We start from the raw sequence: 144,179 nt of genomic DNA, 5'->3' as shown, positions 1-144,179 counted from the left end.
GGGAGCAGTCCCATCAGGCACAGCCTTGCAAACAGTTCAAAGTAGTGTTTTATTATACTCGCTTGTTTAGGCTCCTTTCAGCCACCTACCACCAGTGGTTTTTCATAGCCCTCTGCCATGATCCCTGGGTCATATTCACCCTCTTAACCAGCGTTTTCCCTCCCCTATCTTCTCGACATTCTCTCAGTAGCCAAGAATTTCTCTCCTCCTATCGAGCAAATTCCCAAACAAAGCAGTTTTGACTCCACTCTAAAGCTTTTGTCACCAGCTGATGACCAAGACCGCAGGATCTCACTTACTGAGGCATTCTTCCAAAACAAAGACAGTTTGAAATTCTCCCTAAGAAGAATTCTCTTGCCAGCATTTAAGACAATAATCACTTTTTCTTAAGTTTTTGCAATATCATTTTTTGCCAGCATTCAGGAAAAGGAAGGATATTTATTTTGGTTGCATCCAGTGGGGCCCACTTTTACCAATTACATCATCGTTTTCTTGGGAAAGTTCAACTGCTTTTCACTCTTGTAATTTAGTACATCAAAAGTTCAGGAAAAACCTAATGGACAGCACTTTGGATTCCATAACGGATTCCAGAAAAAAGCTTTTTTTTCCCCCTCTGTTCTGCCTTTAAATCTGATTCAAAATTAAAGCTGATTGCTTTTTCCAAGGTAAAGAGAGAAGGTTTTGGTACACATACCACAATTTGCTATAGTTGGAAGCATTGCCTGGTTTAAAAAAAAAAAACAGAATGAAATGTACTATCAGGTAAACTCTCAGGAAAGAGTGAGGGGAAAAGAGGAGGCAGAAAGATATGAAAAATGTGGGTTCTGTGGAACCATAGCCTTGGTTCAGGCCCTATTCCATTATCTTTTCAAAGGTTTATCTTCTAAATTTAACTTTACTTCCCTATTTTCCAGTTGGTTCCTAGATACTGCAAAAACCACATAAAGATACACAGATATAGTAATCCTGCTAACCAATTGAAATAATGATAAAAATACAAAGGTTGATGAATACATATTCCTATGAGGTCATCTATAGCAAAATGAAACAGGGAATTTGGTCAATCATGCTGATACATTTAAAAATAGCTTTGCCACAATTATCTTCATATTTAGTCATCTATTGACTAGTGTCTGTTTTTTTGTTTGAAGTATCCAAATAAAAGTATTCATGTTTTACTACTTTTCTATAAGTATTAATTTGGCCTGAATGTTAGTGTATTAACAACTGACATAGAATATATTAATTATTAATTATGTAAAGGACAAGCAGATTAGTAATATAGTAGCCACACTGGTAATATGATAACAGAGAAGCAGAGGCTCAAATTCAAGCAGCAAAACAATATGTAATTGATTTGTCATTTTTTCAGGATGTTTACCACAACAGAAAGTACTTATCTTCTACATATAATAAGAGTACTAACATAGCAAATATTTTTACAAATCTACTGAAAAAAAATAAAATCTTATTTCAGTAAATTACTCTTTTAACACAGAAAAAGTCCATAATAACCAAACAATATTCTAAATTGTCCTTCAAAGAGACATCTTACCTTTAGGGAATTATGATGTTTCACTCAATGAAGCAATGTAAATCTTATATGTGTGGGTATTTTCCCTTCAAGAAAATCCTCAACTTTCTATGGGCCAGCACTTTAGCAGGTCACATTTTCCATAAGACAAGTTTTACAAACCATATGTAGATATCTGATGGCTGTTGTGAAATCTCACTCCACACAATTTAGTGTTTTGTTTCGTTTTGTTTTTTCGGTACGCGGGCCTCTCACTGTTATGGCCTCTCCCGTTGCGGAGCACAGGCTCCGACGCGCAGGCTCAGTGGCCATGGCTCATGGGCCCAGCCGCTCCTCGGCATGCGGGATCCTCCTGGACTGGGGCACGAACCCGTGTCCCCTGCATCGGCAGGCGGACTCTCAACCACTGCGCCACCAGGGAAGCCCCAATTTAGTATTTTGAATCTATTTATAGAAGTCCTGTTATGTGAACATTTTTAGTCTGTACGATGTCAGCGTGGTAATTTTCATGCAAGTAAGAAAACAGTTTGTTCTGGACTCCAAATGGTACTGACATCAAAAGTGTCCTTCACACTGGAGAAATTGTGACTGAAGAATTTTCAGCAAAAGCAGTAAAAATGGTGGCAATAGCAAGTCTGAAGTGGCAGTGCTAATGGGAGAGCTCTTCCCCCCGTCGGCATAATGGAGTCAGCAGTCATTGTTGAGTGAAGGCCAGAGAGAAAGCACCTGGCCTTCAAGTTCATTCCTTTCCTGACATGGAGATTCTGCCAGCGTCAGAGAATCCAGGCTGTTGTTTCTAATGGCAATCCCATTAGAGACCCCAATGTATTTGTCTAGCACCATCTCCCACTATTCTCTAATCTTTGATCAAATTGGTTTATATGCGATTCCCCAGAATCCTTCCTTGCCCTTGCGTACATCACAGAGAAAGGTCTCAGAAAAGCAGGGTCCAAGAAGGTTAACAGAGAAATCAAGAAAGAAGTATTTAATCATGAAGGCATTGAGAACAACTGAGCTAGAGAAGTCTGGCTGCAGCCCCTGTGAACTGCCCTAAGAAACCTGCAAATGAATCTGAATAGGGTGAAAATGAGACAGCCAACAGAGTGATTAGGACCTCTCAGCTTATTCAATAACCATGAACAGACAAGTCAAGTGGGCCACAAACTATTGTCAGTGTTTGGAGACGGCACTGAAGTGTCCTTAAAGAATCTGGAGATGAGGGGAGTCTAAAGGTCCTCTTGAAATTCATTGGAAAACCAACACATCATGAATCAGAGAGGAGAAATCCAAAGTCACCGTAAAGAGAATGGCTCCCAACCCTACCAGACTTGTCTGAAAAGGATAAAATATGCCATCATACCTAAAAAAGACAAGAGTCCATCAGAATGGGGATGGTTATCCATAAAGGCAGAGAAATAGGAGAGTCACAGAAAACTAAGGCCACCTTCATCCAAGCCCTTATGGAGGGTGGACGCCATGACTGAAGGAATCAATTTGTCAATCCCAGTGGCAGGAACACTATTATTATGGGTGCTCTACGTGGTTTTTTTTTTTTTGTCCGTGCCGTGTGGCATGCAGAACTTCCTCAACCAGGGACAGCCCCCTCCCCACAATCATTAGAAGTGCGGAGTATTAACCACTGGAACACCAGGGAAGCCTCTACATGTCTTAACCTACTGACATCTTAAAAATACAACATAGTGCTTTACTGGTCAAGGCCCTTTTGTTGCAAATGGCAGAAACAACCCTAACTAGCTTAAGCAAGAAGAGGAGCTTTATGACAGAACACAGGGATGTCTCCATAAAAAGTAAAGCCACTGAACCTCTGAAGGACTGGGAACAGGGAGCCGGCAGTCACTGCCCCAGGCTCTTTCTCTGCTGTCTATGGCCCCAGTTTCTTCTTTTCTTGGCAAGTCTGCTTTATTCCCTTCTCCCTTTCTCTGCAGGCCAGCCTCAACTAGCTCTGGCAGCACATGGATAGGTAGCCTCTGGTCCCAAGTTTACATTACCTCATTCAAGAAAATAGACCAGACTGGATAGAATCTCTGGGTCTAAACTGCAAGTTCCTGAGAGAAAGAATTGGATTAGCTACAACTAAATGAGGAGTCCCCCTCATTCATTTCCCTATGGACAGTGGTACAAGATCATACTGTAAAACATAGACATGAGAGGCCCACATTTATGGAAGGAGGGAGGGAGGGAAGGTGGTTATTCTTAGAGGAAGTGAGCCAGTGTGACCTGTGAAGACATCACAAAAGACATCTTCTGCAGGTATGAACCATTATTATCCCCATTTTTAAAATGAGGAAATTAAGGCATTCAGAGCTTAAGTAACTTGCGCAAGGTCACAGAGATTGTCACTGGAAGACTCAGGATCTGAAGTCAAGTCTGTCTGAGTCTTAATCATTATGTTGTAATGTGTCTCCAATCCCTGTTCAGCAAGTAACCTTCTTATTGACATAGCTTCTTATGAGGGTCTACCTGCAGGGATGTATGATTATACAGACTTCATATGTTCCAATTCTTCTTTTTCTCTTTTTCTTAAAATAAATTTATTTTATTTTTGGCTGCATTGGGTCTTCGTTGCTTCATGTGGGCTTTCTCTAGTTGCGGCAAGCAACTACTCTTCCTTGCGGTGTGCGGGCTTCTCGTCGTGGTGGCTTCTCTTGTCGTGGAGCATGGGCTCTAGGCACGCAGACTTCAGTAGTCGTGGCATGTGGGCTCAGTAGTTGTGGCTCGTGGGCTCTAGAGCACAGGCTCAGTAGCTGTAGCACACGGGCTTAGTTGCTCCGTGGCATCTGGGATCTTCCTGGACCAGGGCTCGAACCAGTGTCCACTGCATTGGCAGGAGGATTCTTAACCACTGTGCCACCAGGGAAGTCCCATATATTCCAATTCTTATGATGATTATAGTTCTCATTGTAAACTAATAAATTGCTTTTATGGTTCTTACATCATTACTATGAGTTTAGGTAATGTAAGCCCAGTCCTAAGAAATGGGTGGATTCTTTGAATGTTAACAAAATTAGTTTTTAGAGCCTGTAAGGCTAAGGCTGAGCCCCCAACTATCATGGCCGTGATGGTTGTAAATCCCACCATTTAGGTAATTCAGGCTCCTAGGAAATTTCTTAAGGAACCAATGCTGGTCTTTCTGTCATGACAATCCTTTTTTTATTTTAATTAATTTTTATTGGAGTATAGCTGCTTTACAATGTTGTGTTAGTTTCTACTGTACAGCAAAGTAAATCAGCTATATGTATACATATAGTCCCTCTTTTTTGAATTTTCCTTCCTATTTAGGTCACCACAGAGCACTGAGTTCCCCAAGCTATACAGTAGGTTCTCATTAGACAATCCTTTTCTTACCACATGAAACATTTTTCTTTAACATCTTTATTGGAGTATAATTTCTTTACAATGGTGTGTTAGTTTCTGCTGTATAACAAAATGAATCAGCTATACATATACATATATCCCCATATCCTGTCGCTCTTGTGTCTCCCTCCCACACTCTCTATCCCACCCCTCTAGGTGGACACAAAGCACCTAGCTGATCTCCCTTTGCTATGTGGCTGCTTCCCACTAGCTATCTATTTTACATTTGGTAGTGTGTATGTGTCCATGTCACTCTCTCACTTCATCCCAGCTTCCCCTTTCCCTTCCCTGTGTCCATTCTCTATGTCTGTGTATTATATTCCTGTCCTGCCCTTAGGTTCTTCAGAACCTTTTTTTTTTTTAATTCCATATGTATATGTTACCATACGGTATTTATTTTTCTCTTTCTGACTTACTTCACTCTGTATGACAGTCTCTAGGTCCATCCACCTCACTACAAATAACTCAATTTCATTTCTTTTTATGGCTAAGTAATATTCCATTGTATATATGTGCCACATCTTCTTTATCCATTCATCTGTTGATGGACACTCAAGTCGCTTCCATATCCTGGCTATTGTAAATAGAGCTGCAATGAATATTATGGTACATGACTCTTTTTGAATTATGGTTTTCCCAGGGTATATACCCAGTAGTGGGATTGCTGGGTCATATGGTAGTTCTATTTTTAGTTTTTTGAGGAACTTCCATACTGTTCTCCATAGTGGCTGTATCAATTTACATTCCCACCAACAGAGCAAGAGGGTTCTCTTTCCTCCACACCCTCTCCAGCATTTATTGTTTGTAGATTTTTTGATGATGGCCATTCTGACCGGTGTGAGGTGATACCTCATTGTGGTTTTGATTTGCATTTCTCTAATGATTAGTGATGTTAAGCATCCTTTCATGTGTTTGTTGGCAATCTGTATATCTTCTTTGGAGAAATGTCTATTTAGGTCTTCTGCCCATTTTTCGATTGGGCTGTTTTTGTTTTTGATATTGAGTTGCATGAACTGCTTGTGTATTTTGGAGATTGATCCTTTGTCACTTGCTTCGCTAGCAAATATTTTCTCCCATTCTGAGGGTTGTCTTTTCATCTTGTGCATGGTTCCTTTGCTGTGCAAAAGCTTTTAAGTTTCATTAGGTCCCAATTGTTTATTTTTGTTTTAATTTCCATTTCTCTAGGAGGTGGGTCGAAAAGGATCTTGCTGTGATTTATGTCATGGAGTGTTCTGCCTATGTTTTCCTCTAAGTTTTATAATGTCTGGCCTTATATTTAGGTCTTTAATCCATTATGAGTATATTTTTGTGTATGGTGTTAGGGAGTATTCTAATTTCATTCTTTTACATGTAGCTGTCCAGTTTTCCCAGTACCACTTACTGAAGAGGCTGTCTTTTTTCCATTGTATATTCTTGCCTCCTATATCAAAGATAAGGTGACCATATGTGCGTGGGTTTACCTCTGGGCTTTCTATTCTGTTCCATTGATCTATATTTCTGTTTTTGTGCCAGTACCATACTGTCTTGATTACTGTAGCTTTGTAGTATAGTCTGAAGTCAGGGAGCCTGATTCTTCCAGCTCAGTTTTTCTTTCTCAAGTTTCCTTTGGCTATTAAGGGTCTTTTGTGTTTCCATACAAGTTGTGAAATTTTTTGTTCTAGTTCTGTGAAAAATGCCATTGGTAGTTTGATAGGGATTGCAATGAATCTGTAGATTACTTTGGGTAGTATAGTCATTTTCACAATGTTGATTCTTCCAATACAAGAACATGGTATATCTCTTCATCTGTTCGTATCATATTTGATTTCTTTCATCAGTGTCTTATAGTTTTCTGCATACAGGTTTTTTATCTCTGTAGGTAGGTTTATTACTAGGTATTTTATTCTTTTTGTTGCAGTGGTTAATGGGAGTGTTTCCTCAACTTCTCTTTCAGATTTTTCATCATTAGTGTATAGGAATGCAAGAGATTTCTGTGCATTAATTTTGTATCCTGCAACTTTACCAAATTCATTGATTAGCTCTAGTAGTTTTCTGGTAGCATCTTTAGGATTCTCTATGTATAGTATCATGTCATCTGCAAACAGTGACAGCTTTAATTCTTCTTTTCCTATTTGGATTCCTTTTATTTCTTCTTCTCTGATTGCTGTGGCTAAAACTTCCAAAACTACGTTGAATAATAGTGGTGAGAGTGGGCAACCTTGTCTTGTTCCTGATCTTAGTGGAAATGGTTTCAGTTTTTCATCATTGAGAATGATGTTGGCTGTGGGTCTGTCATATATGGCCTTTATTATGTTGAGGTAAGTTCCCTCTATGCCTACTTTCTGCAGGGTTTTTATCATAAATGGGTGTTGAATTTTGTCAAAAGCTTTTTCTGCATCTACTGAGATGATCATATGGTTTTTCTCCTTCAATTTGTTAATATGGTGTATCACGTTGATTGATTTGCGTATATTGAAGAATCGCCGCATTCCTGGGATAAACCCCACTTGATCATGGTGTATGATCCTTTTAATGTGCTGTTGGATTCTGTTTGCTAGTATTTCTTTGAGGATTTTTGCATCTATGTTCATCAGTGACAATGGCCTGTAGTTTTCTTTTTTTGTGGCATTGTTGCCTGGTTTTGGTAACAGGGTGATGGTGGCCTCGTACAATGAGTTTGGGAGCGGTCCTCTCTCTGTTATATTTTGGAAAAGTTTGAGAAGGATAGGTGTTAGCTCTTCTCTAAATGTTCAGTAGAATTCACCTGTGAAGCCATCTGGTCCTGGGCTTTTTTTGTTGGAATATTTTTAATCGCAGTTTCAATTTTAGTGTTTGTGATTGGTCTGTTTATATTTTCTATTTCTTCCTGGTTCAGTCTCGGAACGTTGTGCTTTTCTAAGACTGTGTCCATTTCTTCCAGGTTGTCCATTTTATTGGCATATAGTTGCTTGTAGTAATCTCTCATGATCCTTTGTATTTCTGCAGTGTCAGTTGTTACTTCTCCTTTTTCATTTCTAATTCTGTTGATTTAAGTCTTCTCCCTTTTTTTCTTGATGAGTCTGGCTAATGGTTTATCAGTTTTGTTTATCTTCTCAAAGAAGCAGCTTGTAGTTTTATTGATCTTTGCTCTTGTTTCCTTCATTTCTTTTTCATTTATTTCTGATCAGATATTTATGATTTCTTTCCTCTGCTAACTTTGGAGTTTTCTTCTTTTTCTTTCTCTAATTGCTTTAGGTGTAAGGTTAGGCTGTTTATTTGAGATGTTTCTTGTTCCTTGAGGTAGGATTGTATTGCTATAAACTTCCCTCTTAGACTGCTCTTGCTGCATCCCATAGGTTTTGGGTTGTTGTGTTTTCATTGTCATTTGTTTCTAGGTAATTTTTGATTTCCTGTTTGATTTCTTCAGTGATCTCTTGGTTATTTAGTAGTGTATTGTTTAGCTTCCATGTGTTTGTATTTTTTACAGATTTTTTTTCCTGTAATTGATACCTAGTCTCATAGCATTGTGGTCAGAAAAGGTACTTCATATGATTTCAATTTTCTTAAATATACCAAGGCTTGATTTGTAACCCAAGATATGATCTATCCTGGAGAATGTTGCATGAGCACTTGAGAAGAAAGTGTATTCTGTTGTTTTTGGATGGAATGTCCTATAAATATCAATTAAGTCCAACTTGTTTAATGTATCATTTAATGCTTGTGTTTCCTTATTTATTTTTATTTTGCTTGGTCTGTCCATTGGTGAAAGTGGGGTGTTGAAGTCCCCATGATTGTGTTACTGTTGATATCCCCTTTTATGGCTGTTAGCATTTGCCTTATATATTGAGGTGCTCCTATGTTGGGTGCATAAATATTTACAATTGTTATATCTTCTTCTTGGATTGATCCTTGATCATTATTAGTGTCCTTCTTTGTCTCTTGTAATAGTCTTTATTTTAAAGTCTATTTTGTCTGATATAAGAATTGCTACTCCAGCTTTCTTTTGATTTCCATTTGCATGGAATATCTTTTTCCATTCCCTCACTTTCAATCTGTATATTTCCCTAGGTCTGAAGTGGGTCTCTTGTATACAGCATATATATGGGTCTTGTTTTTGTATCCATTCAGCCAGTCTGTGTCTTTTGGTTGGAGCATTTAATCCATTTTCATTTAAGGTAATTATCAATATGTATGTTCCTATTAGCATTTTCTTAATTGCTTCGGGTTTGTTATTGTAAGTCTTTTCCTTCTCTTGTGTTTCCTGCCTAGAGAAGTTCCTTTAGCATTTGTTGTAGAGCTGGTTTGGTGGTGCTGAATTCTCTTAGCTTTTGCTTGTCTGTAAAGGTTTTAATTTCTCCATTGAATCTGAATGAGATCTTTGCTGGGTAGAGTAATCTTGGTTGTAGGTTTTTCCCTTTCATCACTTTAAATATGTCCTGCCACTCCCTTCTGGCTTGTAGAGTTTCTGCTGAAAGACCAGCTGTTAACTTTATGGGGATTCCCTTGTGTGTTAATTGTTGCTTTTCCCTTGCTGCTTTTAATATTTTTTCTTTGTATTTAATTTTTGATAGTTTAATATGTGTCTTGGCATGTTTCTCCTTGGATTTATCCTGTATGGGACTCTCTGCACTTCCTGGACTTGATTGACTATTTCCTTACCCATATAAGGGAAGTTTTCAAAAATAATCTCTTCAAATATTTTTTCAGACCCTTTTTTTCCCTCTTCTTCTTCTGAGGCCCCTATAATTCAAATGTTGGTGCATTTAATGTTGTCCCAGAGGTCTCTGAGACTGTCCTCAATTCTTTTCATTCTTTTTTCTTTATTCTGCTCTGTGGTAATTATTTCCACTATTTCATCTTCCAGGTCACTTATCCATTCTTCTGCCTCAGTTATTCTGCTATTGATTCCTTCTAGAGAATTTTTAATTTATTTATTGTGCTGTTCATCATTGTTTGTTTGCTCTTTAGTTCTTCTAGGTCCTTGTTAAATGTTTCTTGTATTTTCTCCATTCTATTTCCAGGATTTTGGATCATCTTTACTATCATTACACTGAATTCTTTTTCAGGTAGAATGCCTATTTCCTCTTCATTTGTTTGTTCTGGTGGGTTTTTACCTTGCTCCTTCATCTGCTGTGTATTTCTCTGTCTTGCTTAACTTACTGTGTTTGGGGTCTCTGTTTCGCAGGCTGCATGTTCGTAGTTCCCGTTGCTTTTGGTGTCTGTTCCCAGTGGGTACAGCTGGTTCAGTGCATTGTGTAGGCTTCCTGGTGGAGGGGACTGGTGCCTGTGTTCTGGTGGATGAGGCTGGATCTTGTCTTTCTTGTGGGCAGGACCGCGTCTGGTGGTGTGTTTTGGGGTGTCTGTGAACTTATTATGATTTTAAGCAGCCTCTCTGCTAATGGGTGGGGTTGTGTTCCTGTCTTGCTAATTGTTTAGCATAGGGTGTCCAGCACTGTAGCTTGCTGGTCGTTGAGTGGAGCTGGGTCTTAGCATTGAGATGGAGATCTCTGGGAGAGCTTTTGCCATTTGATATTACGTGGGGCCAGGAGGTGTCTGGTAGTCCAATGTCCTTAACTCGGTTCTCCCACCTCAGAGGCTCATGCCTGACACCTGGCCGGAGCACCAAGACCCTGTCAGCCACACGGCTTTTGAGAAGTCTGAGGTCTTCTGCCAGCGTTCAGTAGGTGTTCTACAGGAGTTGTTCCACATGTAGATGTATTTCTGATGTATTTGTGGGGAAGAAGGTCATGTCCATGTCTTACTCTTCTGCCATCTTGAAGCCACTCGAAATATGAGGGAATTTAGAAAGGAGCCCAGGATGACCCTCAGATCAATGGCATGATGGGTGAGTGCCAGATACTTACTCAGAAGGGGAACACAGGGAAAGGTTCAGGTTTGGGGAAAGAAATAAGAGTTGGAGTTGGAGATACCAAGTAGCCGTCCAAGTCATACAAGGGGAGTTATCAAGTAGAAGCTGGGATATGAGTCTGGGCTCAGGGTTAGGACTGGAGAGATAAATTGGGAGGCTTCAGTGTATAGATGGTATTTAAAGCCATGGGACTAAAGCATCTAGAAAATGAGCATCAATAAGCATAAATAAATAAAGGCCAATGACTGAGCCCCGATGTGCTCCAACATTTAACAGTCTTGGAAGCAGTGGTCAATGAAGCAGGAGAGGCAGGAAAGAGATCTGATATGGAAGCCAAGTGAAGACATGTTTAAGGATGGAATGATCACCAATTCAAATGCCACTAAGAGACCAAGCAAGATGGCAACTGAGACATGACTCCTGGATTTGGCAAGATGGAGGTTATTATTTGATCTTGACAAGTGTAAATGCCAGAAATGGAGTGAGTTGAGTTGACAATATGAGGTGACAATGTGGAGACATTAATAATAATCCGTTCATAATGGACTATTTCAATAAAAGGGAGTAGGAAAATATGATATTAGTTGAGAGGGACAAAGACACTAGGGAGAATTTATATCCTGCTTGTATGTTGATGGGAATGATCAAGAAGAGAAGGAAAAATTGTGGATGCAAGAGAGGGAGGGGTTATTGCTGGATTGAAATTGTTGATGGGTCAGAAGCACAGGATTAGGTGTAGGTGTATATGTGGAAATGCTGGCTTCAAATGGGAGCACTGATGGTTATGCAGGATAACAGAAGGGAAGGCAAAGTACTTAGGTATAGATGCTCGCAGGCTGACAGATTTAGTGAAGAAAAAACTGAGGTGGTTTTCTTCCTATTTCTTCTATTTTCTCAGTCAAATCAGAAGAGTGGTCATTATCTAAGACTGAGAGGTGGGGTGGGGTGATGTTTGATGTTTGAAGGTAGAGGGAAAGCTGTGAAATAATTACCTAGGAGAGTGGAAATGACCAGGGAAATGTAGCAAGACTGTTGAGCAGGGTAAGGCTGACTTGAAATTTAAACTTTAAAAATTTTTTTGAAGTAAGAGCAGTCAACATGGTTGCACACTCTTCTCGAGCCATGTTTAACTGCTCAGTGCTGATGTGAAGTAGATAAAGAATTCTGTTTAATATAGGGTTGGGTTTTTCTAGTGAGTAAGATGGAAGGTGAGAGGGGCGTGGCAGTTGTGGTGTACGCAATGGAGTGATTCGTTACAGTAAGCCACAAAAAAGGAAAAGACAGTTATACAAGAGGAAAAATAGACAGTGAAGAAGTGGTAGGTCAGTAGCTGGCTGCTCCAAAAGGGTTGATTGAGGATAGTTGTGATGGTAGAGATAGAAAGTTAAGAGATGACTGATCAGAAGAGTATGGAACGCTGGAAATCAAGATTTTGAGAAGTAATACAGTGATGCGGTAAGAAGTTCTCCAAGGCATGTGACCATGATAGTGTTTTGCTGAAATGTAGTGAAGGAAAATAATATTGGAAGTGAGAAGATTAAGAAACTCAGAGGCTAGAGTGTTTACATGGATAATTTTTGTGAATGCCAAAGTTACCCAGCAGAGGAGTGTAGAGTAGTGGTGGAGAGAAGTCTGAAGACCAGAATCTAAAATCTTTACTGAATAAGGAAAAGTTAGCAAGAGGCTGGTAGACAGCTCAATAAAGAGAGATAGTGGTCTGATAGCTTGTACTTCAAAGAAACTGAGTTTGTTGTTGTTTAAGGAGAAAGAACAATAAAAATACCTAAAAGTAGCATTGAGAATCAAGGACATCACCTCTAGCTCCTCTGTAAGTGGGGTGTAGGAGAAAACTCAGCTACCACTTGAGAGAGCTGAAGTGGATATAATGTCTTCAAAGCCAAGTTTCAGTTAAAGAAAGAGGTATTATAAATTCCAGGCACACAGTGGAAGGGTAGGTCTGGTTGGGGAGGAGAGAGTGACTGATTCAGATCAGGGGATGTATTAAACTCTATGAATGATAAGGAATGACCCAGGAGCTTAAAATTCTGTTTGGCCTGCTGAAATATATAAGGCATTTGAGCTTAATTCTGATGGTAACTTAAGAGAAGGTGGGTATCAATCTTCACTGTAGCCTGTGCTTTGGGCCTGATTTCTTGGCAGTTTGTAGGAGAGAGACTGGTGGTATCATGATCATTGCGAAGTGGCAGCCTTGGAGGATGTGTGGCCTTCCCTTCAATCCTGCTGAAGGTAGTATGACAGTAGGGAGAGGACTGATTTTGCCAAGGTCAAATGAATTCTCATGGCCTTGCTTGAATCCTCTGAGTCTTTCAAAAGATATATTCTATAAAGCCACCAAGAACACATTCCCTTAGAAAATTCCTTCCTTCAGTGCCCAAAGGCATATGGTTTGGCTCCCAGGCACATCAATCAATGGCTTAATCAGCTCTACTGTAGCCTGCTTATCTATGAATCCTCCAGTAATGAGATGAAAAAGCAACCATCTAGGAATGGCATTGGCCTTTCCTAGATTACACCAATGAAAATTGATGAGACGGAATGGCTCTGTCCCAAAGGACTTAAATCAAGTCACTAAGAAAAAAAGTGTCGGGACTTCCCTGGTGGTGCAGTGGTTAAGAATCTGCCTGCCAATGCAGGAGACACGGGTTCAAGCCCTGGTCCGGAAAGATCCCACATGCCACAGAGCAACTAAGCCCGTGTGCCACAACTAAACTACTGAGCCTGCGCTCTAGAGCCCGCAAGCCACAACTACCTAGCCCGCGTGTGCTGCAACTACTGAAGCCTGTGCACCTACAGCCTGTGCTCTGCAACAAGAGAAGCCACTGCAATGAGAATTCCACACACCACAAGGAAGAGTAGCCCCCGCTCGCCGCAACTAGAGAAAGCCTACTCGCAGCAATGAAGACCAACGCAGCCAAAAATAAATAAATAAATAAAATTTTGAGAAAGGTTCATAACTGACGTTCATTAAACTCCTTAAATTCCATGATTAAAAAATTAGCATATATGAAATGAATAACTGTTTAAAGTATGTAATTTTCTTTTTGACAGTTATAATCTTACTTCCCAGTATACTTCAAACATATTAACATTCACCTTTTGTCTGGATATAGTTTAAAAATACAAAGCAGCTTAGTGCTACAGAAATTAGCAACACTTTTGGAAAAATAAAATAAAAGAGAAAACAAAACCTACAGGTGTTTATACAACAATGAACTATTCTGGATGAACAGTAGGAGGACTTGAGTTCAAAGAATTGAAACTCACATCTCAACAAGCTAAACACTATTAAAAGAGCCTGAGTAATAACCTAAACACCCATACCCCTACACCTCTTAACATAAATTCATGACACAGAATGATGTTTGAAACAATAGGTGTTTTGTTTTAAAATTTCAAGTCCAAGGTGTTAATGCTTACTACTGGAGTCTGGAATGCCCAGATGGTTGGGCTTGACAACTGATTCAACATGCCTGAATCTTGTTGGGACGCAACACAAGGTGCAGATGGTCAGAGCAGAAAGTCAAATTTAAAATACACTGTTGTTACAATGATTTCGGGTAGGTCTTAATGAAAGCTAAATTTAAAAGTATAGGGGGGAGAGAGATGAAAAACAAGATTTGATTAAAAGGACCTGAACTGGAAAGTTTCCATAAAAGTTTAAAACAGATAACTCTTGTATGCCTAAACATTTCCATTTTTACGACTTCACCTGTATATATTGTACAGTCACTACTTCCCTTGAGAAATGCTTCTTCTCCAGATTTTTTTCCCCCTCAAGTCCTTTCCCAAAGCTGCTGCCAAAATCAACTTCCTCTGTTGCCATTCTGACAATGTTACTCCCTTCCTAAAATTCCCTTTAATGGCCTTTGCTGGTCTTTGTATGAGTGGCAGGCTTCTTGCCCTGCCCTTAGGACAAACACCCTATTTCTGCCCAGATTAATTTAAAGTTCCTACCTATTTTTACAAATACATGTGTCATTTTCTTCTCCATATAGAAACACCATATAGATTACCTTTCAGTGTCTCAACTTATGTACATTAATGTTTAGATTGTAAATATTTTATTCAGTTTTGCTCAATAAGAGTTCCTCATTTTACCTCAACCTTCCCCTTCACCTCCACTCCAACACAAATACATACACACTAAAAATCTCTAGAGCTATTTGCCTTATTCAAATTTCTCCGGAAATTCAATTATTTTTGTAAGAACTACACAAGAAATCATCCACACTGAAAAGTTTTGTCCAATAAAAACTAAACAACAGCAAAAACAAAATACTCTTGACAGATGAAAATAATTTTGTGGAATTTCCCTAAGAGGCAAAAAGATGTTTCAGAATGAATCACAGGAAAAAATATCTAATATTTTTATCATGGGCAACTTCTAGGAAAAGATTCTCCAGATTCTGAAACAGCACCAATGCTATGTCCTTTTTTCTTCGTCGTCCTTATTTTTTTTTTTAACCTAAAAGAGCTGAATTCAAGTCCCAGCTCTGTTATTTGCAAATTTTGTTATTTTTGTCATTTAATCTCTTTGAGCCTCAATTTCTTGTTTGTAAAGTGGAAATAACAATACCTATATGAGCTTTTCTGAGGATTCAATACTATTTGTAAAAGTTCTTTATAAAGTAAAAAGTACTACACAAATACAAGGTATTATTATTACTTCCTTCAAATGTTCCCTTTTGACGGAGAACTTTCCCAGGATTTCCCCTTTCCCATACATTTTTATCTGGAGACAAATCTGGTAGTGTAGTTATAAACTTACCTCCTAAATGGGAAACCATGCTAAATCTTTCAAAGATGTTGAATATTGTCATCAATAATTTCTTCTATCATTATTGGATTTTACAGGAAACGAGAGACACTAATGTCATTTTTTATTATTATAATTTTTAAAATATAGAAAGTATATAAAAGAGGGACTTCCTTAGTGGCACAGTGGTTAAAAATCCGCCTGCCAGTACAGGGGACACGGGTTCTATCCCTGGTCCAGGAAGATCTCACATGCTGTGGAGCAGCTAAGCCCTTGCGCCAAAACTACTGAGCCTGCACTCTAGAGCCCACGAGCCACAACTACTGAGCCCGAGTGCCACAACTACTGAAACCCACGTGCCCTAGAGCCCATGCTCCTCAACAAGAGAAGCCACCGCCCTGAGAAGCTCACACACCGCAAAGAGTGGCCCCCACTCGCAGCAACTAGAGGAAGTCTGTGTGCAGCAACAAAGAGCCAAAGCAGCCAAAAATAAATTAATTAATTTTAAAAAAAGTATATAAAAGAATATAAAATTTATCAGTAACCTCACCACTCAAAAACAACTATTAAAATTTTGATTTTTTTTTATCTTTTCCTAATGCATATGTATAATCTTATGGAGTGTGTGTGTATGCCAGAGGCTTTATATGAATTGTCTAATTTATTCTTCACAACAACTTTGTGAGGCAGGTACTATGAGCCTCTTCTACCTTTCACAGAGGAAAAATCAGTTCAGAGAGATTAACTTGCTGAAAGTTACATAAATAGGTGGCTGCCTGATGCTGAAGTCTCTACTGTGAAGCACTCCATTATTTTTTACAACTCTGCAATCCTACGGTGCGTGCCACTTTCTTCACTTGTAAAATAGTGGCCATTTTACTGTACTATTATAGACTAATTAGAAACATGATTTTTAATAATCTTTGTTGTTTGAATGAGCCATGATTTATTTAATTAGTCCCCTATCGTGGGATACTTATTTCCAATTTCTCACAAAGCATTCTCTTTTTTTAAATGATATTCACATGTAAGCTTAATATCTAAAACTTTTTTAAAATAAGGAAATATATCATAAAGAAAATCAGGACTTCCCTGTTGTCCAGTGGCTAAGACTCCACGCTCCCAATGCAGGGGGCCTGGGTTCGATCCCTGGTCAGGGAACAAGATCCCACATGCTGCAACTAACAGTTCGCATGCCGCAACTAAAACATTCCACTTGCTGCAACTAAGACCTGATGCAGCCAAATAAATAAATAAATAAAATATTTTTAAAAAAGAAAGTAAAAGTCCTCTGTGCACTCTTCTCCAAAGAGAAATTCTACCTCTACCACTCTTTTTTTTCTTTTTGAGATAATTGCTCCTAACAGTTTTGTATATATTTTTGCAGGATTGTTTTTCTTATTTTAATTTTATTTAACTTTTTGACCAAAAAACAAAAAAAAAATTGGAATCATCCTATATGTGTTTTGCCCCTTGCTTTTTTTTTTTTTTTTTTTTTGCCGTACGCGGGCCTCTCACCGCTGCGGCCCCTCCCGTTGCGGAGCACAGGCTCCGGACGCGCAGGCCCAGAAGCCATGGCTCACGGGCCCAGCCGCTCCACGGCATGTGGAATCCTCCCTAACCAGGGCACGAACCCGCGTCCCCTGCATCAGCAGGCGGACTCTCAACCACTGCGCCACCAGGGAAGCCCTGCCCCTCGCTTTTTTGTCTTTGAAGAATTTCATGGACATCTTTCCATGTCGGTCCATGTATTTATCAGGACTCTTTCTGCAGCAAGAATTAGACACCAATTCAAACCAAACTAGATTAAAAAGGGATTTCTTTTTTGCATATGTATTTGCAAAGTCCAGAGGTAGATCTATACCTCATGTGCAGTTGGGTCTAAGTCCTCTAAAGACAGCGACAAGAAACCTCTCTCTTCCACTCTGGTCTCTGCCTTCCTCTGCAATGGTTCCTTCCCAGGCAGGCACCAGCAGCTTAGCAAGACTGGTTGAAGGAGTGTGTCTCTTTCCCAATACTTTCCCAGAATGGACAATCATCAGCACAGTTTGTGTCATGGGTCCATAGCTAGAATTGAGGGGTAGAATCAACCTCAGCTTCACCACACTAACTGAAAATGAGCAACACTTGGTTTCACAGAGAAAATCAGGGGCCTGCTACCAAAAGGAGGAACAGAGGAGGCTGGGCAGGTGCTTGCTATAGTATATATAGATTTGTCTCACAGTGGGTGATGGTTTATTTTTCAACTTGGCAATTGCATCACAATTTGTTCCATAACTAATCTATTGATGAGCAGTTCAGCTATTCTCATCAAATATTTTACACTTACATTGTCTGATTTTTTAAAAAAGTTTTAAGTGTCTTTAGCACTCAACTGATTTCATATTTGTTACACAATACATCACAGCCTTCTTATTAATTTGGCAATACTTCACATGGAAATAAACACACCACGTGTTATGGATTGATTTCTGCACCCTCCAAAATATGTGGAAGTTCTAAGCCCCAGTACCTCAGAATGTGACCTTATTTGGAAATAGTGTCTTTACAGAGGTAATCAAGTTAACATGAGGTCATTAGGGTTGACCTCAACCCAGTAAAGGGGAAATTGGGGGGTAAAAGACAGTAGTTTGAGGAGTAGAATGGGAAGCAAGACACTGGAAATGTGGAAGGTAGACAGCTTTTTCCAGGAATACACATAATCATCCACTTGCAAGACAACCCTGATATCAAACTATAATTTTACACAACAGGGACTTGGTGGATTTAAAATTTGTTCATAAAACCTTGGATACTCCCCCCTTAAAAAGGTAGAGTTCAGTTTCCCCTCGCCTTGGGTGACTAGACTTAGTGCTTCTTTACTAGACTTATTTGCTTCTAACAAATACATATGGAGGAAGTAGTGGTGATGACTTCGTACACTAGATCATGAAAGGCATTGCAGCTTCCTCCTCTTTCTTGGAATACTTGCTCTGCAGGATGAACTGCCTGATCATCAGGACACTCAAGTAGCCCTATGGAGAGGAACTGAGGTCCTTGCCAGCAACCCTGAGAGTGAGCTGTCTTGGAAATGGAGACCCAGCCCCAAGTGAAGCCTTCAGATGACTGTAAACCCAGACTACATCTTGACCAACCTTATGAGAGGCCCTGGGCCAGAACCACACAGCAAACCCGCCCCCAAATTCCTGAACCACAAAAGTTGAGACAATAAATGTATATTGTTTTACTGCTAAACTTAAGAATAATTTGTTACACAATAATGGTTAGCTAATACATGTACTATACAGACAGGAACAATTTGAATCCTTTTATGGCCAATACTCTGACTTATTTCAGATAGATCTGAAAAAAGACATATTAGAGTTATCAGAAATCTCCCTTTCTCTCTTATTCAAATTTGTCTGTATACCCATGCATGTTTAGTTTGCAGTTATTTAGAAGAAATTATATCATTTAAATTTAAGTGGTGAGCAATTTTTTTATTACATGAGTATGTGGATATATGCATTTTATGCTGGTTTTATAAATTAATGATCTCTAGAAAAGACAATGTCCCTGTCCTCTAAAATTAGAACCATGCACATTTTATTCATTCACAGTTTCATGTTTGGCTTTAGCATTTGTCATTTTAAATTTGGGAAAACATTTGAAAGAAAGTAATCAATTTTTATTGCTTTCATTTAGAACATTTTCTTTGTCAACTTGGGGAATGGACTTTTTTACTTTGTTGGATTTCAACCTTTCCCTAAACTGCCTTTATAATTTTCTTTATCTTTACTTAGAAAGACTCTACTTTTTCATTAGATTTAGAGTATGTTTTAAAAAATCATTTCAAATTATGGCTTTTTTTTTATTATACCACAGATACACAGAATTAGATCGATTTGACTAATTTCACTCTTTGGTAGATGGCCCAGTATCATCATCACTCCCTCCACTCCACCCCACCCCACCCCCATTTTTAAAATTAATTTCAGTCACTTTTAATGTTCCATCCCCACCCCCAGTTTCTTCCATGTCCAGATCCCACACCCAAAGATTTAAATCTTTGCATGTGGGACCTGGGCCTCATTACTTTTACAAATCTGACTAGATGATTCTAATATGCAACCAAGTTGAGAACCAGTGGTGTGGTGGACCCTTATATTCAAAGGCGATCTTAAGATCAGCAGCATTGGCTTCACCTGAGAGTTTGTTACACATGCAGAATCTCAGTTCCCACCTCAGACTCAATTCAGTCAGAATCTGCTTTTTAAATAAATCTCCAGGTGATTTGTAAGCACTTAAAAAAATTTTTTTAATTGGAGTATAGTTGATTTACAATGTTGTGTTAGTTTCTGCTGTACAGCAAAGTCAGGTATGCATACAAATATATCCACTTTTTTAAAGATTCTATTCCCATATAGGTCATTACAGAGTATCGAATAGAGTTCCCTGTGCTATTCAGTAGGTTCTTATTAATTATCTATTATATATATAGTAGTGTGTATATGTCAATCCCAATATCCCAATTTATCCCACCCCACCCCTCCCATAACCACCAGTTTGTTTTCTACATCTGTGACTAAACTTCTGTTTTGTAAATAGGTTCATTTGTACCATCTCTTTAAATTCCACATATATGTGATATCATATATTTGTCTTTCTCCGTCTGACTTACTTCACTCAGTATGACAATCTCTAGGTCCATCCCTGTTGCTACAAATGACATTATTTCATTCTTTTTTATGGCTGAGTAATATTCCATTGTGTGTGTGTGTGTGTGTGTGTGTGTGTGTGTGTGTGTATGTGTGTATACCATGTCTTATTTATCCATTCCTCAGTCAATGGACCTTTAGGTTGCTTCCACATCCTGCCTACTGTAAATAGTGCTGCAATGAACATTGGGGTGCATGTACCCTTTTGAATTATGGTTTTCTCTGGATATATGCCCAGCAGTGGGATTGCTGGATCATATGGTAGATCTATTTTTAGTTTTTTAAGGACTCTCCTCACTGTTCTCCATAGCGGCTGTACCAATTTACATTCCCACCGACAGTGTAGGAGGGTTCCCTTTTCTCCACACCCTCTCCAGCATTTATTGTTTGTAGATTTGTTAATGATGGCTATTTTAACCAGTGTGAGATGATAACTCATTGTAGTTTTGATTTGCATTTCTCTAATAATTAGTAATGTTGAGCATCTTTTCATGTGCCTCTTGGCCATCTGTATGTCTTCTTTGGAGAAATGTCTATTTAGATCTTCTGCGCATTTTTTTGACTGAGTTGTTTGTTTTTTTGATATTGAGGTGCATGAGCTGTTTGTATATTTTATAGATTAATCCCTTGTAGGTCGCTTCATTTGCAAATATTTTCTACCATTCTGTGGGTTCGTAAGCACTTTAAAATTTGACAGGCACTGATTTACAGCATTGGCTAGATTCAAATCCTGCCTCTATCATTTACTAGTTATGTGATCTTGAATAACTTATTCAACTTCCCTGTGCCTCAAATCCCTCACTGTAAAGCAAGGATAATAATAGTACCTACAACCTACAGGGTTGTTTTGAGGATTTCATATGATATTGCACTAGCGTGTTTAGAACAGTGCCTGACTCATAGTAAGTGCACAAAAAATGTTAGCTATTATTAGTAGTAATTACCTATTCTTGCCTATTCTTTCAAGTAATATTACTACTTCTTGGACTCTTTTATCCATCATTTAAATCACTGGCTCCTAGTTGCTTCTTTGGCATGCTGCAGGCTAGCCCCAGCAGAATCAACTGGGAGCTTTAAAAAATCTATAGATCCCCCTGTCTCATCTCTGAAGATTCTGATTTGGTAGTTTTGGGGAGGGGCTCCAGAAAATCTGTATTTTTAAATCCTCCCGAGGTGATCTGATGTTCAAAGTCCTGAGACTGGGAATCATTACTTTACATGCTGGTGTTGCCCCGCATTCATCTCACTCATCCACTGCTATAACATCAACCCCACTGATGACCTGATGACTCTAGCCCAGATTTTTTTCTGAGCTCCAGACCGATATATCTAAGTGCCCACTACAACCTTCCACTTGGGTATCCTGTAGACATTGTAAAATCAGTATTTCCAAAACTCATCCCTCCATCAAAATTTCTCCCTCCAGTACTATTCTCTATGTCAGTCAGTGGCTCCAGCATCCAACACTGTGCCCAAAGCCAGAAACCTGGGAGTCACTCTTGTCCTCTTCCTCTTTAACTGTCCTACTTCCTTCGTAACAATGTCCTTTTGATCATACATTCTTATTATTCCTGAATTCTGTTCTCCTGTTTTGTTAGCACTTCAACCTTATTAGTTCAGGCTTTCATCTTTTCTTTTTTCGATTAAAACAGCTTTAATTGGGCTTCCCTGGTGGCGCAGTGGTTGAGAATCTGCCTGCTAATGCTGGGGACATGGGTTCGAGCCCTGGTCTGGGAAGATCCCACATGCCGCGGAGCAACTAGGCCCATGAGCCACAACTACTGAGCCTGCGCGTCTGGAGCCTGTGCTCTGCAACAAGAGAGGCCGTGATAGTGAGAGGCCCGCGCACCGCAATGAAGAGTGGCCCCCGCTTGCCACAACTAGAGAAAGCCCTCGCACAGAAATGAAGACCCAACACAGCAAAAATAAATAAATAAATAAACTCCTACCCCCAACATAAAAAAAACAAACGAACAGCTTTAATTAATGTAGCTGCTCTCCTTGCCTTTAATTTAATGTTACCTACACAGCTGACAGTGATTTTTCTGAAATTCAAATCTGATGTTATTTTCATTCCCATGTATCAAATCCATCTATGCCTTCCCTATTGCCTTCAAGAAAAAATGGAAAATCCTTTCTATGACATATGAGGCCCTGCATGGTATGGTCTCTATTACTCTTCTTAGCACTTTCTCTCTACTACTTCTTCTCTAGCTATAACTAATATCATTATTTTTTGGATGCCCAAAGCACCCCACTCTCTCACCTGTTGGTGTATATGCTGCACTCTCCTCCTTGAGCACCCATTCCCTTTTCCTTCCTTCAGCTAACTCATTTGTCTCTCAAAATTACCTCTTCCAAAAACCTTGCCCTACTATGTTTCCCTATGATGCCCTAGGATCCCCTTAATTACAGTAGTAATTTTATTGCATTATAAACTGCACACTTAAGTAGTTAAGCATATGGATTCCAGAGTCAGAGTGTAAAGATCTGAATCCTGGTGTCACTGGTTACAGCTCTATGACACTGACCTACTTAATTTCTGTGCTTCAGTCCCCTCATTTGTAAAACTATTATTTTAATAGTAGTCATCTCTTACTTTGTTTTGAGATTTAAATGATGTGACATGGAAAATTCTTAGAACAGTGCCTGGCACAAAGTAAGTGCTTGACAAATATCAACCATTATTATTATCGCCACTGATGAACTTAGCTTTTTAGCAGCAGAGGATATGTTTGTGTTTGATCTTGTTTTTTTTAACGTTTGTGCTCTTTATCCAGTCCCTGGCATATCGTATATACTCATTAATGACTATAAATCTTTTATTCATTCTGTCTTTTAACAAATATTAGTTGAGCACCTAAATAAGTAACAGGCCCTTTTCTAGGCATGAGGGATACATCAGTGAAAAAATTAAAATCTTGCCCACATAGTGCTTACCTAGAAACAGAAAAGGCATAAGTAAAACATAGGTCAGGTGGCAGTAAGTGCCATGAGAGGGGAAAAAAAGTCAGGGAGTAGGACAGGGAATGGGAAATGCTAGTGACGGGCAAGGGTTGAGGATGGGAGAGAAGAAAAAGTGCTGCAATTTTTAAACAGGATGATCAAGAAAGGCTCATTGAGAAGATGACAGCTCAGCAAAGATCTGAAGTAGATGAGAGGTTGATATCCTAGGGCAGTCAGATACCCCACCCAGAGAAGGGAACAAGATGGGTGCCTGCTTGGCCTGTTTGAGAAAATGCAAGAGCAGTGTTGCTGTATTGTAGTTAGAAGGGGAAGAGCAGTAGAACATGAGGTCAGTGGGAGTTCCCTGATTGCCTAGTGGTTAGGATTCTGGGCTGTCACTGCCATGGCCCGGGTTCAGTCCCTGTTCAGGGAATTGAGATCCCACAAGCCACATGGTGTGGCCAAAAAAAAAAGAAAATGAGGTCAGAAAGGAGGCAGAGAAAGATTGCAGGGTCTTGTGAGCCATCATAAGGATTTTGTCATTTCCTGGAGAAAGCCAGGAAGCAATTGGAGGGTTCTAAGAAGAGGAGTGAATATCTGACCTGGATTTTAACAAGATCAGTGTGATTTATATGTTAAGAGTAAACTGAGGCAAGGTAGAGAGAGCAGTTAGTGGACTTGAGCAATTATTTGGGCAAGAGATGATGATGATGTGGACCAGGGTAGTGGTCGTGGGTCTAGTGAGAAGGATTCAGATTATGGAGATGTGACTTGAAGATAGAGCCAATAGGATTTACCAAGTGAGTGTATGTAGGGTGTGAGACAAAAAGGGAGTCAAGGACAGGATGCCTCCGAGGATTTTAGCCCAATAAATTAGAAAGAGGAATTGCCTTTAAGTGAGATGGAGAAAATTAAATAAGAGGTTAATTTTTTTCTGTTGTGGAGCTGGAAATCAGAAATTTGGTCTGGGATATGCAAAGTTTGAGATGTCTATTAAACATATATGTATAGACAGATATATGAGTCTGGAGTTCCAGAGAGAGGGGTCTGTACTGGAAAACTTAAATTTGGGAGTTATCAGAGAACAGATGTTATTTAAATCTCAAAATGTATGAGATTACCAAGAAAGTGACCACAGAGATGTCCAAAGTCTGAATCTAAGTGTACCCAAAATTTAGAAGTCAGAGAGATGAGGAGGAACTAGCAAAAGATACTGAGAAAGAATGACCAGTAAGATTTAAAAAAAGAATGGAAAAGTGGGACATTTGGAATCAAGTGAAGAAAATGTTTAAATAAGGAGTGATCAACTGTGTCAAATGCTTCTCTCAGAATAGGTCAAGTAATACAAGAATTGAGAATTGAAAAATCAGTTTAGTAACATGGAGGTCATGGGGACTTTTACAAGGGCATTTACAGTGGAAGAGTAAGGGAAAAAACATGCTTGAAGTAGGTCCAAGAGGACTGGGAGAAGAGGAAATGGAGAGGGGAAGTATAGAAAATTCTTTCAAGGAGTTTTGCCATAAAAGAGCAAAAGAAAAGAATAGGAAGTGAGCTCAAGAGAAATTTGGGGGGGGGATGTTGTTAAAGGTGTGAGAATTATAGATTGTGTATTAGCTGATGGGAATTTTCCAACAGTGAAAGGAAATCAGTGATGTGGGAGAGAGTGGATAGAACTGCTGAAGGGATGACCTTGAGTAGATTGGAGAGGATGGGATCTACCTTACAAGTGTAGGGCGGGTCTTGGATAGGAACACAGGCAGAAGACCCACAGTAACAGGAGGAAAGACAAACTATATGGGCACAGATGCAGGTAGGCTGGCAGATGTTGTGATGGGAGCCTCTGGCTTCTCATTGCATCTCTTAAAGTTCCTTTCAAGAAATACCAGAACACATATTCTATTACATACATAAATGACTTTTCATTTAACAATTTTAAAAAGAGCCTAAAAAATAAATAAATAATAAAAAAAGAGCCTAGTATGAATGATACTGCTGATACAAACATGGAGGGGTAAAGTCCCTTTTCTTGCAAGAATTAGTCTTTTGAGTCAAACAGGTAAACAAATAATTGTGGTGGTGTAAGTGTTATCAAAAAGGAATTTGAAAATGCTACAGGAACTAAGACTGAGAAAATCATTGAACAAAATTTTCAGAGTATATAAGCATGCAGCCATGACTAATTTCCTATGGTTTAATATTCTGGGCCAGTAAACTTGCAAAATTCTGTGTTTTAACATCATAAGAATGTGAAAGTTCTCATTTCCTGCATAGATGAATAAGTAAATACTTACATTTTTGGTCTATTTAAAGTTGAAATAGGGAAACTGTCCTGAAGCTGGTAATACTTTAGATTTCTAGACCTCAAACTTGCTTCCATATCAGAAACACCTTGACTCTTGAGTCAAAGTTTTAAAAGCATTTTTTTTTCAAGTAATACTTTTTCTTAAAAGAAACTCATGAACCATTATTTAAATATTTACAGTTGGCTTGAATATTAAACATTTTGTGGGAGTTGTTAAAATATATATTTTTTCAACTTTAAAAGAAGTTTAAGGTTCACTCTCTTAGGAGTTATTATTATAAAATGAATTATTCACTTTGTGGTTCTAATTTCATAAAAAAATAACTTCAAAACTGAGATTGCCATATAGAAGCCAGCTGCAAAAATTCAAAGTCAGCTACATGCAGCTGCACTCTGGTTCCCCTAATTCATCTAACAGCTTTGAGTGGGTTCTATAAGTGACATTAGAAAAGTCACAGCAGATGTGCAAGATGGCTTCTGAAGTCTAAAGTAGGACAGATGATTCTCTAGTTGATTGATAGCATGAGGAGCACTACAGCAAGGGTCACCCCCTGTGGAGGACTGCCCCTCCCAACCCCCTCCCCTGCTTCTGCCTACAAATGAAAGGGTCATAACAAAAAGAAAAGCAGGGATGACTATTCAGAAAGTCTTTGTTTATAAATATTCATTGTAATGAAAAGATTCTCAGTAAAAGAAAGAATCACCTAGATGTGGAAAAAATTCTTCTTCTCTAACCTTTCACAAAGAGTTGACTCTGCATAGTTACAACAAAGTAGATTCAGGACTTCCCTGGTGGCGCAGTGGTTAAGAATCTGCCTGCCAGTGCAGGGGACATGGGTTCAAGCCCTGGTCCAGGAAGATCCCACATGCCGTGGAGCAACTAAGCCCGTGCGCCACAACTACTGAGCCTGCGCTCTAGAGCCCGTGAGCCACAACTACTGAGCCTGTGTGCCACAACTACTGAAGCCCGTGTGCCTAGAGCCCGTGCTCTGCAACGAGAAGCCACCGCAATGAGAAGCCCACACACCACGACGAAGAGTAGCCCCCACCCGCCGCAACTAGAGAAGGCCCATGCACAGCAACGAAGACCCAACGCAACCAAAAAAAAACACAAAAGGTAGATTCATATTTGAACACAACACTCATGATACTGGAGGTAAAGATGAAAGAATAAAGAAATGATATAATAGGAATTTATAAGCTACCAAACAGCATTGGTTAGCACTAGACTACTTCACCATTGGAAGCCCCATATTGCCCTTAAAAATAAACTTCTTGGGCTTCCCTGGTGGCGCAGTGGTTAAGAATTCCCCCTGCCAATTCAGGGGACACAGGTTTGAGCCTTGGTCCGGGAAGATCCCACATGCTGCAGGGCAACCAAGCCCGTGCGCCACAACTACTGAGCCTGCGCTCTAGAGCCCATGAGACACAACTACTGAGCCCACGTGCTGCAACTACTGAAGCCCACGCACCTAGAGCCTGTGCTCCACAACAAGAGAAGCCATCGCAATGAGAAGCCTGAGCACCGCAACGAAGAGTAGCCCCCACTCGCCACAACTAGAGAAAGCCTGCACACAACAATGAAGACCCAACGCAGCAAAAAATAAATAAATTAAAAAATAATAAACTTATTTTAATTAGAAATTTGGACAATTATTTGTGACTGTTAGTCAGAAATTAATACATCACGTATATACTTAGCCCTCTCTGTCTCTTTTTTTTTTTTAAGTTCCTTTCCAGTACTTCAACTCTTCAAGGAAAGCAAAAAGAAATTCATATTCATTGCATGTAAACTAAATGTTGGGCCCTGTACTAGGGGCTTTCTTACAATTTTATATGATTTAGGATCTCAGCAATATTAACTGACTCTTCTTAGGTTCATGTTAATACAGAAACATTGGCCCCTGATTTTATTGATGCTTCTCTTCATCTCTTCTGCTGTTAGAGGGCAACCAAACACAAAATATGCCCCAGGAAAATATGGCCAAGCCTAAGTTCATATGCATGGTAGGATTCCAAGATTTCTGCCTTCCACCCAGCCCCTGAAGAAATGTATACAGTAGCAGATGCAAGAGTTCTCCATAGAAGAGACTGAGGAATGGTGATGTGTTTGCAAAGAAGAACTGGGGATAAGTCTTGAAACTTCATTTGCCTAAAACTATGCTTATTTGGAGCAAGCTGCCAAATCTGCCAGTGAATTCACATCCCCCTGGAAGGCTGCTTTTTGGAGAGTCTTCAAGAAGTGCTTGATTAGAGTCTGAAAACTATAGTGGACCCTATATGTGGATAAATTTAGACTTTACTCCTGAGGCTCAGGAAGTAAACTGGGTTTTGACCATAGAGACAACAACCTCCCAAGTACCTGTTTCCATTCTCAAACAATTCTAGAAACAATGAATAGCTGACTAAGTGACACAGAAATATGAATAAGTGATCTGGAAGACAGAATAATGGAAACCACCGAATCAGTACAGCATACAAAAAGACAAATTAAAAAAAAAAGAAAGCAACATGTGAGATCTATGGTATAACATAAAGTGTGCCGACCTATACATAATAGGGGTTCCAGAAAAAGAAGAGAGAGAAAAGGGGAGCAAAAATGTATTTGAAGAAATTACGGATGAAAATTTCCCAAACCTAAAGAAGGAAACAGATATCCAGTTACAGGATGCATAGAGGGTCCCAAATAAGATGAACCCAAACAGACCCACACCAAGACATACCATAATTAAATGACAAAAGTTAAAGAGAGGACTCTTAAAAAAAAAAAAGAGGACTCTAGAGTCAGCAAGAGAAAAACAAAGAGTTAGTTACAAGGCAACCCCCATAAGGATATTGGCTGATTCCTCTGCAGAAACTTCACAGGCCAGAGGGAGTGGCATGATACATTCAAAGTCCTAAAAGGGGAAAACCTGCAACCTAAGATGTTTTACCCAGAAAGATTATCACTGAGAATAAAAGGAGAGATAAAGGATTTCTCAGACAAGCAAAAACTAAAATAATTCAGCAGTACTAACCCTACTCTAAAAGAAGTATTGAAGGGTCTTCTCTAAATGGAAAATAAGTAAGAATCCATTAGAAAGGGAAAACCACAATAGGAAAGGCAAATATAAAAAAGGATTGAAGATCACTTAAATTAGCCAGTACCTAGACTAAAAACCAAAAAAAATATTTGTAAAGGCGATTATAACTAAAATTAACAGCAAAAGGATAAGCATGAAGATGTAAAATAGGTAAGCAAAATCACAAGATGGGGGAGGGGAGTATAAAAATTTAGATCTTTTAGAATGTGTTTGAACTTGTATGACTATCAGTTTAAAGCAAGTAGATATAGTAATGCATCAGTATACTTGAACTCCATGGTAATCACAAATCAAAAACATACAACAGATTCACAAAAAACAAAGAATCTCAAGCATACTACAAAAGAAAATCATCAAACCACAAAAGGAAATACAAAAAGAAGAGATGAACAAATAACTACAAAAACAACTGGAAAGCAAGGTTTAAATGGCAATGAGTACATACCTATCAATAATTACTTTAAGTGTCAATGAAATATATGCTCTGATAAAAAAAAAAGAGTGGCAGATTGGATAAAAGAAAAAAACAATCTACAATATACTGCCTATAAGAGATCACTTCAGGGTGAAAGACACAAACATACTGAAAGTGAGAGGATGGAAAAAGATATTTCATGCAAATGGAAATGAAAAGAAAGCGAGGGTAGCAGTACTCATATCAGACAAAATAGACTTTAAAACAAAGGCCATAAAGAAAGACAAAGAAGGATATTATATAATGATAAAGGGATCAATACAAGATGAGGGTATTATACTCATTAACATATAAGAACCCAATATAGGAACACTTAAATATATAAATCAAATACTAACAGATATAAAGAGAGAAGTTGACAAGAATACAATAATAGTAGGAGACTTTAACACCCCACTGACATCAATGGACAGATCATGCAGACAGAAAACCAATAAGGCAACAGAGGTCCTAAATGACACAATAGATCAGTTGAAATTGATATCTATAGGACACTACATCCAAATACACATTCTTTTCAAGAGCACATGGAACATTCTCTAGGATAGAAAACATACTAGGTCACAAAACAAGCCTCAAAAAATTTAAGAGGATCCTCCCTTATCTTTAGTGGGGCAGACTGGATGAGGTTCACTGGCATTTCTTTGCTGAAAAAGCCCAGCCAGCAGCTCATCTCAGAGATGAGGAGAGGGGAGCCCCACACTTTTGAACAGGCATAGGGTTTTCCCATGTCACCTAAGTTCCTACAAAGGAAGCAAAAAGTTTCCTTTGTTGGGCTATACCCTTTCTGCTGAAGATATCAGACAAAACTGTGTGGCTGACAGGGTCTTAGAGCTCTGGCCTGGTGTCAGGCCTGAGTCTCTGAGATGGGAGACCCACGTTCAGGACATTAGACTACCAGAGACCTCCCGGCCCCATGTAATATCTATCAATCAGCAAGAGCTCTCCCAGAGATCTCTGTCTCAATGCTAAGACCCAGCTCCACTCAACGACCAGCAAGCTACAGTGCTGGACACTCCATGCCAAACAACTAGCAAGACAGGAACACAACCTCACCCATTAGCAGAGAGGCTGCCTAAAATCATACTAAGTTCACAGACACCCCAAAACGCAACACCGAATACGGCCCTGCCCACCAGAAAGACAAGATTCAGCCCCACCCACCAGAATACGGGCACCAGTCCCCTCTACCAGGAAGCCCACACAAGCCCCTGAACCAACCTTACCCACTGGGTGCAGACACCAAAAACAATGGGAACTACGAACCTGCAGCCTGCGAAACAGAGACAACAAACACAGTAAGTTAAGCAAAATGAGAAGACAGAGAAGTACGCAGCAGATGAAGGAGCAAGGTAAAAACCCACCAGACCAAACAAATGAAAAGGAAATAGGCATTCCACCTGAAAAAGAATTCAGAGTAATGATAGTAAAGATGATCCAAAATCCTGGAAATAGAATGGAGAAAATACAAGAAATGTTTAACAAGGAACTAGAAGAACTAAAGAGCAAACAAACATGATGAACAGCACAATAAATGAAATTAAAAATTCTCTAGAAGATATCAATAGCAGAATAACTGAGGCAGAAGAACTGATAAGTGACCTGGAAGATGAAATAGTGGAAATAACTACCACAGAACAGAATAAAGAAAAAAGAATTGAGGACAGTCTCAGAGACCTCTGGGACAACATTAAATGAAACAACATTCGAATTATAGGGGTTCCAGAAGAAGAAGAGAAAAAGAAAGGGACTGAGAAAATATTTGAAGAGATTATAGTTGAAAACTTCCCTAATATGGGAAAGGAAGTAGTCAATCAAGTCCCAGAAGCACAGAGAGCCCCATACAGGATAAATCCAAGGAGAAACATGCCAAGACACAGATTAATCGAACTATCAAAAATTAAATAGAAGAAAAAATATTAAAAGCAGCAAGGGAAAAACAACAAATAACACACAAGGGAATCCCCATAAGGTTAACAGATGATCTTTCAGCAGAAACTCTACAAGCCAGAAGGGAGTGGCAGGACATATTTAAAGTGATGATGGAGAGAAACCTACAACCAAGATTACTCTATCCAGCAAGGATCTCATTCAGATTTGATGGAGAAATTAAAACCTTTACAGACAAGCAAAAGCTGAGAGAGTTCAGCACCACCAAACCAGCATTACAACAAATGCTAAAGGAACTTCTCTAGGCAGGAAACACAAGAGAAGGAAAAGACTTACAATAACAAACCCGAAGCAATTAAGAAAATGCTAATAGGAACATACATATCGATAATTACCTTAAATGAAAATGGATTAAATGCTCCAACCAAAAGACACAGACTGGCTGAATGGATACAAAAACAAGACCCATATATATGCTGTATACAAGAGACCCACTTCAGACCTAGGGACACATACAGACTGAAAGTGAGGGAATGGAAAAAGATATTCCATGCAAACGGAAATCAAAAGAAAGCTGGAGCAGCAATTCTTATATCAGACAAAATAGACTTTAAAATAAAGACTATTACAAGAGACAAAGAAGGACACTACATAATGATCAAGGGATCAATCCAAGAAGAAGATATAACAATTGTTAATATTTATGCACCCAACATAGGAGCACCTCAATACATAAGGCAAATGCTAACAGCCATAAAAGGGGAAATTAACAGTAACACAATAATAGTAGGGGACTTCAACATCCCACTTTCACCAATGGACAGATCAACCAAAATAAAAATAAATAAGGAAACACAAGCTTTAAATGACACATTAAACAAGATGGACTTAATTGATATTTATAGGACATTCCATCCAAAAACAGAATACACTTTCTTCTCAAGTGCTACCTCACACCAGTCAGAATGGCCATCATCAAAAAATCTACAAACAATAAATGCTAGAGAGGGTGTGGAAAAAAGGAGGGAACCTCTTGCACTGTTGGTGGGAATGTAAATTGATACAGCCACTATGGAGAACAGTATGGAGATTCCTTAAAAAACTAAAAATAGAACTACCATATGACCCAGCAATCCCACTACTGGGCATATACCCTGAGAAAACCATAATTCAAAAAGAGTCATGGGCTTCCCTGGTGGCGCAGTGGTTGAGAGTCCGCCTGCCGATGCAGGGGACACGGGTTTGTGCCCCGGTCCGGGAAGATCCCATATGCCACGGAGCGGCTAGGCCTGTGAGCCATGGCCGCTAAGCCTGTGCGTCCAGAGCCTGTGCTCCGCAGCGGGAGAGGCCACAGCAGGGAGAGGCCCATGTACTACAAAAAAAAAAAAAAAAAAAAAAAAAAAGAGTCATGTACCACAATGTTTACTGCAGCACTATTTACAATAGCCAGGACATGGAAGCAACCTAAGTGTCCATCGGCAGATGAATGGATAAAGAAGATATGACACATATATACAATGGAATACTACTCAGCCATAAAAAGAAACGAAAATGAGTTATTTGTAGTGAGGTGGATGGACCTAGAGTCTGTCATACAGAGTGAAGTAAGTCAGAAAGAGAAAAACAAATACCATATGCTAACACATATATATGGAATCTAAAAAAAAATTAAAATGGTTCTGATGAACATAGGGGCAGGACAGGAATAAAGACACAGATGTAGAGAATGGACTTGAGGACACGGGGAGGGTGAAGTGTAAGATGGGACGAAGTGAGGGAGTTGCATGGACATATATACACTACCAAACATAAAATAGACAGCTGGTGGGAAGCAGCCACATAGCACAGGGAGATCAGCTCGGTGTGTTGTGACCACCTAGAGGGGTGGGATAGGAAGGGTGGGAGGGAGATGCAAGAGGGAGGGATATGGGAATATATGTATACGTATAGCTGATTCACTTTGTTATACAGGAGAAGCCAACACAACATTGTAAAGCAAGTATACTCCAATTAAGATGTTAAAAAAAATTTAAGAGGATAGAAATTATTTCAAGCATCTTTTCTGACCATAACTGTATGAAACTAGAAATGAACCATAGAAAGAAAAATGGGAAAATAACAAACACGTGGAGACTAAACAACATGCTACTAAAAAACCAAGAGCTCAATGATGAAATCAAAGAAAAAAGTCAGAGAATACCTTGAGACAAACAAAAATGAAAACATAACCTTACAAAATCTATGGGATGCAGCAAATGCAAGTCTAAGAGGAAAGTTCATAGCGATACAGGCCTTCCTTGGAAACAAGAAAAATCTCAAATAAAAAACCTAACCCACAACCCAAAAGAATTAGAAAAAGAACAAACAAAGCTGAAAGTCAGCAGAAGGAAGGGAATAATAAAGATCAGAGGGGAAAAAAATAATGGAAGATCAAAAATAATAATAATAGGAAAGCTCAATAAAACCAAGAGCTGGTTCCTTGAAAAGATAAACAAAATCAACAAACCTCTAGCCAGGCTCACCAGGAAGGAAAGAGAGAGGACCCAAATAAACAAAATAAGAGATGAAAGAGCAGAAATAACAACTGATAACACAGAAATACCTAAATAAACAAATAAATAAGAAAAAAGAAAAAAGAAAAAAAATACTGTGAACAGTTATATGTCAGCAAATTGGAGAACTTAGAAGAAATGGATATGTTTCTGAAAACATACAGTCTGCCAAAACTGAGTAAATAGGAAACAAATAATTTGAACAGACCAATCACTAGAAGTGAAATAGAATCTGTAAAAAACAAAAACAAAAAGAAAGAGAAACAAACAAACAAAAAACTCCCTGCAAACAAAAGTCCAGGACTGGATGGCTTCATTGGGTAATTCTACCAAACATACAAAGAACAACTTATACCTATCCTTCTCAAACTATTCCAAAAAACTGAAAAGGAGGGAACACTCCCAAATTCATTCTATGAAGCCACCATCACCCAGATACAAAAACCAGACAAAGACACTACAAAAAAAAGTAAATTATAGCCAATATCTCTGATGAATAGATGTAAAACTCCTCAACAAAATATCAGCAAACTGAATCCAACAATACATAAAAAGGACCGTACACCAAGATCCAGTCTGATTCATCCCAGGATCACAAGGATGATTCAACATACGTAAATCAATCAATGTGATATACCACATTAACAAAAGGAAAGACAAAAACCACATGATCATCTCAGTACATACAGAAAAGGCATTTGACAGCATTTAACATCCACTCATGATACAAACTCTCACCAAACTGGGTATAAAGGGACAACATTATAAAAGCCATTTACAACAATCCCACAGGCAACATAATACTCACTGGTGAAAAGCTAAAAGCCTTCCTGCTAAATTCAGAAACAAGACAAGGATGCCCACTCTCACCACTTCTATTCAACATAGTATTGGAAATCCTAGCCACAGCAGTCAGACAAGAAAAAGAAATAAAAGGTATCCAAATTGGAAGAGAAGAGGTAAAACTGGCATTATTTGCAGATAACATGATACTCTATATGAAGAACCCTAAGGTTCCACAGAAAAACTACTAGAACTAATAAATAAATTCAGCAAGGTAGCAGGATACAAGATTAACATACATAAATCTGTTGCATTTCTTTATACTAACAATGAAATATCAGAAAGTTTTTAAAAATCCCATTTAAATTGTATTTAAAAAATAATAAAATACCTAGGAATAAACTTAACCAAGGAGGTGAAAGACCTATACACTGAAAGATATAAAACACTGATAAAGAAACTTAAAGATGATTCAAAACAAAATTGAAAGATATCCCATGCACTTGTATTGGAAGAATTAATATTGTCAAAATGGCCATATTACCCAAACTAATCTACAGATTTCATGCAATCCCTATCAAAATATCCATGACATTTTTCACAGAACTAGAACAAATAATCTTAAAATTCATATGGAACCACAAAAGATTCAGAATTGCCAAAACAATCCTAAGGAAAAAGAACAAAGCTGGAGGTATAACCTGTCCAGACTTCAGACTATACTACAAAGTTAGAGTAATCAAGACAGCATGGTATTGGCACAAAAACAGACATATAGATCAATGGAAAAGGATAGAGAACTCAGAAATAAACCCACACACCAATTAATCTACAACAAAGGAGGAAAGACTATACAATAGAGAAAAGACAGTCTCTTCAACAAGTGGTGCTGGGAAAGCTGGACAACTACATGAAAATCAATCAAATTAAGAACACTTTCTCATACCATACACAAAAATAAACCTGAGGGTTTCCCTCATGGTGCAGTGGTTAAGAATCCGCCTGCCAACGCAGGGGACACGGGTTCAAGCCCTGGTCTGGAAAGATCCCACGTGCTGCAGAGCAACTAAGCCTATGTGCCACAACTACTGAGCCTATGCTGTACAGCCCGTGAGCCACAACTACTGAAGCCCGCGTGCCTAGAGCCCGTGCTCTACAACAAGAGAAGCCACCTCAACGAGAAGCCCATGCACCGCAGTGAAGAGTAGCCCCCGCTCGCCACAACTAGAGAAAGCCCTTGCACAGCAACAAAGATCCGATGCAGCCAAAATAAAAAAATAAATAAGTGAATAAATAAATAAATAAACAAACAAACAAAATAAACTCAAAATGGTTTAAAGACCTAAATATAAGACATGAAACCATGTAAGTCCTAGAAGAGAACATAGGCAAAACGTTCTCGGACATAAATTATAGCAATATTTTCTTAGTCTCCTAAGGCAAAAGAAATAAAAGCAAAAATAAACAAATGGGACCTAATCAAACTTATAAGCTTTTGCACAGTAAAGAAAATCATCAACAAAATGAAAAGACAAACTACGGACTGGGAGAAAATATTTGCAAACAATGCGACTGACAAGGGATTAACATCCAAATACAAACAGCCCATACAACTCAATATCAAAAAAACAAATAATCCAATCAAAAAATGGGCAGAAGGCCTAAATAGACATCTCTCCAAAGACACACAGATGGCCAACAGGCACATAAAAAGATGCTCAACATTGCTAATTATTAGAGAAATGCAAATCAAAACCACAATGAGGTATCATACCAGTCAGAATGGGTATCATCAAAAAGTCTACAAATAGCAAATGCTGGAGAGGGTATGGAGAAAAGGGAACCCTCCTACACTATTGGTGGGAATTTAAATTGGTGCAGCTACTATGGAGAACAGTGTGGAGATTCCTTAAAAAACTAAAAATAGATCTACTATATGATCCAGCAATCCTGCCATTGGGTACATATCCAGAAAAGATGAAAACTCTAATTCAAAAAGCTACATGCACCCTGACGTTCATGGCAACACTATTTACAATAACCAAGACATGGAAACAACCCAAGTGCCCATTAACAGACGACTGGCTTAAGAAAATGTGGTATATATACGTACAATGGAATATTACCCAGACATAAAAAATAAAATAGTGTCATTTGCAGCAACATGTATGGACCTAGAGAATATTAGACTTAGTGAAGTAAGTCAGAGAGAGAAAGACAAATATTATATAGTATCACTTATATGTGGAATCTAAAAAATACTACAAATAAATCTGTATACTAAACAAACTCACAGACATAGAAAACAAGCTTATGGTTACCAAAGGCTAAACAGAAGGGGGAGGGATAAATTAGGAGTATGGGATTAACAGATACAAACTACTATACATAAAATAGATAAACAAGGATTCATTGTATAGCACAGGGCACTATATTCAGTATCTTGTAATAACCTATTGTGGATAAAAAATGTTGCCTGGCATATCAACAAACAAAGGATGCTGCGGCCATCAAGCCATCAGCCACTACCACAGCCCACCACCATGAGCCTGAAGGAACTCAGGATGGAGACAAAAGGGCTGCCCAATGCCAGCCGCCCCCAACAGTGAACACTGACAGGACACAGGATGGGAAAGAATAGGATACTGACCCTAGATAACTAAGGTGCATATCAAAGGAATGATTTCAATGACTCTTGCATCTTCCCATACATAGAAAAGCACTAAATTCATTAACCTGAGATGTCTGGTGTTCTTTAATTAACAGTAACTTTTGGTGTTCCAACTACCTGGTTTTTGTTGCAAAAACTCCTATATATGCTGGCTCCTCCCTTACCCCTTTGGAGCAGTCCCTCAGAGTTACCTGAGAGGCTGCCTCCTGGGCTTGATGTCCTCAGGAACTCTGCTGAATAAAATATAATTCTCAACTCTGAGGTTGTGCATGTTTTTCAGTCAACGCCATAATGGAAAATAATCTGAAAATACATATATCATCTATATGAATATGTGAATCACTTTGCTGTACACCTGAAACTGATGCAATATTATAAATCAACTATACTTCAATTTAAAAAAAAAGTCAAAGGTGAACCAACTTCCAGTAAGGCTTTGGATCTTACCCAATTTATGTTTGAATTCTTTGATTGCCGCATTGCCCAAATTACCAATGGACTCAATAATCTCTAACTGCCAGAAAATTCCAGTTTACCTTGAAATGTTTAGAATCTTATTTTTTCCCCACAGAACCATACACTTTCTTCAAATGAAATCCAATTTTTCAGTTAACTTGATTGCTGAGAAATATGTGGGCAACAGAAAATATACTCATCAATTTCTACCATGTGCCAAGTGTTAGGCCTGGCTTAGTAAGTATAAAGAATATGACAAAATTGGATTCTGTACCCTTACAATCTAGTCAGAAAGCAAAGAGGATATTTTGCTTCAGCATAAAGCTCACTATGTCTTCTAATTTTCCTATTTTTGTTTCTTCTTTTATAAAAAATGTACTCAAATTCATTTAAGAAACATTTATTGATTTCATACTGTGTGCCAATCATTTTGATGCCAGACAGGCTCCTACTGTTATGGATCTTTCATTTTAGTGAGTGGGGAGAAAGAGAAAAAGAGAGAGAGAGAGAGAGAGAGATTAGACAAATAATTGTTTTAGAGCATAAATTCTATGAAAATAATAAATGGAGTAACATGGAGAGTGACTGGGGAGCTATTTTAATTGGGTGATCAGGGAAGGCCTCGGATGTGGTGACACCTGGTGCAACGACAGACAAGAAATCATGTGACCATTTGGAGGAACAGTGTTACAGAAGCAGGAACAGCCATTGCGAAGGCCCTGAGCCCAGAACCAGCTTATCATGTCCCAGGAGCAAAATGAATATTAATTATTAATATTGATGATCTTATTTGGGATTATAACGATTTATAAGCCAAGGTCTCCGTCTGAAAGGAGCTCTGTGATAGAGACAGAAGTAAGCACAAAGATCGCAATACAGTGGCAGAACAACATTGCCTTGATAGAAGTATGTACAAAGTAAAGAGGTAGTAAGAAGAAGGAGTAATTAATTCTTAGGGTGTGTTTCAGGGAAGGCTTCACAAAGGAGGTAATGGAAAAACAGGATTCGAAATACCAATAGCATTGACAAGGCAGGAAGGATGGTTATGCCAGGAGCAACAGCACACAGGGAACTGTGAGTACAAAGGGCTGCAGGCTGCGTTTCTACAGTGAACACTAAAATAGAAGAAAGTGAGGCTCAAGAGGACAGAGGCCAAGCCATGAAAGGGCCTGATATTCTGTGCATGATGGGAGCTATCAAAAGGCGCTAAGGAAGCAACCACAGGATTGGATTTGTGTTTCAGATCCATCACCATAGGCTGTCTCTCTGAAATATGTCTGTGGGAGAATAAATTTGAGGCAGTGAAAAAGATGCAATGAGGCTGGTGACAGTGGGGCTCAGTAAGAGGTAAAGATATCGGAGAGGTTTTTCGGAGTTAATCAAACAAATGGATAGGGCCGACTGTTCACTGTTGAATGACCAATAACTTTCAGTATCTGGCTCACAGCAGGCACTCAACAAATATTTGTAGAATGAATGAATGGTGGCTGAGTGCGACAGCACGGTCTGACCAACAGAAGCCCGCAGCCCCGCACTCAAATACAAACACTTCCATTAATAGAGAACATTGAGCGCTAAAGCCTAGTTTAGGTGTGTTGCTTTAATCCTAACAAACCTATGAGGTAGGTCGTATTTCCATTTTCCAGATGAGAAAAACCTGAGGCTCAGAGAGAGCGATAACGTACCATGCCGGAGGTTTCTAGAACTAGGAAGAAGCTAGGCTCAAAAGTCAGCCAGCCAGCCAAGTGCGCATGTTTAATAATTACTCGCTACTACTTAGCCTAGAGACTCAAATAAATTAACTACGTAAAGTCTAAAAGCAGAGAAAGCTAAGAAAAGTCGCTCTCAACAAGCGGTTAAAGGGGGCTGCCAGCCGGTCACTGGAAGATCAAGGCAGCCCGTCCCAACTGCCTAAAGCCAAGCCTCCCCGGTGCAGGAAGGGCATGGGGGGCGGGGACGGTGGCGGGGGGGGGTTCGGGTCCGCAGTGGGCGAACGCGTAGCCGCAGTGCAGCTCGTGAGCGCCGCCGGGAGGGGGGAGGGTGGAGGAACAAACCGAAGAGGACGGCGAAGATTAACGCAGCTCTACGCAGATATTCCGAAGCTGTTCGCCTTTAGACTCCGCAAGGAGGTCTTGACGTCATTTCCTTCCGTAGGTCGCCAGTGCTTCCGGGTCGCGGTCATTTTGAGCCCGTATCTGGGTGAGTTCTAGGCGGTCGCGTTGTTGACCGCTCCCCACCCCCAACTCCGCTGCGGTCCTGCGCGTTTCCTGCACCCCCTTCCCTCCCCCTACCGACCCCTCTCGGGTCCCCTCTGGGCCTTCGGCCCCTGGTCGTCCGGGCTCGCCGCGCTGTGGCCCGCCGCTGTCGTCGGGAGGTGGGTGAGGTGACGCAGAAAGCCCCGTTCCGCCCCCCACCTACCCACTCACCACCTCTGCGCGGGCAGCCGCTCCCCTGCACCTTCCGCCATTTTCCCTCCTGCTAGGGTGGGCCGATCGCGATCCTTTGGGTCTCGGGCTCCTGGGTGCCTGTGACCAGGGTTGGTGAGGGAGCGTGTCTAGGGGGTGTGGATGGGAGAAATTCATGGTGACGGATGTGCGTAGGTGTTGCAGGTGGGAGACGCGGTGGGCGGGGGATGGGGTGCAGGAATCGACGGTCTCTTAATGCGGTTTTTTTCTTTGGGATTAGGAGATTAAAATGATGTTGTGTGAAGGGGTCTTGTCAACCCTAGCAGTCTCTCTGTTGGGAGAAGTAAGAGGTTTCCATTGTTTTCTTTTACGTTTGTTCTAGGGTATAAGTAGTTTATTAAGCAGTCTCCATCCATCCATGAATTCATTTGCCCTTTCTGATCTTGTTTCTTAGCGAAGGGATTGGCATGTAGGCCCTCAGTGATGAGTTATTGAGTAAGTGAATTGTGGAGGGGCCGCAGTTGCTATTCTCATCGCGTATTACGTTTCCTGTTTTCATTTACATTGTTTTTAAGATGGGAGTAAACACGATCCTGTGTGAACATTCTGTAAAATGCGTAGCTATCTAATCTATTGGTCTCTTAAGGTCGGACGCATGGGTTAAAAATAATGATAAATAAAGTGTATGTTCTTGAAATGCTATGCATTTTTAATATCTTGTATATTTTTATAGGTGTCTGTTTGGGGAGGGAGGAAAGTTTAGAGGCTACAGAATGTGCTGTTAGCTTCCCACCGCAGGGAGAACGATATGACGTCTTTGTTATTTCATTTTTTTGTAGTACTGCTTTGTAGAGGGGGTTTCCTGATGATAATTGCATTTCTAAAAATGGAAGCCCAGAAAAGACTTGGGATTTTTCTTCCTCTTTTTGGAGAATTATCCTAATCATTGGGCATATATTTCTGAGAGAATCCAAATATAGGATAATGTGAAATAAACCAGCCTCCAGAAGAAATATATGTCTTTTTAAAAAATTGGTAACCTTTTATCTTAACTTGATATAATCAGTTGATAAATACTTACAAGACATCTTTTCTTTTTCAGTTACAGGACCTAGTGACTAGTTCTAAAATAGTTAATAGGTTTGTGACTTTTTTATTTAGGCAGCTTTTTAGGTACTTCAGATGTAGAAGTACTTAGTAAATATTTGTTGATTGGTTGTCACGTAGACTAGTAATTTTACGATGCTATACCTTGATTTACTTTGGCCAATCTCAGTCGTTTCTAATACTTAACAAGAAATGTTTTCCATGCAGGAAAGATGAATGGAAGGGCTGATTTTGGAGAGCCGAATGCAGAAGTTCCAAGACCAATTCCCCGTAACTATCAATTAAGTATTTACAATTAGAAGCACTTTTCGTGTAGAGAAATTTTCACTGCCTTGAATAACAGTAGCCACGGGGCTGACTTCAAGGGTGTGTGACCTGTGCAGTTATACAGGGACCCATTAATGATCTACTGTGGCATCTTTAAATTCTTAATAATTTGAACAGAGGGTCCCAAATTTTGATTTTGCACTGGACCCAGCTCATTTTGTAGGCAGTCCGGACTACATAGCCAGTAGAACAGTAGCACTAATTTTATGTTTGAAGTCAAAATTTGTTAAAAGTTTACAAGCCACTTATTCCATTTCTTCATTAAAAAAAATGGTATATTTTGTTAGTGTTTAGACTATGGTATTTTTAGACTTAGTTTTTCCATGGGTGTTTTAATGTTTGCCAATTTTCCTTGGTGAAAAGACATAGGGGCTGATTACATTCCAACAGAGGAAGAAAGAAGAGTCTTTGCAGAATGCAGTGATGAAAGCTTCTGGTTCAGATGTAAGTTAAATTTTCTAATCAACAAAATTTGACCTTTAGTACCTGAAATTATAATGATTTCACATAGAAAAAATGGGCAGACTTTTGGCATTAGTGTGATTATTGGTAAAAGGGTTTGATTAAGGAAATAGAGTTGAACACGTTTTATTTCTTTGTTTAAAATTTTTAAATTGAATTGTAGTTGATACATGATAATATGTTAGTTTCAAGTGTACTATGTAGTGGTTTGACATTTGCATATATCATGAAATGATCAGAATTGTGTGCATCTTAAAGTAATAATTTCTAGAACTGTTTCCAAGACCCTGAAGTATTTTTGTTGGTAATAGTAATAGCATTTACTGAGTGTACATGGGTTATATAAAAATAACCCAATAAGGTTTATTACTATTACCCTTACTTTACAGATGAAGAAATTGAGGTTTAGAGATGTTAAAGGAGTTATCTAGTGTTCCACAGCTGGTAAGCAGTGGTGTCTGGACTTGAAGCCAGGTCTGTCTGAAACAGGCTTATTATTTTAACTCTTAAACTTTTAACCATTATATGATAAAAACTGGTTAGTTTCTGTTTTATCGTCGTGAAATGGTATTACACTACCAGCTCTTGATTTCTAACTAGAGACCATATACATGAGGATTTTATTTTTTAAATACAAAGAATGTTGAAAGCAACACAAAACATAATTTTCCTTTTGAATAGAACCCTGTTGTTGCTTCATGAGGTCACTGCAGTCCTTTCAGGTAAGAAGGTAATTCTAACAAAAAAGCAGGATGGAGGGGGTGACAAGGATCAGTCACCTGGTATTTATGCATATAGTGTGTAAGGTACTAGTATTTATGCATATAGTGTGTAAGGTACTGGTATTTATGCATACAGTGTGTCAGCCTGGTATTTATGCATACAGTGTGTAAGGTACTGTGCTTGGAAGTCTTCGTCCTAAAGTAGTTTTATGATGTAGTTGAGACAAAGCTAACTCATGAAACACTGAGAAAGATTAAGTGCATACAGCAATAGGAATTTTAAAAAGAGATCAATTAATTGGAATCGATTTAGCTAAAAAAAAGCCTTTGTTAAACAAATGAGACTTAACAACTAATAGGACTTCAGGCAAATGAAGAATGGTGGAGGAGCATTTAGATGAAAGGGATAGTTAGCAAAGGCAGAGTCTACAATAACTTGATCTCTACTAGAGCCTTGAGGCTGAACGGATTGGAGCAGAGCTCTTTTGTCGGGTGTAGAAAATAAACATAATAGCAAGGAGTTAAAAGTTTGATTCATTATATATTGTAGGTTCTTAGGCCAAGGGGATGATATGTAAATTTTTAAAGGAACATTAGTTAGCAGTGTGCAGAATGGGTTAGAAGGATGAAAAGGAGTACAACTAGTTGTATCTGCCCAAACATAAAGATAATGAAAGAATCTACATAAAAGGCTTTGTTTAATGTGTATTGTATGTAACAGTAGTTCTCCACCTCTGGAATTGCTGAGAAGGTGTATGAATTCATATTTGTTTCATGTATCTTTCATTTTGTGAATATTTCATACATGTGTGCTACTGGTTTCCGAATGAGACAGTGTAGTGACTTATAAGGGCATAGACTCTGAGGCCTGACTCTCTGGATTCAAATTATAGCTCCATCACATATTAGCTGTGAGATTTTGGAGAAGTTCTTGATGTCTGTATGCCTCAGTTTCCTTATCTGTTAAATGGGGATAATATTAACCTATCTCATGGGATTAATTAATTCAATTTAACTTATTATAAGTGTTAAGCTATTAAATGGATGTTAGTGCTTTTGTGATCAATGGAGTAAAAGTTTCAATTGAAAACAATTATGAGTTTAGAGAAGCATTTTGCTAGTGTAAGAGAAGAGTTAAAGGAATTTAGGGGTCCTTGTGTTGGATATGAGTGGAGCCATGGTCATAATATAAAGTAGCATTTGGTCAGCAGTGTTATTGATTTGCCTAAAGAAACATTATTTAATAGACTCTGGAATGGGAGTCATTGTACAGTGGAAAAGGCCACTGACTTGGGAGTTAGAAGACTTGGATTTTGATCTAAGCTCTACCACAAACTAACCATCTGTGTTGCTTTGAGCAAGTGACTTGTTTTTTCTGGATATCAGTTTACTCTGATTAGGATGAAGACTAGATAATCTCTGAAGTCTCTTTGAATTTTGCCATTCTCTTTTTCTGTGACAGAATATATGAGTTGGAAAGAGACCTTAGTTCTAATCCATTACCCTTTATAACATGAAGTTAAGAGATTTATGCAAAGACATAGTGGTGAATGGCAGAACTAGTACTTGAATCTCCTTAACCAGACTATTACTCTTTGCATTGTGCCATCTTGACCTAAGAAGCGAAACGGGGAAAATATTGTCCATTGTAGAGATGGCCAACGAACTCATTGCCTTTTACCTTTATATGATTCTTCAGTTCTTCATGTTGCAGTCCTTGAACCAGGCTGAAGGAGAAAAATGATTGCAAATTGTACTGATGCTATAATTTTAAAAGATTATCCTTTGAAAAACCTTAATTAATGGTATATGAAGGCATTTTAACCAACTTACATTAGATCATTCTTCTAGCAAAGGTAAAATCTGTTAGTATGTAATAGAGCAGGGATTTAAACCTTAGGGTTTCTGCGAATTGTGTCTGATGGCAAAGCTAATACCCTGTTCTCGAGTTATGGATTTTAATCGTGAATATTAATAATTCAAATGCTTAATGATTTTGGTTCTTAAATTGCCCATGTACAGTCTAGACCAGGGATGAGCAAACTATGGCCCAAGGGCCAAATCTGTTTGTGTATGGCTATGAGCTAAGAATGGTTTTTACATTTTTAAATATTGAAAAAAATCAAAAGAAGATTTCATTACATGTGAAATTCCTATTTTTGCATCCATAAGTAAAGTTCTATTGGAACACAGCTGTGTTCATTTGTTTATGGATTGTCTCAGTGCTTTTGCTTTAAAATGAGTAGTTGGGACAAAGACTGTGTGGCCGACAAAACCTAAAATATTTACCACGTGGCTCTTTACAGAGCATTTCCCAACCCCTAGTCTGAAACTGCACTCTCCAGTGTGGCAGCCACATGTAGCTATTTCAGTTTAATACAATGTACAACAGAAGGGATACAAAGGAAAATCAGCAAAGGGAAAGGAGTGTGGGTGAAATCCAGAGGAGACCAGGCACAACCTTCTAAGAGTCCTCTCCCAGTGGTGTCATACAGAAAGAACGTGCTAAATTTCTCCAGTTGCATGTTGTAGTAACACATGTGAAGTGTTACCTACCAAGGATTCTCATTAGAGACTTGGCACCCACGGTTTTTATCGGGGTCTCGCCACATGGGCACCCTCGGCCTAGCAGGTAACAAAATTCCAGACTTCCAGAAGGAAAGGAAGTGTTCAGTATGAACTGTACTTGTACAAGCAGTTTGGACAGAGTGAGCCACTTATCATTCAGGTAAAGATTTATATCAGTTTACCAGTTAAGCTCCCAAATATAAGCTAAGGACCAACCTTGAAAGCAGGCCTTTGTAAGGAAAGCAGTTTTAGAGCTGTTACGTTAAATCTTTCCTGCACACTACCTGACTGGAAAACACAGATATAGACTGCACTCATCGTCAAAGAAAATTCTGTTGGGCACTGTGGGTGTAGAAGACTGATTTCTTAAATTATGAGCCCCTTTGAGATTATGATGAGAGCTTTGGATTTTTCACTCTGGGTTAATATGCATATATATGTCATATTTTCATTTAGTTTCACAGATTTCACTGGTTTAGGAGAAAGAGCATTAGTATTTAAAATATATGCTTTCTAATTCTTGCCCCAATCACCATATGATTTTGGGCAAATAATATGTCTTGTGTATCGGTTCACTCAGTGTAATAAAACTTGAGATCTAGTATCAGACATAATTCTTTGGAATCTGGAATCTGTCATTGAAGTGGCTGTGTGGCCTTGAGCAAATTACTTAATATCTCTAAGCTTCAGTTTCCTTATCTGTAATAATAGTAATAATAATAATAATAATACCCATTTTATAGAGATGTGGTAAAAATTAATGATAATGTACCAAAAGCACCTAGCATGGTACATGGAATTGAGCAGTTTGTAATATGCCTCTTGCTTCCCTCATCATTAATTCTTTCCCCTGTTAACTCCGGAAGTAACTTTTGGTCACTATTTCTATGTTGTTTTAATTGATGGTATTAGTGAATGGCTTTTTTAGATCCTAAATTTGGGTGGCTCTTAAATTATACTGTTTAATAATTTGTCATATTTTCTTAAATTTAAAATATGTTTTATATTTCCCTGAGTATATACAGTACAGCTTTGAAAAGTGGAGAAATCTCTTAAAGATCTTAATTTTGCAACATAACTTCGTAACTGGTTTTACTGATATACATTTATCTATCCTAATGAACTCAGACAAAATCTTTTCCTTTTGTTGGTGTTGACAAACTTTTTTTCCCCTTATAGCTGTACCTTTGGCTGCAACAAGTATGTTGATTACTCAAGGATTGATTAGTAAAGGTAAATATTTTAAACTTTGATTTTGTTTAGCACTTTGGATACCATCGTGTTTTTATGTGTTGTTTTCCTGATCTTTAGATAAAGGACATATGGTAATGTATCATATTAAAAATTATCACTAAAAAATTACTACAACATCAGAAGAGTTGTCTCCATGAACCCAGACTCACATATCAAATTTGAGGATTTGATGTCCATTAACTGTAGCACTGTAGCAACATTAACACTATAAGCAAGAAAGTAACTAAAAGCCAGTGGTAGTTTACAGGAAGGCAGAGAGACAAACCTGGTCTAGGTAGACCATCCATACAACTTATCACCTAGGAGCTTATAAGAAATGCAGATTCATGGGCCCCATCTCCGACCTATTGAATCAGAGTCTTTGAGTTAGAGCTCCAGCTGATTCTTGTGTACCAGTTTAAAGACTAGGAGTTCCGTAGCTCCCTCAACCAGCTTTGTCTTATAATAATGGGGGGAGTGAGGGTCCGTCCTTGTCCAAAATTCTATTGGTTTAAATAGTGAAGTTGAGTTTGGGTATTAAATGTATCAGTCTCTACATCTTTAAATTTAGTAGTGTAAGCAGTAGAAATATTCATTACATTTATTTTGTAATAAATAAGTTACAAATTTATGGGAATTAGAAGGTATTCCAGAAAAGGATGGTTACCTTAGGATGGCCTTTATATATTCTAGAAAACTGTTCTTTAAATTAACTAGCTCCTCCTAAAATGTTAGTAAGATAGGAAGTTTTAGCCTTTTCATATTAGCAGTATGAAGTACTTAGAGAGTAGTATTGACACAACTAGTTGAGAAAAAGTAGTTTTGGAGGGAAATAGAAGGATTTTTTGAGGTAAAATTTTGTTTTTGTTTGGAGAATTCCCAAAGAACCTCATTACAATGTGCTACCATGACAGGAATTTTAAAAAGGCAAACAAATCAAGATATATACTCTTATTTGTAATATACTCTTACTTGTCTTTTAGGACTAGCTTGTTTTATAGACTAGAATTGTTTCTATAGTGTGAAACAGACATTTTATTACTTTTGTTTAAAAAAAGTTCTTTTCTTTTAAAAAAAGATTACTTTTTTTTTTTTAATTTTTTTGACTGCGTCGGGTCTTCATTGCTGCATGCGGCTTTCTCTAGCTGCGGCGAGCGGGGACTACTCTTCGTTGTGGTGCACGGGCCTCTCGTTGCTGTGGCTTCTTTTGTTGCAGAACATGGGCTCTAGACGTGCGGGCTCAGTAGTTGTGGCACGTGGGCTTCAGTAGTGTGGCTCACGGGCTCTAGAGCGCGGGTTCAGTAGTTGTGGCACACGGGCTTAGTTGCTCCACAGCATGTGGGATCTTCCCGGACCAGGGCTCGAACCTGTGTCCCCTGCATTGGCAGGCGGATTCTTAACCACTGTGCCACCAGGGGAGTCCCTAGTCACATTACTTTTAAGGAAAAACTTAGGACTGGAGAAATTATAGTGTCTGTTATTGTACTACCCATTTTATTTATCTTAGTCTTGTCAGTCATTAATGATTGGAGCTAGACCTGGGGGCGGGGGTGGATTATACAAAAGAAATTAAGAGCTGCTAGTGATTCATGTGAGGAAACAATGTGAATGCAATGTTGAAGCAAATGGAGAATATAATTTAAATATTTAATAAGCTTCTAAGTTTTGCGGTAGAGACTCCAAGAGCTGTAGGTTTTCAAAGAAGATCTCTGCAGAGGTACTGTAATGAAGGAAAATTTCTTGAAAGAAGTGGGTTTTGAAGATGGGCAGGATTTAGATTAAAAGAGATGGAAAAATATCTCAGGAAGGAGGGACCTGGTTATCAGAAGAATAAGCATGACTATTTGGGTGGGCAGTCAGGAGACTGACATGGTTAGAGTGGCAGAGTCACGCAGGGAGGAATGAAAACGTATAGCTAAGGTAGAACCAGGAGAAATGGTAATTTTGAAAAGGTTACAAAGAAGAGAAAATTTTGGAACTTTGGGGATTACATAGAGTAGGAGACTTTGGACAGCTTGAAGGTAAGGCAGAAGCAGTAAAAATTGGAAGGGTCAGATTGTACCTACTCACTTAGATCTTATATCTTCAACAATAAAATCATACCATTGCTGGGTTTTTTCCCTAGTTTGGGAATGCCTTGCTCCTACATGTAGCTAGTTATACACATAACCAATCCAGAGAAATTCCCTTTTTCTGGTTACACACACATCTTTTTTTTTTTTTTTTTTGAGTACATCTTTATTGGAGTATAACTGCTTCACATGAATCCTCCTGAAAATATCAGGACCTAGTACTGAGGTGACAGATTATTCTGTCAACAGCCAAAATCCTCTTGGACTCCTAGTCACCATCTGGTGATTATTTGACTTGACATCAATGGTGATCTCTGCCTCTGATTTCATTTGCAAAAGTCATGCCATGAACAACAACAGTGATAAACATCTTTCTCTGTAATTGTTCATAGTGGCTGAGCCTGGAGCCTTTCAGTGGAATTTATAATCCATTTTTTGGGAGGGATAAACTGTTGAAAATGACTTAACCTGATGTGTGGAATAACATTTTCTATACAGCGTGTCACATGTTACCTTTATATTTTTATTAGGGTTGTTTTGTTGTTGGGGTGTTGATACTTTGAGTAAAAACACAGAAAAGAATATTGAGTCATATGTCACTCATGTAACTATCTCCCAGAATTAAGGGCTTTCAGTATTGTTGAAACTGTACTGGGTTCTTGTGTTTTGGGGGGTGAGGTGTTTTAATTAAGAAGTCAATCTCAAAAAAAAAATAAAATTGAGAGAGACTTTAGAAAAGGAGTTCAGAATCCACCAAAACAATTTGCATTTAATCAAAACGCCTAACATTTTGTGTATGATTTTATCCACAGGGTCATACTCTACATAGTCTTAGCTATTCCCACTCTACTCATTCCTTTTCTGTCAAAACATTTAAACATGCTCAGGTCATTTCTAACTTGACAACATAAAAAAGAAAAATTTTCTTTTATATCCCTTTACAGTTGCTCCTGCATTTGAAGCCAGACTTCATGAATGAGCACTTCACTTTTTAAAAAAATTTTATTTATTTTATTTATTTATTTTTGGCTGTGTTGGGTTTTCGTTGCTGCGTGCGGGCTTTCTCTAGTTGCGGCGAGCGGGGGCTACTCTTCATTGCGGTGCACGGGCTTCTCATTGCAGTGGCTTCTCGTTGCGGAGCACGGGCTCTAGGGCTTGCGGGCTCTAGAGCGCAGGCTCAGTGTGACACATGGCCTTAGTTGCTCCGAGGCATGTGGGATCTTCCCGGACTAGGGATTGAACCCACGTCCCCTGCATTGGCAGGCAGATTCTTAACCACTGTGCCACCAGGGAAGTCCTGAGCACTTCACTTTTTATTTCTTTCAGCCCACTGCAGTCTGTGTCATAGATTGTGCATATAGTCTGACATGTACTAAAACTCTTACCAGTACAACTTCTTTGTTGCTTAAATTCAATGGATAGTTTTTGTTCTTGACCATTATACAATTTTAACCAATCCTTAAAATGTTCTCTTCCCATGGCTTCCATTACAGCACATTCTTCTGGTTTTTCTCCTGTCTCAGGCAACTTCTCCATTTTTTTCATATGTTTTTTGAGTGTCTGATAAGCACTATACACTGTTTTTGGTATATAGCACTAAAAGACAAAAACCCACGACCTCTTGGTACTTACATTGTAGTCTGGGTTTTCTTCCTTCACTTGTGTTGTTCTTCAGAGTTTTACTTTGCCTTTGAGTTTTTAGTCTATTTAGTATCCAGCAATAATATGGGCTTCGGTGACCATTTATTGCTCTAAATCCCCATCATTATCTCTAACCTAGATAATCTGCTCCAGAATCATATTCTGCATATCTCCACATGGATGGCCCTCCTACAGGCTCCTCAGATTGAACTCAAGTTCAATCCCAAACTGAATTCACTTCTCCATAAATTAATTCCTCCATTTTCCCTATGTCTGAATGGCAATACTCTCCATCCAGGAAACTGAGACATTATTTTTCATTTCTATCCTTTACCTGCTTTGTCCAACGAATGTCCATTCTCTAGTATAGCTCTTAAATATTTCTGTAAACTGTCTCCATCTGCACTCCCGTTGTAGTTAATGCAACCATTTGTTGCCAAGAGTATTACATTAGTTTCAATAAATGTATTTGCCTCCATCCTTGCTACTTCCCTTTAGAATATGGGCTGTCTCTGGCACCTGACAGGGCATAGTGCACCTAGTAGACACTCACATACAGGAATACCTCATTTTATTGAGCTTCACAGATACTGTATTTTTTTACAAATTGAAGGTTTGTGACAACTTTCATTGAGCAAGTCTTATCGACACCATTTTTCCAAGAGCATCCGTTCACTTCTGTGTCTCTGTGTCACATTTTGGTAAATCTTGCAACATTTCAAACTTTTTTATTATATTTGTCATGGTGATCTGTAATCAGTGACCTTTGATGTTACTATTGCAAAAAGATTACAGCTTGTTGAAGGCTTAGATGATGGTTAGCGTTTATAAACACAAAGTATTTTTTAATTAAGGTATGTACATTGTTTTAGAGACAGTGCTATTGCACATTAAATAGTACAGTGTAAACATAAATTTTATATGCACTGGGAAACCCAAAAATTTATGTGATTGCTGTATTGTAATATTTGCTTTATTGCAGTGGTTCTGGGACTCAACCTGCAATATCTTCGACTTATGTCTGTATTTGAGTAGATGAATAGCAACCATCACACCATATTCTTTTTGTCTTCATTCACTCTCTAGACTGTAAACTCTGAGGGTAAAGAGAGTGTCTTGTTTACTGTTATATTCCTGCTTCCTAGGGTGTAGTGCCTGTGTGTTGTAAGTGGTCTGTAGCTATTTGGTGACAGAATAAAGGAACGACTTTTTTGTATAAATGTAGATATTGTTACCATCCTCCCTTTTCTTCTCATCATCTCCGTTCATTTATACAATGAAGGAACTGAGGCTAACAGCATAAATCTGTTGTCTATTTTTATATAAAATTAAATCATAAAATTATATATACATGATGACAATCTTTTGTGTACCTTCTTTCAACATGGTGAGATTCATCCAGTAGTATGCTAAAACTGGCTTGTACCAGCTCCAGAGAGCTGATTATTAAAATTTCAGGAACTTGGCAAGCCAATTTTTAAACCATTGCTAGCTTGAAATTGGTCATGGGGCAGGTATTTCATCACAGAAATCGACTAACATTACAAATCAGGGCCTTTTATTTGGAGAGCTGGTTTACCAGCACATCACTGGATTCATCCACATTGTTGCATGTAGTTGTAAATTATATATTCTCATTGCATACAGTTTTCTGCTGTGTGAATATGTCATAGCAGTTTATCCATCCTTTTGTATGTTGATTGATAGTGTAGTTTCTAGTTTTGATACATATTTCCCTCATACAGATATGTGGTTGACCCAGCACTATATTTTGAAGACTAATTTTTGTTCACTGCAGTGCAGTGTTACCTCTGTCATAAATCAAGTGACTGTGTGTGTGGGTCTGTTTCTAGACTCTTCTGATTTTGATTAGTTTATCTGTTCTTGTACTTATAACACACTGCCTTAATTACTATAGTTTAATCATAGATATTGGTATCTGGTGGTAGTCAGTTCTCCGTTATGTTCTTCAATATTGCCTTGGTTTTTCTTGACCCTTTGTGTTTCCACATGAATTTTATAATAAGCTTTTCAATTTGGGGAAACACTTTCTTTGATTTTAATTGGGATTGTATTGAATTTATAGGTGAGTTTGTGGAGAATTACCATCTTTACAATATTTAATCTTTCAGTTCATGAACATGGTGTGTTTCTCCATTTACTTAGCTTTCATTTCTCTCAGTAAATTTTGTAGTTTTCAGGATCTTTCGTGTTTTTCATTAGATTTGTTCCTGGGGCTTTGATGTTTTTTGGTGCTATAATAAATTGTAGTTTTTAAAATATTGGGGGTTTTGTTTGTTCCCGGTATATAGCGGATTTTTTCATTTTTGTTTTTATTTTATTTTGTATATTAACCTTGTATCAAGTGATCTTGCTAAATTCACCTATTCTAATAGATTAGTCTTTTGATTTCTTCATATTTCTCTTGATGTTGAATTCTCTTTTAAATAGCTTCAGACTTCTTTGGTGTTATGGAAAGAGCTAATGTTATCAGATGTTTAAAGATCATCTGCACTGATCTTTCCTTGTATCTTTGTGGGTCGCTCAAAGCTGCTGAGAAATAGATACATCTTACTTTATACTGCACTGCTAAACTTATTGCTACTTTTGTCTCACATTATGAAAGACCAGATAATGACTAGCAGAAGTAGTTTCTTTGTATTTTTTAACCATAATTTCTGTGCCATTCTCTTATATACTCTTAGCATAAACTTGGCATAAAGCTTTTCTTTTACCTCAGTAAAAGATAAAACATCTTAATTATGTAAATGGAACAGTGTTACTCAGAAATATTTACTGTTTTATCTTTAGGAATCCTTTCAAGTCATCCCAAATATGGTTCCATCCCTAAACTTATATGTAAGTATGAACAATACTAGTTCTCTTAGCTTTTCTACCTAAGTAAAATAACTAGCTTTTATCAAATGTTTTGTGTTACTAATAACAGTTATTTGGTTGTTTTGACAAATCATTTTTTTTTGATATCAAGTATTCTTTTATTTGTAATGTATTTTTTTTTTTACATCTTTATTGGAGTATAACAAATCATTTTGTTTAAGCTTTTCATCAAATGGACTACTTGGGCATTTTATTGTTAGAATTAAAAATCATGAGCTACTTGAAAGAGGCTTTTTTTCTCTTTTTATAATGCAATAGAACTATTTTAAATTATTTTGTTAAATAATTATATCTTTATTATATTAAAGATATAATAATTTAAATTATATAATTAAAGATATAAAATTTGAAAGTAAGTTCTCTTGGTCTGTGAGGAAGGAAAGTTGTCCAGCTATTCTGATTAATCAAAATAAAGTGTATTTTAAAATAAAGCATAATTTTTAAAAACCTCTTTAATTTACAATCAGTAAATAAACATAACTTACATTTATAAGCATAGCTTCTTTACATTTTATAATATGGTTGATAGAAGAGATACTAAATTGCCCTGAAAAAGAGTACCTGAGACTTTCTATGAATCTTTCCAGGGTAGTCTCTATTAAATAAAGATGCAACAATAGCCATATTTAGGTACACTTCATAATATATTATTTTAAGGCACTTGTTGCACCTGATTTAAAAAATAATCTTATGAAATTAGCTGGGCAAATGGTGTGATTCCCATTTTATAAGGAATGAAATGGCCTAAATCCTTGTGACCAGGCTAGAACTGTATTGTTTTGATTCTTCATTCCATTATACTGTTACGACATTTTTCCTATATGTATTAATAAAGTAATTAGTAAAGTAGAATTTATCTTACAGCAGCTTTATTTTAACTTATTTTATTTTGTGAAAGTGAATTATATCTACCGAATCTTTTTGTGAACTCTGAATGTGATTTAATATGGTACTTTTTCCATTATTTCAGGAAATCCCAGTTTTTCCACACCAAAGACATATTTAGAACCATATATTTTTAAAATTTATTTATTTATTTATTTATTTATTTTTGGCTGTGTTGGGTCTTCGTTTCTGTGCGAGGGCTTTCTCTAGTTGCGGCAAGTGGGGGCCACTCTTCATCGTGGTGCACGGGCCTCTTACTATCATGGCCTCTCTTGTTGCAGAGCACAGGCTCCAGACACGCAGGCTCAGTAGTTGTGGCGCACGGGCTCCAGACGCGCAGGCTCAGTAGTGTGGTGCACGGGCCTAGTTGCTCTATGGCATGTGGGATCCTCCCAGACCAGGGCTCGAACCCGTGGCCCCTGCATTGGCAGGCAGATTGTCAACCACTGCACCACTAGGGAAGCCCAAGAACCACATTTTTTAAAATGTTCTTTTAGAAAAGGTTTTTGTCTAAAGAGGCATATTGAGTTACACTTTTTGTTTATTTTTACTAAAAGTTGCTTGCATCATGGGATACTTTGCTGGAAAACTTTCCTATGTGAAAACTTGCCAAGAGAAGTTCAAGAATCTTGAGAATTCCCCTCTTGGAGAGGCTTTACGATCAGGACAGACACGACGATCTTCACCAACTGGGTAGGCCATTCAGATCTTATTAAAGGTTTTTCATTTTAGATAAAAAATTATAACTAGATATTGCCGTAATTGAGGGCATGAAACATGGCCTAACTGAAGGAACATTTGAAACTTGTCATTTTGCTGCAAGCTAAAGCTAATTTTGTTTTCAAAAGTAGAACAAGATTTGTTTGCTTTTGTTTTAAGTATAGAGTTGCATTCTACTGCGAGTTCATGTCCCAGAATGAGAGATTTTAATTTGTCAAACACGTTTGGTTACTATATTTGACTTTTTCTTTGAATTCCCAAATATTATCAATCCCATCTCTTAACAGATTTCAGCTTTGTAATCCTTCTGTTGTTTACAATTGTAGGGAAATTGTGTAAGTATAGATAAATGAATCTGTCTGTCTTGATAGGTAGGTAAATAAATAATAAGGTGGTTAAGTAGATTTGGTAGATTGTCCTATCATAAATGGCAAGCAGCATAAGTCCCATGAAAGCTAGTATTACTTACATCTACTTCAGCAAAATAGTGTTTATATGGACTGCTACCTGTGGAAGTAACTTCCCAATTAATGTGGGAAATGGACATATTTTCTGATCTGAAGTACTTTTTCTTTCCAAGAACTTTAAACACATTACAATGATGTCTAAAGCCTAATAATTAGAAAATTGGATATATATCTTCTCTTCTCTATAGTAAGAGTGACAATTTTTAAGTTGTTTAAGTGGATCAGAAGATATTTTTAATGTTTTTGTGGCAGAAACAGACTTTATTTTACAGTTTTAAATAACTATGTTAAAATTATATGATTCCTTTAGAAAATGACTAGTTCTCATACCTTAACACACTTCTTTAAATAAGGTATAGACAATAACCCGTGTTTTTTATACAGTATGATTTTCTTTTACAGGTACTATTCTCAGAAGCCAAAATATGACTCAAACGTGAGTGGTCATTCATCTTTTGTGACATCCCCAGAAGCAGACAACATAGAAAGAGAGGTGCTTCCTCGTTATGAGCCAATTCCATTCAGTGCTTCTATGAATGAATCTACTCCCACTGGTATTACTGATCATATTGCCCAAGGTAGAAACTTCTCTTGAAATGAATTTCAGCATTTTATGGTCCAACGTATGTATAAACTTTATTTGACGACCTTTTCTGCTGGATATCACTTATATGTTCCACCATCAGCCTAAACTCAGCATGTTTGTTTGCTCCGTTGTTCATTTGAATTCATTCTCCCTTCACTCAACATTTTTTGAGGTCTAATAGGTATCAGGCACTCTGCTAGGTATGGAAATAAAGATGAATAAGACCTAGTTCTTGGCCCTGAGAAACTCTTTGTCTGCTAGAACATATAGAAATATAAGAATAAATTATTAATATGTTCCATTAATTGAAAATACTAACCGTGTTTAGTGAAATAGCAAAGAAGAAATGATAAACTGTGCCACAGAGAGGCTTTAAAAATGTTACACTTGTTAGTGTGGTCTTAAAGGCCACTTTAGCTTCTTTGTAATATGAGAAAAATAATAATTACCTGCTTTACAGAACTGTTGTCAAGTGAGAAAATCCATGTGAAAGTGCTTTGTGAAGTTTGTGTAAATACTAGTTTTGAAGATCACATAATGTTAAGTGAAACCTTTGGATTAAGGCCTGGATATGAATTACTGACATTTGCTAGCTATTGTAACTCTAGGCAAGTAACTTGTAATTTGTGATCCCTGCCGTTTCTTAATCTCTTGAATGGAGATGATAATACCCTTAAAGAACTTTGGGAGTGAGATGAAATACAGAAATCAGAAGTAATGCCTGGAAAGTAGTAGGCTCTCAACAAATGTTTGCTAGCTTGCTTGCTTTCTTGCTTCCTTCCTTGCTTGCTTTCTTCAGTCTAATTTGCAGTGAAAGATGAATTAAAAACAGAAAACACAAGTTTACAGTTCCTTACCTAAAATCCAAAATGCTTTTTAAAAAACCAGGTTTTTAAATAATTAAATTAGTGATAAAAATCTGACCTGAACTCATTTTAAGCCCTGACCTAAACTGATATAACTCTATTGATAATGTTTATTTATCTTAGTACAATTTTTTTCTAGATTTTGTTGTAGAAATACTGTGTTTGCTTATTCATTGCTACTTCAATGGACATTAAGTAATAAGGGATATATATGGTAATGTTTTTCTAAAATCTGAGAAACTCTGAATTTTGAAGTATTTCTGACCCTGAGGGTTTGGAGAAGGGATTGTCGACCTCATAGAGTATTTGAAAACGTGTGCTTTGAAATAAGTACAATCAGCCAGTAACTATGGGGAATAAACAAGGTTAAAGGAACATTTGGGTCTTCGTTTCTTTTGTTGAAGACAGGAGAGATTTGATTCTATATGTACGTTAAAAGGAGGGAGGGGATATAGTGGAAAGAGAGGCATTGGTTATAGGTCAAATAAGGTTCCAAATGATGTGGAAAGTGTTCTAGGTAGGTCAGGGTATAAAGTAGCCATTAGCTATAAGAGGCTGTTTAATTAAAATCAAATCAAATTGAAAATTCCTCAGTTCCTCAGTTGCTTTGGCAGCATTTCAATTGCTCAGTAGCCGTATGTGCTAATGGCTACTGTGTTGGACTGTGCAGATATAGATATAGAATATTCTCATCATTATAGAAAATTGTATTGGACAGTGCTGCTTTTAGAGCAAGAGTCCAGGTTGGTGAGGGGGGTATTAACTGAAGAGACAGGAGAGAATGGAAGTTAAGAAAATTAGAGATTCTTAAGTGGATGAAAGTTGTTGATAGTCTCTTAATCCTCAACTAACTTTTTTTTTTTCCTGAATGGTTGGAAACAAAGACATCTGATTAGTCAGAAAGGGAAGGAGGTAGGCAGCTTAGGAAGAATGGTTAAAGACATTATTTTATCTCCAGAGTCAGCTGTCCTTGTCCCTCACTGCATCTCCCGTTTCCCCAGTCTCCCAAGTTCAAATCCATTCTACTTCTATTCTAGCCAGGCACCAACTCTTTCCTTGCTATGTCTTGCATCCTTCCTTGCATTTCCATTAGAAAATTTCATTCCACATTACATAATTTCTTTGCCAAATGAAAACAGACAAAAAGGCCTTTGGTATCTGCCCACAGACTACAGCAAGGCCCAAATTCTAATATATTTTAAGTCCTTCACTGCAGCCATCCATCCATCCATGCTCTGCTACTCTGACCCCCCCTTGTTTAACTCAAGATTGCCGCTCTTAGTTCCCCACATGGGCCCACAGTGGCCTCCTTTGCTTTGCCCCAGCTGCAGTCCTCCCTTAACCAGGACATCCTCATTTTTTGTTTGTCCTGTTTGTCCTCTGCTTTCTCTTACCAGGAATTGAAAGAGTTATTAATCTTTCAAAGCAGAAAGCATTCTTTCATAGTTGCTATGAGACTGTAGGTAGTGTGTTACAGTTAGATTTAAATCAACACTTTTTTACATTTTCCTGTTCCTTCCAGCTCTTTACAGTAAATCATGCTCCCTACACAATGCAAGATATTTTCATTTGGCTTTTATAAGTGGAAAAAATTCTCCCTAATCTTCTATCTAATTTATGTTTTCATTATTTGTCACAGAATTTCAGAACAATGAAATATTTTTCTTTTTGGTAAGGAAAAGTATTAGACCTGGAAGGAACTTTAGTGATAGATCATCTAGTTCAAACTTCCATATTTCACAATTGAGAAAATGAAGACTCAAAGAAGTTTAGTGATTTGCCCAAGGACATTCATTAAATGTCGGCAGAGTGGGAATGAGAACCTAGAATTCCTCACTACTAATCTAGTATATACTGTTCCCTTCAGAATTTAAAAAATATCATTTATGGTGAAGGGAAATGAGTTAAATAATTACTTATTACTAATGAAATGCAAAGTGCTTTTAAACCCGGTATACAGTTTTAATACTTTTCTTTTTTAGCAAGAAAAATATGGTTTTCAACCATGCTATATAATATTAGAACTAATTAGAAATTTAAATCCTCTCTGCTTTGTATCAGTGCAAGTGTATTTTGTAGTAAAAGATTGTAGTTGAATGCATTCAGTGTATAGTTATGTTGCTTTGAAAATTGTGATTATTCACTGGGATCTTACCATTGAGTTGCACAATAGTACCACTTACAAAAAATTCATATGGTTATATTATTAAAATTATAGGCACAATTTCTGTCTCATTAAAAACCTCTGAAAAATATTACTTTTGGAGTGGTCTGTTAGATTTTGTAAGTTAAGTAGTTCACTGAATGTTATGTTAGCATTAGTTAATTTCTTTAAAAATGTTTATATGGCCTTCCTTGTTGACTGTCTATTTTATAAACTATGTTCAGTATTTGGTCCTGTCAACCAGTATTAAGAATAACCGTTTCCTTATTTTTATATCAGTGTTTGGCTCTTTGATAATACATAATCATACTTTGATTTTCTTTGGGAGAGAGAAAGAATAAATGCTGGTTCTCCAGGTAAAAGTTGCCACTTTTTTCTGCCTCAGTATTGCATCCATTAGACCTGAATATGAAAATGATGTATACTCTGATTAAAGGCTATGTAATATTTTCAATAGCTATTTTCAAGTGTTTTTATTTAAATATAAAGAGGGTAAGGTAAATATCTTTTTAATAACTGGAGTTGTTTGCATATATGGACTCTGGATACAGGAACATTTAACTATGGAAATATTACTAAATAAAATCTATACTATGTCAAGTTTTGTTCAGTTGTCACTAGTAGAAAGTATTTCTCTTTACTTATATAAGCTGTATGAATAACTTCCCAGTTTAGAACACTGGCATTTTAATGAGTGAATTGTGCTGGTTTATATTATATCCATTCTTTCTCTGGCCATGGTTAGTTTTAAATTTTTTTTATATTTTAAATTTTAGAAATAACAGCTTCAAAGTATAAGAGGAAATAGATTTCAGTTTTATAATTACCTTGGGGAAAATACAGTACCTTTGGAATGCTGGTAATAATTTGATCCTTTGTTTTACTTTATTTTTTTTGTAAGTAAGGAGCATATTTGTAAAATTTAGCTGCTTTTGGATTTATTCCATCCTTTTATCACCATTTATTAACTGTTTGTTGTTTTAGGACCTGATCCCAACATTGAAGAAAGTCCTAAAAGAAAAAATATAACATATGAGGAATTAAGGAATAAGAACAGAGAGTCATATGAAGTTACTTTAACACATAAGACTGACCCCTCAGTCAGGCCTATGCAGGAAAGAATGCCAAAAAAAGAAGGTATGATAGTCTAGTCTGAATCACTTTACGCTTTAGGATTGGAAACTGCAGCATTAGTTAAAAACTTTAATTATACTAACGTGTGATTTAATGCCTCAAGCAATTAACCAAAATAACATTTTTTTTTTTAGAGAATAGCTACTTACCAGTTATTAGGTCTTCCTTTTTTCAAGTGTTCCAAAGGCCATTTTGTGTTAGAAAATAATGAAGTCCAAATAGTAGTATAACTTAAGACGGTAAGACTAGTTTTGTAATACAGTGTAGAAATTATACAAACATTTGACTATTTTCCCTTATGAGAAGCCACCCTGGGAACTGATATCATTTTTCAAATGATGCATCTATTGCATAAAACCAGACCTGGTGACCTAGTGGCTGTAATGCCACTTGTGGCAGAACCACAGAGTTCTGATTGAGTAATGAAATGATTTTCTTATATCATATCTGTGAAGTCAAGATAGAGTTATATGCCTTACAAACCAGCTTTTAGGGCATTTCCAAAAAATGAGTTTGACTTTTTTTAACAGTACTTTTACTCTATAATTAATTAATATATACAGATTTTTTAAATGACAGTTTCTTTTAAGTCCTTTTTGAACAGCTGTGCATTACCCAAAGTAAATTTTCTGATACCGAAAATGTACCGCTAACAGAAGAGGTCATTTTTGAATAGGGGTTTGAAGCTGTTTCAATATAGAATTTTATGATGTCTTTCTTGAGGAATTTTAGAAGATGTGTCATTGTTTAAAGGTTTTCTATTTACTACTTTAAAAATCAAAGGAGGGAATAGGTCCCTGGTACCTTCTTGAGACAGTATGCCACAGAGGATGCAAAAATAAATAAAAATCCTTAGTATTTTTTATTATGATCGTTCCTTTAGAGCCAGTTTTATTTCTGATTGTTAGTAGTTGTTTCATTTAGAAATCTGTTTTATAACAGTGATCCACCTCTGTCATGTTATTGTTGTTTTTTACACCTTTAAAATAGATTTGTAATCAATGATATTTGTTAATGTTTGTCATAAAAAATTTAATGTAGGGCTTCCCTGGTGGCGCAGTGGTTGAGAGTCCGCCTGCCGATGCAGGGGACACGGGTTCGTGCCCCAGTCCGGGAAGATCCCACATGCCGCGGAGCGGCTGGGCCTGTGGGCCATGGCCGCTGGGCCTGCGCGTCCAGAGCCTGTGCTCCGCAGCGGGAGAGGCCACAACAGTGAGAGGCCCGCGTACCGCAAAAAAAAAAAAAAAAATTAATGTAAACCTTATGCATTCAGTGGTCATTACTCTGTAATATGTAAAGACTTACCAGTACTCTGTTCTGCTAATTAATTTGAGGATTTAGACTGTAAGCTCCATGAGGGCAGGCAGTTAGTTTTCTCATTTTTGTAACCATTTCTATTGTATGTCAAGACTAAGAAAAGGGAATATTGTAGATGTGTGGCATTCGTTGAATTTGGACATTTGTGGTTTTGGCTGTGAACAGTCTTAAAGTTCTGTTACGTGACACAGTAAAGTGAAAGAATTTTTTTCTTTGTAAAAAGAAAGTTGACTTTTTTTTTGGCACTTTATATAATTTAAAGAAAAAACAGTTATGAAACACTTTGTAATTTTTCTAGGATGTTCTGTTTTAGAATCTAGACAAATTTGACAGTACAATGTAGATTCACTATGTCAGAAAGTGTCACTTAAAAGTTTTCAGTTTATGTGGATTATATTTATTGGTATTTACCTAATTAGAAATTATGGCAGAAATTTTAAATACCTAAGCACATTTTCAATTAGCTGTCAGAGCAGTGATGTCACTACACATCATGTAGCTTCATGAGAATTCTGCCAGAAGCTCTGCCTTATACACATGAGGGAAGGAAAGCAAGGGGAAAAGGCAGAATATGAGGGGAAAGTTTATATAACGTCTTGGTATAATAACGAAATACTTTTGACTTCATAGACTTACTGAAAGAGTCTTGGGGAAGGGGTCCCTAGTTATATTTTGATAACTGCTTCTTCACATTGCTATGAATACTTCTGAAGAGGTATAATTCACAGGTGAAGGCTATGTAGAAGAGAAGCTAAAAGTAAGAGTAGAAAAGACAGAAAAACATGTTTGAAAATATAATTTCTTATAAAATACAAGAATATTGGAGAGCATTTCCTTCTTGTACTGGTATTTCAGCTCCTAGGAGAGATTAAATTAATCAAATCTGACCATTTCTATTACTATATTTTTGTGAAGAACAACATTCAAATGTTTATCATTGTTGTTACTTTTCATTTGCTGGTAACTTTTTTGTATGTGCTATAATGTATACCACACTCACTTAGGCGGTAAAGTTGTAAAGGCACCCAGGCTTTGGACCTAAATATAACTGTGTCCAAACTTCGGTTCTACCTGTTTGATTAAGCTTGTACCTTGGGCAAGTTACTAATCTGTTTTCCTTAGAATGGGGATTGTGTTTTCTTTATAAGGTTGTTATGCAGATCTAATACTTATGTAAAGGTCTTGATACAGTGCATTAGAATTTATGTCTAACCTCCAGTTCACAAAAGTCTAGCCAGCCCCCTTTTATAATTACAGTTTGACTCTCATGTGCATTTTTTCAAATCAGAGAGAAACATAACTTTAAATCATAATAATAGCAAACATAAAATAGTGCCTTTTACTTATTACTATTTGGAATCATCAATTATTTGTGCTTTTTTCCTAGTCAAAGTAAACAAATATGGAGATACTTGGGATGAGTGAAAAATTGCATCATTGGACCTACTGAAGGAGTTTCAATATCCAGCTTCATCTAGGTGGTCATGAACATCTGCATGCTTTGAGCTTAGCAGCAGTCTTCATAAACACATTTAAAACTAGAACCTGGGTTTTTGTGGTTTGGCTTATGAAGATGATGTCTTAAAAACTTACATTTTAGTGTTCATATTGTGTGAATGTATTCATTTGGGGGAACTCTTTGAATGATGGTAGTATACCATGATTGTACACAGTTTGTGAAATTGTATTAACAGGGCAAGGATGCTCTGTTATAAAACTATCCAGAGAGTGTAATGCTCTAGAATCACTGTATCTGGAAATAAATGAAATCTGCATGTTGAATGGGGGGGGCGAGCAAACATAATTTTAAGTGTTAAACTTTACATCAGAAATTATTAAAAAGCCTTACTCCAGTGTTTGCTGTATTCTCTTTATGGTAAATAAAATATAAAGGAACATGCATCTTCATTGATTTTATGGTTTTATTGTTTGCAGTCTTATTTAAGTACAATTATAAGTAAATGGTGTTTTGTAGGGATAGGAAATCGTCATCTGAATATTTAATGATGATATGATGAATGTGACTCAGGTAAAGCAGAATACAGTGAATAGCTCAATGCCTTAAAAAAGCAATGTTTGAAAAATTTGCAAATTCCAGGGGAATAAAAATTTGGTGTACTTTCTTCATTATTAACCTAATATTTCTGGTTCAGGTGAATGGAAAATGAAATTGTGGTCTCATCTAAATTATACTTACTCGTATTACATTTCTACCAGAAACATAGTGTTTCAGTTAGTTACTGCTGCAAATCATCCCCAAACTTTGTGGCCTAAAACAACAATCATTTATTTTCTCCGTTTTTCTATGCATCAGGAATTAAGGAAGGATTCAGCTGAGTGATTTCACGCTGGGTCTCTTAGGTTTGCAGTCAGATGTTGGATGGAGTGGAAACAGCAGGGAGCTAGGCTGGGGCTGGCCAGGGCTTTTAGTTTCAGGACCTCGTTGTGTCTCTCCTTGGGTGAGTATGGGCTCCGTGCTCAGGGCCATTAGACTGTTTACATGACCACTTAGGGCTCTAGTGTGAGTCCAGCAAGCATGTCAAAAGCTGTTGCCTGTTGTTTATGACCTTCCCTCAGAAGTCACGTGGTATCATTTTTTCATAAGCCTGCCAGAGGGTGGGAGCGTAGACTCCCCACCTAGTCACATTTTTAAAAGAACACATGGGATGGAAGATGCTGAGCTATCATTTCAGTCGCCCATTTGACCACAGTAATTCATACCATTCCCACATGAAAAATAAACTCATACTTTTCCCAGGTCCTCCATTATGACAGCTGAAAGTCTAGGAGCTCATCATCTAATCAGGTCCAGGTATAGATGAGGTACTTGGGTAAAGATCCTTTAGTACCATTCCTCTCAGTCTGAAGACATGAACTTAGAAATAATCTTCCCTCTTTGCCCCAAATTCCTATTAGGAATAACATCGCTTCTCTAGACTTTCCCATTTTAAAAGGAGGGTGGGGAGAATGAGAGGCATACACCAGTCAGTTGTCTATTAACAGTTAAGTTTATTAACTTGTTGCTTTGACTAGGATTTAGGCATAACCCCCAGGGTTTATTCTCCATGGCTCTTTGTCCTGTCCTGAGTCATCCTTTCCCACAAATCACATGTTTGCCACTGAGTAGTGTTCTCAGCCTGCCTCCTGCCCATAGGAATTAGAGATCCCAAGGTCTCTTTCTACTATCCCTATCCAAGCTGATAGAAGTTTTTAAACCTATGGAGTTGTTACGTCCATTCAATTACACAAAAGCCCTCCATAAATCTATTGGAAACAGTCTCTTCTATGTTGGACTCCCTGTGAGGCTAATGAACAACATCCCTAAGATTCCTGAAAGCCTTGGGCAGGGTCTACAAAGTCAGGCCTTCAAGACTTGTAAAGACCATTTGCATCTGAAATGTCCTGAGGCACTGTCATCTTTCTCAGGTCTGAAACAAATCTTAGGGCCCGGCTCTGGATTTGATATTTGCCTGAAAGCCATTTCTGAATATGAGAACCCTTTCCTGGCTTAAAAGACTTCTGAGGCTTTATATTTTCTCCAAATCACATTTGAGAATGGAGTAATTTGTTCCTTATGGTATGTTTCTCCTCTCTCATTTTACTTTAGACAGCTAGAAAAAGCCAGGTGGTACCCTCAGCACTGCCCAGAAATCATAGCTGGATCAAGTTTATAAGGTACATTTTTTATTTTCCATTTTACCACAGGTGACAGTTTTGCTGAACTCTACTGCACAATCAAGGTCTCTTAGCTTCCAATGATGTTTTCCTTTCTTTCCTCTAATCCCTCCTTGACAGCCTCCTTGGAAGCTCTTCAGGCTTCTTTAACACCCTCATCCAGGCCTTTCAGGTTTTCACTAACAACCTTCTCAGGGTCCTGCCAGTATCCATCTGCCACTTGTTCCCCAAACCAATGCCACATGTTTTAGGTTTTTGTTAGGGCAACTCCCCACTTCCAGCCACCCAGTTTCTGTATTAGAGTTTGATAGAAAAGTAGAGTTGCTCTGAATGATAAAGAGCAAGGGATTTATTATAGAGAGAAGATTTTAGTCAACTGTGGAACTGATGGATCAGTCCGCAGGCTATTGCCTCTGCAACTAGTATCAGGCATGTAATGGTCATGATAAAGACCTAAGTGGAAACAGAGGTCTCTTTAGGCCTAAATTTGGAACTGGCACACCTTTTCTGCCTCATTTTGCCTAAAGCAAGTCATATGGACAAGCCCAAGGCCAAGAGATAGGTAAGTGTGCCCCACTCACAGTAGGAAAGAAATGCAAAATTACACGACAAAAACCATGCATATAAGGAGAGGTAAAGAATTGGGCCAGTAATACAATCTACAAGGGCAACAAGTAACAAATGCTGCCCCTAAATTCTAAAGGCATTTAGCTTGTATCTATCTCACACAGACATTGCATTACATTACATTGTATTGTATCTATTTATTTACATGTCTTACCTCCAGCACTTACCTCTTTGAAAGCAGGGACTACCTTATGTATGTATGTATCCCTATTTCTTCTAACACGTTGCCTTGCATATTGTAGGTCCTGAAAAATATTTGTGGAATTATTGAATGAAGCCATTTCTGGGCTTCCAAATCATAAGGTCTTTGGTGACAGCCCTGATTCTCAAAACCTTGTTCAGGGAGCTTCCTTTTTGATATGTTTCCCCACCATCGTTAACTTCTACCTCCCAGGTCCCTCCTCTTTTGTCACGTTCCCATTTCCACCCTCATTCTTGCCCCACCCACATCTAGAGATGAGAGAATCTCTCTAATAAACCAAACGACTAAGGTTTATATTTTGTCATAAATTCTTCAAGACAGTCCTTCAGGCAACAAAGATTGTTTGCACACTTAACCATGAACACTATACGTTAAGAAACCAAAGGGCTAAACAACAGTTTACAGTGCAGGTGACACAATACTCAACTGTTGAATCACAAATCTTGGACTGAAAAGTACAGATAGTTGGGCCTGAAAATAGCATCAAGAAATCGAAAGGTGGTAAGTGTATAATGAGTTATACTAAAGTTCAGAACAACCAGATGCATAAGCATGAAAGAGGGGGAACTGACTTAAGGTAGGTCATGTGAAAAAGCCTAGCAGGGGCCAAAAGTGTGACACAATTGCAGACATTTGGACTACAGCAGTAGTAGTCTTCATAGCTAATATCCATTTGTTACCAAATTAGGTTGTATGGACTGCACTTGGGCCCTAGCCCAGCCCAGGCCCCTGCCTCAGTGGGGAAGGTTCTTTTTCTGTTGGGGTTCATGCAGCCAAAAATGAGGTCGAAGCTGAGATCAAAGCTTTATTCAATGGCCAGAGAATAGAGACTTGGGAACTTATGTCATAAATCAACTTCTTACCCAGGGGACGATTGAGGTAAGATTTTAAGGGCAAGGTTAATGAGGGGAGGCATATGCAGTGCTTTTCTGGAAATAGGCAGAGTCTTCCTGGAACTGGGGTGCCACCTCTTTTCTACCCCTGTGTGGTCCTTTGGCATCTGTGTCAGAAGCAGTTGGAACCATCATGGCGTGGACAGGCGGAGATCTTACTCAGCCTGATTGGTGGTGAGGTAATCGGGAGTCCACATCATCAACCTTCTGCTTCCAACCCATCTGGGATCTACGTGCTTGTGGTCAGCACGCAGTTAACTCCTTCCACCTGGTGGGGTCTTAGTATCTGCAAAACAGCTCAAAGGACGTGGCTCAGAATACTGTCTACAGCCCTTGAGGAGGAACTAAAGGTCCTTGACTTTAATGGTACGACTATTATTTTGTCTTGCTTGACCGTTTTCCTTTGTTTCTGCATTTTCTCACTTCTCTGATTAAATGTATTCTTTGTAACTCAGGGAAGGCCTAGGAGGCTAAAGTTTTTCTACAAACAAGAGGCAGGTGGAGGACATGAAGAAGTCTTTCCTGGGAAGGCCCCATAGAGTCCTGCTCGGTTACACATTGAATGGTTACTCTGAGCCACGCACTGTTCTAAGCACTTTATAGGTATTAGCTCGTTTACTTCTCATGCACAACCTGTCAGGTAAGTCTATTTCCATTTTATGGATGAGGAAATTGAGGCCCAGGGCAGATAAATAACTGACTGAATGTCAGGTGGCCAGTAAGTAAGTAGTGGAGCCTGAATTTGAGCACAGGGCTGGACACAGAACCACTCTTGTTTTCAGTTTAGCTGCCTGAAACAATAAGCCTGTTTAATCCTGCTCTCTGAACTGGTCAATCCATTTCTGGGGTGTTGCTGTGTGTGAGGACACCACAAACCAAAGGGTGTCCCAAGACCAGGATGTGATAGGGCTGGAAACTCACTCCAGTGGTTGAAAAAACTGGGGCTCTTTAGCCAGAATTCTGAAAGAAACATGCCTTGCAATATTTAAAAGCTATTATGTGAAAGAAGACTAAATTCTGTTTTGTAGTTACAGGAAATTACAGGTTTAGGTTGACAGATATTTACAAAGTGCCTATATCTGGCCATGAACGCTCCTGGGGCTGAAGATTGAGAGATAAATTAAAAAAAAAAAAAAGATATACTTCCTGTCCTGGAGGAGCTCCCAGTCCAGATGGGGAGGGAGGGAACCCTGGGCTCCCCCAGACCTTTCTGAAGAGGTTAGCTTCTGGGCAGTGTAGTGGGTTGCACGTGAAGCAGCAGGGGGCCTTCCCCTGGAAGTACACATGTAGGTCCCGAAACTCACCTGCCCAGACAACAAAGGCGATTTCCACAGTTAGGCGATTTCCACAGAGGTTGGGTTGGCTCTCATGCCACAAACTGGTGATGAGAATATAAGCTCCAGGGAGATGGAATTTTGTTGGTTGTGTTCACTGTTACATTCCCAGGACCTAGGACAGGGCCTGGCACAGAGTGGGCACTCAATTGTTGAACATTTAAACCAGGACATTTCACACAAAAACCTGCACTTGTTTGTTTTGAAAAATTGGAAGATTTGACAACAGTGGGCCCACGTATTGGTGTGTGTGGAAGTGAGGAATACACTGGTGTTTAATATGCCACTGGTGCGGCTTCACTCAGTTACACCGTCTGGTCCTGGACTTTGTAGCCTCTGGGTTAATCACTGAAATCTCTACCAACTTTAAATGTCTATGAAATCAAATTCTGTAGTTGAAATTTGGGTGCAGAGTTCCACAGTGGAAAATTTTTCTGTTGATTAACAAATTGCATTATTTGAATATCAAGAAAATTACCTACAATGACATTTTCATTACTTAATCAAGTCATTCAATATAAATATTATTACTGTCATAATGTTAACAGAAAATAGAAAAATTATTCTGACAGTATGGGAAGAGAATGTCTTTGCTGAAATGAGGATTTTAAAAATATATTAGCATAGTAAGAGGGAAGAGATATGGGAACATATGTATAACTGATTCATTTTGTTATAAAGCAGAAACTAACACACCATCGTAAAGCAATTATACTCCAATAAAGATGTAAAAAAATATATATATATTAGCATCATATACATTACATCATTATATATAGTTACACATAGGTAATATATAACATATATTGGAAATTCTGATCTATTTTGGTAAATGAATCAGACATAAAAGGACTTTGCTACTATTTTTTTAAATTGTGAACTGTGTATTTCATGCAGAATATAGCGTAACTCCAGCAATAACTTTTGAACTCCAGGATCACAGAGACGCAAAATTTAGAAACAAATGGTCACCTTAGCTAACAGTGGGGGGGAACGTTTGAGCAATGTCTCAGAATTTAAAATATCTTGACAGAATCCTTTCTAGTCATCCGTTCATAAGGAACCCAAGACAGAAACACACTTCTGGCATCACTGGAGTGTCACATGGAATTAAAATAAACCACTTCGATGTTGTTTTCTGGTTGGATAAGGCTCATCCTTACTCTTATTAGTGCCATTCTTCACTGTTAAGAACATTTTACAATGTTGTCTAGGTAAAGTACAAATGCAGGACAAGGCTTATTTTAGATATCGAGTTTGTCTCTTCTTATAGGTACATCCAGGGATAAAGTAGCCAAATGTTACACTTTAAATTCCATTAACCAAATGTAAAATAATAGAATATTTTCCATTTTCTTCATTCTTGAACATCAGTCCAACAAGGAATAAGGAGTTTTGCCAGTGAAGTTGGTTAGACATCCAACATTTACCATGTAGTCTCATCAGTTCTTTCTTTTATGCAAGTTTATCTACAATTTTTTCTTGTTCTTTGCCAAGGTTTTTTTTTTTTTTTTATCGTGGAAGTACTGCTTTTATAAACTTATGACCACCTTGGGGATGGGTGCTGGTAACTGCTAAATGCTAACAGACAAATAGATGCTGCTCCTTTAACATGTCTTCCTGGAAAAACAGACATTCTCCCTCAGATACCTGCTTCCTAATATATACAACAGACAATGCAGCAAAATAGTCAAGACTTCTTGGGTGACCTTCCAGGTTTTTTTCCTTGACTGATTTTCTTTCGCACTACGATCACTGAGATAAACTGCTTTAATAAAAACTTATCCACTTAGGAAAATCAGAGAGCCCAAACCATAAACCCAATTGGAGTCAGAATGACTATGAAGATGTCAGCAGTTAAAAACAATGTTCCCTTTTAACAATAATAGATTCATCTTTCCCCACTACCCCAAGAAGGGTTTTAACACTGACTTGCTGTGCTTATCAATGTGAAAATGTTCTGATCCCTGGGAAATCATCTTCTGGAACGCAGGAAATAAAAGTGCCCAATTCTGAATGTCTGCAATAGCTGACATAACACAGAGTCACCAATTGCTAGTCGTTGGAGCCAGAAGTTAAACTGCATCCAAGATGCTAGGATATTGGCTCTGCGTTCTGATTTACAGAAATAGAACTTTATCGACGGAAAAACACCAGGATACGTAACATAAAAAGAGACTTGGTCAAAATTACTCCGTTTCATACACATAATGTTCATGTAAAAATAAAAACTTCCAAATATTTTTGATACAGAAAATAAAATATATATCAAGCATTGACTTTCAATGAGGTTTCCCTTTTTACCTCCTTGGTACAGGTTTCAAGATGTAAGTAAAATGCAAACGAGTACACACACACCCCCAGTATATAAATGGTGACACATATATAAAGTATTTTCCTGAGAAAATGCAAAGATGCAAGAGAAGTTTTCATGTAGGGCTCAGACAATCTGTCATAAAGACAAAAGGTCCCCAGTGGAAGAGTTTGTTTTCATGCAAAAAACCTGGCAGGAGAAGAGGAATGCAACTCTTGGGGTTGGATTGGCAGCCTCTGAGCTCCCTTAAAGCCCTGAAGTTTATCATTCTCTGAATTAATTCTTCCAGTGAGACCTCCCAGAATTACGTAAACTGTTCCTGAGGGACATTTTGGGAAGTTGTGTTTATTCTTTTAGGCCACCAGCAGAATATAAAAGAACGCAGTTCTTGAGAGCTGACCATAAGCATATATCCATTAGCTAAGCAAGGAACCTAAAACAATGGGCTCTTCTAAAACTTCACCATACCGAGGAGACATAAAGTCACCGAGGTCATCAAAAGGACAGTTGAGGGGGTTTCCCTGGCGGCGCAGTGGTTGAGAATCTGCCTGCTAATGCAGGGGACACGGGTTCGAGCCCTGGTCTGGGAAGATCCCACATGCCGCAGAGCGGCTGGGCCCGTGAGCCATAACTACTGAGCCTGCGCGTCTGGAGCCTGTGCTCCACGAAAAGAGAGGCCGCGATAGTGAGAGGCCCGCGCACCGCGATGAAAAGTGTCCCCCCCGCCGCCGCTTGCCACAACTAGAGAAAGCCCTCGCACAGAAATGAAGACCCAACACAGCCAAAAAAAAAAAAAAAGAACAGTTGATTCATATTGTGACTCTTTAAAATGAAACATTTTTCATTAAAAAATCTTGGCCCCTACATTTTAGAAAGCACTTCCCATAGTAACAGTCTTTCTTGCCCTGTATTTCTACCTCCACACATACACACTGGGGCATGATTCTCAAGCTCCTCAACATTCATTCCTATCCTCCATCAGGGATCTTAAAACCCTGAACAAAAGCAGAGTGAAAGAATGGATGGGGTGAATCAGAGAAGACTCTAAATTCTTTTATTTAGCTGTAAGCAAGTAAGAGTGCAACAGAATTTCTTTTGGTGTATGAATGCTCCCAACATGTTCTTAAACAACAGAAAAACATGGAATGCTCAATTCAATGGAGAATCAACCGGCGAAAGCATTTCAATAGAGTGAGAGAATCACAATGTTTCTGTTCTACTATAAGTAAATTATTTTAAAGTACATTTGACATTTTAAAGGTGTACAAATTCAGATGTTTTTGGAAACTTGAAAACCCACAGAGTTTAGGAAGTCGAAGGCTGTGAACTTCCCTCCTTATTTAATCCATGCTTTGTTTTGCATTCCTCACAGGTAAGCAGGCAGTGCCTAAAATAGAAGCAAAAATGTTGGTTTGTACTTTGACACTGGAAGCTCTAGTCTGAACACAATATTATTTAGAGATTTTCAAAAAAGTTTTAATTGATGTATAGCTAATTTACAATGTTGTGTTAGTTTCTGGAATACAGCAAAGTGATTCAGTTATATGTATACATATGTTTATATATATTCTTTTTCATATTCTTTTCCATTATGATTTATTACAGGATATTGAATATAGTTCCCTGTGCTATACAGTAAGACCTTGTTGTTTATCTATTTTATATATAGTAGTGTGTATCTGTGAATCCCAAACTCCCAATTTATCCCCGCCCTCTTTCCCCTTTGGTTACCATAAATTTGTTTTCTATGTCTGTAAGTCTGTTTCTGTTTTGTAAATAAATTCATTTGTATTACATTTTAGATTATTTAGAGGTATTTTCTATGCTAAAGTTCTCAAGCCTAATATTTTTCAGGAATTATCAGAGCTGTTTCTTGGTTTCAGACTCCCCGAATTTCTTCCACAAAAAGGCCATTAATGATTTTCCTGTCCAATGTTGTTTTCACCATGTTGTGCTGCATCTCAAACAGAATCCACTGTGACAAGTAAGGGCTCTTTAGAGAAATGTGTCCCCAACGCTAGTCTTATAATACCATGGTAGAAATAGCTATTATTTACTGAGCTCTCACTGAGTGTCATGAACAATCATTTCTATTCCTTACACCATCCCATGAAAAAAATTCTGATCACCATATTATACAAATGAGAAAACTGAAGATTTGAGAGTTTAAGAAACTTGTCCAAGGTCACGCAGCTTAGTAAGTTAGCAGTTAGAACCCCCTTTGATCCCAGCGACTCTTAACAGCAGAGGTAACGCCACTTACTCCACAGTCCTACTGCTTGTATCCCCTAATGAGAATCATGATTTATATTAATATAGTAAAGGCTCTGAGAAGTCCTGCAGTCAAGAGCCCTGGTTAAATTTGCGTAACCCCGTGACGGTAGAAGCTGTGTCTGCTGATCAAGGCATTCTTTAGAGACTTGTACAATGCTTTGAACATAGTAGGTACTTACTAAATGTTTGGTGAGCAAATGAAATAGGTAACCCAGATAAATCATAATTATTATTGAATTTGAATAGCAACAACTCAAACTTTGAGTTTTTTTCAACATATGAATGTTAAAAACTATTTTAATATTGTAAATGGTGAATGATCTTTCATTTACTTTTTAATAATTATATTTATTATAATCCCTTAATCAAACAGAGTACAGGGCTTCCCTGGCGGTGCAGTGGTTAAGAATCCACCTGCCAATGCAGGGGACACAGGTTCAAGCCCTAGTCCGGGAAGATCCCACATGCCGCAGAGCAACTAAGCCCATGCGCCACGACTACTGAGCCCATGTGCCACAACTACTGAGCCTGTGCTCTAGAGCCCACGAGCCACAACTACTGAGCTCGTGTGCCTACAGCCCGTGCTCCACAACAAGAGAAGCTACCACAATGAGAAGCCCGCACACTGCAACGAAGAGTAGCCCCCACTCGCCGCAACTAGAGAAAGCCTGCGCGCAGCAACGAAGACCCAACGCAGCCCAAAATAAATAAATATATTTATTTAAAAAACCCCCAAAAAGCAGAGTACAAACCTGTTATGCCCTGGACCAAAACCAGCCCCACGCAGCTGACCTTCAAAGGAATGGAATTTACTCTGGCATACTCTTATGTATGATGCCTTTCCAAGGCCAAATCCCAAGATACCAGCAACTGTAAGAGCAGGTTAGGAAAGATAAATAATTTAAAGGTTTGGAATCTCCTCCATTAATGGTCTTCTCGAACTTTATTAACAGCAATAATTCTTATATCAAAAGTACCCTGATGAATCAATGAACAAAATCTCTGGGAATGAAGTTCCCTATTAAAGAGCAGTATTGGGAACTGGAGACTTTTGATCTCCTCAGTTTTGAACTGGAGGTAGAAGGGCTGGGATAGAGCAAGCAAGGGTGATGCCCAGACAGGGGCAGCCAGAGGGAGGCCCAACTGGCAAACAAAGCTCTGAAGCCATGGGGAGGGAGAGATGGGACTTGGGTTGTGGCTCTAGGTAGCCTCCAAATCACGGGGTAGGAGAGCCCCTTAATTTTCTTTATGGATCGGAGTATGGGGAGCTGCAGTCCATCTTGCATGTCAGGGAGGAAGGTCACGAGGCAGAACCATGGAAGACATTTTCAACCTGCTATTCTTGCTGGGAATGAGGTTTCAGGTCGTAAACCGGAATACGTCCTCTGTGTACGTAAAAGGTCTACGGATAACCAGTATAAGAAGGTGAAACCCTACGTTTATGGTAAATGTACTATTAGAAAGCCCTGATTTAAAAAAACTATTCATTTGTTATGTCCGTTATAGAAAATATTTGGAAAAGACTGGCCAAAAGAAGAAAATTAAAATCTCTCATGGAGCTATCATTCAGACTCTGCTGTTGATGTCCTCTTGTTATCCTGCCAGGCCCTCCTAGTTCATGCTTTAGAGGACTAAGGTGAAGTCCCTACTGCTCAGCTTCCCATCAGAAAGTATCAAACGAACTAAAAACTGCAAGGTGGCAAAAAATGGAGACTGTTTTTTTCAGACAGTCAATACAGGCAATTTGGTTAACCTGGACATTCCTATCTCCAGTTGCTATAAACACCTTCTTTTTAAAAAATGAAACATTTTTTTGGCCTCTCCCGTTGCGGAGCACAGGCTCCGGAGGCACAGGCTCAGCGGCCATGGCTCACGGGCCCAGCCGCTCCGCGCCATGTGGGATCCTCCCGGACCGGTGCACGAACCCGTGTCCCCTGCATCGGCAGGCGGACTCTCAACCACTGCGCCACCAGGGAAGCTCAAAAAATGAAACTTTTTTTTTTCCTTTTATGACTTACGTGCAACTTTAGGCAATGATCCAAATCTTGGATTAGCTGCTAAATAACCTAAGAAGTAATGTATAAATGCATTATTATTTCATTTTATAACTTATTTAAATTTATAAAGTATAAGAAGTCTTCAGGGTTTAAGATATACACAGATTCTTAATCTAAAGAGATGATCTTAAAAGAGATAATTCAAATCTTGATTGAATTTAACTCTCAAGTAGTAGTCATTTTTGGCAAGTAACAAGTAATGGCTTTAATGTATAGAAAAAGAACGTGAAACAGACAATTCATGATGTATTTAAAGATATCAAGGCAAGGTGGAGATAACAACTTAGTTCTAAGCAATTAGTCGTTGCCCCCTCCCCTTTTAAAGTAACTCAACACAGAGTTTCAATTTAGAGATTCAGAGTATATATAATCACAATTTTATTTATTTATTTTTGTTTGTTGTTTTTAAGATTTTTTTAAATTAATTTTTATTGGAGTATAGTTGCTTATAATCACAATTTTAAAATGAAAGCATTTCCACCTATGGTGGGCAGAATAATGGATGTTCCTACAGATGTTCCCATCCCAATCCCTAGAAACTGTGAATATATTATCTTACACAACAAAACGGAATTAGGGTGGAAAATGGAATTAAGGTGGCTAATCGGATGACTTTAAAATAGAGAGATTATCCTGGATTATTTGGCTGGGCCCAATGTAATCACGATGACCCCTGAATGTGGAAAAAGGATTCAGAGACAGAACCAGACAGACGGCAGTATGGGAACTTGGCTCCACGCTGCTGGCTCTGCAGACAGAGGAAGGGACCATGTGCCAAGGAATGTGGGTGGGTTCCAGAAGCTAGAAAGGGAAAGGAAGCCCTAGAGCCCCCAGAAAGGAATGCAGCCCTGCTGACACTTTGATTTCAGCTCAGAAAGACCCATTTTGGACTTCCGCCCTTCAAGACTGCAAGCTAATAAATTTGTATTGTTTTCAGCCACTGTGTTTGTGGAAATTTGTAGAAAAGTAATACACAACCTGGAAAAATATATTTGTACAGGGCTTCCCTGGTGGTGCAGTGGTTAAGAATCCGCCTGCCAATGCAGGGGACACGGGTTCGAGCCCTGGTCCAGGAAGATCCCACATGCTGCGGAGCAACTAGGACTGTGCACCACAGTTACTGAGCCTGCGCTCTAGAGCCCGTGAACCACAACTACTGAGCCCGTGTGCCACAACTACTGAGCCTGCGTGCCTAGAGGCCGTGCTCTGCAACAAGAGAAGCCACCACAATGAGAAGCCCGTGCACAGCAGCGAAGAGTAGCCCCTGCTCTCTGCAACTAGAGAAAGCCCGCGTGCAGCAACCAAGACCCAATGCAGCCAAAAATAAATAAATATTTTTTAAAAAGAGAAAATAAAATAATTTTAAATATATATTTTTGTACAGATGTAAGAGATGGTAGATTTTGAGCAAGTAGTTTAATATTCATAAAACATAATCCCTATACATAGATGTCATGGCCATATTTGTTTTTCTGTGTCAAAAATGTTCTGAAAAAGGCTTATCACTGACTAATGTATTTCCACAAAAAGACCATCTTCAAGTTATAAAAATGAAATCATATTTAATAAATCAACTTTAAAGACAACAATAATACTGACCGAAATGAGATTCTTCTAGATATATGACATGTGGTCTTTCAGACCCCAAAAGAGCTAAACATCTTCCCTCATGTTTGCTGGGTACAAGTACTCTCTAAAATCCTAATAATCAGCAGTGTTCAGTATAATGGGCTTCCACAGGGTCAGGTGCCTTCTTGCTGTCTGGGGACTAAGCAATGCTTATAGGTTCTCTGGCTGGATAGAGTCGGGGAGAAAGAAGAGGGCAAGGAACAAGGAATAGAGGGGAACAATGGACAGTGCTAAGAGGCACGGAGAGGTTATGTGGGTGACGCAGGGCGGCCGTCAGTCCTCATGATCTGCTGTACACGGGTGCCCCTCCTGAGGCAGATGCAGCCTCTCTCCAGGACAAATGGCTTGGTGTTCAGAGCTTGGGTGAATTTCAGCCCCATTTACTTCTTCCCTGGAGCACCCTTGTGCGGGGAAGTTATCTGTCTAACCATATACCAAGGCCCTAGGAGACACAGGAACTCTGGTACAGAGACAGGCACTGCAATAGTTTCCTGGGGCTGCCGTAACAAATTACTACAAACTCAGTGGTTTAAAACAACACAGATTTGGGACTTCCCTGGCAGACCAGTAGTTAAGACTCTACGCTTCCACTACAGGGGGCACGGGTTTGATCCCTGGTCAGGGAACTAAGACCTCATGTAGCGCGGCCAAAAAAACCCCCCAAAAAACCCACACAAATTTAATACGTTACAGTTCTGGAGGTCAGCAGCTCAAAATGGGTCTCACTGGGTGTTTTAGTCCATTCGAGCTGCTATAACAAAATACCACAGATTGGGTGGCTTATAAAACAGCAGACATTTATTTCTCACTGTTCCGGATGCTGGAAGTCCAAGATCAGAATGCTGGCATGGTCGACTTCTCATTGTATCCTCACGTGGTGGAAGGGGCAGGGCCCTCTGTGGGGTCTCTTTTGTAAAAGCACTAACCGCCTTCATGAGCTCTCCACCCTCACGCCCTAATCACCTGCAAAGGCCCACCTCCTAATAGCATCACCTTGGGCTTTAGAATTCCAATCTGTGAATTTGGGGTGGGCGGGGGAATACAAATATTCAGACCATAGTACAGGGCTACGTCAAGGCATCAACAGAGCTGCAAGCCCTTCTGAAGGCTCTAAGGTTTCTTCCTTTCCAGCTTCTGGAGGCCACTCATTGCTTGACTCATGGCCCCTTCCTCCATCTTCAAACTCAGGAATGTTGAGCTGAGTCTTTCTCATGCTGCCATCTCTCTGGTTCTGTCTTCTGATCCACTCTCACTTTCAAGGACCCTTCTGATTATATTGGGCCCATCTGGATTAATGACCTTAATTCCAACTGCAAATTTAATTTCTCTTTGTCATGGTCACTCATTCCGGGAAATAGGACATCTATGGGAGGGAGAGCTGGGGACGTAGGCTAGAAACAGGCAAAAGCCCGCATAAATAAATTCTTCACCAAAAAATAAATGCCAAGTACCAAAACCCGCCAGGAGGACCCCAGAAAACTGGATTCTCTTAAGTTAAACTATGTACCAAATACTGAATCTTACCATGGTGGACCAGTCCTTGGGTGACAAGCATGCTTACAAGAGAAAAAGGCAGAGCTGTAAAACAGAAACGCCCTTCAATATTGGTATTTTAAAACTTGGCCCCTCACCTAGAAGAATGAGGGAGAATTACTCTGAGTGTTTTCTCTTCCTGCTTTGGCAGTGAGATTTTAGTCATTTTTTATTTTACTAATTTGACACATATTAAGCACCGCATGAAGAATTTTCTTGGGGTCTGCCCCAGGCACTCAACCTAATGCACAGCATTAATGTGACAAAACCTAGATCCCCTGCCACTCCGTCTCTGAGACCCACCATGCACCGGATTCGGATCACTACATACAACACAGGCATCTTCATGTGTGTGCGCTGAGCTGGGGAATTTGGGAGTTTCCATTCGCTATATATTTTGAAATTTTCAATCCTGCATGAAAGTTAAAAAAAGAGGACGATAAACTGCACACCCTATCTACTATAGTTCCCTGCTTTTGTCTTTTATGACATTTTGTCACACAATTTGGATACGTTTATTTTCTGAAGATTACTACATTCGAGGTAAACATGGGCCATGTTTAGAGATGATTTTTATCTCTAAACAGGCAAGTGAGTCCAGAAAAGGAAGTTTCTAGTTCTGTCAAAATGTGTCAAATGACTTCTTCCCAAAGCACAGAGAAGTGATTAAAAAAAATCGGTTGCTATTTGATTTGTCTTGGTTGCTAGCTCTTCCTAGTAACCAAGACAAATCAAATAGCAACGAATTTTTCCACTCAGAGCTATCTACCTGATGGTAGGCAAATGGGTCATACTGAAATGTTAAACTACTAGGGCTTAAATAAATTACTCACTCATAAGTTGTCAGAAAATTTCTAGCAGCACAATCAATAAGAAGTAATGAACAGTGAACATCAACTTCTAAGGAGTGTTACTTCCAAAAACAACTGATACTGGATTTGAATGATTTAAGAAATCAAAATGAGTATTTCAAAGTAAAATTATCCCTATGCCAGCAATATTGGGACTATATCTATAGGCTGTATTATGACATTTTCAAGTGACAAGTCACGAATTTTTAAAATTAAACGGGACTTTAATGCACAACCTCAGTTCACACCCTTGTCTCATATAAAGCAGGCCCGGAAAGAGGAAGAGACTTGGCAGAAAAGGTTACTTCAAGACATTGTAAGGGAAGTATTAACAGAATGCTGCCACTCTTCATTCATTCCACGAATATTTAATAGGTACTTTTTATATGTGAAGCAGTGTGCTTGGCTCTGGGAGGGAGCAATGAACCTGAACTTGATGAAGGTTAGAGTTCAGTGGAATTGTGGAAAGTCTACTCTTTCAAGAAATTCTAAATAACACTCTTGGTACACATTCTCGGTCACATGAAAGAAAGTGTTAGGTGTGCATCACTTTTTGCTAAGGGGGGTAAACAGCTCCTAAATCAGATATTATCCCTGACCTTAAAAGGGTCTCAATATGGACTTAAATTCCAAGCAGCCTCAGGTATCAGTGTCTTCAGGGAATTATGCAAAGTCCCTGCTCAAAAATAAATCAATACCATAATTCTAATACGATATTAGGCAGTTTATTGCAGCAAAAACAGTATTAACAAAGATTAAGAGGGATGCAATTACCTCTCTTCCAGAAACTTTCTTCTTGACATTCCCGGATAATCTTTGAAATCTCTGATTTGTGGATGTGCAGTTTTGATTTTGGACAAAACAACAGACTCTGCAAGGAAAGTTACGTGATGACTTGACTGAAATCATCAGAAGAGCATCTGCTCTGTCTTCCCTAGAGGAGGGCGAGGAGGTCTTTTCACTCTGGTCACACAGCGTGCGTTCTTTCCCGCTGCCAGCACTGTGCAATGGCCAGTTTCAGCCAGTGCTTTCCAGCTGTGAACGATGGATGGACTTAACCAAGAAAAGAATCACAGGTGGAGAAGCAGAGTGATTCAGTGACTAGTGAGCATGAAGCAGATACCTGGTCAGAATGCACTACTGCTGAGGTCACATTTTCTTTCTTACGTCCAGTCTCTGTCTATGCAGTCCCTGTCCCTGCAATGACACTCACTCCCTTTGCCTACCTGGTCTTCTTAAGACCCAGTTCAAGATCTCCTCCTGGGTGAAGAGAGAGACTTCCCCTACAGCATAATATTTACACATCTGGGATCTCACTCAGAGCAGTATTACAAGTTATCTATTTATAGATCTGTATTCCAATTTACCTATTTATACTTCTATAAGCATTTTTAGACCGTGAGAAACTATAGTCTAAAAAGCATCAGCAGACTGCTTTTTATTTTTCTACATACTTTACTTTTTATCTTAACAGTTTTTTTTAAACACATTTATAAATGGTCTGCACATAATATCTGGGGGAACTATTGATATGGTTGACATTATTTTTATGAGTTCTACAGTACTTTTTTTTATCATGTTGATGTGCTACGATCTGGACTAACTCCCATCTTTTATTATCCTCCCCTTTTGTAGGTATGTATGTGGTTATTCACTTACTCTCACCCACATTCTCCATCCTCGTTCTCTGCCCATCACCGCCATTCTGGGTGTTTAATGTGGATCTTTTGTTTGTATATATGCTTGCAAAATGTTCATTGTTTGGGGTGCCTGCAGTATTTAATGCAAATGGCATTGTTTTATACATTTAGTTTTATTACTAAAAATGTTTTCAACTCAGTTCTACACTTTTAAGATCTATCCATGTTGCTATATTTATCTAGTCCACTGTTTCTAACTGCGGCATGATTCTCCAGGACGCTTCTGAGTCCCCATCTCCAAGTGTCCCCTTACAGACCCACATGAGAACGCTTTTCAGATATGTATCTAGAAGTAAAATACAGGGCATGCATATTCCAGTTGAACAAAGTCTTGCGAGAGTGCTCTCCCCAATGGCTACACCAGCATCCACTCCCATCAGCAGCGTGTGAACATTCCTCTATATGCCTAAGAACCGCATAAGAGCTAGTTAAGCTGGATTCCAAGCAGGTTAGAGTAAAGAAAGGATGTTGTAACACTTGGCATTATCCAGTTTTCTAAAATTTAACAGTCTAGTAGGTATAAAGCAATATTTTATTGTCTGATAACTAATGTGTTTGAGCATCTCTATGTAGTCTTCAGCCAGACTGTCCTTCTCTGTTGAGGCAATCCCTGCAACTAGACCTCTGTTGTAATCTTTTCTTGTTCAGTGACTCATTAATTTTTTATTGTGGTAAAATACACATAACATAACAGTTACCATTTTATACATTTTTTCATCCTCTCATACACTTTATTTTTTTTTCATTTTATATTGGAACATAGTTGTTTTACAATGTTGCGTTTAACCATTTTAAAGTATACAGTTCACGGCATTCAGTGTATCTACAATGTGTGCAGCCATCACCGCTATCTAGTTCCAGAGCTTTTTCATCACCCCAAAAGGAAATTCCATACCCAGTAAGGAGTCTGTCCTCATTCCCTCCTCTCTCCAACTGCCTAGCAACCACTAATCTGCCTTCTGGATTTGCCTATTCTGGGTATTTGGTACAAACAATATCATACAGCATGTGACCTTTCGTGGCTGGCTTCTTTTCCTTTGCATAATGTTTTCAAGATTCACCCACGTGGTAACATGTATCTGTATTTCATTTCTTTTTATGGCTCAATAATATTCCATTGTATGAATATAACACATTTTGTTTCTCCATTCATCCACTGATGGACATTTGGATTGTTTCCACCATTGGCTATTGTGAATAATGCTGCTATGAACATTCCTGCACAAGTTTTTGTTTTCAGCTCTGCTGGGCCATACTGCAACTCTACGTTTAACTTTTTGAGTTTTGCACAGGAGCTGCACCATTTTCTAATCCCACCAACAATGTAGGAGATTTCCAATTTTTCCACATCCTTGTCAACATTTGTTATTTTCTGTTTTGTTTCTTTTTTTTGGCTCCGCCATCCGGCTTACAGGATCTTAGTTCCCTGACCAGGGACTGAACCCACGTGTTTTGTTTCTTTTTTTTAAATTAGCACTTTAAATGTTTTTAATATAAATTATTCAATTTATTTAAACTAAATAAACTGAATTCTTTCTGTTTTTGACTGTGGTCATGCTAGTGATTGTGAAATGGTGGTTTTGATTTGTATTTCCTTAATGACTAATGACATTGAGCATCTTTTCATCTGAATATTGGCTATTTATATATCTTCTTCGGAGAAACACCTATTCAAGCCCTTTGCTCATTTTTCAATTGGGCTGTCTTTTTGTTATTGAGTTGTAAGAGCTTTTTATATACTCTGGATACTAGACCCTTTTCAGATATATGATTTGTAAATAATTTTTCCCATTCTGTGGGTGGTTCATTTGTTTCTTAGAAACAAATTTTATTTAATTTTTTCCTTAAGTCACACTGCTATTTCTTTGTTTGTGAATTACTTATGTAGGTCCTCTGCCATTCATCTCTTGGAGTTTTAGTGTTTTTCTTGTTGAGGTGCAGTTCCATGGCTTTTGAAGTTCACCTTGCTGATTTTGCAAATGTTCTTTTTTGACTCTTTGTTTGTAGTAGATGTCAATGTGAATGGTGATCACTATTCCCTGAGCACTCGCACACAGGCCAGGCACTGTGCCAAGCATTTTACGTGCATGATGGTGACATGCAAGGATCCTGTGGCACCTGTGCCTTCAGAGCTCTACAAACAGCCCAAGCAGGCAACCTCCCTCTTCTTCCTCTACAACTCCCCATAGCACAGCACACGTTAGTGGTGGTCAGGGTGAGTCACAGTGACCAGGGAAGAATCTGGTCACCACTTACGTTAGCTCAGCAAGCACTCTTCCTCATCCCAGTGCAAATACTTCTTCATGGTTCTGCCTGTGGCTGCGGCAGAAATAAGCAACACCTCCCTCCCTCTCCTCCCGCGAAACACACACACATACACACATCCATGGGCAGGGACCCCAACTATCACAACTGCTGTGAATCCTGCAGTCAAGACTGAAGCTGCTGCAGTGTCCCCAGGGAGCTCTGGTGATCCTTTTCGGTAGAACCATAAATGTTTTATGGATCTCCATTTCACAAAGGCAACTTGGGTGTCTAAATTCCTTATGATGTGATATCATTTGTCTATTTGCCTCTCCTAAACTTTGCTCCTTAAATATCATCTCCTCCATAACGCATTTTTAGCTTGAAAAGGTTGACTCCAGAGAACATGAACTCTACTATCCCATCACAATACTTTCTCTTTTCTTCACTTATGTGTCCCCGAAACAAACAGTATTCATTCTCAAGAAGTTGAAAAACTGTGTCCCTGTTAACACTGGGGTTCTCAATCTGATGCCTAATTTAGTAGTTAAGGACTCTGCCATCCCAAACAGGAACACCTGTCAGCAGCATAGCCTTAGTATGATTAGCCTTGATAACAGAAATGAAAAAACATGCATCCTGTAGCATTCTGTGAGATTCAATTAAGAGTTTTGTTCTGGTAAAGGAAACCTCTTCAGTCACTGACAACCTATGGAAGAGTTAGTTAAGCTGAATTCTACACAGGGAAGAGTAAAGAAAGGATTTTGTAAATAATTGAAAAGGCTCCTTTTCAAGGCAGCCAAAAATACACTTTCCTTCCCCGTTCTATTTTCCCTGAACCCATCCTACAAAGCGCCAGACAGAAAAAACTAAGATGACTGATCAAGGATGAGGTTTAAGGGAAGTCCTGTATGATGTTCCTCTTTAAATGGCAGACTTTCAAATTAGAAATATACCTGCTTGCTTGGTGGTGGCAAATGGGGACCTTTATCTTGGTGTTCATGCGTAGACACTGAAGCCATGATGACTTTGTCTTTGCTTCTCTTCTAGTTGAGTGGGCTCAGCTTCCTCATTTGACCCGATGTCTAAGGAAAGTAGAAGAGAGTCACCATGCCGTGACTGAACATTTATGTCAACCGTAAAAACACCCTTAGGATCAACTCCCCTATTTGGCGACCTTATTTTCATTTTGTCGTTCACCTTCATCTCCAGCCACCTGCAAACTCACTTTCTAATGCTCCTCCTCTACCAACACACACACATTAACTGACTAACGGTGACAGATCAGAGGAAGAGTGGAGTGAGATGTCACCCGAGGCACTGTGAAATGTTTTATGAACTATAAACTGTCATCAAAAAATTTCAATTTATTACAAGGTCATTAGCTACACAAATATTTACTGTCTATTATGTGCCAGGCCAAGGGATACAAAGGATAAGACAAAATCAGTGCTAAAGGAACTCACAGGGGAAGACAGACAAGTCAGCGGTTACACAACATGCAAAGGGCTTCCCTAGAGGCATGCACACGGTACTAAGGAAGAAAGGCTTGTTCTCTCTGGTCAGGTCTGAAGACACCAAAGACCAAGATTCTTGAGCTTTCAAGAGGGTCTGTGGGGCTACTGGAACGTCACGCCGGCCTCTGCTACCACAGGCTCACCCTGCATTCCGTACCCCCTCCCTCCCCCCCAGCCTGAGTGACCCAGAGCCCCCGAATCAGCTGTTACTTTAACCCCATCCTGTCTGAGCCAAGAACAGATGCCCTCAGGCGACCTGCATGCAGAGGCGGGGCCAAATCCAAAGCTGAACCCCTGGAGCTGTGCGAACAAACAAGAGAAAGGGAAATCTCTCCCAGCAGCCTCAGGAGCAGCGGATTAAAGCTCCACAATCAACCTGATGTACCCTGCATTTCTGGAATACCTGAATAGACAATGAATCATCCTAAATTGAGGAGGTGGACTTTGGGGGCAACTGTAGACTTGGGGTTTGCTTTTTGCATCTAATTTGTCTCTGATTTTATGTTTATCTTAGTTTAGTATTTAGAGTTCATTATCACTGGAAGATTTGTTTATTGATTTCGCTGCTCTCTTTTTTTAATATATATATTTTTCCCCTTATTTTTGTGTTCTGAGTGTGTATGTGTATGCTTCTTTGTGTGATTTTGTCTGTATAGATTTGCTTTTACCATTTGTCCTAGGGTTCTGTCTGTCCGTTTTTTTGTTTGTTGTTGTTGTTTTTATAGTATACGCTTGTTATTGTTGGTGGATTTGCACTTTGGTTTGGTTGCTCTCTTCTTTCTTCTTTTTAATTACTTTTTAATTTTTAATAATTTTCTTTATTTTTTATTTTAATAACATTATTTTATTCTTTCTTTCTTTCTTTCTCTCTTTCAATCTTTCTTTCTTTCTCCCTTTTCTTCTGAGCCATGTGGCTGACCGGTGCTCTGGCTGGGCGTCAGGCCTGTGCCTCTGAGGTGGGAGAGCTGAGTTCGGGACATTGGTCCACCAGAGACCTCCAGACTGCACATAATATCAAACGGTGAAAGCTCTCCGAGAGATCTCCATCTCAACGCTGACCCAGCTCCACTCAACAACCAGCAAACTACAGTGCTGGACGCCCTATGCCAAACAACTAGCAAGACAGGAACATAACCCCACCCATCAGAAGAGTCACTTCCTAAAATCATAATAAGGCCACAGACACCCCAAAACACACCACCAGACATGGTCTGGCCCACCAGAAAGACAAGATCCAGCCTCATCCACCAGAACACAGGCGCTAGTCCCCTCCACCAGGAAGCCTACACAACCCACTGAACCAAACTTACCCACTGCGGGCAGACACAAAAAACAGGAACTACGAACCTGCAGCCTGCAAAACAGAGACCCCAAACACAGTTAAGTCAAGCAAAATGAGAAGACAGAGAAACACACAGCAGATAAAGGAGCAAGGTAAAAACCCACGAGGACAAACAAATGAAGAGGAAATAGGCATTCTACCTGAAAAAGAATTCAGTGTACTGATAGTAAAAATGATCCAAAATCTTGGAAATAGAATGGAGAAAATATAAGAAACATTTAACAAGGACCCAGAAGAACTGAAGAGCAACCAAACAATGATGAACAACATGATAAATGAAATTAAAAATTCTCTAGAAGGAATCAATAGCAGAATAACTGAGGCAGAAAACGGATAGTGAACTGGAAGATGAAATACTGGAAATAACTACTGCAGAGCAGAATAACGAAAAAAGAATGAAATGAATTGAGGACAGTCTCAGAGACCTCTGGGACACCATTAAATGCAACAACATTCAAATTATAGGGGTCCCAGAAAAAGAAGAGAAAAAGAAAGGGACTGAGAAATTCTTGAAGAGGTTATAGTTGAAAACTTCCCAAAATACTCAATCAAGTCCAGGAAGCACAGAGAGTCCCATACAGGATACATCCAAGAAGAAACATGCCAAGACACAGATTAATCAAACTATCAAAAATTAAATACAAAGAAAAAATATTAAAAGCAGCAAGGGAAAAACAACAAATAACATACAAGGGAATCCCCATAAAGTTAACAGCTGGTGTTTCAGCAGAAACTCTACAAGCCAGAAGGGAGTGGCAGGACATATTTAAAGTGATGAAAGGGAAAAACCTACAGCCAAGATTACTCTACCCAGCAAAGATCTCATTCAGATTCAATGGAGAAATTAAAACCTTTACAGACAAGCAAAAGCTAAGAGAATTCAGCACCACCAAACCAGCTCTACAACAAATGCTAAAGGAACTTCTCTAGGCAGGAAACACAAGACAAGTAAAAGACCTACAGTAACAAACCCAAAACAATTAAGAAAATGCTAATAGGAACATACATATTGATAACTACCTTAAATGTAAATGGATTAAATGCTCCAACCAAAAGACATAGACTGGTTGAATGGATACAGAAACAAGAGCCATATTTATGGTGTCTACGAGAGACCCACTTCAGACCTAGGGACACATACAGACTGAAAGTGAGGGGACGGAAAAAGATATTCCATGCAAATGGAAATCAAAAGAAAGCTGAGTAGCAATCCTCATATCAGACAAAATGTACTTTAAAATAAAGACTATTACAAGAGACAAAGAAGGACACTACATAATGATCAAGGGATTAATCCAAGAAGAAGATATAACAATTGTAACTATTTATGCACCCCACATAGGAGCACCTCAATATATAAGGCAAATGCTAACAGCCATAAAAGGGGAAATTGAGAGTAACACAATCATAGTTGGGGACTTTAACACCCCACTCTCACCAATGGACAGATCATCCAAAATGAAAATAAATAAGGAAACACAAGCTTTAAAGGATACATTAAACAAGATGGACTTAATTGATATTTATAGGACATTCCATCCAAACACAACAGAATACACTTTCTTCTCAAGTGCTCATGCAACATTCTCCAGGACAGATTATATCTTGGGTCACAAATCAAGCCTTGGTAAATATAAGAAAACTGAAATCATATGAAGTACCTTTTCCGACCACAAGGCTATGAGACTAGATATCAATTACAGGAAAAAATCTGTAAAAAATACAAACACATGGAGGCTGAACAATACACTACTTAATAAACAAGAGATCACTGAAGAAATCAAAAAGGAAATAAAAAAATACCTAGAAACAAACGACAATGAAAACATGATGATCCAAAACCTACGGGATGCAGCAAGAGCAGTTCTAAGAGGGAAGTTTATAGCAATACAATCCTACCTCAAGAAACAAGAAACATCTCAAATAAACAACCTAACCTTACACCTAAAGCAATTAGAGAAAGAAGAACAAAAAAACCCCAAAGTTAACAGAAGGAAAGAAATCATAAAGATCAGATCAGAAATAAATGAAAAAGAAATGAAGGAAACAAGAGCAAAGATCAATAAAACTACAAGATGGTTCTTTGAGAAGATAAACAAAATTGATAAACCATTAGCCAGACTCATCAAGAAAAAAAGGGAGAAGACTCAAATCAATAGATTTAGAAATGAAAAAGGAGAAGTAACAACTGACACTGCAGAAATACAAAGGATCATGAGAGATTACTACAAGCAACTCTATGCCAATAAAATAGACAACCCGGAAGAAATGGACAAATTCTTAGAAAAGCACAACCTTCCGAGACTGAACCAGGAAGAAATAGAAAATATAAACAGACCAATCACAAGCACTGAAATTGAGATTTTGATTAAAAATCTTCCAACAAACAAAAGCCCAGGACCAGATGGCTTCACAGGTGAATTCTATCAAACATTTAGAGAAGAGCTAACACCTATCCTTCTCAAACTCTTCCAAAATATAGCAGAGGGAGGAACACTCCCAAACTCATTCTATGAGGTCACCATCACCCTGATACCAAAACCAGACAAAGAGGTCACAAAGAAAGAAAGCTACAGGCCAATATCACTGATGAACATAGATGCGAAAATCCTCAACAAAATACTAGCAAACAGAATCCAACAGCACATTAAAAGGATCATACACCATGATCAAGCGGGGTTTATTCCAGGAATGCAAGGATTCTTCAATATACGCAAATCAATCAATGTGATACACCATATAACAAATTGAAGGAGAAAAACCATATGATCATCTCAATAGATGCAGAAAAAGCTTTTGACAAAATTCAACACCCATTTATGATTAAAAAAAAAAACAAACCAGAAAATAGGCATGGAGGGAAATTACCTCAACATAATAAAGGCCATATATGACAAACCCACAGCCAACATCGTTCTCAATGGTGAAAAACTGAAATCATTTCCACTAAGATCAGGAATCTTAGACAAGTTTGCCCACTCTCACCACTATAAGTTTTAGCCACAGCAATCAGAGAAGAAAAAGAAATAAAAGGAATCCAAATCGGGAAAGAAGAAGTAAAGCTGTCACTGTTTGCCAATGACATGATAGTATACATAGAGAATCCTAAAGATGCTACCAGAAAACTTCTAGAGCTAATCAATGAATCTGGTAAAGTATAGGATACAAAATTAATGCACAGAAATCTCTTGCATTCCTATACACTAATGATGAAAAATCTGAAAGAGAAGTTAAGGAAACACTCCCATTTACCACTGCAACAAAAAGAATAAAATACCTAGGAATAAACCTACCTAAGGAGACAAAAGACCTGTATGCAGAAAACTGTAAGACACTGATGAAAGAAATTAAATATGATACGAACAGATGAAGAGATATACCATGTTCTTGGATTGGAAGAATCAACATTGTGAAAATGACTATACTACCTAAAGCAATCTACAGATTCAATGCAATCCCTATCAAACTACCAATGGAATTTTTCACAGATCTAGAACAAAAAATTTCACAATTTGTACGGAAACACAAAAGACCCCCGAATAGCCAAAGCAATCTTGAGAAAGAAAAACGGAGCTGGAGGAATCAGCCTCCTGGACTTCAGACTATACTACAAAGCTACAGTAATCAAGACAGTATGGTACTGGCACAAAAACAGAAATATAGATCAATGGAACAGGATAGAAAGCCCAGAGATAAACCCACGCACATATGGTCACCTTATCTTTGATAAAGGAGGCAAGAGTATACAATGGAGAAAAGACAGCCTCTTCAATAAGTGGTGCTGGGATAACTGGACAGCTACATGCAAAAGAATGAAATTAGAACACTCCCTAACACCATACACAAAAGTGAACTCAGAATGGATTAAAGACCTAAATGTAAGGCCAGACACTATAAAACTTAGAGGAAAACATAGGCAGAACACTCCATGACATAAGTCACAGCAAGATCCTTTTTGACCCACCTCCTAGAGAAATGGAAATAAAAACAAAAATAAACAAATGGGACCTAATGGAACTTAAAAGCTTTTTCTCAGCAAAGGAAACCATAAACAAGACGAAAAGACAACCCACAGAATGGGAGAAAATATTTGCAAGCGAAGCAACTGACAAAGGATTAAACTTCAAAATATACAAACAGCTCATGCAGCTGGGTATCAAAAAAAACAACCCAATCCAAAAATGGGCAGAAGACCTAAATAGACATTTCTCCAAAGAAGATATACAGATTGCCAACAAACACATGAAAGAATGCTCAACATCACTAATCACTAGAGAAATGCAAATCAAAAGTACAATGAGGTATCACCTCACACCAGTCAGAATGGCCATCATCAAAACATCTACAAACAATAAATGGTGGAGAGGATGTGGAGAAAAGTGAACCCTCTTGCACTGTTGGTGGGAATGTAAATGGATACAGCCACTATGGAGAACAGTGTGGAGGCTCCTCAAAAAACTAAAAATAGAACTACCATATGACCCAGCAATCCCACTACTGGGCATATACCCTGAGAAAACCATAATTCAAAAAGAGTCATGTACCACAATATTCATTGCAGCTCTCTTCACGATAGCCAGGACATGGAAGCAACCTAAGTGTCCATCGACAGATGAATGGATAAAGAAGATGTGGCACATATATACAATGGAATATTACTCAGCCATAAAAAGAAACAAAATTGAGTTATTTGTAGTGAGGTGGATGGATATAGTTTGTCATACAGAGTGAAGTAAGTCAGAAAGAGAAAAACAAATACCGTATGCTAACACATGTATATGGACTCTAAAAAAAAAAAAGGTTCTGAAGAACCTAGGGTCAGGACAGGAATAAAGATGCAGAGGTAGAGAATGGACTTGAGGACACAGGGAAGGGGAAGGGTAAGCTGGGATGAAGTGAGAGAATGGCATGGACATATATACACTACCAAATGTAAAATAGATAGCTAGTGGGAAGCAGCCACATAGCACAGGGAGGTCAGCTCAGTGCTTTGTGACCAGGTAGAAGGGTGGGATAGGGAGGGTGGGAGGGAGGGAGACGCAGGAGGGAAGAGATATAGGGATATATGTATATGTATAGCTGATTCACTTTGCTATAACGTGGAAACTAACACACCATTGTAAAGCAATTATACTCCAATAAAGATGCTAAAAAAAAAAAAAAAAAAAAAGAGGGCAGGAAGACCAATTTGGAAGGTGCTATAGTACCCCAGGCAAGGATGTGAAGAGACCTGAACCAAGACCCTTGTGGGAAGGCTAGAGATGATAAATTTGTATCTGGAAATATTGGATTTGGGTGCCTTCTGGGCATACATTGCAATTAGCCAGTAGGGATTAGAATATTTGAGGATTTGGGTCTGGAGTTAACAGATTAGGGGTAGGCTAGAAAGATCAATTTGGGAGTTGCCATCATTGAGATGATAGGTAAAGCAGGAAACATCAATAAAATTGTCTAAAACGAGTACTGGAGAATGTGAACACTGAGGCCAAGGGAATACCAACAAGAGGAAAAAAAAAAAAAAAAAACAAGCCAAGGAGATGACTGAGAAAGAATAGCTGATACAAAGGAGAGGGAGTTTCTGAAGGAGGATCGTGAATCATTGGTGTCACATGGCTGAGAAAAGTGATTTCGCAACAATGGGCATAGTCCAGGTGGACCACGCGCTACCGCACCACCTGCCCCGCCAATGGCCAATGCACTCTGCAGATCCGCACTCCATGACAACCACTGATTTCCATGCAAAATGAACCTCTCATCATACACAGTTCTGTTTCCTACTAAGCTGCCAGAAATACAAGCCAAGGGGACCCGTTCTTGTACCAAGTTTCACTTTCAGCACCTAATGTTACTGTAGAGGCAGCGTGATGCCCTAGGGTAGAAAGACCTGCTTTCAGATCCTGACTCTACTCTTTGCTAGCCCTTGCTTTGGGGCAAGTGACTTAAAGTGCCTGTGCCTCAGCTTTCTCACCTGCTAAGTGCAGGTGATGGACCTTGATGGGCTGTTGCAAAGAAGAGGGATGAGGTCCATAAGCATTAGCTCAGCACAAGCACACAGTGAGTGTGTGAGCAGTAAAGGGCAGCTGTCAGAGCCCTGGGCGCTCTACTTCTTGAGGACCTCCAGGAAGTGTTTGCTGACCTAAGGCCAAATTAGATTATCTTTGCTTAGTTAGGCCATTGCCTCAAATCTGGAAGCAAAGATACCACAACACAGCTTTGGTGGTCAAGTCCCCTCACACCCAATTAGTCACTGGTCCACATCTAAGCAGGCCTTCTCAGGGTCTCGCCTTCCGGGTGCAGCCCTCACCCCATGCCCAGGTCTGGTTTGGGGTCCCTCTGCTTCCTCCGTTGTTGGCGGCGGCAGGAGTGCTGACAGGTGGGCAGTGGGAGGGAGGCGCTCAGCAGGATGGGGGTGGGGGCGTGTGATCGGACCCACAGGCACAGGGGGGTCACTGCACTTTCTGGTAGGGGAGCGCCGGCGGGGATATTTTTTTGAGGGGGGGGGGCCGGGATCAGCCTGCAGGAATCCGCCGCCATCCCAGGGTCGCGGCTGGAGCCCGGGCCAGCGAGGAGCGGTTGGAAGAGGCGATGCTAGGCCAAGTACCTCCGTCCTGAGGACCCCAGAAGTAATGCGGGCAGAGGAGGCCATCCGCTCTCGCCATCCCTTCCGCTGTCACCGCCCCGCCCCCCCCCCCAGGCGGGCTCATACGCGGGGCTGAGAATCGCGTCAGAGGCCGCGTCTCAGGCGCCCGCCCAGCAGAGCTCGCCTCCCCGCGCGGCCGCCGCTGTAGCCCGGATGCTCCCGCCTCCCCGGCGCCCGCGCCCGTCCCTGGCGACCACCCCGGGGCCCGTGGTCCCCTTACCGCGCTCGCTCCCGGGACCTCGCCTGTGCTCGGTGAGCTTCCCTCTGCCTCTTTCTTCCTTTTGCTCCGGCCCCAGCGGCGCACCGCCCCTCGCTTCCTCACGTGAGTCACTCAGCAAGTGCACCCCATCCCCCATCCTGCTGTCTCTGATGGTGGCCTCACACCTATGCCCAAGTGCCCAAGCTGAAACCCGGCTGTTGCTAGAATCTCCCACCTCACCTCCAGGTCTTGTCCTGACACCTGGTAGATTCTTTTGCCTTTCAAATAACTCCTTTCTTCCCAATAAAAACAGCGACAGCTATTTATTGAACACCCTCCCTGGGCCAGGAGGCTACATCCTGCAGCCTGTTTTTTCTTTTTTTGAGGTGTAATTGACATATAACATTATATTCGATATTTGTATACATAACAATTCGATATTTGTATACATTGCAAAATGATCACACAATATGTCTAGTTCTCATCTTTCACTATATGTAGTTATCAAAAAAAGTCAGCCCCCCAGCCTTGGGATGAGGACTTTCTCGTTTTTATTTTCGGTATGCAGGCCTCTCACTGTTGGCGGCTTCTCCCGTTGCGGAGCACAGGCTCCGGACGCGCAGGCTCAGCGGCCATGGCTCACAGGCCCAGCCGCTCCGCGGCATGTGGAATCTTCCCGGACCGGTGCACGAACCCGTGTCCCCTGCATCGGCAGGCAGACTCTCAACCACTGTGCCATCAGGCAAGCCCAGGGTGAGCACTTTTAAAATCTACTTTCTTAGCAACTTTCAAATATGAGATATAGTATTAGTAACTATAGTTGCCGTGCTGTGCATTACATCCCTGTGACTTAACTTATTTTATAATTGGAATTTTGCCCCTTTGACCCCCTTCACCCATTTTGCCCATCCTTATGCAATCCTTCCTACAGCTCTTCAGGGTGAGTGCTGTTACCTGCATTTTATGGACTAGGCAACTGGGTTGTGCAAGACCACACTGGGAGCTTGGAGTCAAAGCGTGGTCAACATGGCTCCCAAGCGTTCTCTTTCCGTTGTTCCTTGTCCATGTCCTCCCCGTTCCTGCCACTCCCAACCTCTACACATAGGGGGAGCTGCTGGGTGCTTTTACTACCTGTATCACTCACCCCAACCTCAGCTGCGATTGCTCCCTGACATGCCACTGGGACTCCTGGAGTGTGCTGAGTTGGAAGAGAGAAGTGTGGATCACTGGAAGGCCCTCATCATTTCTCATCTTTTCTTCCTGGCCTAATTTTGGTCTCTACTCCTCCGGCCTCAGCCCCCTTGCTGGCCCCTCTGCCATCCACCTTGCCTTCCTTCTGTTCCTTGAGTTCACCCAGCTCTTCCCACCTGAGGCCTGGCATGGAGCCTCCCCCTGTCTGGACTCCTTTCCCCATCAGTCTTGTCCTGGCTTTTTCCTACTTATCCTTCTCTGACTCTTCCTCAGGAGGACCTTCCCCAGCCCCAACCCAGCCTAAAGTGGGTCTTCCTTCTCCTCGTTCATAGCTCTTATCATGAGCTGTTGTTACATACCTCTTAGTGTGCTTATTCCTTTAAAACCTGTTCCTCCTGCCTCAATGTCATTTTCATGAAGTACAGAAAAAGACGGTGTCTGTTTTGCCCACCATTGTGTACTTAGCCTCTCATGTTTGGAGGGGCCCAGTAAAGAGCTGCTGAAAGAACGAATGAATCAGTGAGCCTGGGTCCAAAGGCTGCCTGTCGAGATACTGTTGTTTTGGGCAGAATCTGTGTTCCCCCCAGTACATCCCCCAGACCACGTTCCTCCATGTGATTCACCGCTTTCTTTTCACTCCCACTTGCCCCTCCAAATGAAAGGGGATACAGTTCCATTGCTAATTTTACTTTGTATTACCGGAAGTCAGAAATAACCCTCTGCCACTTCATGGTCTAAAAAGAAGAGCTTTATGATTGGTTTTGTTATAAAAATGAACAGCTCTCCGTTACACCGAAGTTTATCTTCTGACAAACATGCTACGGGCGATTGTCCTTTTAACATCTTGATACAATAAAGTCTATGTCCCCACCCTCATTTCTACTTTCCACCAGAATGTTTTTGTTAATGGTCTTAAATAACTAGAAGTTACCAATATGCAATGTGTATTATGTGAGTTCATCACTTGCTACTGGTTGGACAAATCTGAGGTGCCCATGTATTGTTCTAGGCACTTTCAGAGACAAAAGAGAAAAGACAGGGGTCCCTCCAACAAAGGATTGATCACTTCCCAAAGAATGAGGATAAAATAAAATATCCTTGGCCCTAGAAGTAGATAACACTGAACAGAGCCTTTCTTATTGTTTAATTTTATTTTTTTAAAAATTTTTTTATTGAAATACAGTTCATTTACAATGTCGCGAGCAGAGCCTTTCTTAGGCAGTGCTTCAGCTGCCTCAGGATCGTGATCACAAAGTTGATGGTCGCTGGCTAATGCTATGAAAAATGTGGCTGATTTAGAAAGTGCCAAAACGTTCGTGGCTGGCTGCAGCTTGAAAAATTTCCATAGCCCCACACTATCCTCAGGAAAGATCCCAATTCATCAGCAGGGCCCCGCAGGGTTCAGCTCCTGCCTGTCTCTTCAGCACATCGATCTTTGGCCCTCTAGCCCTACAGAGTGACTGAAGTTTTCCCTTCTCATGCTTTTGCATGTGCTAGAGCTTCAGCTTCTCCACCCCTCTCTCACTCATTCTTTTTTTTTTTTTTTGATGGAAGTATAGTTGAGGTACAATATTATATCTTACAGGTGTACAAAATAGTGATTCACAATTTTTAAAGTTTATACTCCATTGATAGTTATTATAAAATATTGGCTATATTCCCTGTGTTGTACAATGTATACTTGTAGCTTATTTTATACATAATAGTTTGTACCTCTTAATCCCCTCCCCCCTTCCCTCTCCCCACTGGTAGCAACTAGTTTGTTCTCTATATCTGTGAATCTGTTTCTTTTTTGGTTACATTCACTAGTGTGTCATATTTTTTAGATTCCACAAATAAGTGATATCATACAGTATTTGTCTCTCTCTGTCTGACTTATTTCACTTAGCATAATGTCCTCCAAGTCCATCCATGTTGCAAATGGCAGAATTTTATTCTTTTTTATGGCTGAGTAGTATTCCATTGTATATGTACTACATCTTCTTTACCCATTCATATTGATGGTTGCTTAAGTTGCTTCCGTATCTTGGCAATTGTAAACAGTGCTGCTATGAACATTGGGGTACGTGTATCTTTTCAAATTAGTGTTTTGGGTTTTTTTGGATATAAACCCAGGAGTGGAATTGCTGGGTCCTATGGTAGTTCTATTTTTAGTTTTTTGAGAAACCTCCATACTGTTTCTTACAGTGGCTGCACCACTTTACATTCCCACCAACAGTGTATGAGGGTTTCCTTTTCTCCACATCCTCGCCAACATTTGCTATTTGTGTTCTTTTTGATGACAGCCATTCTGACAGGTGTGAGGTGATATCTCATTGTGGTTTTTAATTTGCATTTCTCTGATGATTAACGTTGCTGAGCACCTTTTCAAGTGCCTGTTGCCCATCTGCATGTCCTGTTTGGAAAAATGTCTATTCGGGTCTTCTGCCCATTTTTTTTTTTTTTTGCGGTACGCGGGCCTCTCACTGTTGTGGCCTCTCCCGTTGCGGAGCACAGGCTCCGGACCCGCAGGCTCAGCGGCCATGGCTCACGGGCCCAGCCGCTCCGCGGCATGTGGGATCTTCCCGGACCGGGGCATGAACCCGTGTACCCTGCATCGGCAGGCGGACTCTCAACCACTGCACCACCAGGGAAGCCCTTCTGCCCATTTTTAAATCAGGTTATTTGTTTTTCTGACGTTGAGTTGTATGACCTGTTTATATATGTTTCATATTAACCCCTTATCAGTCATATCATTTGCAAATATTTTCTCCCATTCAGTAGGTTGTCTTTTTGCTTTGTTGAGGGTGTTACTCATTCTTAAAGACTGGGCCTAGGGATCACTTCCTCTCGGCAGCTTGGCCAGACTCAAGTTTGCTTTCCCACCTCCTGGGCTCCCATGGCACTTTGCAGTGGATACCTATTATGCATATGTATGTGTGCATATGTATGTATCTGTTATGCATATATATGTATAAAAGCTTAACATTTATAACGAACATGTATTAAACACTATGTGCCAGGTACTCTTCTGGTCTCTCTTCACCTTTTAACTTCATCCCCACAGCAGTCCCATGAGGGAGATGCTAGTAACTTAGTCAGGAAGTGACAGGACCAGAATTTGAACCCAGGCTCTAGAGCCATGCGTTTCAGAACTGTCCCTGAGCTGCCATCATGCTGTGTTACAAGCACTGATGTCATTCATGGTCACCCGTCTTGACTGTGAGCTCCTTGAGGACAGGGACTGATCTTGCCCAGTAATTAGAACATTGTATGACCTCAAGAGTGAATAATTGAATGTAACGAGGCACAGAATAAAAAATGAATTATACCTGGTGCTTTATTTCAAGGGACTCACAGTCTCTCTCTTCTTTTTTTATAAGTTTATTTATTTTTGGCTGTGTTGGGTCTTCATTGCTGCACGTGGGCTTTCTCTAGTCGCGGCGAGCGGGGGCTACTCTTCGTTGTAATGTGCGGGCTTCTCATTGCAGCGGCTTATCTTTGTTGCAGAGCACAGGCTTTAGGCGCGTAGGCTTCAGTAGATGTAGCACACGGGCTCAGTAGTTGTGGCTCGTGGGCTCTAGAGCGCAGGCTCAGTAGTTGTGGTGCACCGGCTTAGTTGCTCTGCAGCATGTGGGATCTTCCTGGATCAGGGCTCAAACCCATGCCCCCTGCATTGGCAGGCGGATGCTTAGCCACTGTGCCACCAGGGAAGTCCAAGACTCACAGTCTCTTTTTCTCCTTTTTTCCCTCTTTCCTTCCCCAAATGATTGCAGGGCCTTTTAAACAACCTGGGAAATAGGTATTATTATTCCAACTTTACAAGTAAGAAAAATGAGGCCCAGAGAAGTTAAGTATCATGGCCAAGGTCGTAGCTGGAAACAGGCACAGTCAGGATTCAGACCTTAGTGGCCTGGCTCCAGACTCATGCTCTTAACTTCTATAATATGTATGTCTCCAGTAGCTTCAGTGGGCAGAAAAGACACATAAACGGATGCAAAAGAAGAGACAGGTAGAGAAGCTTAGGCAGCAAGGGAGGGAGAGGGACCCAGACAAACAGTTTGGAGCAGCCGGCAGTGTGGCTGGCTGAAGAGCAGGCCGTAGTAGGGAGAGCAGGGCAGGGGATGCATTAAAAACAAAACGCTGTGGGAATCTCAATCAGCACCACAGGGGCTCTGGGCTCCCTCGCAGCCACCTGTTCCCTGCTGGGTGAAAGGGGCTCTGACCTGGTGTGTGTGTGGGCATCTTGGGTGACCTCGGGGTGGCCAGAGCAGCCCTCACCCTCCAGCTCTCCACTTGCCAGCCGCCTAGTTCTATGAATCACAAGATCTCGTGAGTCACTCATTCCCTCTCTGAGGAATAAATAATGTCAAGTCTCGCAAAAGCCGAGCAGTCCGGTTTACAGGAGGCGTCACGCAAAGACTGAGCCTGGGTCCTGCTTTCCTCTGGGAACTGGCGCCGCTGTCAGGAGAAGCGTGTTGCCAGGCTCTCAGCTTGAGCTTTTGGGCCATCGACCAAGAGCCCTGGCTGCTTTGGCTGCGTCTAGATTTGATGCTGAGACTGCCAGACTCAGCAAGAGGCAAAGTCAGCCCCAAGGATCATAATTTTGGCCCAAATAGGGAAAATCTGAAATATGAAGATGAGTGTACATCAATTTGGTTGTGTCTCCAGTGTTCCTGAGACAGGCCTCTCCTTTATTTCTCTCATGAATGCCCATGAGAGACATCCTGAAAGTTAATTTAGTACTTTCATATTCCGGAGCTGCTTCCCATAGCCTGTAACATGCAAAGCCCTTTGAAGGCAAAACCCAGAAGGCTCCTGGTGTAGCAGAGAGAATATGTGAGCAGGCAGTGGCCAGTAATATCTCGGGGCAAGTATTTTGACCTCACTCCAAGGGTGCGTTGTCATCTTTGTGAACTGGTGTCTGATCCAAGCCTCTCCCTAGAAGAGCCTCCCCACCTGGCTAGAGTCGGGGTAGGAGAAAAGCAATTTGATTTTATGGTGAAAAAATACTCACAACAGGGTGTAAATACAAGAATAGATTTTGCTCCTTGCAGGGCATAATTCTGTTTAAAAAAAAAATAGACTTTCCTTTTTAGAGCAGTTTTAGGTTCACAGCAAAATGGAGAGGAAGGTACAGAGATTTCCCATATCGCCCCGCCCCTGCTCATGCACAGCTTCCCTGTTCTCAACCTCTCCCAGCAGAATGGTGCATTGGCTATAACTGATGAACCCATGTTGACACATCATTATCATCCCAGAGTTCATTACAGTTCACTCTTGGTGTTGTAGAGCCTAGGAATTTAGGGCATGGACTCTGGAGCCAGATTGTCTGAGTTCCAGTGATAGCCCCACTGTACGTCTATAGTCTATAGTTATATAAATAATGGCTTGGAACAGTGCCTGGTACATAAGTGGGGCATGCAGTTTAAGTGTTGATATCCTCCAGAAAAACCCTCCTTAGCCTCTGGTACAGGGATCTCTCCTGTGTGCTATATTTTAATGACCTCTTTATTTGAGATACCTGGAGGCAGGGACTGTCTTTCTCACCTTCATGTCTGTGGCTAAAAAACCACCTCGAGAGATTAATTTCTGTTTCATACTCATTCAGCAGCCTGAACAAATAGCAGGACTGCCCCATTGTGAGAAACTCCTCGAGGGTGGCCTTACCTCCAGGATCGTTGATGTCTTTTGAATCAGAGGTATAAAGGGGGAGATCATAAATAAAGCACGAGGGCTTCCCTGGTGGTGCAGTGGTTGAGAGTCCGCCTGCCGATGCAGGGGACACGGGTTCGTGCCCCGGTCGGTCCGAGAAGATCCCACATGCCGTGGAGCGGCTGGGCCCGTAAGCCATGGCCGCTGAGCCTGCGCGTCCGGAGCCTGTGCTCCGCAACGGGAGAGGCCACAACAGTGAGAGGCCTGCGTACCGCAATAAAAATAAAAATAAAAAAATAAATAAAGCATGAAACAGGGATCCGGAACATCACTCCTCCATAGAATTTTGTTGCAGGAAAAAAGCCCCAGCTGGGGGAGGAAGAAGTAGACTGATCCTAGAGGGAAGATCTTGAGCTTTTTGAGAGACTGGAGAGGGAACAGGGGTGTGCAGGACCTGGAGTGGCAGAGACCAGCACTTCTCTCCCTCCCGTAGCTCTGGTCTGTGGAAGGACCTCAAAAGAGCTCCAGTGTGCCCTGAGAAATGAGGTTCACTAAACATTTAGTTTACCTGCCTTCAAAAGTTCTGGTGTTGGGTTGGGACCACCACTTTCAAGGGACCATGTGGATTTTGACATTGAACATCTCGACAGTGGCCAGAGGGGATCAGAGGGCCTTCTAAAATGCTCTGGACTGTGCCGGAGCCCCAGAGCCTCTCTCTTGACTCTAGGAGAACGGTTACCTCCCCACTCTGCCCCCATCAAATTCACGAGATTGAATTTTCCTGAGTGGATAGACTCTGAACAAATGCATCTATTTGGAGACACAAGAACATGTCTCTTTTTGAACCCTGGTGAAATGAGCTAAAATTCGCTATAATGAATGAATGTGTCCTGTAATGTGTCCATGGTTCTGGCCAAAGTAGGCCTGAGGATATTTGGTGAGTGGATCAATTCAGGAAGCATCTTGAAATGGATCCAGTCTATTTTAATAATACTATGGAAACAGCCCTTTTTGTTGACCTACCTTGAATAAAGGTTTTCCAGGGCAATTTCCTGAGCATTTAAAGCACATTCAAATGAGTTGTCTTTGAACAAAGATTCAAAAGACTTTCGTGACTGCAAGTTAGCAACAAGTTGAGTTTACAACTCACCAGTCTTACATTGTTGGTTGCCCAGGAAACTAACCTGGCTGCTTTACATTTTGACCCAGGAAAGATTGGAGTCAGAATTTGTATCACAAAGCCCCACCTAATATGATAAAGCTTGTTAGGCAAAAAACAAAAATCCTATTTTGTATATTGGCCTCCATTTCACAAAGCTGCCTTGTACCTACAATTTCTAGTCTTTGTTCAGAATGAAAGTTGTTTAGGCTGTTGAACTCTCGGTTACTTGTAGTCATTCATCCAGGAATTACTCAAATGGATTAAGTCTAGAGATAATCCAAAACATGTTCCTTCAGTCCTTAGTGCCTTCTCATTCCCCTCTTCAGTCTTCAGAGACTTCCTTTCTAGGTTCCTCTAACAGCCTACAGACTTGATTTATTTTCTTGCCCTTCTAAGTATCAGAAGAGTATCTAAAAGACAGAAAATAAATGGAAAAGTAGGAACAGGCTAAACACTACGAAAAAGCATTCAGGCAAATCTTGAAAGGTGAGACATTCCAGTGGACAACTGTCTTGGGCTCTCAGCAAATCAACACCATAAAAACAGAGGCTGGGGACTTCCCTGGTGGTCCAGTGGTTAAGACTCTGCGTTCCCAGTGCAGGGGACCTGGGTTTGATCCCTGGTCAGGAAACTGGATCCGGCATGCCACAACTAAAAAAAAAAAAAAAAAAAACTAGAGGATGTTATAGAGGAAAAGAAATTTAAAGGACACAACCACGAGTGCAACATGTGGTCCTAGAATAGGTCTTAGTTTGAACAGTGTTTGTTTGTTTGTTTGTTTTAGTTTGAACAGTTTTGAACAGCTACGGAATCAATTGAGGGAACAATTATGGAAATTGGAATATGGCTTGGGTCATAAATGATATTAAAACTCATTAAGATGATTAATATTGTGGCTTGTTGGGCATAATAAATATTTATTTTAGTTACATAGGATGTCCTTATATTTGTGAGTTGTATACTGAAGAATTTAGGGGTGAAATGTCATGAAGTCCAGCATAAAAAGGAATAATGTGAGTATAAAAGAATAAAATCTGGAAGAACTGAATTATATCTCACATTAGATCCTCCTTACTTGACCCAATTAACTTGAAAGTCTGCTTTACTACATGAGTACAGATACGGTACATGTGTACCTAGGTAGGGAAAGTGCATGGAATCTGGGGTATGTTTTGCCATTTAGTAACTGTGTAATCTTGGGTGCTTCGCTCTGTGCCTGTTTCCCCAGCTGTAATATAGGTATAGTATTAGTGAACCTACTGTATAGGGTAATTATGAGGTTAAATGAGTTAATATACATAAGTTCATTAAAACAGTTCCTGGCACAAAGTAATTGCTAAATAAGTATTAGCCCTTATTATTCTTGTTATTGTTTTTGTTTTAAGGAGTTTTAAGGAGCATGATCCTAGAAGATGCTGGGTTGGCAAAAACTGATATAATCAGCACAGCTTCTTGGATTTTCTGGTATGTTATTAGTAGCCATGGGAGTCCCATATTCCTAGGGACCCATCTCTGAGTTCTTCCTTACAGTACATTGAAATGTTCCAACCAGTGTTTTAGGGGCTGGGGAACAGTGGTGAGGCCTAAAAACATTTTTTCTCGTTGGTTATAATGGGGCTTCCGGGTTAGTATCCTATTAAAACTCCAAAGGTTTTTTGCACAGCAAAGGAAACCATAACAAGACAAAAAGACAACCCTCAGAATGGGAGAAAATATTTGCAAGTGAATTAACTGACAAAGGATTAATCTCCAAAATACACAAACAGCTCATGCAGCTCAATATCAAAAAAAACAAACAACGCAATCCAAAAATGGGCAGAAGACCTAAATAGACATTTCTCCAAAGAAGATAAACAGATTGCCAGCAAACACATGAAAGAATGCTCAACATCACGAATCATTAGAGAATTGCAAATCAAAGCTACAATGAGGTATCACCTCACACCAGTCAGAATGGCCATCATCAAAAAATCTACAAACAATAAAGGCTGGAGAGGGTGTGGAGAAAAGGGAACCCTCTTGCACTGTTGGTGGGCATGTAAATTGATACAGCCACTATGGAGAACAGTATGGAGGTTCCTTAAAAAACTAAAAATAGAATTACCATATGACCCCGCAATCTCACTACTGGGCATATACCTAGAGAAAACCATAATTCAAAAAGACACATTCACCCCAACGTTCATTGCAGCCCTATTTACAGTAGCCAGGACATGGAAGCAACCTAAATGCCCATCAACAGAGGAATGGATAAAGAAGATGTGGTACATATATACAATGGAATATTACTCAGCCATAAAAAGGAATGAAATTGGGTCATTTGTAGAGACATGGATGGACCTGGAGACTGTCATACAGAGTGAAGTAAGTCAGAAAGAGACAAATACCGTATGCTAACACATATATGTGGAATCTGAAAAAATTGGTATAGATGATCTTATTTACAAAGCAGAAATAGAGACAAAGACGTAGAGAACAAACGTATGGATACCAAGGAGGAAAGGGGGGTGGGGTGGGATGAATTGGGAGATTAGGATTGACATATATACACTACTGTTACTATGTATAAAATAGATAACTAATGAGAACCTACTGTATAGCACAGGGAACTCTACTCCATGCTCCGTGGTGACCTAAAAGAGAAGGAAATCCAAAAAAGAGGGGATATATGTATACATATAGCTGATTCACTTTGCTGTACAGTATAAGCTAACACAATATTGTAAAGCAAATATACTCCAATAAAAAAAATTGTTCTGATTCTTTAATTTAAAAAACCCAAAGTTTTAAGTGTAATTAAATAATAGGTAAGTGAAGCTACTACTAGACCTGGAATCTTCTAATAGGAATACTTAACTTCTTTATTAGGAATGTTAGAACTAGAATTCATCTTTTCCATAAAAAAAATTAGTGAAAACAAAATGTGATGATTAATTTTATGTGTCAACTTGACTAGCCGTGGATGCCCAAACTAAACATTTCTGAGTGTGATCCACGACATTTCTGGATGAGATTAGCATTTGAATCAGTGGACTCAGTAAACTGTCCTCCCCAGTGTGGGTGGGCATCATCCAATCTGTTGAGGGCCTGAACAGAACAAAAAGGGGGAGGAGGGAGTAATTTGCTTTGTTTTTCCCTGACTCACTGACTGAGCTGGGACTCATCTTTCTCTCTGGCCCTTGGCTTGAAATTTACACCATTAGCTCCTCTGCTTCTCAGGCCCTTGATCCAGCTTTCCTGTGTCTCCAGCCTGCATGTGGCAGATCCTGGGTCTTCTCTACTTTGATAATCACATGAGCCAATTCCTCATAATCTCTTTAGATAGATAGATAGATAGATAGATAGATAGGAAGGTAGATACATAGATTTCTCCAGAGAAATAGAACCAGTAGGAGATTATCTATCTATCTATCTACCATATCTAATCTATCTATCATCTATCAGTGTATCTATCTATATGTATCTATACCTGACTATCACACAATATAAGATGCCTTTATAAATATATCCCTTCAAGCAAATCTGACACATGATGATTTAGGATCCTAGGATCTGTTGATCCTTGTCATTAACAGAATAGAAAGACAGTAACTATAATTTGGTAACTATAGTTTCAGGTTTTCAGTTTCGGTAAATGCTGTCCCTCAATAAACACTCTAAATGGCTTTAGTTTTCAGTGTTTCATGTCAATTTTGATCTTTAGTATAGCTTAATAACTTCTTTTCTGTATCTTTCTTCTAATATAAACACAGAGAGCTTTTGAACTTTAGACACCACGATGTGTCACAACAGCACATTTGTCTTAGATTCTAGAGTAAACTGAAATCTCAAGATTGAATGAGCATGTATCAGAGAAAATTCTAAATGGCTAGGTTAAAGTTTACAGTTATGAAAAATTAGGGAAATCATTCATCTTGTAAGGTCTGCACTATCAAACTGACAGTCTCAGAAGTGAGAACAATGTTATGATGTTACCACATCATAATTTCATAAAAGCAAAACTTTATTTAAATATACATATAAATAATTTTTAAATGACCTCACATTGAATGACAAATACTTTGTTAAGGTACTTTACACGAGAAGTCTCACGTAAAGAGACTTCTCACAACACTCAGGATTCTTTCATGCCTCTGTCTCCCTTGAGGTAACTGATATGCTGACAGGTTAAAAACTGGCCCAAGATCACATTGGCAGCGGTGATAAAGGCAGGATTGAAATTTAGAATCAATGATTTATTCTTCATCCAACCAATATTTATTGAGTGCTTACATCACGCCCAATTCTCATTTCTGGGGATACTGAGGCGAATAAAACATCAAAATCCCTGCTGTGAGAATTGGGAACACAGTTGAGTCTAGCAGTTAGAATTGATAACTACTTCTTCCAAGGTTAGGTAGCATTCTAGCCTGGTTTTTATAAGTTTAGCCCTATAAGATAATTTGTTTTTGCTGATGGAAAAAGGTCCCAAAACTCACCTTAAGTCTACAAAGAGTGTAAGTCTGGAATAAAGCTAAACTCTTCCAGAAAAACAAACAAACAAAAACCAAAATAAAAAAACTCTCCTTGAAGTAGCTACTTCCTTAAAATATAAACCAACTAACCAACACACACATGCACACACAAGTTCCTCTATATCTTTGCAAATCATCCTCCATGCTGGACAAACTTTATGAGCCTGGGGAAATACCCTTTACAATGCATGATTGCCTGGCCAGTGGACTATTTTTCTCTGTTACAGATATCTGGTTGCAACAATTTTCATGTGATCCAACAAAAAAAGACACCACAGTGCACTTCCATAATACAGTGACCTGAATTTGCTGGGAGAGACTGTAGTCCATCAGGTAAGGCTTTTACCCCCTTAGCAACCAGATTGCCTCTGTGCTGCAAAATATAACAACCTCTGCAGTAGCCTGACCTACTTGCGGAGCCCAAAGTGCATAGAGAAGCACCTGTATCTCCGAACATCACGGCCCATATGCACATCTAACCCATAGCTCATGGTTCAAGGTTGCTGCTTGTTATGTTACACTGGCAAGTAGTCTCAATAAGAAATTTTAAAACAGTGACATTTCCCCATAGATAGTTTCTGTACCCATCTAAACTTTCTATAATTTAAAATACAGCACAAGCTTTTCATATGGAAAAGCATTGGGATAGACGAATAATTGGATGCCTTCAGCAGTAATCATGAATATATAAAATTTTAAAATCATCATTATTACTATACTATATACTTATAATGATTAATACATTCTTTATTTCTATTTTCACACACTATGATTTATGATTTTTATATTTGAGTCCTGTTTTACAGCCTTAATATATATTAATATACATATTATAATACATATTATATTAAAGGAAGAATCTTGAAATAACACTTCCCTCTCCTCCAGGTCTCTGAGATAGCACTCATTTCTTTTACCATTTGTTGAGAAAAAGCTTATATGATTCATAGTAATGTTGGACTTTTAAACAACAATGTCCAGGAGGTTTGAGCTGTGCATAAATAATTTAAAACAGACATCATTAGAATACTGGAGTTTATATTCATATTAAAAAATGACCTAGTTCTCTTGAATTTTATGGAAGTAAAACGCGAAGTCTTCCTGAACAGTCTTAGGTAAACACAGCACCATGGACAGGGATAGATGGGAAATTTCAGTGTGGGGTGTCATGAAAGGAACAGTGAGAGTTGATGAGGCCCTCACCTTACATCATTTAGTGAAACTGATTGCTGTCTTCTCCTTGAACAGCTCATCTTCTTACTGCCACCTCATAATCTTGACTGTGAAATAGACTTGTATATTATGTTTTTGTGTCTTATTATTGGTAGAGGTTTTCTCTTTCCTCTCCTTCTTGGCACTAGGGACAATTTGATGACAAGCTGAAACACAGGCCATTGGATAAAGGCTTTGGACTGAGAAGAAAGAGAACAGGGAGTCCGAGTTCTGGCTCTGAATGACCTGCATACATTTTTGTAATAGGACAAAATATCCCACGTTCTGGACCTCAGTTTCATTATCTGTAAAAAGGAGCGCAGTAGACCAGATGATCTTTGAAGTTTTACTTTTGGCTGCAAAATTCTATGATTTAAATCTGGTTTTAGCTATGGTAACTATGAAGCAAAATGATAGCTGTAAGAGGCTAATGATTACATATTCTGTAACACCAAATTGATAAAGCAAAAATATAATTGAAATTCCTTCAAGAGTCATCCAGTTGCTCATGGGGCAGTACCGTGGCAAGTATTATATTATTCCCCACTTTTAATGTTTCCTTTCATTGAAGGGATATCCATCATGCAACACTCCTGGCATCTCTCTGCACTATCACTCACTCTTCTTGGGGAGATACAGTGATTTGTCTAGATACAGCAGGTGAGTTTAGAAGGAGAATCAGGACAGGGTCGCTAGCCCTTCCCCTGGAATCCCCTTGGGAGCTGGTGTCCCTGCAGAGAATGTGTGTCCTGCTCTGTTCCTTCATGCTATCAGTTAATAGGACCAAGGCCCTACCTGGGGAGCTCTGTAGTCACCATGGGTAAATTTGTCTAGTTCTGGGGTCTAGCGTTAGGAAAACATTTGGTTCTTAAGTCCAAGCCACATTCTGCAATATCTGCTCTCTTAGTAGCAAACACGATATTTTGATTTCCTTGTGTCTTATTTTTGGGGTCTATTTCTAAAGTAGTTCGGAACTGGGATGACATGCTATTTTGGGGGTTCCCTGAAGTCTCAATGAGCAGCACTAGATTGTAATCACAGATGACTTTGGCCATGAACTTTCCACTTAGATGCATGCAGGTCTTCTCCCAGCCTTGAATGTCTCTGGTAAGGTCTCAACATCATCACTGCGAATTCTGGCCTTTGGTATGCCAGAGATCATCTCAGCCAACAATTACACAGCTGCATGGCACCCACGGTTCTAAAATGGAAGCCAAATATTTAAACAATCACCATGTGCCTTAAATATATTGCATCCAGCTTATTACAGAGCTGAACCAGGATGGGAAGGACAAAGCATTTATTACATGATGTGGCTGTTGGCTGAAATTTGAGTAATTGATCTACCCTTATTACAATTTGTTTCCCCCCTGAATCCAGAAAGAAGAACAGCTTGAAGTCACAGAAACTATGTAGTTTAATAAATATTTGAGGGCCTGGTATAATGCCTGGACTTCTTTAGGTACTAGGGGATACAGCAGTGGACTGAATGCACAAAAATTCATACCCTCAAGGAACTTGTATTTTAGTGGGAGGAGACACAATAACCAAAGTAAACAAGCAAATAAAGGAAATAATTAAATAATGTAAATAGATGCAGTATAGTGGTACAGTGTCTGGAGTCAAACAGCCTGGGGTCAGGGCTCTACATTTATAAGCCATATGACCTTAACCTCTATGTACCTCAGTTTCCTCATCTGTAAAATGGGGTTAATAAAACTTTGGAAGGTTTATCATGAACCAATGTCCAGGGTTCTAAGAACTGCAAGAGGGCCATGTAACTGAAGAGGAGAATGCAATAGAGAGGGGTCGTGGATTGGGACTCCTTAGAAAAAGAGCCTAAGACAGGAATTCAGGTGCCTATGGTTTATCAAGGATGTGCTCGCAGGAAAAAGGGAGAGAGAAAACCAGAAGAGAGCAGATGAAGGAGTTAAGCAAGGATGAGGTCTCAGCTGGTGCAGACTGGCTCATGGGGTGCTCTGGAGCATGAAATGCACTTCAGAGTGTGTCCCCCACTTGAGACCAGAGGGCCGGCCTTTTGTACCCCGAAATCAGTGAGTCATTGGCAGTGGGCTGCCAGGGGAGATAGTTCTCAGTCCCTTCGTGCTGCTATTACAAGAACCACAGACTGTGTAGCTTATAAACAACAAAAATTTATTTGTCACAGTTGTGGAGGCTGCAAGTCTGAGATCAAAATACCAGTATGGGGCTTCCCTGGTGGCACAGTGGTTGAGAGTCTGCCTGCCGATGCAGGGGACACGGGTTTGTGCCCCGGTCCGGGAAGATCCCACGTGCTGCGGAGCAGCTGGGACCGTGAGCCATGGCCGCTGAGCCTGCGCATCCAGAGCCTGTGCTCCGCAACGGGAGAGGCCACAACAGTAAGAGGCCCGCATAACGCAAAACAAAACAAAACAAAAGAAAATACCAGCATGATGGGGTGAGGGCCTTCTTCTGGGTTGTAGATTTCTCCTTGTATTGTCATGGGGTGAAAGGGGCTAGGGAGCTCTGTGGGGTTTCTTTTATAAGGGCACTAATCCCATTCATGTGGGCTCCAACCTTTTGACCTAATCACTTCTCAAAAGACCCACCATTGCCTTGTGGGTTAGGATCTCAGCATATGAAGTTTGGGGGGAGGGGGTGGACACAAATATTCAGACCATAGCACTAGGCTAAAATCAAGGTGTCAGCAGAGCTGCATTCCTTTCTGGAGGCTCTAGGCAAATGCTGAGAAGAAAAGCTGCAGGGGGCACCTAGCTGCCTCACCTCCACATCCTCAGTGATTCAGGTCTGGCTCCAAACCAGCACGTCCCACACACAAAGCAACAGCCTTGTGGAGCCAGCCCCACATCCTCAGAGGCAGCATAAGGTAGCCACAAGAGAAGTGTGCTATTTAAAAATCAGGAATGAAGCAGCAACCATCTGCAACCATCTGAAGGTTGGTAGAGGTGGTTAGGGGCAGTCACTGAGGTGCTGGTGGGTTCCGCTTTGCTCTTGGTTTTCCCACTCGAAGTCCAGCTCTTCTTCCCAAATGCTGGCCCTACTGACCAGCAGTGATCCCAGACCTGCCAGGAAATGTTTTGCTGTGACCTAACAGAGGTAGAAGCCACAAAGGGCCAACAGCCTTCCAGAGACCTCTCTACCAGTCTCTCCCGCCATTGATTTCCACTTAGCATCCAACTTGTCCACCTGCACCAGGTACATTTCTCTGGTACTTTTTGGACCCGTTCTTCCTCAGATCCTCCCCAAATTGTGTAAGGTCTAACTCCATAATCAATAATCTACCCCGTAATACTCATAGTGGTCTTACTTCTCTGATTGAACTTTACTGGTACAGGAGGGAAACATAATTAACTTCATCTTATTACATTTTCAGGGATATCGTATCATTCCTTATAAATTGCCACACCAGATACCTTTCTGGCTGGCTGTCCTTGAATATAATGAATGCATATCAGTATAATCAATGTGACACTGTATATCATGTCCTCAAATATCTGATAGGGTAGGCACGAAAGAACTCTTTTCAGGAGAATCTTAAACAATATAGAGATCTTTGTCAGTGAGACAAACAGAAACTGGGGGCTAGAGAGACAACAGAAAAATAAATGATCTGCCCTTGTATCTTGCAGAAAACTGAAAATCTTCTCCCATCTCCAGGGCTGTTACCTCCTGGTTTCTTCTCCTCATTCTTGGCTTGAGTCTTTCTCCTTCATCACACAGCAAGATGCTGAAAAGAGGCCAGAACGACTTAGTTCAGTCATGAAATTGCTAAATTTACTCATTCATAATCTCATGGTGTAATGGGAAGTGAGTCCGCCTGAGGCTCAGAGGATCTGGTTTCTGGTCCTAATTGCCAAGAACCCTCTGTGGAATTAGGGGAAAGGCATCCAGCCTCTCTGGGCTTCAGTATCTTTGTAACGTGTTTTATAATAGCTAATTGAATGGATTATGGACCTTCTGCTACATACCTAAATTCATGGCTCTTGTAAAAGTCTTCCTAGAAACCTGCATTTTCGTTATTTATATTAGAGTTCACAAAGTATGGAGCATGCCTCCCAGAAGTGGTATAATAATAACTACACGAATTGACACAGTGCCCTCACTTGATCCCAAGGTCAGATGGTCTTGTGTCATGGTGGGATCACACACATGGAGCCACCCTGAGGAAAGAGTGGCCTTTTCCAGAACACAGAGGAGTTGGTGGAGGTTTTCTCACTCTTTTATTTGCTTTCGGCACAGTATGACATATTTATGTATGCCCAGGTGTATTATCACAACTGTTTTTAGATAATATTCACTAGTTTTAGTTCAATTAACTCTCATAAAATAGACACATGACTTAAAAAGATTTCCTGCAAAGGAACCATGGACTGAAGTGTCAACAAGAACATGAACAAATGAACAACGAGCAAACAAACAACAAAAATGACAAAGCAGACACTTTTACTCCTAGAACGAACTCCTTCCTAGTCACATGAAAAGGTAAAAATGAGGATCAAATCAGATCTGAAGAAAACTCTAACAAAAATATTCAGAATGATCAAGAAGATGGCTTAAAATTTGAATTTACAATCTATTGATTCATGTCTACTATCATTAATGAGGAACCTCTACGTAAGGGCTTGTAGTGTCTTGAAATATTAACTAATGCAGTAGAATGCCATATGATTAGCAAGGCATTTAAAAATAGTAGTTATTTCATCTTGATATCATCTTTTTATTTTCTTTTTTGTACATTTGTTATAATGCTCGTAACACCTGGGCAGGTATACCTATTGGAAGCATATACTAAAAATGTTTTACTGATTAGAGGGATGTGACAGTGGAAAGCTGCAGACCACTGATTTGGACTGAAACTGACATGTCCACCTGTCCATCTGACTTATAAAGAAGAGGCATGGTGGGGGGCAGCCTTGATTCTGCACTTCAGAATGGTAAGATGCTTACCACTCTACTTTTTATGACCTATGACATAATTACAGGAGTTAAGGTAAGGATTATACTTTAGGTATTCACACGAATGTTTTCATTTTAATTGTCAGGACCCCACCTTCCCACCCCTAACTTCTAGGAAGAACAGGACTAGGTTTAATAATCTGTCAATGAGTTGCTCATTTTCTCTCTTAACTATCACCTGGTTCAACATCTAAGTAAATTAACATCGCTACCCTGTTAGCTTTTGGGAGCAAAGGGAATCTGTGAAGATTTTTCAGATTCAGGAAAGAATCTTGTTAGGGTGTTGAATATATGCAATATTTATTTTTAGGTCTGGTTTACGGATCTAAAGTTACTTTTGCTCAGGAACAACCAACCCCCCCCCCCTCGGTTGCTCATAGATTGTTTATGGTACACTATTTTTAAAGTGTACTTTATGCAGAAAATAGTAATATTTAATACTTTAAGTTATTTTAAAATTTTTCAAAATATAGACAGGCGACAGAAAAGAAACAGGGTATAAATGCAGACTAAATTGTGCATCAGTAACACCCCCCTGAATCTTAGTGACTCAACGCCATAAAAGTTTATTTTTCACTCCTATTGCGTGTCTAATGCAGCTTGGCAGGTGGGGCTCTGCTCGCTGAAATGTCTCAGGGACTGTGGTAGACAGAACAAGGGCCCCCAAAGATGTCCATGCCCTAAAACCTAGACTGTGTAAATATATTACCTTACATAGCAAAAGGTGCTTTGCTGATGTGATTAAGTTAAGGATTTTGAGACTGGGGAGATGATCTTGGATTATCCAGGCGGGTCTAATGTAATCACAAGGGTCCTTTTAAGAGGGAGGCAGGCAGTAGTAGGAGATGTGACCAGGGAAGGAGGAGCTTGGAGTGATGTGAGGGAGGGTCACAAGCCAAAGAGTGCAGGCAGTCTTCGACATTTTTTAAAAGGCAAGGAAATCGATTCTCCCCTGAAGCCTCCAGAACGAACCAGCCCTGTCGACACCCTAACTTTAGCCCAGTGAGACTGATTTTGGACACTGACCTCCATAATTATAAGATGATAAATTTGTTTTAAGGCACTTAATATGTGGTAATTCGTTATAGAAGCAACAGGAACCTAATACCCAGACCAATATTCAATTTTGACAAAGGCTTTCATGGTCCCTAAAGCAGAAAACAGAAAAGTGGTACATTACGTGCCTGCTCGTTAAGCTTCGACTAGAAGCAACGCGTATTGCTTCTGCTGACATTTCATTGGCTAATGCAAGTCACGTGGTCACACCGTCTCCAAGGAGGTGGGGTGTGCACAAACAGGAAGAGCAGAACGGGAGAGAATAGGACTTAAGACAGTGAAAGTGTGACTCATCCCAGGAAAACTGATGCACACAATCAGGATTAAAAAAAAAACCAACAGTTCAAAATTTCTCAGTAATAGATTTGGAGTAGGCACTGGTGAGTGAGGCAGTGGCTACCAAGACTTCACCTGAATCCCAACAATGGAAACATTCAACCTCTCCTGGGTTCCACGTAGCTACAAGAGACGGCCCAGGGATTTCCCTGGTGGTACAGCGGTTAAGAATCCGCCTGCCAATGCAGGGGACATGGGTTCAATCCCTGGTCCAGGAAGATCCCACATGCCGCCGAGCAACTAAGCCCGTGCGCCACAATTACTGAGCCTGTGCTCTAGAGCCTGTGAGCCACAACTACTGAGCCCACGTGCCACAACTGCGGAAGACTGGGTGCCCTAGAGCCTGTGCTCTGCAACAAGAGAAGCGACTGCAATGAGAAGCCTGTGCACCGCAGAGCAGAGTAGCCCCCGCTCACCGCAATTAGAGAAAGCCTGCACACAGCAACGAAGACAAAAATATAAATAAATAAATAAATAAAGGAAGGAAGGAAGGAAGGAAGGAAGCAATGTTATTAAAAAAAGAAGAGAGAGGGAGACAGCCCAGCCTTGACAAGAGAAGATGGGTCTCTGAGGATTGGTGTCAGTGGACTTGAACTGCTTCAGACCAGTTGGAGTTCCCAGGTCCCTCGGTAGCTGGTTTTTGGCTGGGTTTGGCCAGTGGGAAGCACTGGTAGGAAATTGGTTGGTGGGAGGAGCCAGGGTGTTTCTCCCTCTGCTTTTCTCCTTGGGTGAACACAGGGACTGTATCTCTCCTTATCTGCTTCTGCTGGATCAGCCCGTTTTCAAGTTCCAACTTCTGCAATGACCCTAAGCCATGGGTTCTGGTAACTCTACCTCCTCCTTTTGTCCCTCCAGCCTAGGGATGGGTATAAACTTTATGTTTTTGCTAATCTGTGAGTTACATCATTTTTTTAAACCAAGCCTCTTACATCATCTGTGTAACCAATTCCCTACATTAAAATTCCAGTTTGTTTCTGGTTTCCTGGTTGGACCCTGGTTGAAACACTGAGTAACGCAGAATCTGACAAGCACCCTACCCACATGGGCAACTCTGGATAAGGGAATATCCTTGTGGTCCTAAGCAGTAGGTGAGGAAAAACTAGTGAAAATAACAGGATTCAAGGCAGAGTAGGTACATCGCATGCAATATATAGACTGTATAATTCTTTGTGGTCAGGGCTGTCTTGTGCATTGTGGGATATGTAGCAATATTTGGGACATACTTCTATTAATTCAATTTGAACTAGGTGTCCTGCATTTTCATTTGCTCAATCTGGCAACCTTAATAGAGAATGAGCTCACATGGAGAGCTGGCTTCAGTGCTGGGCTTTGCAGGAATAAATACGGGAGCAGGCAGAATCAGTTTTGGAAAAAAATCAGGCACTGGAATCAGACCTTGATTGAAGTCTTTGTTATAGGCAACAGTTACTGTGACTGAGGCAATCATGAAATATGGATTAATCCAATCAGAGGACCCAAGAGAGTGAAGGTTCAGAAAGATGCCAGTGCCTGTGTGTGTGTGTGTGTGTGTGTGTGTGTAAATGAATTACAGAAACTTACCTGAAATAATAGCCCAAATTCAGCAGTTGCTAGTGCAATGTTCTCAATTATTTGGGAGTCTATAAAGATATATAGATGGTAAACTAACATGTGTTTTTTGAGGATAGTGATGGAAGACAACAGTATCTTGCAAAGACCAAACATCCAAAGCTGGTGAGCTGTCGAAACCAGTGGTTCTCAGCTGGAGGCAATTTTGTCCCCCAGAGAATACTTGACAATGCCTGAACACAGTTTCGATCGCCACAGATGAAGACAGGTGCTTCTGGTATCTAGTGTGTGGAGGCCAGCTAACCACCTACACTGCAGAGGAAAGCTCTTAAACTCCCAAACAGCTCCCAACATCCCCCCCAGAGAATCATCCAGTCCAAAAGGTCTATAGAGCCGCCGTTGAGAAACCCTGGTATAAATACATATGGAAAGTCAGTAGTCAGCACACATTCCATAAAAGCATATACAAAATGTGCCATCCTAAGAGTGAAACCAGATAATCACGCTGGAATTCCATGAGGACAGATTCCAAACTGAAATAGAAGCAGCTGACACCACACAGGCCCCTCATTTGTCATCCCATATCTGGGATTTAGCCACCTCTGCCCAGAGACAATAAATCGTCACTATGTGTGGTGTGTGCATGGCATTGCTATCCTGTGTATATTTAATCCGTTTCCCTAAATACAGTGCTATTGTTTCTTCAGGGTGATTTATTTTTGCACGATACAGGAGATGGATGTATGCCTGACAATGTGGTTCAAGTTCAAGGAGTTCACTGGCGGACGTTGTGAGCTAAACCAGGGCAAGAAGACATAGCTGAAAACCAGTGGAGTTCTCAGTTCTTGGGAAAGGTAACCAAGAGTGTTTATTGAAGCTCTGTCAGTTCTAGGGGATGTAAAAGCAATCCAGCTGGCTTAAAAAGCAAAAGAGAAAAAAAAAAAAAAAAGCAAAAGAGGATAAACTGTCATATAACTGGACTGTTCCTGGGGTATCTCATAGGACCAGAGGAGGAGCTGCATGCACCAGTGCCTGTTCCCAGGACTGGGCACCACTGGAATCATCTGATTCTCTCCATCCATTTCTCCATCTCTGACCTCATTTTGCAGACAGGCTTTCTCCACAGGGTCCTGGTAGAGAAGATGGCTACTGGCAACCTAAATGTCACATCTTCCCAACTTAAAACTTCTCTTTCCCGTTATCTATATGTCAGACTCAGAAAAGGTCTCTGGCCCTACTTGGGTCATTGCCCATGCTCCTGGATCACTCGTTATGTCCAGGGAAATGGATACTAAGATTGGCCAAGTCTGTGTTTTGGGTCCACCCCTGTCATCGGAGTGAAGTTACACTTCCACAGAGTAGAGGTGTTTGGTCCAGGGTAGTGTCTCCAAGGTAACCTGCACAGCCAGGGATGAAAGCACTCACAATCCAGCACCTTCCAGCAGTCGGGTACCAGCTAATACAGTCAAGAAGTGTCAGGACTAGAAGAAGAAACATAGTAATGTGGTCCCAGGACAGTGATTCGAATTACCTCCGCTACTAACAAACACAGGTCTGTCTGCAAGGGTCAAATTCTATTTTTCACTCTGGAGTTTCAAATTACCTATAAATGTATCTCCTCTAGTGGTTGAACTGCCAATAGGTTGTACATGCCTTACCAAATGCTGACTCGTAGGACTGTCTGTCGGACCACCATCCCAGGTTAATAAGAATAAAGAACGTGGCGCTTTTCTAGAGCGGTGCTCTTTGGATAAAAATTCTGGGAAAAGCACTTTGAGAACTGACTGTATTTCTAAAGATTTCTTAATAATGATCATTTCTCCCAGCATGAGCAGGAATAGAGATCTGTGTTTCAGAATAAATGGATTTTGTGTCCTAGCAACCTGGAATTTTAAACTTTTTATTAGTCTTCCCCTGCAGTTGGCACATGAAAGGGGAAAAACACAAACATCATTAAAGAGAGAGTTTATGTAGGAAGTGTGAGATATAAGAGCTCTTAATTTTCTCTTGCAGCTGAGTAAATCTTTGGAGTCTTGGGTGAATTACAGGAAATGAAATGTACAATTAAATTGTGGCTTGACAAGTTTATTTACCCAAGGGGGGTCTTAATTATTGTTGGTTTTTTTTGCTGTTTTAATTAACTTCATAATAAAGTTGATATACTATATTTATGTAATTATGTTGAATTTATGAAATTTATTTCTCCTTTTATCGCCCTACTTCAAAAGGAAAAAGCAAATATACAAAGAAATGCATACGATGAGCTTAATTATTTAACTGGGCAAGAGTCAACAGGGATATTAATTTATAGGAATTGTCTGGAATTCTTCATTGCCTTACTTGCAACCGGGATTGATTTTCCTCTTAAGGAAAAATTTCCCTTTTTTCTTCTGAACCAAAGACTTATGATGATTAAATGAGATAACATATACTCAGTATTGGCATAGAACAAGTTTTCAATAAATGTTTCTCTTTTCAGCTCCTTCCAATAACTAGTCATCAGGCCTGATGATTTAGCAGAACAAGTAGTTCTCAAATTGCAGAGCATATTTGGATCATCCCAGAAACTTGTGAAATATTCCACCCCCTGGTGCCCACTTTGGAACCACAGGATCTGAATTTCCAGATCTATGTCCAGCAAGCTCTGATGAACATCAACTATCAGAACCGCGGATCATAAGCTTTGCTTACGTCAGAGCCTGCAACAACTTCTGGGTTTGTTTCTTTGGCTCCCAAGAACTGAATGGATTCTGTATCCATTTTAAAGAGAAGTTTGGAGCTAGAAAGGAACTTAGAGAGTATTTATTCCAGTTCTTTCTATTGCAGTTGGAACTGAACCCCAGAGAGGCTAAGTAACTTGCCCCATGGGGACACCCAGACAATTGCTGTGCATGGTGTGTTTTGCCCCTGGGCCCCGTCCCACACCAGAGCTGACTTTGAGCATTAAGCTCTCCTTGGCTTCATGTAGTGGAGACATTGACTTTGGGATCAAATTTACCTACTTGTGCTGCTAATACATAGATGACTCCAGCCTGAATACGTTACACACATCCTATGTTTCATACTTCGTACAAAAATAGCTTCCCAGGGCTTCTCTGGTGGCGCAGTGGTTGAGAGTCCGCCTGCCGATGCAGGGGACGCAGGTTCGTGCCCGGGTCCGGGAAGATCCCACATGCCGCGGAGCAGCTAGGCCCGTGAGCCATGGCCGCTGAGCCTGCGCGTCCGGAGCCTGTGCTCCGCAACGGGAGAGGCCACAACAATGAGAGGCCCACGTACTGAAAAAAAAAAAAAAAAAATCTTCCCAGTTCTAATGGCTGGCTGTTTCTCACTTTTATTACCTGATATAATTACCCCTTGCCCAGTCTTCCGCCTGGTGATGTGATTCATGACTGTTATTAGCAGGAGGCCTGAATGCACTTTGAGAGGAGCATTACGAGCAAACATCATCGATCAAATACTGTATAATCCCATTGGATTATTTTAGTGTCTCAGGAGCGTGAGAGATTTAGGTAGATAACCTTGGAAAGGATTGTTTCCTTTTTATAGCTTCAAGTCAAGTTGGCTTTGGGGAGTATAAGGTCCCATTTTTCAAGTTTAGGGGCAGAAGTTTTAAGTGCCCACCCATCTATTTTAGAACTGCATGATACGAACATTGGATGAAAGACCACCATATATGATTTATGGTGATGTTTTTGAAGTTCAAGTCCTAAAAGTGAATGAGAAACTCAAAATTAGGTGTAATTAGTATCTCTTTCAGTTATCTGAATTGATCTAGCCTACCTGTAACTCAAATTATTATTACTGGAAATTAGTACCTCTCAGGCTACGCCTTACTGATTTCTGAGCCATTCCCAGGGTGTACTTCATGTCTTCCCATCTGTTTCTGCTGCTGTGGCCTCGTCTGTGGCTGACCTTAAGGGGATTCTTCCCTGTTGGCCGAGGCAGTCTTCCATTGCTAACTGATGCTTTTCCCACCACTATGCATGGCTGGAGGGGCACGGCCTACACTTCTGTCTTTTCATTCCCTATACCTCTGTTTTAAGGATAGTTTCCTGAAGATTTGATAGTAATGAAAGAGAGGTACAATACCTGCAGAGAAAGACCAGATCAACACTCAGCTTCTCTAAAAAGTCTAAGCCCCCACTTAACCCCAGGTCTCCCTTTACCAGGCTGGGACAGCTCACTTCCTACTGGAAAGTTCTAAATGCTTCAGGGTTTGTGCCAACTCTCTCCCATCCCTAGAAAGAAAAGGGAGTTTCTTCCTCACTTCTGTCTGTGGTCTACTTGCCTTAGACAATGAATCTATTGCCGAAAGATTGAGAATTAGAAATGCTCTTTCCCTCATGGGCAACCATGATACAGGAGAGAACGGCGTGGCTCTCATGCCCCAACAGCACAGTCATACCATGGCCTGATGTTAGTACATTTCCCAGAATCTGGGTTATTCAGTCCCCAAACCGTGTATGAAATATCAAGAACCCAACCAGGTTGAGCTGTTCCAAGCTCCATTTAGATAATTCCATCTCTTCATCAACGCTTCCTAAACGGGCATGCGTAGGGGTCCAGTCTTCCCTGAAGTCATGTTGTTAGAGAAACATTCCTCAATGCAGTACTTTTCTTTTTTTTTTTTCCTTAATGCTGTACTTTTCTGAGTGTGGGTATTAATGTGCTTACTGTGAAAACCACACCCCAGGGAGCCCTCCACAGCGGGGCTGATATTTGCGCGCCCTCACGTCCCTCGTGTGCAACCCTCCTAAAGCTGCAGGACTGGCTGGACCGGGAAGCCCAGTGGGGGAGGCTCTAGGAGTCAGCCTGCTGGGACGCAGGGCACAGCAGAAAAGGGCAGAGGACAGATCTGAGGGGCACGTGGAGAATAATCAGCACAGTGCCTGAGGTTAGAGTATTCAGGGAGAGTCTGATTCCCTGCTGGAGACTTTAGAACGTCATAACTCAACAAGACCTAGGGTTTTCCTGAAGATTGGGTTCAAAACTCTAACCTGGCTGTGTCTCTGTGTGTGCATGTCTGTGTGTGTGCCTGTGTGTGTATGTGTGTACAGAATCTGTGTGTGTATGTGTATGTGTCTCTCTCTGTGTGTATGTATGTCTTTGTGTGTATTTGTTTGTGTCTGTGTGTGTATGTCTATATGTGTCTGTGTGTATCTGTGTGTGTATGTCGTGTGTGTGTGTGTGTGTGTGTGTGTGTGTTTCCCTGAAAGCAGGGTCTTGGGCTGGGACAGAGAAGAAAGGAATTTCTGGGGTGGAGGACCCAGAACTCACACTGTGATGATTCTGAGTCTGAGAGGCAGTGGATACCCAACCCTGGCCTGTCCAGGCATCTTGGGGCTAACTGGCACCCGGGAAAGCGGTCTTGGGAATCTGAATGACTGTGATTTTGATTAGGCAAGGGGGGCTTTGACATGGCATAGTAGCAGCACCCTTTTTTTTTTTTTTTTTTTTTGCAGTACGGGGGCCTCTCACTGCTGTGGCCTCTCCCGTTGCGGAGCACAGGCTCCGGACGCGCAGGCTCAGCGGCCATGGCTCACGGGCCTAGCCGCTCCGCAGCATGTGGGATCTTCCCGGACCGGGGCACGAACCCGCGTCCCCTGCATCGGCAGGCGGACTCTCAACCACTGCGCCACAAGGGGAGCCCAGCATCACCCTTTTAAAAGAACCATCAGGCCAGGGCTGCCTCTAATATTCGAGGGCCTCAAGGCGATAGACAAACAAAAGCCTGCGTACCATATGTCCAAATCTTCAGAAGTCACAAATCAAGCTATGTCACAGCTTAGCCCTCGTGCCACACCTGGCCACAGCACTCCCCAGGGATTGTCCTTTGCAACCTGGAAGCTGAAGAAGCCACACCCCTCCCCTGCCTGCTAGTGGCAGCCTAGCTCTGCTGGTGCGGCCACGACAGACAGGCCAGGGCAGACTGGGGTCTGGGCTCAGACTGCTGTGGGCAAAGCCACCTGCCTGACCAGGGACAGGGACAGATGTGGGCCCAGCTGACTGGGGAGTTCTCAGCTCTCAGCACTTCCAGCAACAGAACAGAAGGATTCTATTGTCAAATTGCTTTGGAAAATTCCACAAACCAACTCTCCTGCCCACCTCCTTGGAGAGTCACAATTTACATTACAGTATATAGTAAAGATTCTGATGGATCATATGAGAAAATCTGCTGAACTTTGTTTAACTCAGCATTTCCCACATGGGGCATTCTTTTGGGAACCCTCCTTTTCTCTTTAAGCCTTAATATCCCAGGGCAGCAGAGTTCTCCAGCACACCTAAGGAACTGCTTTTTTGGGAAGGGTTTCTGGACCTCAGATGCAGAGGACGGAGTGAATCATAACTCGGTCTGTAGCACGTGATTGTTCCTGGTTCATGCCAGGCCCTGCTCTCGTTCACTCTTACATTTATCCAGAGCCCACGGTCATTGGGGTAAGCATGGTGCTTTAGGGCTCACAGTACTTTTAGGGGTCACAAAATAATTTCTTTTAAATCAGAAGTAAACAGGTCAAAGAAGATTTTTGGGTACATAATATTAATATATTCACCTTTATTCTAAAACAGTTGTAAAATATGATTTTAAATATATACTATATATAGTATATATTATATGTGTATATATACACAACTATAATATATATATATTTGGCTGTGCCACGGGGCTTGTGGAATTTTAGTTCCTCAACCAGGGATTGAACCTGGGCCTATGGCAGTGAAAGCCTGCGTCCTAACCAGTGACCACCAGGGAATTCCCTTTAATATATTTTGTCTCGAAATGATCCATGAATGCAAAAGGACCAAGGGCCTCTGGAAATCAGAACGTGACCCTGTATTTATGTATTCTCCTTATCTTATATCCCAGTCCTATTGTCCCCAACAAGCAATGCTTTTAACGTGTACACTTATTTCTATTTGAATGTTTTTGAAAATATATATTGTTGCTTTGTGTAGTGTATTTTTCATTTCCATGATATTGTATTGTTCTGTTTCCTGCAATTTTCACTGGGCACCATGTTTTTATGATCAACGAATGCTGCTATAAGTACGTTCAACTCTATATTATTGGCGTCTACCTGCTGCAAAATACTCCATGGTACATCTGCACGTTTTACCAGTTCACTCCCAGCAATGCACACCCACCCTCCAACTCCATCTCTATACTGCAGTGACCGCCAAGTACATTCCCCTCATGGTCCTGGGTGGGAAAGTCCCCAGGATATATTCTCAGAAGTTAATTTCTGAGCCAGAGGGTACATACATACTTAATTTGGCTAAGTTATACCAAAAGGCTCTCAGGGAGAAACGCTGTTTTCATATTTTTCCTTTTTTTGAGCTGGTCATGTCAGGGTTTGCTATCCATTACGTTAGCTTCATAAAATAACTTGGGTAGTTCTTCTTTTATATTCTGGAGCAATCTGTATTGTCCTGGAATTCATTGTTCTTTGGAAGTGTGAAAATATGGGCAGTATGACTGCTTGGGGTTAAAGCCAATTTATATAGGCAGTTCTCTGAAAATGGTTCTAATAAATTTTAAGAGCTCTCAATCCAACGTTGGCACCTAGGCAGGAATAACTAGGTCCATGTGACACCAAGATGTGTGTTTCTGTTATTGATGACTTTGTAACTTGGTGTAACGCCTGTGTACAATGGTTGCTCAGTAACACTCTCAATGGGCTTGCAGTTCTTAGTTTCCTATTGCAGAGCAGGATTTCATTCTCTGTATGTGAGATAGGTCTGCCCTGGTCCAGGAATGGGCTTTTTTTTTTTTTTCATCATCTCAAAATTTTGCTTTTAAGTTGACAGTGATGTCTTATACTTTTTGGCATAAGTTTTTACATATTTAAATTCTCAAAAAGTTTTCCCTACTGAGGAAGCCAAGGCTGGCAAATGATGACTTATAAATCATGTGAATCATTCTGATTACCCACAGGACATTTCTTTCCTTAATATTAGTCATTCCAAAGTTGCACTTGTATCACAAAACTGTCCTTTCCTGAATCGTGTGTGATAAGTGTGTGACCCGTTCTTCTCTAATTACTGCAGTTAAGATTAGTATGTTTTAAGAAAGGAAGCTATCTGTAAAAATGATGTGAGAGTTTTTCATTTCTCAGGTTCACTTGGCAAGTTACATTATACAGATATCTTCCATTTTAAATAAAGCCACTATTGTACCTATGTTAAAACTTATAGAATTATGCCAAAGGAGGCTCATGTGTTTCCTAAAGAGTTTTCTCTTGGATCTATCAAGAAATAATTCCCGCCCCCCGCACGCAGGAAATATACCACGAATTTTGTCAGTCATTGAGACAATAAGATTTACTCTTCTGATATATTATAACTTATTTTTCTGGAATACAGCTATTATATAAAGGAAAAGATATGACAATTGGATTCTAGGATCCAAAGTGACTCAGAGGTCAACTTTTCTTCCTTTCTCTCACTTTTTCCAAATGTAACCTAAAATCCCATAGGCTTAAAGAAATTTTCCAGAAGAAAATCTTTATATGAAAGCAACTGTGTCGGGCTTCCCTGGTGGCGCAGTGGTTAAGAATCCGCCTGCCAATGCAGGGGACAAGGGTTCAAGCCCTAATCCGGGAAGTTCCCACATGCCGCAGAGCAACTAAACCCGTGCGCCACAACTACTGAGCCTGTGCTCTAGAGCCCGCGAGCCACAACTACTGAAGCCCGCGTGCCTAGAGCCTGTGCTCCGCAACAAGAGAAGCCACCGCAATGAGAAGCCCGCGCACCACAACAAAGAGTAGCCCCCGCTATCTGCAACTAGAGAAAGCACGCACTCAGCAAGGAAGACCCAACGCAGCCAAAAATAAATAAATTAAAAAAAAACAACAACAGTGTGGACTTCATATCATTAATTCTGGAAAGAAAAGCACAAAGTCCATTTTCTAATCTTAATTTGTTGTACGTGCGTATCTTGTGCTGACTTCTGGCATCAGTGGGAGTTCGGTGCTTTCGTCCATTAATTGATTTTACAAGCATTTATTGATATCTGCTTTATGGCAGGGATATAGTGGTGAACAATTACAACCACAAAAAAACAGACCCTGCCCTCCTCAAGCTTACATTCTAATGGAAGAAATAGACAGCAAACAAAGGATCAGGGGTGGTTATAATTCTCTGGGGTTGCTGTGTAGAGTGTGGAATGTGACGGGGTGAGGGGGAAGAGGCGCGGTGGTGACAGCAGACAGAGATGACCAGGACAGAAGTGGTGGCTTGGCCGAGAGCAGTAGCAGTGGAGAAGGAGAGAAATGGACAGACTGGGGATAAGATTTGAAATAGAGCTACAGATCTCCAACATACTATATGTAAGACTACCTTGGTCCAGCTTCCCAGAAACAGACTGAGATGGAGATTTGGGGGCAGGAGTTGCTTGCGGAGTGTTCTCAGAACGCCTGTGGTCTGTATATGTATAACTGATTCACTTTGTTGTAGAGCAGAAACTAACACACCATTGTAAAGCAATTATACTCTAATAAAGATGTAAAAAAAAAAAAAAAAGAACGCCTGTGATGGAGTGAAGGAAGCAGGGTAGGGGAGTCGAGGTTGAACTGCAGTTACAACAGAGGCCTCAGCTGACCTCAGGGGGAGAGCTGAAGTTGGGCTGGCCCTTCCGATATGTCCCAAAATGAAGCGAGGAAGGGGTGGGTCTTTGTGCCCCCCATGAACAAGTCATTGGAAATGGGCTGCTCAAGGAGAGGACCTGGGCCAGGCAGCCCCCTTCAAAAAAGGCAATTCCTGGAGAGGGACTCAGCTGGGAGTTGTCAGGAACCAGCATTCAGTGGCTGGGAAAATAGGTGCCTAGGTCCTAATGGGGGGCATTTGGGTGGCGCATCACACCACCCACTAGAGTACACGTAGCTCTCACTTCCCTAGCAGGTGTTGTGTTCTAACCTAGACTGATGATAAAATGGTAATCTCAAATTTTTGAATTCTCCAAATTGAGTGAGCATCAGAGTCATCTGAGAAGTAAAGTGCATATTCCTGGACCCAATCCCCCCAGTCAGAGGTCTGTGCTGTGATCAGAGATTCTTCATTTATTTATTTATTTATTTTTGCGGTACTCGGGCCTCTCACTGTTGTGGCCTCTCCCGTTGCGGAGCACAGGCTCCGGACGCGCAGGCTCAGCGGCCATGGCTCACGGGCGCAGCCGCTCCGCGGCATGTGGGATCTTCCCAGACTGGGGCATGAACCCGCGTCCCCTGCATCGGCAGGCGGACTCTCAACCACTGCGCCACCAGGGAAGCCCGAGATTCTTCATTTTTAATGAGTATTTTAAGTTATTCCGATGCAGGGGTCTGCAGATAACACTATGGAAAAAACAAAAAAAAATCTTGTGTTAGGTACAATTCTAAGAAGTGGCCAAGGCTTCCTGCCCCTGGTGTACATGCCCTGCATAATCTCAGGATTGTAAATTGGTGGATTTTGCTCTAGTGATTAGATTACATTATATGGCACAGTGGACCTTAAGGTAGAGAAATTGTCTAGGTGGGCCTGACCTAACTACATGAACTCTTTTTTTTTTTTTTTCCCGTACGGGGCCCCCTCACTGCCGTGGCCTCTCCCGTCGCAGAGCACAGGCTCTGGACGCGCAGGCCCAGCGGCCATGGCTCACGGGGCCAGCCACTCCGCGGCATGTGGGATCTTCCCAGACCGGGGCACGAACCGGCGTCCCCAGCATCGGCAGGCGGACTCTCAACAACTGTACCACCAGGGAAGCCACTACATGAACCCTTTAAGATCAGGGAGCCTAGCCTCATCATGTGAGACATTTAAACCTACAGAACAGTGAGTTGATAAATGGATATTCTTTTAAGCCACTGAATTTGTGGTGTTTGTTATGCAGTAACAGAAAATTAATACAAAAATTATTGCATTAAGCATATCCTGGAGACAGAACAGAGAAGAAATAGACTCGGTTCTGCGACTAGTTGTTCTAGGTGAGAGCATGGCAAGAAAGGGAATGTCCCCTTAAGTTCTTCCCAGTTAAATGGAGATGATATGCCCCCCATGCCTCCCTCATGGGAGTTCTTGGGGTGGGAAGGCCCAATTCAGGTATAAACATAACATACACAGGACTGAATCATTATTACAATATGAACTCTAGGACTTTTACAAGATTCTTCATAGTGATTCTTCCAAATTGAATATATAGATTTTTGAATGAAAAATTTCTTGTGTACCTTAAAGATATATAGAAAGTACTTCCTCTGACTTTGAAACAAACAATAGAGCACCAAGCTACTCACTGGCTTGCCTGCCCAGTGCCAGCACACCGTGGAACCCAGGTGAGCAGAGACTCAGGGTGCACTCTGAGCCTGGAATTCCTCTTCCTTGCACATTGTAGGGCTGTGTCGAGACTCTGTTAATGGGGGCAACAAGGGTGGACAACAGAGAGTGGAGTTAGTCAGGATCCAGCCAGGAAAAGAGAAGCCACATTGGCTATTACAACAGAGGAAATATAATGTACAGAATAGGTGTTGGAGGGCTGAAGGGGCAAAAGGGAACACTGGTGTAAACAGATAATAACTACAGGAAGTACTGACCACTTAGAACCGTGGGAAGAAAAGAAGAGGTTGGGATTAGCGAAATCTAGAAATTCAGAGGAGGGACCTCTTGGAGCTGGGATGCAGGTCTCTAAGGAAGAAGCCCAAGTGGTGCTGGCACCACTGAAGTGGTAAAATGAGGCAGGTTCTGGGCACGTTGGAAAAGCTGGAGTCTGGAACAGCTACTGCTGCTGGGGCAAACGGCCACTGCTAGGCTCACAGTCTCTTTAATACCCCCTGTTGGCAGAACCCAGTAGGGGAGCAAGCAGGCAGAAGGAAAAGACTGTGTGCAGAGTCCAACCACAGCATCACAGAGCAGGTTGTGAAAGGGTGGGTTTGGAGCTAAGAAGCAGTACCTTAATAACCAGCACAGGAGATTTCCAATACGGCCAGGGAAGTCTGATCTCATTTGAAGGATTCAAGACAGTGGCTGGAGATGGGAATGGTGGGAGAGGGCTGACTTATTATCAACTCCCCCTTTGCCCTAAGAAAAGATCCAAGGTCTAAGGAGCCTGAAAGGGACAGCTTTCTGACAATAGAAACCCTGGGTTGGAGAGAGAGGGATGAGAGCGGTAGGTGGCTGGCTAGAGACTACCTGCCAGGGCATGTTCCGATATGTCCCAAAATGAAGCGAGGAAGGGGTGGGTCTTTGGAGAGCATATGAGTGATGCTCTCCATCAGAGCCAGGCTGGTGGACTTAGCTCCTGCTTCTCCAGTGAGGGTACTTGTCCCCCTGGAGGGACATAGCAGAATGTCAGGAAGTGTATAAAACTATAGGATGAGCATGGTGTATCTTCTAGGAATGTCACCTTTTCTGGAAGGTTTTAGGGAAAATATTTGAAGAAATCTAGGGGTTTGAAAGTGGTAATGGTGTTCTTGAGCTATTTGGATATTACAAAAGTCATAGTGGAAACTATAACCATAATAAATCTGTACAACATTCCATACATCATCTTTTGGGGATGGAATTATGTTAACTCCTTCAGGTGACACTGGCTGACATACAGGTCTACATGCGGAGGCCCCTGAAAATATTTTCATATTAAAAATGTATTGTGGAATGGGGTGCAAATTTTACTTTTAACACTAATATATAAGATGTCGAAGCAAATGTGTGTTTACAATAGACAACATCAACTGCCACCCATCCTTCCAGAGTCCTTGAAAAAGTTTGGGGACTTCTAGTCATTATGATCTGTCACCTGAATTTTTTAATGCTCAAAGAGGGGGTCTCTATTTTTTTTTTTTTTGTCTAGAAAAGACTTTTTCTTTTCTATTTGAAATTACAAACATTTATTTTATTTTATTTTTAAAATAAATTTATTTATTATTTATTTATTTATGGCTGCATTGGGTCTTTGTTGCTGCACGTGGGCTTTCTCTAGTTGCGGCGAGGGGGGGCTGCTCTTCGTTGTGGTGGCTTCTCTTGTTGACGAGCTCGGGCTCTAGGCGCTCGGGCTTCAGTAGTTGTGGTGCACGGACTCAGTAGTTGTGGCTCGCGGACTCTAGAGCGCAGGCTCAGTAGTTGTGGCGCGCGGACTTAGTTGCTTCGCAGCAGGTGGGATCTTCCCGGACCAGGGCTCGAATCCGTGTCCCTTGCCTTAGAAGGTGGATTCTTAACCACTGTGCCACCAGGGAAGCACCTGAAATTACAAACATTTAAATTATAAAAATTAAAACTTAGTTTTCTTAAGCCTTTATATTAAATTTAGAAATCTTGTTAGACTTTTTAATAAGCCTACTAAAACAAGAAGAGTCATCTTCGTTCTCAGATTAACGGTAGATTAACTCAATTTGAACAGATTAAATCCCCCGCACATTGGTCACACTTATAAACTTAATTAAATTCCCTTAAATATTTTAAATTGCATTTGTACATTTAATATATTTAATTTTCTTAAGTGTTTCAAGTGCCCAACAAGGCAAATTTATGACCTAAAAAGCAAAACCTTTCTAAGTACTTAGATAACTCTCATGTATTAAGTAAATTAAATTTATAAATATAGTTATCTTTTTGTTCTCTTAAATATTACAATGCTGGTTAAATATTTCTTCAAGGTTTCTTTTGTTTTTCCACTTAAAATTAGAAGTCAAAAACCAATTATACCTTTCAAACTGAGTTCACAAGATAAGCCACCAGATTTTCTAATCTTCCATGTTCTCTAGCCCTTTAAATAACCTTGATTATTACAAAACTGATTCCAAAGGTGAATATAAAATTATGAGTTATATGGCTTTGATTTGCTTCTTCATCGCTATTCAATTCTAATCTTTTCCAGTGTTGAAAGGCATTTTCCCAAATACAGGAAAACAATTGTACCATCTTGGGTGGGTCCATATGACAGGATTAACCATTCCTGACTATGACATGGTTGGGATTTTGATCAGGGTACAGACCTTTGGGCTCCATGTATCACAAATGTTGGATCATTTTTGAAGATGGAGGTTTGAAACCCTATCTTGGGTTACATTTAATAAGTTTGTTTTCTGGCTATTTCTATTCTATACTCTATTTTTAAAATTGAGATATAATTTGCATATAACATTGTGTAAGTTTAAGGTATACAAAGTGTTGATTTGATACACTTACATATTGCAATGTGATTACCACTGGTAGCACTGGCTAACCTCTCTACCGTGTCACAGCATTACCATTTCTTTTTTGTTGTGGGAATAATTAAGATCTATATCCTGTCATTTTCTCCTCTTGTCTGATATATTAGTGCCTTCTCTTGTCTGGGTCTGGTCACCACTTAAAGACATTTTCATTTCTTATCTTCTGGTTCTCCCAGCATTATTCTGCTGTGGTGGCAAGATAGCAGGTGTGGGTACATGTGGGAGAAGGCCTTCCATCTCACCCTCTGGATACAACCGCAGGTGCAAAAAACACTTAGTGTGAATGAACAAATGCGTTTATAAGAGGAGCCAGGAGAAGCAAGAGTCAGCATCCCTCTCCCACTCTCACTTTCCTTTCTGCCGTTGTCACTGAAGGGATGTAAAATTTGTGCTAACCAGACAGGGGGCAGAAGAGAGTAAGGGGCTTGGGCTCTAAAAATACCTCTTGATGTACACCCCTGAAGGAGTTAGGAACTTGGCATGTGGCTTCAAACAGACTTGGATTTGAATCTTGCTTCCACAATTGAAGAAAAGCACGGAAAAGTTATCTGACCTCTCCGATCCTATTTTCTCAACTTTGAAGTCCCCAACTCATGGCATGATGGTTATAATCATTTGAAATTGTGTACTTAAAGCAGACAGCATTGTGCCCAGCACACAGTTCACTATAATTGCCAACTTATCGATTCATTTTTCCATCTCCATCTTGTTCAGTGTGCTGTCTCCGGCACTTAGCATAGAGCCTGGCGCCAGCACTTGTTGGATGGATGACTTCCTATCCATGACAATATTTGGGCCAGCTGCTAGAACTGTCAGTGTTGGATGCTACTTGTACCCGAGTGGCTTGCTTGGGCCATGCAGGGAGCATCGGTGCTGTATGAATGCTATGGTGATTGTTTTGTGTGATGTGTGTTTATGCTGTTGGATATCAGGGTAAAGCCACAGTCATGTATACAGAGTGAGGTCAGACCTGAAGGATAAGAGAGTTCATTGTGTCCTCAACTAGGTAAAAGGCCTCTATTGCAGAATTGGGTGGGAGAAGCGTAGGTGGGTAAGAGAACGGTGATCTTTCTTTCTCTTGGACTTGACCACAGAGGTGTCAAGATGACTGGGAAGAGATTGTGACAAAGTCTTTACATGACACCTTTCATATATGGCCACTTTCTGAGCCTTAGCCCTATCTTATTCTAATTGCCATCCGAGATAGCTACACTCTGACTCCAAAAGGCTGGGATTTCTTCTTTCTCCTGGCTCTTAACCGGTTACCAGGGATTCTCAATTTCATCACTATAGACGTTTTGGCCCAGATAATTCTTTGCCGCAAGGGGCTGTCCTGAGCATTGTAGGAGGGTTAGTAGGTACTGTGGCAGGGAGCAATGGAATGCTCTACTCATGAGATGCCAATAGCATCTCTACAATTGTGACAATAAAAAATGTCTGCAGACATTGCTGGATGTCCCCCAGGGAAGCCCGTTTGCAAACCACTGAACAAGACTGTTTCTTATGTTTTTTGTATTTACTTCCCTCATATGCCCTTTGGCACTTTGTAAAGTCTTCTTGAAAATTCTATCCTAACTGTGCTAAGGAGTAAGGAAACATATTTTGCATAAGCATAAACCAGGTCCTTAAAGGGGCAGACCGCGACAGCTACTGAGGTTGATGGTGGCAGTAAGAACCAAAGCAAAAGAATCTTAAGGGGAATTAATTGAAATTCAGTTTCCCATCTGGAACTTCTCTTTAAAGTGTTCGACACTAAGAAGGATGGTGGATTTGCTTATGTTGATTTTGGAATTTTTTCCACTCTGAGGCAGGTGCACATTTAAGAAGTTCTGAATAAATGTCATGTCCCTTTATGGAGGCCTAATTAGAGCTGGGTTTCATAGTTTTTAACTGGGAAGGGACAATACAAAGGGTAAAAGTTTAACGTGGCTGAAAGCCCAAGAAATAAATTTGCAAAGTGCTTTATGGCCTTTCCAGCTATATCAGAAATTAAGAGAGAATGACGGTGCCGTTTCCTGGTAGCCAAACATCTGGAAATGTTTTTCCCTTGTTTTCATGGGCACCATGGTTGACTCACAAGGGACTCTCCCTCTTGGCATCTTTTACATGGAGTGCTAGTTGCAACTTGTTGGCAGAGAAGATTGATGGATCCTTCAATTCCCCACACTTTCCTTGTCTTTTGAAACATTCCATCCAGGCCCCGAAATGCAATCCAGTGGAACAACACAATGGGGTGGCCGGCAAAGCAGGTGCAAAGTTTTGGAAGACATTCCAATACAGGTATCTCTGGGCAAATGACAAGTCAATAAATGTATGTCCTAGGGCTAATTTGCATTTTTTAAAACCTGAGATATTGTGGAATAGGTAGGGAACAGTTTGCATATTAAGTTGAGTTCAAGAGACATTATTAAATGATGCAAGGGATTGGGCTGGACATCGGACTAGACATGGGACAGGGCAGGGGAGTTTGGTCAGGCAGGATCGCTTTTGGAAACATCCTCAGGTTGTAAGGGAGTGAAGTCAGGCATGAAAATAACTGTGATACACTTTAATACCCTGTAGAGGCAAAAGGCTATGGGAGGGAGGAGGGGGGAGAGGCTACTTGTGATCCAGAAGGATGTGGGATGACCTCATGGAGGAGAAAGCATTTGAGCTCTGTAGGATTTTGACAGATGGAGTTAGATGGCTGTGGAAGGGCCCTGTAGCTGCAAGGAATGGAAGAGTACAAGCAAAGGAACGGAAATGTGAAAGAGCAGGACGTGTTCTGGGGCTCATGTATGGCTGGGTACTACTGGGGATACACAGGATGATCTTAGGTGGGCTGTGCAGGGCTGGCACTCAAGTAGTAAGAACCAACAGAGCACTGCTGCTCATTCATTGTCCCTTAAATGTTTCATATATAATCCCTAGGTACATGGGTACATTTTAAAATGTTAATCATTATATTCAACTGTGAATTCAAGAACTGCTGTATAATATAAATTTTTCTCTTAAAATACCTTTATTTAGGAAGAAAAAGTGAGTTAATTTAAAGAGAAAATTAAATAATAGAATAGGTGGATAAGCAAATCCTGAAGATGGCATGTGAATGACTGAAGTTTGGGAAACACTAGACCAGAGGCACAAGAGATCAGAGGCAGAGGACTGGTCAATAGCCATTGGATTGACCGTCTTTACAGTCAGCTAGATCATGACCAGTATTTGTGACCTGTGGCATAACAAGTGTGTAGTACTGAGCCCATCCAACATTTACATTTTTAACCTTTAACCTTTTTACTTTACTGTGCATGAAAAGCTCTATTCAACTTAAAGGGATTTCTAAAAAATCATATACAAAAGCTTGCTAAGCCTGTAATTCTACTTCTGTAAATATTTTGAGCATTTCCTTCTAGACTTCTCTCCACTTACCCATGCATATATTTGATAAAGTTGGGATCATACTTTGTAAACTGTTTTGTATCTTCTTTGGCCATCTATGATAGTTTCATGAGCATTATCCCACGTTACTCTATATTCCCTCAAAAAAGATTTTTTCCATTTGGAGGAATGTACCATGATTTAATCATTCCTAATGTTAGACTTTTAGGTTGTACCCAGTTGTTTGGACAGATAACAAAGTTGTTAGAAACAGTCTCTTTATGGCCATCGTCAAAAAAATGTACAAATAGGGGCTTCCCTGGTGGCGCAGTGGTTAAGAATCTGCCTGCCAATGCAGGGGACACGGGTTCGAGCCCTGGTCTGGGAGGATTCCCGCATGCCTTGGAGCACCTAAGCCCGTGCGCCACAGCTACTGAAGCCCGCGTGCCCAGAGCCCGTGCTCCACAACAAGAGAAGCCACCACAATGAGAGGCCACCGCAATGAGAGGCTCGTGCACCACAGTGAGGGGTGGCCCCTGCTCACCGCAACTAGAGAGAGCCCGCGCAGCAACAAAGATCCAACGCAGCCAAAAATAAATAAATTTATTAAAAAAAAAGTACAAATAATAAGTGCTGGCGAGGGTGTGGAGAAAAGGGAACCCTCCTACACTGCTGGTGGGAATGTAAATTCATAAAGCCACTGTGACGAACAGTATGGAGGTTTCTCAAAAAACTGAAAATAGAGCTACCATATGATCCTGCAGTCCCACTCCTGGGCATATATCTGGAAAAGACAAAAGTTCTAATTTAAAAAGATACATGCACCCCAGTGTTCACAGCAGTACTATTTACAATAGCCATGACATGGAAACAAACTAAGTGTCCATCAACAGATGAATGAATAAAGATGATGTGGTGTATATATATATATATATATATATATATATATATATATATATATATATATCACTCAGCCATAAAAAAGAATGAAATCTTGTCATTTGCAGCAACATGGATGGACCTAGAGATTATCATACTAAGTGTAGTAAGTCAGATAAAGAAAGACAAATATTATATGATATCACTTATATATGGAATCTAAAAAAATGATACAAATGAACTTATTCACAAAACAGAAACAGGCTCAAAGACATAGAAAACAAACTTATGGTTAACAAAGGGGAAAAGGCAGAGGAGGGATAAGTTGAGAATATGGGATTAACAGATGCATATTACTATATATAAAATAGATAAACAACAGGACCTACTGTCTAGCACAGGGAGCTATATTCAATATCTTGTAATAAAATATAATGGAAAAGAATCCCAAAAAAGAATATAGATATATACATATATATGTATAACTGAATCATTTTGCTGTACACCTGAAACTAACACAATATGGGAAATCAACTATACTTCAATAAAAAAGAAATAGCCTCTCCTTCTTAAAATGTACAATTAGAGTTTTTTTTAGTATAGTCACAAAATAGTCCAACCATCAACATTCATTCCACAACATTTACATCACCCCAGAAAAAGACCCCATAACCCATTAGTGGTCACTCCCATTTCCTCCCTCCCCCACACCAGCCCCTGGCAATCACAAATCTACATTCTGTCTCTATAGATTTACCTGTTCTGGACTCTTCATATAAATAGAATCATATAATACGTGGCCTTTTATGACCAGCTTCTTTCACTTAGTATAATGTTTTCAAGGTTCATCCACACTGTAGCATATATTAAGAAAGCATTAAAAATCCACTTATCTTCCTTATTTAAAACACAACAAAACTTCTAGTTAGCTTCTAACAGAAAGGTGTCTCCTCTCCTCTCCCCTCCTCTCCTTTTCTTTCCCCACTCCTCTTTCTCTCATTTATATTGTCTCTCTCTCTCTCTCTCTCTTATGAAAAATAATTGTCTGCCTGCTCTGGGTTCTCCTGATTTTAGCACATCTTAACTATGATGTCCTTCACCTCTTTCCCCTTTTCTGCTCCAGTCTCCATTTCTTCCAGGCTAATTTAAAGAAACAAGAAGGAACAACCTCTTTTTTTAGCTACAGCTTTCTCATCTGTATCTGCTGACTGATCATAAGGAAACTTACCTTATTCTGGGAATGATGGTAGAGGACTTCCTTTCCAGACAATGTTGTATGAAGAGCAGGCAAGCAGTATTTTGCAGCATTTTCTTAACCTAGAACATGCATTTACTCAGTGCATGGTACCATAGGGGATGCTCTGCGGCCTATGAAGGTGGGAAAACCAAAGACTTGCTTTAGGTAGCTTGTATTCTAAGAAGGGATCTAAGACGTTCTTGATAATTCTGCTTCATAGTCATCAACTGGACTACACTCCTTCATGGGTTGGACCCACGTTCTGGTTCCAGAACACCTGCAGTGCTTTGCACAAAGCAGCCCTTATTTTTGTTAGGATGTCTTAAAAGAGATACACATAAAGTGCTGAGAAAGGTCAGGTGAGGTAGGGGTTAATTCTGGCTGGAGAGACCTAAGTAGGCTTCATGGAGAAAACGGTTTCTGTGGAAGGCAGTGAAGGAGAAGTAGGAATCAGGCCTGTAGAGCTGGAAAGAGAATTCTAGGAAAAGAGGAAATGTGCAGAGGTGAAGTGGTGTGAGGCATGCAAAGGGAACCATGAGTCAAGTTAATGAGGAGTTAAGTTTGAAATAAACAAGAAGGGGGCGTCCCTGGTGGCGCGGTGGTTGAGAGTCCGCCTGCCGATGCAGGGGACACGGGTTCGTGCCCCGGTCCGGGAAGATCCCACATGCCTCGGAGCAGCTGGGCCCGTGAGCCATCGCCGCTGAGCCTGCGCGTCCGGAGCCTGTGCTCCGCAACGGGAGAGGCCACAGCAGTGAGAGGCCTGCGTACCGCAAAAAAAAAAAAAAAAAAAAAGAAGGAAGTTCAGAAGCTCACATCAGATGTCTCAAACTTCCAAGTAAGGAAAAAAGCAAGAATGTCTTCAAAACATGAAAGGAATGGGGGTGGAATTTGGGTCCAAAGGAGTGTGGAAAAGGGTCTGGCTGTAGGATGTGGGTTGGAAACTCAAATAGACACAAGACATGAGATCTTGAGGTGTTTGTGGGTCATACGTAGGTAGATATCTATGAATATTGAACCGTCTAGATTATAATTCAACCAGTATCTTAAATATATTGGTGCACATATTTTACATTTTAATAATTTACTTTCTATTAAAAATTAAAGTATAGCATACATTCATTTATTCATCATCTAGCAACAAATGTTACTAAACACTGTTTTAGACTCTGGGGACATAGCAGTGAACAAGATAGACAAGATTCCTGCCTTTTTGAACATTTACATTCTAGTGGGGAGTGGGGAGACAGCAAAAACAAAACAAAGCAAGTAACAGAAAGGTGTATAATAATAACAGAGACAAGCATAGTTAAACATCATTAATTCAAAACGATTTATTCAAAATAATACACAAACATTAAAAGGCTGTTTCCTAGCTAACTAATACCATTTCTTAATATAAATATTAGAAAATCCAAACATGGTTCATTTACGTGTATTTTCTCAAACACTTCATATGTCAAATTCACAGGGTTTTATTGTACCAAAGCAAAAAAGTTATTCAGCACAATATGAAAGGCAATTTGAAAATGTCTGGGACATTTCAACACAGGGTATATCTGTAATTAATATCCAGAAAATCATGCTAAGAGTTATAACATCTTGATAACAATAGATAACACTAAGTTTTTCCTCTTGAATGTATTTATGTACATATTTAGATGCATAAGATGCAAAGATACATAAGATACCATTCCTACTTTCAAAGAGCTCCTAGTCTGGAGGAGGAAAGAATCCATTAGAAAGCTAACAAAATACACTGTAAATAACTGGTCCAAGTCCCCCAAGGGAGGCAAGATGGGCCTTCCCTTGAACCTTCACTAACATCACAACCTGGCCTTGAAGGATTCGGGGAGGGGGTGGGAAAGGTCTGCTTAGGTAGAAAGAACTGCATTAACAAAGGTGAGGAAGAAGCAGGTGTAGAAAAAAGGAACTAATATTTATTGAGTTCTCAGCTCAACCTTAGGTACATAGTAGACACTCTCTAAATGTTTGTTTAGTGCCCAGGCATCTTTGTTGAAAAAGGATCATTAGAGCCATTTTGGAGATAAAGACACTGAGCGTCAGAGAGCTGAGATCATATTTCTAAAGTCACATAGCTAGAAGTTGGGAGATTTACTTATTGACCCCCAGGCTGTCTGCCTAACAAACTTCTGTTCTTTGCCCTGTCCAGATGGGTGGCTAAAGTCTAGGGTGTGTAGTGAGGGAGCAGAGTGGGCATTGTAGCCTGAGGGGAACTTAGACACACAAGTTGGGACTGGACTGCAGCCATCCCTAAATGACATTCTAAGGAATATATGCTGTTCCTAGTGGGAAGCCACCAAAGATCTTAAGGTATGAGAATAATGTCATCAGTCTTTATTTTAGGAACAAAGTAAGTGTGATAGAGTGGAAGTTAGGGGGTGGGAATGGGGACAGTGGCTATGAAAGTAGACTGATAGACAAGTTAAGAAACGCTATTGTACAGAGCTGATGAGGATGAGTAGATCTGAGACTGAACAGGGGCCGTGGAAATGGAGACCCAGGGGAAAGAGGCCTGGAAACATGTCACCACTATTCACTGACCAGACGGATCTGAGGGACGGGAAGGGATGCACGATGGTGCTGGGATATCCAGTTTCGGTTTGGATGATGTCATTAACTAAAACAGGGTAAATAAGAAAAGGAATGCAGTTGGTGGGCAGAAGATAATATTTTGGACATTTTGAGTAGAGCCATCCAACGAAAGATGTATAATGGACGGCAGGAAATATGAGATGAGCACAAAGGAGACTGGCTGGAACAAGAAAGTGTTGGAAACCACTGGTCTCTAAGAGACAGGGCCAGATGATGGGAGAGCCAAGGAGGGGTGTAGAAGGAGAAGAGAAGAGAGGAGAGGGGCAAGGCAGAGGAGGGGAAGTCAGCAATGGAGGCTAAGGAAGGAAGGCAGAGAGGTACCAGGATACCCAGAGAAGGCTTATGGAGGCCAAGGGAAGAGTCTGGGGGGAGATGGAGTTGGCTGATTGAAGGTTTTCAGTGACCTCACTGAGATCAGCTGCCAGAGAACGGATGGGGCAGAAGCCAGGGTGAGGAGTGAAGAGTGAGTGAATGATTAGGAAAAGACAGTACAGTCGATTCTTTCAGAGTTTCACAGCAATGAGACGAGAGACTGTATAACTTGAGGGGAGTACAGAGTAGAGAGAAATCTTAGTGTGGTCCTGTGGGAAGTTTGTGAAGTGGCATCTGCCTTCGTCAGTCACCAGAGGAGAAAAGTGGGTGAAGCACAGTTCTCTCTCTTCCACTCGTGGGCAATGCAGCTTTCCTAACATGGAGCGGAGAATCCAACTTAGTAGCAGCATCCTTTCTACCACTTTTAAAAGACCGGAGTATTGCAACATTGCTGTTCTTGGGGTATGTCCTACTGATCGCTTTATAATGATGTTCTCTTCGGGAGGGAGAAAGATAGGCCTGGACTTGTAGCAAAAGGCTGTAGCAGGTGGCCAAGTGCCTCAATTCTGAGCCAGGCTGCTGAGACTCAAAGCCCACCTCTGTCATTTGCTGTGCAACCTTAGTCAGTGGTTTAACCTCTCTGTGGCCCAGTTTCCTCATCTGAAAACAAGAGTAGTAATAGTGCTACAATAGTGATGGATTGTTGTGAGCATTACCTGAGTTAATAAGACAATATGAAGAACTTGGTATAATGCCTGGCATAGAGTCAGCCCCATGGAGGTATTAGCTGTTATTGTGAATAGTTACGCCAAGGATCTTGGGCATCAGTGTTGGAAAGGACCCTGGGGTTTAACTAACCATGACCTTTCCACCTGCCACCAGCCCGTGTTACTGCTATGATTGCTTTGTCTGTTCTTCACCAACATGAAATTCTTTTAATTTTGCATGAAACAGACCTGCAAATTAATATTTGCTTTTTCAAGATTAGAAGAGGCAGTTCTTAAGTAGAAAAACAATGGACTCTCCTGCAAGGTAATAAGGAAGAAGACACTCTTTAGGAGAAACTCATTTTGGTGTAGTAAAATTCTGAAGCACAGTGCTCATAACAGTATAACCAAATAAATAATTATAATACTGGGGATGGAGGGGTGTCTTCATGCAATTAATTATCTGGCTCTTTTGATTTATTTTAACTGTATAGGGAAGCTATGTTTATGCTTCACATCTTTCTTAAAACATTTGTCCTCTAAAATATTCCAAAGCACCAAAGTAAAACCTCTGGCCCCAGGCAGTATGCAAAAATAACCTTTTATTTTGTTGTTAGCTTTGATGGCAATGCAGTCTGTTATTTGGAATTGCTCTACTTCACTGTCCCCTGCTGGTCAAGGCCCAGGACAACCCACAGCTCCATGACCACACCGGTCAGCTTCAGATTTTGTGCTCCCCAAAGGCTGCAAAAAGATAGCCCAATTTCTTCTAATTAAGAAAATACCTTGCTATTTTAACTTACATCCTGGCCAAGTCCTGGTTTTGTGCGACCTGTAACTTATTCAGTTTGGGGGACCCTCTTTAAGATGAAAGAATAAAAAATTAGAAACACAAAATCAGATATGGAAGAGAATATCTGTTTTTGAATGAGAAAAGAAATAACAGGTTACAAATTTCAAAATGCTGACACCACATAATCCAGGAAACTAAAATATTTTTTATTAACTAGCTCTCTCACACACCTCCCTAACAATCTTTTTCCCTGCATTAAAAAATTCTTTGTCTCTTAGTAAAAAAACCAATTTTGTAATATTTTCTATGGTGGGAATAGAAAGATAATTCAGATTTTCCTTGACCATGGTTCATCAAATTTTTTTACTGTTGATAGTTGAGAAGAATTTCTTTCAACTTCACAATCCATTTGTAGTGTTGTGTGCATTTTAGGCTGGTGGTCAAATTTGGGGAAATTTCTATGATCCATGTATGAGATTTCAGGACATTTTCTAACTTTCTTGTATAATGTGTAATCTTGAGTACTCTTTGAAACTGATAGCACTTATTAACCAGTTTATCTCTATGTCCCCCTTGTAGTGGTATGATTTCTGTTATTTTTTTTTTTTTAGATGGCAGCACTTCATGTCAAATTGGCATGATATCTAAATATTGTTCCAATTAAAGGTATTTTCGCTTCCCTCCCTTAATGGGATCATCAAACAATCCAAAAACCTATTTATTACTTCTATTTGAAATTCGTCTCTTCCTCTTGATGAATTACTGCTTTTGGTATGATCTGAAATTTTTTGGTCACAATTTGCTTTTCAATGTCAGACTGATTTCTCTTGGTTTCATTCTTCATAGTAACCACTTTTGTTCCACTAATTTTTTAATCCGAATTTTCTTTCAAAATGGTAACTATGTGAGGTGATGGGTGTGTTAGCAAACTTTATTGTGAAAATCATTTCACAGTAGATATGTATATTACATCACCATGTTGTACACCTTAAATTTATACAGCTTGGTCGATTGTACCTCAATAACGTTGGAAAAAAATCTTTTCTTTCAGTTCTTTAATAAAATAAATGACAAATCAAATGATGTTTGTCACTTCTCATTTGTTTTACTGAAACTTTGGAAAACAACTTGCAAAACTGCAGCTGATACATTCCCCACCCTCCCCAATTTCTCCTCAGCAGGAACCATAACTGCCTGCAGTCACTCTAATGCCTTCGATATGAGGGAAATGTGATAGACACGAAGTTGGAGTGGAAAGGGACAGCTATCTAAAGCAACTGTGGTTAAAACATCTTACTTTTGAAAATTTTGTGTAAATGGATGATCACGTGAGCACAGTGCTGGGGCCCCTTGCAGGGGTCCTTAGCTGCATGGGGACTCTTCCACATCTCACTGTAATCCCTTCTGTTTCCAGGAGGTGCCAGAGTTTGGGGACAACTCTGTATTACTTATCGATTCCTTTCTGCTGTTCCTGTCCATGCAGAAAAGTGTTTTAATTTAGATCAGGTTGATGGAAAGTCAGTCTAAAAGAGAGAAAATTCAGAATTAGGAAATATTTTTAAATGTACATTAAAAAAAGTAGATCCACAATTATATTTGATGATTTCACCTCTCAATAATTGATAGAGCAAGTAGACAGTCAGTAAGGATATAGTAAACTTGAACAACATTGTGAATAAACTTGTCCTAATTGATATTTATAGAGCACTGCATACTTGAAAGTGTACATTTTAAGGCATGAACTAGAAATCAAGAGACTGGTCTAGTTTTGTCCGTGCAATAACTTGACCTTGGGTATGTCACTTACTCATTTGTAAAATGAGAGAACTGGGGGAGCTGCCTAACTAAATAACTGGATCCCTTGGGTTTCTAAGATCCCTTTTAATTCTAAAACTCCATGAACTTGATATACATATGGAACAGACACTAGGCTGATTGCATGAAGAAGGCAAATCAGACCTTTTTTTTTTTTTTTGCTGTACGCGGGCCTCTCACTGTTGTGGCCTCTCCCGTTGTGGAGCACAGGCTCCGGACGCACAGGCTCAGCGGCCATGGCTCACGGGCCCAGCCGCTCCGCGGCATGTGGGATCTTCCTGGGCTGGGGCATGAACCCACGTCCCCTGCATTGGCAGGCGGACTCTCAACCACTGCGCCACCAGGGAAGCCCCAGACCTTTTTTGTTATTTTATTTATTACTTTTTGGCATATGAAAATTTATTACTATTGTGCTTTCACCATCAAAATTTATGAGCTTGGTCTTTCCTTCTTGCCTTTGTATAGGGCCAAAAGAGAGATGTCGGCTACTTTGACAACCTTAAAGTGGACTCTAGGAATGTCAACAACAGCATGACCTTTGCGACCAAATCCAGCAACTGAAACGTCATCATTTTCCTCGATAAAATTCAAGCAACCATCATTGGGTACAAAGGCTGTGATTTTTTTTGCCATTCTTGATGAGCTGAACCATGACTTCCTGATGGTAGAAATTGGCTGTTTGGCTTCAACCATTACGTTTTCAAGTGCAATTCCCTTGGCGTGAGAAGCGCCTCCAAAAGGGTTGGGCTTCAGGGCTGTGTCAAAATGGGCTTTCTTGTTCTGTTTATCATGCCACTCCTGGTCTTTTCGGTGGCTACAGAGCTTCCTGACAGTACAGAAACCGCGACACTTGACCATCCTGCCGGCACCAAGGGTCTGAGTGAAAGAGATGCAGCACAGGAAGGAGCCACAAGCCACCTCGAGCCCAGACCTTTTTTTTTTTTTTTTTTGCGGTACGCGGGCCTCTCACTGTTGTGGCCTCTCCCGTTGCGGAGCACAGGCTCTGGACGCGCAGGCTCGGCGGCCATGGCTCACGGGCCCAGCCGCTCCGCGGCACGTGGGATCCTCCCGGACCGGGGCACGAAGCCGTGTCCCCTGCATCGGCAGGCGGACTCTCAACCACTGCACCACCAGGGAAGCCCGAGCCCAGACCTTTTTAAAAAAAAAAAAAAAAAAAAAAAAAAAGAACTTGCAATAATTACTTGTAATTAGTGTGATTATTTCTTGTGTGCTGTTAGGCTTGAAAACTTTGGTTTTAATAAATGGGCTAAGCGTTTGCTCTCTCTATATTATTATATATATTATATATTATTAATTGGCTTAGAATCCCACATTCTTCTGTTATAGTATACAATTTACTTACAGCCCAGTTCTATAGTGATTACCACTGATTTAATATTGTCAAATTAATATTTATGTATATATTTCTAGGCAGATCATCATTCGGTCGTTAGACTTTTTATTGTTGAAAATGTGCCACCTTCTAGGGAAAAAGTAGTTTTAAAAATAATTTAAATAAAAAATAAAAGTCTTGTTGCTATAATCTGCTTTGTATTCTCAAATTTTATTGTCTCTTGGAAAGATCGATGCTATTTCCATCTGACCAGCCAGTTTGCAAGTTTGAAAACAGGTATTGAGGCCCAAAGTATTGGGTCCCAGATTCATTCTCTCCCAGGAGGCCCTGGGCTCCTTATGAGAATTCCTTCCATCCCTCCCTGGCAACCTACTTTACATCCTAGAGACCTCCAGGAGGAACAGTGCCAGAATTCCTTCTGATACACCCTCTGCCCTCCTCCAATGTCTCCTGGACAATGCATCTATCTCATAAGTAAGAGGGACTGATCAACTGATCTTTTCCAGGACAGACGTTACGCTGCAGTTTCCACCACTGGACACAGGACCAGCTGGAACGAACATCTTTGCTCAGTGGGCCTCTTGTTTCAAGTTGGCCTTAGCAAGGTCCCCATCACATAGACCACCCAGTGCACACATGGTTAGTAATGCCACGTATGGCACAGACGTCTTGGCCTCTAGGGACACGTTTTAAGATAACACACCTGTCCTCTCATGCCACCTTACTCCAATTACCCCCCAGGAGATGCTGGTGGTTTGGGAAGGAGTTGTTGGCATACAACGCTCAGGTCCTCCTCCTTTTCTCTCTGGGATCGCTGCAGAAAGCACGTGTCATGTCCTGCAACTGACCACCCAGTAAAAACTCAGCCTGGTGGGGTGAGGCCTGTGGTTTTCTAGGCCTGCCTGTGGCTGACTCCCTCAGATCTTACACTATGTGCCAAGACACAGGAACTAAGCTAATCAAGACACGGTTCCTTCCCAGGACATCTAGCAACTATGAAGATGTAAAAATTAATACAAACTTGCGTATTGTATTACACACCCAAATTAATACAAAAATTAATACACACCCAAAACTGGGCGATCCCAACACTTTCCCAATTTATCTACCCGCATAAATTATTCCACCTTTGGAGAGTCATCCCACAGGAATACTCCTGACTTAATTGCATATAATGGAGTGGGTAGTACTGCAGAATGTTTTCTGTTTGCCTATTGGAATGGGAGAGAATAGACAGGGAGGTGAGGAAAGAGGAGGAGGGAGCAAACTGGAAACATTTCAAGCAGACTCCGGTGCTGAACTCGTTTTAACTTGCCAGGACACTGTAGAGTACATCATCACACATGCCTCGTCCTGTTTGTGTTAAGTCAGTAAGGTTCACTTGAGCGTGTCCTAAGTGGCAGGTACATTTCACATTCTTTGTCCTTGGTTTCAAGGTCCCTTCATTAGGCCGCACTGGTATGTTTGGGGAAACTTCTGTTTTAGACCAAATGATTACTCCCTGAACCCTAAATACAACTGCACTTTTCCTGACTTTGTTCCTTTTCTAGATGTCACTGCATTTACCTGGAATGGCCTTCCCCCAATTCCTGCCCTTTGTAATCTTCTGCATCCTCCCAAGCCCACCTGCCTTGGTCACCTTAGCAGATGTGAGCTTTTGCTCTGTGTAAGAAAGACCCATCCTTTGCTGTTTCTGAATCTGTTTCCTTAGTGAGCTCCCTGCAGAATTTTATTTTTTTCTCCAGTTTTCTCTAGTGGGGACCCTGAATTGGTTTCTCACAGTTCTGTCATGGCTGGAGTCTAACATATAATGACTTCACAGACACAGAAGCAATTTCTCATACTTCTCAAAAAAGACACACGTATGGATATCTACTTGATTCATTTGTTCATGTGTCTTGTTTCAGTTCAGATTATATACTTTTGGAAGGATGTATGTTTTGTATCTTCTAAGATACTTATTTAACAACCGATGTTCAGTTAATGGCAGAAGAGAAGGAACACATTCCCCCTGAATTCTGGAAGACATAAACCAAAGAAGTCTACCATGAGCCCCCAAAGCTTTACCCTAAAACTTTGTATGCATTTTACAATCCTGTCTGTAACATACCCCTGTTTGTTTTAACATGAAAATGTTATGAACTGCTTATACTAGGTAAACTTAATGCTTTGAAAAGATCTGCCATGTTGAATTTCTGAGCCTATATATCCTCTGATCCACCGCTGCTCACCCCTGCTGTGTATTCCAGTTAAAAAAGCATGGCGGCTAGAAGTTAAATCAATGTTTACGGGATGAATAAACGAATAAAAAAATCTGATAACACTAATGGAAATTTTGTATTTAGGCAACTCCTTCCAGAAATTTATATATTGGGTCACAGTCTTCCAAGGGTGTTAACTCACCAGCAGGAGTATGATCTGTGTTTCTTTCAAGTCCGGCCAGCTAGTGCACAGATGCAATCATTCCTTACTATAATTAGCTTCACTTTACAGGTGGGAAAGTGGAGGCTTAGGCAGATAAACAAGCACCACAGTAGCCGTGAGTAAATAGACCATAACACCCCTGTCTCTCAGGGCACCCAGGCCAGCCCCCTCCTGCAGGGGCCCCAAGCGCCCCCAGTTCAGGCCTTCACGTAGCACTTTTCATGCTGGGTTGAGATTACTTGAGCACTTCAGACTCCACCCGTGGGCCAAGAGCTCCTCCTTGCTGGGACTATGTCTTGATCATCTCTGTGCACTCAGCTTCCCACACGGAGGGCTCCTAGGAAGTGTGAGAATGAATCAATAAAAATATATAAAACCAAAAAACTGCTGAATGATCCTTGATTTTCCAGGCCTGTCTTCTAAGTAGGCCCTTGTGTTTTTAACTTGTGCTAAGAGTACAAGTCTAAATGAAAAAGAACCTAATGCTTACGTTAGAACACGAACTCAATGTTTCTCAAGACTTTCTTATTCTATTTTTACTGTATTGAAAATGTTCACTCAAGCATATCTTCTTTACTCTGGATTGATTCCCTTTCAACTCTTTGGGAAACCCTAGTGGACCAGGCCACAGCGATTGTTTTTGTCTCTGAGAACAGGCACTCCCTGCTCTGCTGCTGCAGGAACACAGCTTGGTTGTCTTCTGTGGGGATGACATGAATAGTCTTGGTCACCACTCTTACAGGACCCTGAGTTAAATTGACTTCAGACAGATACAAGGAAAATTCCTTGTTAACTATTTTATAGGTACAGATGGCAAATCTACAACTTGTAATGTTTTTTTTTTTTTTGCGGTACGCAGGCCTCTCACTGTTGTTGCCTCTCCCATTGCGGAGCACAGGCTCCAGACGCGCAGGCTTAGTGGCCAT

General features: G+C 40.2%; 2 protein-coding genes and 1 long non-coding RNA gene across 12 annotated transcripts; 2 read left to right on the top strand and 1 right to left on the bottom strand.

Annotated features, from left to right (window-relative positions):
- The first annotated feature begins 39,498 nt into the window (after window positions 1–39,498).
- Window positions 39,499–62,842, top strand: OCIAD1 (OCIA domain containing 1). Of its 5 annotated transcripts, none has more exons than XM_060012581.1 (9): window positions 39,499–39,567; window positions 41,088–41,150; window positions 41,571–41,651; window positions 46,139–46,192; window positions 52,717–52,764; window positions 54,246–54,381; window positions 55,278–55,453; window positions 59,476–59,628; window positions 62,330–62,842. In XM_060012581.1, exons 2-9 carry the CDS (start codon window positions 41,093–41,095, stop codon window positions 62,365–62,367), a joined length of 744 nt encoding a protein of 247 aa, XP_059868564.1. In that variant the 5' UTR covers window positions 39,499–39,567; window positions 41,088–41,092; the 3' UTR covers window positions 62,368–62,842. The 5 variants fall into 5 exon arrangements, with proteins under 5 accessions (XP_059868564.1, XP_059868561.1, XP_059868565.1 ...); XM_060012578.1 differs by lacking the exon at window positions 39,499–39,567 and adding an exon at window positions 39,579–39,742; XM_060012582.1 differs by lacking the exon at window positions 39,499–39,567 and adding an exon at window positions 39,826–39,904.
- Window positions 62,843–69,383: 6,541 nt separating this feature from the next.
- On the bottom strand, window positions 69,384–92,097 carry OCIAD2 (OCIA domain containing 2). 5 transcript variants are annotated; one of them, XM_060012575.1, is made up of 8 exons: window positions 91,995–92,059; window positions 85,103–85,146; window positions 83,232–83,360; window positions 79,106–79,202; window positions 77,472–77,503; window positions 74,280–74,327; window positions 73,014–73,131; window positions 69,387–71,374 (listed from the first exon to the last, which is right to left on the bottom strand). In XM_060012575.1, the coding sequence occupies exons 4-8, from the start codon at window positions 79,132–79,134 to the stop codon at window positions 71,293–71,295; spliced, it is 309 nt and encodes a 102-aa protein (XP_059868558.1). In that variant the 5' UTR covers window positions 79,135–79,202; window positions 83,232–83,360; window positions 85,103–85,146; window positions 91,995–92,059; the 3' UTR covers window positions 69,387–71,292. The 5 variants fall into 5 exon arrangements, with proteins under 5 accessions (XP_069396793.1, XP_059868558.1, XP_069396792.1 ...); XM_060012571.1 differs by having other exon boundaries at window positions 69,389–71,374; window positions 77,472–77,525; XM_060012572.1 differs by lacking the exon at window positions 85,103–85,146 and having other exon boundaries at window positions 69,389–71,374; window positions 77,472–77,525; window positions 91,995–92,097.
- On the top strand, window positions 91,974–140,065 carry LOC132425984 (uncharacterized). Of its 2 annotated transcripts, XR_011246483.1 has the most exons (4): window positions 91,974–92,096; window positions 92,542–92,726; window positions 104,702–104,807; window positions 139,941–140,065. It is a non-coding gene; the product is annotated as an uncharacterized lncRNA (long non-coding RNA). The 2 variants fall into 2 exon arrangements; XR_011246482.1 differs by lacking the exon at window positions 104,702–104,807 and having other exon boundaries at window positions 139,941–140,064.
- The last annotated feature ends 4,114 nt before the right edge of the window (window positions 140,066–144,179 follow it).

The sequence above is a fragment of the Delphinus delphis genome, chromosome 5 (genome assembly GCF_949987515.2).
Source record: "Delphinus delphis chromosome 5, mDelDel1.2, whole genome shotgun sequence".
NCBI lineage: Eukaryota > Metazoa > Chordata > Mammalia > Artiodactyla > Delphinidae > Delphinus > Delphinus delphis.
The sequence above is the reverse complement of the archived record's forward strand: the minus strand, read 5'-3'. Positions and strand labels throughout refer to the sequence as shown.

Bases quoted from the DNA above. Each gene is read 5' to 3' on its own strand.
- OCIAD2 (XM_060012572.1), bottom strand. From the start codon at position 83,297: ATGGCTTCAGTGTCTACGCATGAACACCAAGATAAAGGTCCCCATTTG. The intron at 74,328-77,471 runs GTAAGATTCAGT...ATTACTTCTTAG, and splicing joins CCAAGGACTGGTCCACCATG to GTTATTTAGCAGCTAATCCA. The intron at 73,132-74,279 runs GTAAGTCATAAA...CTGCTCTTACAG, and splicing joins ATCATTGCCTAAAGTTGCAC to TTGCTGGTATCTTGGGATTT.
- OCIAD1 (XM_060012581.1), top strand. From the start codon at position 41,093: ATGAATGGAAGGGCTGATTTTGGAGAGCCGAATGCAGAAGTTCCAAGA. The intron at 46,193-52,716 runs GTAAATATTTTA...TTTTATCTTTAG, and splicing joins TCAAGGATTGATTAGTAAAG to GAATCCTTTCAAGTCATCCC. The intron at 55,454-59,475 runs GTAGAAACTTCT...TTGTTGTTTTAG, and splicing joins TACTGATCATATTGCCCAAG to GACCTGATCCCAACATTGAA.